Here is a 144,179-nt window from a genome sequence, read left to right on the forward strand (position 1 = left end):
ACAGAAGCAGAAACTTTAGAGTTAGTCAGCTCTTTATAAAAAAATGACTTAAAGGACTTGATCAAACAGTCACTGAATGACACAGTGTAATCATAAAAAAGTGAAATAATATATTTTTCTTATTGTCAGCAAATTCCATGAAAGGACCAAAACCAATGATGAAATTATTCTAATAACAAATCAGTCTATCTAAAGTCAGAAATATCCCATTTCCATGTTCTCCAGAGCTGCATTATTTAAAAAAAAAAAAAAAAAAACTCTTAAAAACACATCAGCATGCGGCACTGTTGCAAAAAGTGACATGTTCCTTCATTCTGATGAACAAGGGCGTTGTGTTTTATTTTGAGTCAACCTTTCATTCACCATCTTGCTCCCATAAATAGTAACTAGGCAGAAAATAGTTCCCAACAAATGTAATAAATGTAATCCTTTTTGAACAGCTCAGAACCATTGAGTCTTTTCAAAAATGAAGTATTCTGTCTATTTGTAACTTCTAATTAAAGATTCATGCCTTCAGTGGGAATGAATGGGTTTGAGGCTGAGAGCCACAGACAAGCCAGGAAGTAAATGGGATTTGATGACAATAGGTATAATATAGAATAGTGCAAGTCTTATACTTTAAATGTGCAGGACACTCACAAACAACACGTTTGAAAAGTGTAATTTATGGAGAAAATCTGCATTCTTATGATCACAATACAAATTGTCACTTTTAGTTTCATGTTTCAAGCTACTATGTGTGAGCAAACCTTTCACAGCTTCAATTAACAACTAAAAGAGAATCAAAATCTCATTTAGATTCAGGGTAATTTTTAAATAAAGTTGTTATAGTCGGGTGTGGAAGTAACTAATTACAAATACTCAAGTTACTCTAATTAAGTAGTTTTTTGGGTATTTGTACTTTTATCAGTAGATTTTCAGTTAGTGAGGTACATCATGATTTCTGATTTTAAATTTGACATCATATATGTCTATTTAATGTCATCAATGTGAATGACGTATATCTATTTAAATGCCTTCATATGATCAGATCAACATACCAGTTATTCTTCATCCACTGTCACTGTGTCACAGTAACAGCTGACCATTTTAGAGATGTTGTATAGTAAGATTAAGGTACCTCCATGGGATACTGCTCCCCATCGATGGTGTGTTCGGAGCCAGGCCCTCCGTCGTTGCCCCAGTGCAGGTGGAACTGCACAGCCTTGTATATGGTCGACAGGCCTCCACCTGAGATGGAGCTCATGTGAGGAACTCCAACCTGAACTGGAGTGGACACAAAGCGAGCAAAAATAATTCAGACAACAGCTTCAAGTCAGTGAGGGCTGTTTGATGTTTAATGGAAAACATGCTCACCTGAGTGGCCGTTGTTCTTGATGGTGCCTCTGAAGGTCTGCTGGTAGCTGTCAAGCTTGAAAGGAGTCAGTCGCTCATCTTTCAAAGTCTTTCTGGTGACAATGTTGATGGGCGATTGGTATTTTCCTCCACAGTCATTGTCGTGGTTCCACTTGTCTGGCGCTATAAAAAGAGAAGCACAGAGGTTAAACAAATTGGACTGACTTTCTGTTCAAAACTCTTTTTGATAAATTACAGTTTTAGAGCAGGTCATAACACAGACAGAACTGATCTTTTAGCAGCTGACAGTCTCAAAAGTCTTTCATTGCCTTTAGATTGAACTGCAGTGTGTAATTCATATGGCCACTTGATTGTAATTTAAGGTCTTAAGCAGTTGACAGGTATATCAGATAAAGTTTTAGACTGATTTTATTCCTATCCCTGTGGAAGGACATCCTTTGTGACTATAGAGGGGGACTGTAAATCCTCCACCACTCAAATCCATGGAGTACCACAGGGAACAATCCTCAGTCATCTACTGTTCTCCATCTACATATAACCTTTAAATCAAATATTTCAAAAGCATCATATCAAGTTTCATTTCATATCCTGATAGGTCTCATATCTACTGTTCACAAAACTCAAGTTGTATGATGAAACTGAGCAAACTACAGCTCTGTCCACGAACTGGTTATGCAGGAATTTCCTTCAGTTAAATCTCATGTCATATTAATTTTTATTTAAAAGTGAACCCAGTTGCTCAAAGCTGCTTCCTATCTTTGGAACATTTCCAAAATTCAATCTTTTTAATCTGCAAACCATTTGGAATCTGTAGTCCATGCTTTTATTACATCCTAGTGACATTACTGTAACTCTCTCTCTCTCTCAGTCAGTACAAGCAGCCCAAACTTCAGCTGGTTCACATGCTGGCTGGAACAACAATACTCACAAGATCCAAGAGACAATTACCTATAATGTGATTTGAGCATCTCTACAACATGTCTTAAGAGTAGAGTTAACGTAGTTTAATGATCACTCATAAGGTATGTATGGGATTGGTTCCTGGCCATATTTCTGACTTGCTAACCCCAAATGAGCCTGAGTACAGCCTATATTAAAGTGTATTAGGGCCAGGCATGAGAAAAAAAAAACATTAAGAGTTGAGAATAAAGATGAAGAATTATTTTGACTTTAATCTCAAGATGAAAAAAGAAACAAAGAAACAAGAAACAAAACAAATCTTCATCTGATTTATTTATTATGTCTGGCACTGATACTGAACGTTGAACTTGTTTGGCATTTCGACTTCATCCTTGACATTTTGACTTTAATTTTGACAAATCAGCTTTATTTTTGACTTTCCAACTTTATTCTTGACATTCCAGACTTTGTTCTTGACATTTCAACTTTATTCCCGACTTTTTAAATTTATTCTCAACATTTAAACTTATTCTTCCTCTCCTGATTTTTTCTCTTTATGCCTGGCCTTAATAACATTCCATAAACCTGAGGTCCTGTGGTTGGTCTGTATTAGTAATTGAGGCTGAATCAACTCTGGAACAACCTGCAATCAGACTAGCACACTCTTCATTTAATCGTCATTTTAAAAACACATGATTTTATAATAGCATTTTCTCAAATTGATTTATTCTGTGCTTTTACAGCATTTGTTCATTTTCATTTCATTTGTTAAATTGCTCTTTATGTAAACTCAGTTGCTTGTGTTTTATTTTACGTCTGTGGGTTTAATGTCTTATGTGAAGCATTTTGTTCAGTACTTGAAGTCATAACTTAGTATTTAAATAAACTTACCATTGCACTGATGATCACAGGTGAACTGGGACTGATAGCACCAATCTGAAACACAGGAAATAAAAACAGCTTTTGTAAAGACACACTTTTCATTGACAAGATGCTCGCATGCCACTGTCTTCAGATTTGATGCCAACAGCAAATAACTGAAAGAACATAAACACCCACACTTAATGCCATCAGTCATTTCACTACATTGTTAACCTCTTGGTGACACCAACAGGCCTTGGCCTATTGTGAGGGCAGAATGGGATGTTTCTTTGTAACATATACATTGACAACTGGCCAGCAACATTTTATGTATATTTACAAGTGTATCCATAATAGTTTTTTTTTCACTTACTGCAAACAGTGAATTGTTCTGCTATTGGTTTAAGTCAGCTGTTATTACCGGCCATACAAAAAGCTCTAATACACAGGAATTGTCTTCCTATTCACAAAAAAGTTGGGGTTTGTGCTTTATCTTTCCGTGCTATCAGAATAAACACTGAGCCAATCTCTTGCATCAGCGAGGTCCCATTCTCCCATGTTTGTCTGAGGGTTTATTAATATTTCACAATTGGTTTGCATGTTTCCACCCCGTGCTCAGAGACAAATATCTGCAGCTATCTCACAAATCAAATATTTATGAAAAACACTATGCCATTGAAAAAATACTGGGGAGGGTCTCCTGCTTGCTAGACTGGTACGTGGACTTCTCCCGGTGTTTGTGAAGGAAGTCAGGGCTTGGTTTCTTTGCCATGTTGGTGAGCCTTTTCCTCCTGCTCCTGCATGATAATGGCTACTGAAAATAAACAAAGCAGGGGGGAAAACTTTTGAGGAAGGGGTTCAGAATGTTTTCACATGTGCCATCATTCACTGAAGTGGTCCCAGGAAATAAAGGGATGCTTGTTTCTTTGATTTCTTTTTAATTATTTGTTCTTGCTGCAGGATTTGCATGCATGAATGAAATATGAACACTGCAGGAGAAAGATATCCTATGACTCAAAAAATTTAATTACCCTGTAACCACAGCTTGTCAGGGTGCTGAAGGTATTAAAAGACTGTAATTAATTTCAAACCTTGATTCACTTTTCTAGTTGTCCATGCTACATGGTCTGGCAGTGAGAGGGAGCTGTGAAAAATGTCGCTTTCCATCCTCACAAATCTGCATTGAGGCCACAGATAAATTTAGCTTTATCAAATGAGCACTCAGGTCCACAGCTGTGTTTCAACACAGGAGAGGGACGCATGTCAAGCAGGGATCCCCCCTCAGGTAATTCTGAGCATCAGAAATTTTGCTTCCTGCATGGCTATTTTTATGCATAGGAAAAGCAGTTTGTCAGAATAAAAGTCCTCTGCTATTTTCATGTTTGTCTTGGGGGCAGTAAGGGACTTAGCCTCAGGAAAAGGTAAGCAATTGTATTAGGAAGGTGTATGGGAAGGTTTTTTTTTTTTTTTTGCAAATTACTTGTCTCTTTAAAAAAAACTAACAAAAAAAAATCTCTAAATGTCGACTACACCAGCACTGCTGAAAAAGGAGAAAGACTGCTGCCATCTGGCAAGAGATCCAGAAGTATCCACTGCCCTAAGAGACTCCTGTCTGTAATTCATCCTTTGCATTCCCCAATAAATAAAAGTTTATTTTTTTGACTTATTACTGATTCAGGGACTGAAAATGGGAAGACCGAGAAATGTAGAGGACCATTTGCCTTAGTTCAAAATTGACTGGGTAGGACAAATTCTAAATATTGACGGGGACCTGTCCTGATAATGTTTTTGTGTCATCATGATTGCTGATCTTGAAGAACGTCTAAAGCCCAAAATATATCAAAATAAAAGAAGTACATATGGAGCCAAAGTGTGTGATGTGTTTTTCCTGAATAACAAAATTGCTCCCATAAAAAGTTTGATTTCAGCCAAATCATTTCTGCTCATGTTTTGTTTTTAAACAGTAGTAGAAAGTAACTAAGTACATACACACAAGTACTATAATTCAACAAGTAACAAGTAACTAACACACTCACTCAAATAACTGTAATTAAGTATTTTTTGTGGTACTTCTTTTACTTAAATGTTATTTTTCTCATCTACTTAGTTACTTTTAAAATCATTACTTAGTACTGAATACAGAATACAATTTAAATTAATAATACAAACCTTTTGTGTACAGTGGTAGACCATTACTATCAGTAGTTTTACTTTTAACTGAGTAATATTTTAGTTATGTACTTGCACTTTTCAGTCAAACTATGTTTCAGTCAAACAATGTTTGGTCATGAGTACATTTACTTAAGTACTTTACTTGTGCATTTCCATTTTCACTTTATACTTAAAATTAAATTAAAACAGAGAGAAAATATTGTACCCCCCTTTACTGCATTTATTTGGCATCTAGGTACTTTGAATAGTTCCTCCATCAATGCAAATACCTATTTTTACGGCTCGTAGTCGCTCGTTTTCATTTCAGCCAATCAGATTTCTGTGCGCACAATTCTCGACCAATCGGCGCTGGGCTTTGATCTTTTGAGCGGCACGGAGTAAACGAACAATATGAATGAGTTTCAATGGCTGTGAGAGCTCTGCCAAGACTGAGGAAACTGTCAAGAAAACAAAAGGTAGCGAAAGGAAAACAAATAGGCCGCGTCTGCCTGCACGTCGACCACGGCGAGAACGTTATGTGAATCCAGACGGAGCGTTTCATGCCATTGTGTTGTGTGCAGAGCCATGCAGAGCCAGACATAAACTGTGCGTGTGTAGACGCACAAACACACTGTTCAAAGGAAAAGGGACAAACTGAGACTGTGCCATGTCATGCCAGTCTACGTATCCAACCCCACCCCCTAAAAAAACCTCCAACTTCAGGGAGTCAGAATTCCCAACAAAATGAGAATTAATTCGTTTCTGGCCAGGTCATTCAGATACAAGAGATAAACTGACCGTCAGTTTTCCATTTTCACAAATTTTCACAAACACAGCACATTTTTTCTCACGCAGACGCTTTGAACAGCAGTTTCACCCTCCGGAGCTCTGCTGTGCATCCAGCTGCTCAGGCTGCAGGAGACCGCTGAGCGCAGCAGCTCCGCCTCGACAATGAATGAACGAGAGCGCCGTGAACGCCGCATCAGATGAAGCCCCAGTGAGTGCGTTGGTGTTAGTGTGGACTAGTGCTTCTTCACAGCCATCAGAGTGGGAGGAGGGCCTCCCCGTGGGGGCTCCAAACAGTTTCAAGTGAGATTCGAATGGAAGTTAAAAAAGAAAAAACAAAAACAAAAAAAAAACATTACATAGAATAGCATAAATGTGCGTGATTTGGTTAAAGAGATAGTTCAGGCTAAAATGAAAATTCAGTCATTATCTGCTCACCCTCATGCCGATTAAAGGTCGGGTTTTAGTTTTTAGTCCACAAAACACTGCTGGAGTTTCACAGGAAAACAATGTTGCAGAATCTCCCAAACAATGGAAGTTAATGGTGACCAGTTTTCAAATGTAAAATAACAACACAAAAAAAACATAAAATGCCTCCAGACTACCTTTCCGGTGTAATTCAGGTCTCTTAAAGTACCAACATACCTTGACTAAAAAAAAAAAAGTTATTTACACCATGTTTTTAGCCTGGTGTTGGGGAGTGGGGGTGGGATTGGGGGGGGGGCAATGTCAGCTGGAGCCTATCCCAGCTGACATTGGGCAAGAGGCGGGTACACCCTGGACAAGTCGTCAGTTCGTGGACGATCCCTTTAAAGGTTAAAGCAACAGAATTTGACCATGCTGTTCCTAAACACAGCAGAAAGATTCCATCAAATACCAACGTTTTGGGTCGGCCCGAACGCAACAATATAATGGAAAAAATAAGGAAATACAGACAGTTAATGTATTATATTTTTAAAGAAAAATGTTTCATACTATACCTTTAAAGAGGTAGTTTAAAGATACAGCACTGGGGGAATTTCTCAGAGTCAGAAACGAGTAGATGCCTTTGGGCAGGTTTATATATAAATTTGGTGTAGTGAGGTTTATATAAAATAGCGATTTTCGGCTATATTGGCTCAATTGGCTCAACAAAATTTACTAAAGAAAGATATTGAAGGTATTGAAGGAATTTTTACATGTAAGATGCAGGATTGGCAAACAATTTGTGAAATATCCTGTGACATTCAGGTTTCAATACACAGAGTCATGAGGCAATATATAAGATTGAAGTTGATTATTTTTATTCTTCTGCTTTTCAGGCTGTATGAGGTAACATTAGGTTTTCTAAACACAGCAGTCGGACTGCGGATCATTTTCAGCAGCGCCATGGAAGAAGACATTACCAGAAACAAATAACAGTATAAGAGAAAACACAACGCCATTTTGCTGTATACATGTTCGTTAATGGTTGTTTTTCAGTTTGAATAACAGGATATTGGACATGGTATCGCTTTTAAGAGTTTATTGTTGTTTTTTCTGCAGTAAATTTACCGGAACTGCTTTAGAATCCTACATGAAACTGGTCACAACAGGGTCAGTGGATTATCTTGAGTAACCTGGTCGTGACTGTTGGAAAGAGACACTGGTGTTGAAATTGAGCACCACAAGACGAATGCCATTTAGTCCCATTATAGTGCAGAGAAGGCAGACATCTCTCCGGCCGATATCACCAGAACTCTGCAACTCAAAAATCTAGATCGATAAACAGCACTACATACCAGGAGGAAAATACATGTATTTTTGATTTTGGGGTGAACTGTCCCTTTAATCACAACGCCTTATGAAACAGACTGAAAATATGTTTTTGGAGTCCATGAGAAAGACACATCAGGGGATCGTTGGTGACATTCTTAACACAGGTGCGCTTGATTGTCAGCTGGGACTGACCGAGCAGCCCGCAGTGATCTCAGCCGGTCATTAATTAACGCCAGTTTACTTCATTAGAGTCTATGTGTCAAATCTCGCAGCCTTTTCAGTAAGATTAACGCCTCTGAATCCGCCGCTGTGGATTTGGAGACATTAGCGGCGCGCAGCTCGATGCGTCTCCCTGCGGCAACCTGCTGTGATTGGCTGAGGGTGGATCTGAGCAGGTGCACGAGAGAGGGAGAGAGCGAGAGGGACAGAGAGGTGTCCGAGTCTCAGAGGCTCTGAGGGAGTCTCGGCTCGGTCCGACCTGCCTGCTCATACAGAGCGTCTGTCTCCTCGTGCCCTTGAACAGAGCGAGGGGCTCAGTGGTGAAAATGCGCGGTGCAGATGAGCCTGTCGGACACATGGAGGAATGTGATGGACGCGGCAGGTGTGTGTGTTTGTGGAGAGAGCGGTTCGGTGCTGTTTTGGTGCCTCTCTTTCATCTGGGGAGCCGCAGCTCTCTGGTGACTCCGTTCTGAACATCTCTCTTCATCTATTGTTGGATTTTTGTCTTTTTAGATTCTTGGGATTCAGAAATATATTAACTTTCTGAATGAATAAACTGCGTTTGGGGAAAAATGTTTGTTTTGTTTTTTTTTGTTTTTTCTAAGAACAAAAAAACAACAACTTCACCCTATTGGCTTGAATGAAAAGCTTTTCTTCATATTTATTGTTTTGTTTTGGAATTAAATAAATATATAAATTCAGACACTGATAATCCACGAATTGCATGCTTAAATAATAATAAAATAACCCACAGATTGTGATCAGAAATGTAAGAAATAAATATTAACAGACCAACCAGTTTCTTTACAGCTAATATTAGAAGATAAAGGTTTAATTATTACAGTCATTCTGTTGACAATATCTGTATATTTTGTAAATCTAAATCAAGCCCTATATTACTTGCAGCTAAAAGAGTGAAATGCCACTCACCTCCGGATCCTGTGCAGATGGTCCAGCAGAGGGATGATGCCAGGAGAACGGGCAGGACGAGCTGCTGCTGCTGCATGTTTGGAGCGTCTCTTGAGTCTGAGTGGAGGGAAGAACACAATGACTTGTTTTTGCCAATGTGATCGCATTCTTGCAGGGGGTCTCATACTTATCCATCAGCATACCCCGACAGGAAAGAAAGAAAGAGTGGCCCCTCCCCCTTCGGGCATCGCCTCTTAATAAAGCTCTCCACACTGATAAGACCGCCAAAAGGGCGGGGGGGGGGGGGGGGGGGGGGGGGTATCAATGGGCTCCTGGTGCGCAGGAGCCAAATCGAATGCAATCACTACGCTGCCATGGTGGTGACAGGCAAACGCTTCTTTGATGGAGATGCAGCTCACTTCTCCACAGGTAATTTAAGGTGGCCCTCAGGGTTATATATGTGAAAGGAACAAGATTAGATTAGCTCCTCAGCTCTTATTTCCACCTGATCCTTTACATTTAATGTTATTGTATTTCACACTGTCAGCGCCACATATATATTCTGTATCCTGTTCCAGATCTTTCTTGAAGTTATATGATATTTAAATTACATGAAATATTAAAACTCAACGTATTTTATGTCTGCAATGTAATCAAACGGAACTATTTTAATGTAGTACACTATAAAAAATACAATTAATTACAATTAAAAGTGCTGTATTCAAATGTGTACAATGTTCCCTGTTACATTCTGTTTTACTGGATCATTATTATTGCTGCATTAATGTGTAATGTTGTAGCTGGTGAAGGCGGGGCTGATTATAACTACTATTCGTTATTACTAAAAGAACTGACTGACTGACTTTGAAAAGACAAACAAACAAATTTAGATTTTGTTTTACATTTTCTCAGTTAGATAAAACAGCTTTTTATTTCACATGAAAGGGTTTGTTATAACTGCATTATATATCTATATATCTATATCTGTATCTATCTATCTATCTATCTATCTATCTATCTATCTATCTATATATATATATATATATATATATATATATATATATATACATATATATTGCTGCTTTAACTCAAAACGTTGTTGTTTTGGCTATGTAAAAATTTTAGCTCAACTGACTTTGAAAAGATAAGACAGGTGATTTTGAAATAAACTAGATATTTGATTCAGTTGTACTTGAGAAAATATGTTTGTTAAGTTTAAGATATTAAGTCGAACAAACAAAGAAATTTGATTCCCCTTTACGTTTTCTCTGTTAGATGAGTCAGTTCTTTATTTCACATGAAGGGGCATGTTATAACCACAATATTTACAAAAAAAAAAAAAAAAAAAAAAAGTTGCTTTAACTTTAAAAAGTGGTAGTATCTGGGCTATCTTAAAATTTTGAGTTAACTGAATTTGAAAAGACAAGGCAGGTAGAAAATAAACTTTTCTATTCAAATAAAGTTGGCATATGAATTCAGTTGTAGCTGGGGAAAATATGTTCAGTAAGTTTAAGATGCAAAGTTGAACCAACAACATCCATCCATCCATTTTCTGTAACCGCTTATTCCATAAGGGTCGTGGGCTGCTAGAGTCTATCCCAGCTGACATTGGGTGAGAGGCGGGGTTCACCCTGGACAAGTCACCAGTTCATCACAGGGCTGACACATATACAGACAATCACTCACATTCACATTCACACCTACAGTTTAGTTTAGAGTCACCAATTAACCTAGCATGCATGTCTTTGGACTGTGGGAGGAAGCCAGAGAACCCGGAGAGAACCCACACAGACACTGGGAGAACATGCAAACTCTGCACAGAAAGACCCTGCCCCGGCAAGCCGGGGGATCGAACTCAGGACCTCCACTGCACCACCACATGTCCAGGCTGCCTTACAGAATTTGAACATATATGCTTCTATAAACTATCAACCAGAAAGGTCTCAGCAGAGTTCTGACTCTCACACATTGCATGCTGGGAAGTCTGCTTGATATGCTGCTCATGTTTGTGTAGAAACTTTATTCAGTGAGTTGATTGAACTCTGGACAGTACATTCATTCAACTCATCATTTCAAGTCAAAAGTCTTCAAGTCAGAAGAACTCAAGTTTCTAAATTCTGAAGTCTTCTGAAAATAAATACTAGAAATTTCCAGTTTAATTAAGTTGAACAAATAAGTTCATGAGGAAAGATCAGTTGATTCCACAACATTCCTGTATATTTTACAGTGTATGCATCATAAGTTTGAAGTACCTCAAATTTGCACAGTACCAGAATAAACTGACTTACTCACTTTCCAGCTCTGTATCTTGTACACATGTTCCCAAAATTCAGACAAACATATTTGGCATCGTAAAATAACATTTGGGGTTTAGACTGGAATTCAAAATAAAGTTCTGTGGTTTTGAACAGCATGAGTTGTAATAACTGACCCACTGGCAGATCAGTGAGGTTTAAACATAGAGAGACTGAGCAATAGACAGAAGCAGGGAGATGAACGCACACTCACGCACACTAACATCATCTGAGAGCAGCACATCTAAAAGAGGATATCAGGTGAAATCTTTAAAAAGGTTTATTTTCCAGCCCAGTTCCCCCTGTCCACAAAACCTGTCCAGTCAGTGCAAAGCTTTGCAGAAAACCTCAACACCTCTCCTCAACTTATCCACAGAAAAGTTTCAGCTGTCACCTTTATTTTCATTCACTGAGTGGAAAACCTAGAATACCCTCAGCCTGAATTATTGATCATGCTTAGTGAGTACAGTGAGGGACATTGGCAGAAGTTCCTCCTAAAAAACTTGAATTAGCTTGCGTTGCTATTCTTGAGGCTTTTTTTTTTTTTTTTTTTGTGTGTGTGTGTGTGTGTGTGTGTGTGTGTGTGTGTGTGTGTGTGTGTGTGTGTGTTTGGTGAAGAAAAACTAAAAATACTGAAAAATAAAATATTGCAGCAGATATAACAAATTCAGTTTTGACTTCCATGCTCTCATCCATCTCTGAGTCAATTTCTCTTTGAACTCTGGTTCACAGAAAGAAAACGGGTGTTGATTCTTGTTAGGTAGGGACTTGACTCATCCTTCACCGAAGAAAAAGGTGAAAAAAAGGAAATCTATACTGTACCAAGACCTCTTGACTCGATTTACTGAAAGTGCTGGCCTTGTTGCAGAAGTACCGCCTTGTGTTTCACTTGATGGAAAAGCTCCATCTACTGGACAAATGGAAGGAAAGCAGTGGTATTTTTGCCAATAAGAAGGTCCTTCACTTTACGTTTATCTTGACTCAAAAATGTGTTTCGCTTGTTGATACTTCACTTCAGTGTTCGAACCTCACTGTGCAGAGTGATGTATGTTTAGGTTGATCTGCTAAAGGGGGGAGTTCTCCCTGTGCTTACCTTAAATCCGAGTAAAATTTTAATTTGGCCTAAAAAGTTGAGCCTGAAAAGGCCCAAGCCTGACAAAATTCTGTCAGAACCTGACCCAAACCCATCCCTCATTAGCTTATTCCAACCCAAACCCGATTACAGTCATTTTTCTTAACAAGCTTCCCTATATGCACCAAACAGTAGGAGTTGGCAGTGACAGAAACAGTACATGAGGGGAATCTGAATTGGCAACAACAAAACAGGAGAAATAAAATGGAAAAAAATACCACTACTACCAATAATAATGATAATAATAATGATGACGGCCCAACCTGACCAAAACCTGTCAGGTCCCGTCAAGTTCGGGCACAGATCTCAAGTTGTAAATCTGACTTTGTCACAAGACTGTATATGCAGCATTTTATGACATCACATTTCTTTGGAAGCCAATTGTTGTCCAACATGCAACTGATGCAAATATGATGAGGAAACTTGAAAACTCTCATGAGCAAACACTGAGAACTGACATTACAGTGAAGTGGGAGACATGTTGTCTTCAGCAGTTGTAATGATAGTAGCAGCAAAAGTAGAAGAACAACATAAACAACATGGATGTACAACACTGAGTAAAGAAAGTTAGAGGTTTAATATAAAAGATACAGTTCATTATCATTACCAATAAACACAGCACTGACCCCTTTCAAAATAAAGCTCTGAAAACGGTTCAGTGGTAAGCAAAATTCTACTGACTGTCTTACCAGATTTTTAATTTTTGGTATTTCCATGATGACCTTTCACAGGGCTGTATTTGGTCCCCGGGCCACATTTTGCTCAGGTCTGATCTAAATCACCACTTATGACTCCCTAGAAGTGCGTGATCATGTCTGTATCTGCAGAAATCTTATCCTTCACCTGTATTTTCTTAATTTAATTTTAATTTTGGGATGTCTCTGGGGTTCAGACCTATGGTAGCACAGCTTGTGAGGTCGAGACTCTATCAGAATATAGTGTCCAACGGTTACAGTGCTGTCCTCATCTCTCTCACCTCTGCTCTCTGTCTGTGAGAGCTATGTTAGGATACACACACACAGACACACATAGACAGAGCAGACTGAGTATCGCTTCAGTTGTATTCATACAAAATCCAGTGTTCTGCATGTTTATTTGTGTTTTAGAACATCTCTCTTGTTCATCAAGTCAGGGAGGCAGGGCCAACATTAAAGGGTGTTTTATCAAACAATGCTGTGTATTCTAGCTTTGCATGTCCAGGCAGTATCTTTAATGTAATCAATAGTAAAACAATGAGAAAATACTTAGGATTTTTATGATGTAGTATGGAAGTTCTATATTATTATACATTATATCAGAGGATCATTATTATTGTAACCAAAGTATTAATGCATTGCATTTTAATATTGTAGCTGGTCAAGATGGAGCTTATGGTAACTATTTTGTGTACTGTAGGGTTACAGAAGGGTATGTAGCAGTTGAGTGCAAGAATAAAGAGGAAATACTTAAGAATTTGGTTAAGAACAGTATTTAAGGTCAAATGAGCAGATTCCTCTTATTTTTTTTTATACACTTTTGCCTTTCTGCCACTCTGGTACACAACTGATCTATCAGTTGTTAATGTTGTATCTTTAATTTGTTGCACTCTAAACAAAAAATGGAAATATGTTTTTTATTAGACCCTGACCCTTTATTAGAGGGCAATTATGGACACATTACCACAGAACTGTACTGTAAACTAAAGTGAGATCACGTATCTGCTACTTGAGACACACCTTCTCTGAGCAGTTCCATACAATTGGCAGTGTAGCTGAGACTCATGCCTACTTCTTCACAATCACATCACATTTAGTAAAGTCTAATAACAATCTGATAAAGGTGTAATACTGTCTAAAAAAGGAACATACTGTAACATACAGTAAAATAAAGTGTGACACGTAATTTCTAAAAAAAAATCTGTGGAACAAATGAGATCATCCACTTCACCTTCTAGCTTTTACCAGTCTGTTTACAGTGTGTTGGAGCCTCTTGAAGGGACACTTCACCCCATAATCAAAAATCCATATTTTTCATCTCACCTGTAATGCTATATATCCTTCTAGATGGATAGATGGAACTAGATGGCGCTCAGCTTGTGGTGCTAAAAGTGCCGGATTTTTGGAAAGAGATGTTGCTGTTGAGTCTTTCAATTTATTTATTTTTTTTGGCCATTTGAGCTCCACAAACTGAGTGGCATCTATTGCATTATATTCAGGCCAACTGTCTCTTTAATATCATAATAATATGAATTATTCTGATGTTCACAATTGCCTGAATTGCTGGTAACAAGGCTAAAACTTTGACTTTGGCTAGTTTGGTCCTCAATACAACCAAAATTCAAATGTCTCAGGTGGAATCAACAACTCTTCCAGCACTACATGCAAAAAGAATCAAGCTTGGAAACAGATTCATGATATAATCTTTTATTTTAACCCATGGGATTTAACTTTTACAGTGCATTTCTTTACAACAATTATTCATTAAGTGACAGGTTTTAGCCACCACTACGGATCAGATAACTATGTATGTTACATTTCTGAGTTCCTCTTAAAGATTTTTGACTTCATGAACACCGTGTGAAAGAATCCCAAATATTAGACGATGGATAACCACACAGGTTAACTAATTCAGTGACATCCAATCTTCTGTTGAGTCGGTTAGCCTCATTATCAAACTGAACCATCTGTTAATCTCAGTGTTATTAAGCAGCTAACTATCTGTACCATTAAAACATACAGAGAGGTGGCCAATTAGAAACCTGCTGCCATCCGTAAGAAAGAAAAAGGCTTTAAAAATAGACAAAACAAAATATGGCACTATTGTCTCAAGGAACAACCAGTAGACACAAACACATTTTTAAAGGGGATTCTGGCCAAACTCCCCTAAACAGAACAGGAAACTCCAAGCACTTTGTTCAGTCTTTTCCCAAGCAGTCTTCACTGCCAGCTAACAATCTGAGGAGGAGTCATCAGTCAGGTGGACGTCAAGCTTTAAGTGGACATTAATTCACAAACATCTCAGCAGAAAAACCTCGCAGAACACCCACAGGACCTTCGAATAACATTTACTCATACCAGAAGAAGACATTACAGAAATCTGCCATCTCCTCTTCCACCATTATTGTGTTCTCTTCCTCTTAACGCATCAAGCACACGTCCCACAAAACAAACAACATGCAACATTGCACCAATCTGTCCACACACACACGTCCCCCAGAACATCCAATGTTGCAACATGGCTATACTGGAGAAAAGCATTGATAAAGACAGAACCACATTGACTGTGCATATACAGAATTTTGAAAACACATTGCAGCAATGAACACATATACGACCCACCGAATGCACATGAACATAAAGTTGATCCAGTTCTCCGTTACATATTACATTCAGGCTCCAAGAAAAAGATGCGATGACAAAGTAAACAGCAGATTTCTCCCTTTTGCTCAAGTTTGGTCTCAAATTTCCCTCAAATACACAACAGCTAGTAGTGCACAAAATAAGAATACAAAATTAGACTTTTAAATACTGTAGCAGCAATTCTTTTCTTTTAAAGTTGAAAGCCTCCAGTAGTACAGGTAAAGGCTTTGGAGTCCCCCGACATGTGGAAGGGTGAGCGATTGTCCTCTGAAGTGTGAGACAGTGTCTGTAAGGAGGGTTCAGGTGTCTGGTACTAAAGGTGGGGGACTCTGCCGGGGTGGACAGGTTGGAGATGTGTCTCGGACAGGGCACCGATAGAGGACTGAGCCGCGTGGAGGCAGCTCGACGCTGCAGCGCTCTGGGCTGAAATGTCTTTGAACAGAAGGGGTTTGTTCTGCAGGAAAACCTCCCCTGCTGACACTTCCATCCAAGACTCTCTTCTTCTGCTGCCTCTCAGACAGTCTCACCGTGCATCTCCATTCCCAAATCGAGCCTCCCAAAAGAGTAACAATTTCTCCTCATCTTCCCCTCCCCTGCAGCCAAAACCACAGCAGGTCGGGGTCACAACGGGGCACTCAGCTCATCAGTCCAAAACGAGCAGGACAGAGCCGAGACGGGCCATGCTGTGCGACGATTCTCTCAGCTGGATGCTGTGGCGATGGCCTTCTTGAGCTGCTGGCTGCGGATCTCGCGGGTGCGGGACTCCAGGAGCAGGTCGTGGCAGGTATTGCAGACCAGCACCGGGTCATACAGCTGCTGGTCCGGGATGGGCAGCTTCAGATGACAACAGTCTTTACAGAACACATTGCCACAGTTCCTGATGATGGAAAGAACACAAGTTACTTTCTTTACACAATAGCAGATCTGTGATCTGCATTTTTATTAGGAGCCTTGACCAAAAAAATAAGACTTTAGAATATAAAGTGTAAGAGTAGAATAGACAATACAACTGCACCAATAAACAACCACCTGCAGAGATGGGCTGTATCTTAATTAAATGTAAGTATGTATTTAATTACTTTTTAGTATTTTGTAATTTGTATTTTGCTGGACAGAAAAAAATAATATGTACTTTTTTTGTAACTTTTTTTAAGGGTTTGTGTCATGAACATAAATAAACAAGAAACACTCCTGAATTTGCAGCCTCCCATCTCCAAGATAACCTGATTGGCCAATTCAAACCTATGATCCGTTGGAAACTGACAGAGCTCATCTTTTTTAGTATAGGTTGATTAAAGGCATAATATGCAGCATTTTCCAGTTTCTAACACTGTATAGACTCATATAAACATAATCCCTTTCAATGATCACTTGTGACCCAATAGAAGTGTGTGTTAGTGGCTGTATCTGCCTGTATTTCCTTATTTTTTTTCTCATGGTTTTGATGTATTTGGGACGTTGAACCAATCCAAAACGTTTATTTGATGACCTGATGTGCTCAGAAACATCTCGTAAACATCCTACTGACTTTACTTTTAAATACATTTTCCATACCAGTATTTTGTATTTTATTACACGTGTATTTATGTGAGGAGCAAATATTTGTAAATATTTATTTGCAAATATATATTACAAATTTTGTAATAAGATAGTTTTGGATGTATTTATGGTAATCTCTATATGTTTATGTGTTAATTAACAAAACTTTATAAGAGAAAAAAAAAACAGAAAAAAAACAACAACCTCAGGTTCACATTCAAATCACTGAATGGCTTTTGAAACATGTCAAATACTAAATCTAAATGGGATGAGGTATTTGGGTGTAATAATCAGAACACCCATTGATAAAATATTTGATTTGAAAGCACAATCTTTATTACACTCTATCAAAGAAGATCTTGGAAGATGGTCCATCCTACCTCTGTCCTTATGGGGCAGAGCTGAGGTGTTGAAGATGAACATTCTTCCAAGACTAATTTTTCTGATTTCTTCAATTCCACTGTTTATACCCAAAAGTTGGTTTGACAATATAAACAGAATGTTTTCTTCCTTCTTGTGGAAGGACAAAAAAAAAGCCTCAGATCAATCAGAGGAAACTGTCAATGCTGAGAGACAGAGGAGGTCTTGGAGTCCCAGATATATACCTATATTATCTTGCATTTAATGCCAGATATCCCCTAATTTGGGGCTACAGAAAAGACAGAGTCAAAGGTAGTTGGGATTGGTTGGAGGAGTATATTTTGAAGGAGAAGAATAAATCAATCTCATTATCATCACTATGGTATCACCCAGTATATATATATACTATAGTATGTATATATGTATACATATATAGACAGAGAGAGAGATTCCTCAAAATAAAATGTTCCTGAAGGTTCTTGTAAGTATTGATTTGATACATGTAGAGAACTAAGGTGCTTGAAAGTGGGGGCAAGGCAAAATAAATATCAAAAATGAAACTAGTATATAAGTATTTACTGTTGACACCTTTCATGTCAGTTCTCTTCCTTTGGCACAATATTTTTACTGTAGCAGCATACACATACACAGCAACCTGCTGTGTCACAAGGTTTGATTCACAAAATATATTGAGATGATGATATTACATATTAAATATGACATATTAAATATTTGTACTGAAGTAACATATTATATATGATATGGTTAATCAACATTTTAGAACCAAAAAAAGTTCTAAACGCAGTTACAAGAACAATACCTTTCACTCACATCTTAGGAAGTCTGATTTGAAAGAGAACTTATTCTAACTATAACTATTCTAATTAAGCCTATTAATTCCCCCTTCCTGCTCTTTCATGGTTACCATCTGCAGGTTGTCCCTTGTTGTTGAATGATTGTTACTTAGGCTGCTTTAACTGTACTGTGTTTTCTCTCCTTCTCTGCTTGGCAGCACACTTACGGCTGCTTTTCACCCTTTGCAGGTGCTTTGAGAATTAAATGGTGTTCTTTTTGTCCTATTTGCACAGGTCTAACACTGGGAAAACATCACCTGCCTTCAACACCTGCACTGCTAAGCATAAAAGTAGCAGTGCAATCCAACTCTCAGTAGAGATTTCTGGCCGGTGACAGTGATGCCATCTGGTGGAGGTACAAATGTTACCAGGCTCTGGTTAGATTCAGTAACTGACAACAATCTAAATGAGACATTGAACGGATATTATTTAATTATTCAGTTTAGCACTGACTGAACATCTCCTGTGTTGGCTTTAAATCTATTTAATCTCATAGTATCTAATAGTTATCTACATGTGATGCAGCAAACATTTTGTCCATTCCCTGTATTTTCAGAGTGGTGTTTAGTCTGTTGATAGGAATTTGTCTCTAGTTTGGGACAACTGTCTCAATGGAGTATGTAAATAATTCTCTGGCTAACCAAGAGCCTTTCATTCTGAAACCACGAGCTGAGATCAAAGCTTGGTTTATTTCCTTTAAAATCTAAAGCAAAGTGTGCCTTTGAATTGCAGCCTGCTACTTTGGCAGAATTGGGCTGCAACAAAAGACTGCCAGGAGGACTGTGTATTAAGCCTGAGTTTAAAAGGAAATAGTAAGCTCTCCCGATAACATGTTCATTAGATCTGATGCTTTCTGGTGAATACACAAATCAGGATGCAGTTTCATTTGATCTTGAAGTAGCTACCACTGAGTATAAGCAGAAATTAGGGACTAAACATTTCAAGGAATAGTTGGTTGGAGGAGAGACATTTTAGCTTCCTTTGCTGACACTCTCATGTCTGTCTGCTACATATGAAGCTCAAACAGCTAGTTAGCTTATCTTGCCACAAAGACAGGAAACAGGGAAACAGCCAGCTTGACCCTGTTCAAAGGCAACAAAAACTGCCTCCAACCACCTCTGACCAAGAAATAACCAAGCACACATCTCCATTGAAACAACAACATGATGTTTTTACACAGCAACTAGCTAGCCAGGCTAGCTGAACCCCCCCATTCCAGTCTTTGTGTTAAGCTAAGCTGACTAGCTGTAGCTTCATATTTAGAGATTCCTTCTCTAACTCTCCTTGAGAAAGTGAATAATTGTTTCCTAAAATGAGAAAAATAGTCCTTAAAAAAAGAAATATTGGAGAATATGGGAACCACAGTGAGAGATTTCTAAATAAGTAGATTTTACTATTTATAATTTTGAGAATTCACAGGATTTGTTTTTCAAACTTGTGTTGGTTACAGATGTGTGAATATTTCTTGCTTTTCATTATTTCAGTTTGTTGGTAAATGAAAAAGGTTATGACTTTTGTAACTGTTTTCCAGACCTGGGGACCCAAACAAAAAAGATTTTTTCAGCTGATACTGATAATTACCTGCTTCTCATAGCCGACACTGACAGATAACTGATCATTTCACATTTTGTAAGCTGCAGTTTATGCATATGTAAGGGTAAGAAAGGCTGAGATGTAGTGAACAAAGATGGCTGATTTAATATGTCATAGATCTGAAGGAACCAAATCTGGCTGATATCACTATTACAACAAAACAAAGAACAGTTCTGACTCTTCAAATGTTCATACAAAAACAACTTATAGAGCATTTTGCTTTAAAATTAAAATTAAAATTAAAAATTATTTTTTTATTTGCATTACTAGTCAGAACAAAATAAAATAATTTAGGTCATTATTTTGGATGGTGATAACTTGCTGTAATGACATCATAATCTAAATTTAAGAAATAACCGTTAATGGATGGTCAAAAGAATCATTAATTGCAGCCCTCTGTATGCTCTTTTTTTCTGACCAATGCTAGGATGTAACATCCCAAAACCATCAAGTATCTAGCCAACGGGCTTCAGCCAAAACATCTCAGAACCCAAAACAACACTCCTGATTACAGGAGGAACAATTAAGCTTAGATGTTTGCTAGGGACATTTTTCTATTTAGAACAAACATGTAAGCTTCCAAATACAGCATTTTTAAAGAGGAGTATGCTGATTATGTCTACTTGGAGAAGATTACATATTTTAGGGCTTTTTTTAAAAAAAATATTCAACATCTGAGGTGTGTTTCTTCTACCTTTTCCTTTGTGAGTAAATGTGTCCATGCGTTCATTATTGTAAGAAAACCACAGTGAAGCCCCACCTGCAGTGGTGACGTCTCTTGGCTATCCAGAACTCACAGTCACAGTTGAAACAATGGGAGGCCATGTGGTCGGGCACCCACCTCGTGACCTACACACACACACACACACACAGACATCTGTATCAGAACAGTGTGCTGTAATTAGAGGTGTTCCTAGCCATAAAGATTGGCGGGGGGTGGTCTGGTGGGGTGGGGTGAGGGGGGTGAGGAAGAGGAGACAGAAGCTATAATAGACACTGAAGCACTAAATGATGCTGACCTCTGTGTCCTTGCGCTCCACTCGATCCCAGCTGCCCTCAGACAGACGGTCCTCACTGTGAGTCGACAGAGAATCCTCCTCGTTGCTGTTGTCTGACTCACGCAGACACGTCTGAAAACAGAGGGAAAGGGGCAAGGTCAGAAGACGGACAGGATGGAGAGAAGACAGAGCACTTCCTGAGGATAAAGTAAATATTTACAAACACTGCAGACAGAAAGAGCTTCTGGCGCTGGGCTGTCTCACATTAATGTCATCACTGAAAGAGCTACTCACAATGTCGTCCTCGTAGTCAATGTCTGGCTCTGAGGGAGGGGTGCTGTACTGTTTACTCTCCAGCCTCATCTGCAGCTGTCGCACCTGCTGCCTCAGCACCTCTACCTCCTGCTTGTAGCCCGCCTCAATCTGCCGCAGTCTCTGCTGCACAGCATCCATGGGTACCGGTAGCCCATCGTCATCCAGGTAAGCAGGAGCCTGGGGTGGGGGAGGGGAGCTGGAAGCGGAGGGTGAGGAGTACGAGAGGCCTGCCAGGGAGTAGCTGTTGAGGGCAGCAGCAGTGAAGCCTGCACTCCGGGCAGCAGTCTGCTGCCCGAAGTACAAACCTGGAAGCAGACTTTGTTGTCCCAGCAGAGGGCTGCTGGGACAACAGAGAGCCTCTCTGCGGCAGCACTGCGACCCGTTGGCGATGGCGAAGCCCTGTGAACGGAGCAACTTAGTGGCAAGCCGACGGCTTTGGTAGGTGTTGGGCTGCAAAGCCCGACTGACGCCAGAGTGAGCGGCACTGCTGCAGGCAGACTGGACCAGACCCTGGACGCTCTCCCAGTGGGAGCCGAGCAAGGACAGATCGGAGAGCTGACTCTGGGCAATCAAGTGGCGAGCTGCAACCTGGGTGGATTCTACACGCTCTCTGCCTTTCACTATCTCTGTCCTCATGTCCTCTTTCTCCTTCTGGGGCTGTGACTCAGGTTGCTCATCATCACTTACATGATTCAGGGTAAGATCCTGGCTCACAGTGGGAGGCAGGGTGGGGGGAGGCTCTCCCTCACCTGTCAGAGTCTCGGTGGAGTCCTCCAGGGGAAGGAGCGGGGTCAGTTGCCTCAGAGCCAGCAGGCCTGCAGATTCTGGGAGGCCATCAGCATGGCTGTTCAGCAGCGAGGCGGGGGTGGTGTGGGGTGTGGGTGCTGCAAGCTGTGTACCCTTGCAGGGGAGAGGTAAGCACGGCTCTGATTCATGAGTGGGTGATGTGGGGCTCTCAGCAGTCCTACAGGGGCTCTCAGCCTCCAGTGGGGGTGGAGGCAGAGGAGGGTTAGTGATCTGAGGCAGGGCCTGCTGGAGGACAGGAGCAGGGAAGGGAGTGTGGGCAAGTGCAACGTCCTTACTGAGAGGGACAGGGGGAAGGGGCAGAGAGGGCAGGGGCTGTGTGGTGAGACAGGGCTCCTGCAGGTCATCTTCACAACTCTCTGCACCCAGGCCATCTTCTGGGGTCTTAGCAGGACTTTGATGCAGAGGTTCCCTGTCACAGCTGTCAAGTCCAGTGTCAGGTATGACCTCATCAGAGACGTCTGTGGAGGTGTATTCTGTGGCTGGTGAAGGGTCTGGTGCAGAGCGACCCTCCTGGCAGTGCTTGTTGAGATTGGGGTCGCTGGATGTACGTGTCAGGGTCACCCCGTTCTCAAAAGCTGACAGCAGGTTATCCATGGAACGAGTCTTGGGAAGTCTAGGAATCAGAAATACATATGAAAGATGAATTTTTTTGGTAACAATTTCTAATAATAATCTATTTGAATGGCAAACAGATAGCTAATTAAACTTTAGTTAATAGTTATTTCACTATTAATAAGCAATGAAATGCAGAATTAGCAATGTTATGATTTTATTATTAGTTAGTGTAAGATATTTTAGTATATGTTGGGTTATATTATATGTTATCTTATATGAGAGAATCACAACTACATTCTGATTAAATTAGTAAAGTGACAGTTTTTTTATTGTTGCACACATTGTATATTTGATATTACATACTTGCTAATTATTATTACATTTAAGAAATCATTCCATAGAGAGATGGAGTGGATATTTGTGACACTTTGTAAATGGTTAATTATATACATTATAATAATTTGTAAATCATCAACAAACATTATTTGGCTGGCTATTATAAAGTTGCGACTGATGATTATAAAACGTGCAGAAACATCAATGGTCCAGTTCTCCGTTTAGAACACTAGAGGGCAGACTGACTCTGTGCAACATATGAACTTTGAATTTCTGAAAATTTGCATCAAACGAACACACCTGTCCAGAGAACGGGAGGTGAGTTCATCTCCTGCGACATTCGGGGGGAGGTAGAGCTCCATAGAATCATCCACAGCGGTGCAGGGGGAGGAGGTGGGCAGGTAGACGGCCGTCCACAGCTGTAATGCCCGTGTGTGGCAGACTGGTTGCAGCACCTGGCAGACAAAACAAGTGATGAGGACAGTCCCAGAAGGTTAATATACAGCAATGGTGGTGCCTATTACAAGTGAATAAGACAGTTTGGGGATGAAAATGAAAATTCAGTGCATTAATCATCAGGGTTTGACGGAAATAAGACTAGTCATCTGCTTATTTATGCCACAGTCTTTAAATATCACTGTTAAAGGGATTGTTCTTAATGGGACGGTGTAGTTGATTTGACATAAGCAAAGAGGGGTGACAGCACAGTAGCTATATCAGTTTTTAGTGTACACTATATTTAGAATATATTCACCACTTTACTTTGCTGTTATATTGTCTTTTCTGATGGAAAATTGCCATGATAATAGCCAAATATTGCTCTCTCCAAACACAGGAGTTTCTGGTTGACTGCTGCCTCAATCTGTTAGCTTGTTTTTTGTTATTGTGTGACTTCAGTGAATACAAATTATAATATTATAATATAATGAACTAACAGAGGGTGGCACACAGGTGCAGTGGTTAGCACTGCCGCCTCACAGCAAGAAGGTCCCGAGTTCAATCCCCCAGTGGGTTCTCTCCGGGTTCTCCGGCTTCCTCCCACAGTCCAAAGACATGCATGCTAGGTTAATTGGTGACTCTAAATTGCCCGTAGGTGTGAATGTGAGTGTGAGTGGGTGCCTGTCTATGTGTCAGCCCTGTGATGAACTGGCGACATAGCTGTCTGCAGCACATTGCTTAGCTTCCTACAACAGTACTACTGCTGCTTCTCCAAACTGGGGTTGTGCTGACTGCCATCTACTGTAGGCAATACACTAACTGTGGACAAGCACTTCATACAACCACACTTCAACTAAGTCACTTTCTTCTGAGAAACAGGCTCAGAGGCAAAAAGTAGCTGCTAAACTCCAGTTGCTTCTGTATTTAATGTGTATCTCTACCTCAAAAAAGGCACAATTAGTAGTAAAATAATAGCATATCAACAGTGTAAAAAGTGGAAGGTACCATATCATGACTGGGGATGTAGAGGAAGTTCTGAAAGTTCTTGTTTCCATTGCGGAGCAGGGACCAGACGGAGCAGGTGCGTTTGTAGATGTTCCTCGCCTCCCTCTCACGAGCATTGTTACACAGGAAGGTGCCATAAAGACACGAGTACGTATGCTGCACCAACTTGACCTGGACACCAGAGGAAGACAGAACATGAAGTCGAGCCTTTATCAATGGCAATGATTTACATTCTTTATGGTCTGGCAGCACTCTGCCAGTTCAATGTAACAACTGATTGATGTGAAACATTTCCATCTGACAGCCAGATTAGGCCATAAATTGACAGATTGGCAGCAATATTTTGAAGGCAGGCTTAAGTACTATAATGGTATGGGAAAAAAATAACTTATAGCATGAACATAATGGCTGTTCTGTCTTTAAAAATGGTTTCATGTAATGCCTACCAAAAGATCACTCACACTGAGACGTAAAGGTGAAATAAAATGTATATAGGCAGGCAGAGAGAGGCAAAGAGCACTGTATGACCACCCACCAGGAAGGCCTCATTGAACTCAAACAGGCAGGGGAACTGTTTGAGCAGCTGGTGAACACAGTCCAGCCATTGCAGGAAGACGGGACACTGCTCGCTCACATCGTCAGCATTCTCCTGGTGGCCGCAGCGGTCCCCAAACTTATGACCGTAGTCCAGCCAATCAGTCTCTACAAGCACCTGGAAACCCTGTGGATGACACGGTGGTCAGTACTGAAGGTATAAATATTACAGTGCAACAAAAACTATGCCTAAAAGACAGAGATGGGAAGTAACAAAGTACAATACTTTGTAAAGGACAAATACCTGAAAACTTGAATATTTATTTTTCTGACACTATTACTTTTATTTGAACACAGTTATCTATCTATCTACTCCTTACACAGGCTTGTTACTTTAGTTTTAATGCATTTGAGGGGAATTATTGTTTACTTCCATTTTGAATCAGTGTGTGCTATCGACTGATTTTAACCTAAATGGATTGGACAATAACACACCGAAAAGACATGTATTCTTGGTGTATCAATCAGTGCCCAGTGCACACAACAGACATAAGAAGAAAAAAACAATATAAAAGACAAAACAGCCAAGCAAGGCTGCAGAAAAAATGTGAGGTTCACTTAGCTTGGCACAGAAACAGCTGGTAGAAATGTCCTTCAGAGGGCAACTCTTTACTTTTACACTCTGAGTACACTGTAGCGCGTTTACTCAAGTATACAAGTTGAATCAGTACTTTTGACTCAAGTAGATGTACTTCTACTTGAGTAAAGAATGTGTGTACTGTTGGCCACCTCTGCTAAAACAGCACTCTCTTAATTATGCGTTACACTGCATTGACAGAAATTGCTTATTTTATTCCACACATTCCTTTTCTATTTCAAAAGTTGGGACCTACATTACCCATAATGCAACTTGGCAGACAGTACGGTCAGAGTCTTGGGTGTGTTATGATAGCAGCTGATGTAGCCTTAAGCAGAGATGAGGAGCAGGCTACAAAGGTTTGATAGTTTGTGTGATAACTCCACACAAATAGACTTTTTTCCCACACAAAAGACATGTACAGTTTTTTCACATGTGCAGTAGAACTCCCCAAGACCCATAAAAAGACTCTGATGTAATGATGTATGAAATCAGTAATGCTGTATTAAAGGAGGTCTGTCCATACAGTACATTCTGTGGGCAAATCATGCAGATTCTTACCTCTAATGTCCTGTAGTAGGGGTCCAGCAGAATCTTGGCGAGGGCAACAATCTGGGGTGTGCGGTCCCATCCATCTGAACAGTGCACCAGAACAGGACGTCCTTCTCTCTCCACCGCTGAACACACCAGAGTGGCTGCCTTCAGCATGACAGACAGGTGCTGCAGCCAACGGGTACTCTCAAGTGCTGAAAGCCAGCTAGAAAGACCAGAGGGGACCAATTAGAGACAGATACAAATCTATATACAAACTGTCCAAACCTTTGACATATAAAGATGGACAACATGACACAGCTCCTCCAAACTGAAGCCAAAATGTCTTCATTGCCCCCTGATGCCTGGCTGCAGTATAGGTCATAAACCCTGTCCCCTTCATTTTAATATATAGGACCTGAGCCAAACTAAAACATCAAAATACATGACAAATACAATTTTTCTCTAACATAACCATGTTAGAGAAAAATCTGTCATTTTAGGTAAGCTCTTATCACACTGATGACAGACATCAGTGTCTTCATTTTTCTGATAAGTTTAGTTTTATTTCATAATTTGATGCTATAAAAAGTGTTGACAGTTGAGTCCTGCTCTCATTTGAGTTGACCGGCTGTGAGAGCAGGAACTTCAAAGCACAGCTCCATATGATGTCTTCTGTCATATTATGCCATTTCTTTTTTTTTTGTTTGTTATATTTCGATTTAGTAAAGTATTTATCACAGTGTACAGAGACTTTGATATTTTTGATATTCCATGTTTTCGTATGCATCTACATATGTACAGAAAGATGTATTTAAAAGCTGCAGTCCTTGTGAGCTGCAGCTCAATCCTCAGAAAACTTTTAGTACCTTTGCTTCTCATCCTGAAGTGTACATTCAGAAATACCTCTTGACATACAGGTTTATCACATCTATATACAGTATATGTGCATCAGTATTCACCTGCGTAACATCCTACAAATCTATATGTACTTGTACACCAACCTGCCCGGAGATAAGTGTTCAACTTCCTTAGATATGTTCTTCTCACACTCAATTAAAAATGTAACTATGTGCAACAGACCCAAGGGCACAACCATTTCTACTATTCTCATCAGTTAAAGGAAGGGAGCTTTGTACTGAGGTCATTAATTCAATCTATTTATTCTAAATTTGGTATAATTTGTCTTTTGGAGTCCTCAAAGCAGTTTCTCCATTTTAAATATTTCCATAATTATACCATACCAATCTTCAACTGTAGGTGGTGTTGGATTTGGCCACTTTCTAGTGATTGATTTTTTTTACTCGCTGCAAAAAAGGCCTGCAGCAGCTCTGTATCCCTCCTCTGTTTCAGAAACAGAATGTAGCCCAAATAAATAGTTCAAGGGTACATGAATTTTGTCTTAAAATATCTAACAATATTTTTTCAGCAATGCTCTCTCCATTCCATGGACTTAGGGTAAATTTGCAGCTTTCATTGGTCTTCAACTGAGTCTCCTCTGAAATCCCTATTCCTGCTTCCTTTTCCCACTTTCCTTCCTTTTATTATTTCATGCTGTGCTGTGGACAGGAAAAATTAAGTGTTATCTGACTGCACAGACTCCAGCAAAAGATGGCAGCACTCGTGCTCAGGATATTTTGGCTTCATTTTTGTACAGTAGGAGGATGTGGAGTTGTGGCGTCCATCATTATTATTTATGTCATTGGTCCAAACCGATGAAGTGATCTAGAGCCTAGATACGGTCTACACATATCAGCTCTGGTTACTCAGGGTTAACTCAGACTAGGTTATTAGGTTGACAGGAGGAAACCTGTGACCCATATCTGTGGAGGCCTCCCTGCGTCATCACACACCTCCGTCAGAATAACACACAGCCTTTAAATAATACTACTGTGACATCACAGCAGGTAGGTTAACCTATGTACTGTGCATACAACCACAGATGTAGTACACAGACAGTCACACATGTAAACACACTGATGAAACACACACAGCCGGTTAACACACGGATGTAAACTCCGGAACAAACAGAGACACATAACACACGTATCCACTGTTGGTGTGTACAGACAGACAGCTGGCCAGCCCAGCAGGAATGGGATTGGACTGTGGCAGCGTTCCCATCTCTGTGTGGTGTAGCCTTACTGAGAGGTGGAGTCATTCAAAAGGGGGGATGGACAGGGAGGCACGAATGAAGGTAGAGCCGCTCAGAGAGAAAGGTCATATGGATCGACTTACTTTCCTGGATCCGGGATCTGACTGCAGACGGTCCTCAGAGCCTGGAAGCTGTTCCGGATGGCATGGATGTTAGCCATTCCCATGAACATCACCTCGCAGTTGGGGTAGTACTCTAATCACAAATGAACATAGACTCTGATGAAGGTCATAAGGCATAAACAACACTTGGCTTATAAGATAAAAAAGGCTTTATGTGTTCAGATGGTGGCGTTTGATTTTAATATCAAATGGAATATAGTTTTTATCATTTACATCCTTACTGGTCAACCATCAACTGTTTCTGTCACCAGTGACTGTGTGCAGTCAGTGATAGCAGAAAACATTTGTTAGCATAAGTAAAGGCATGTGAGGCCACTGCTTACAATCTAGGACAGCTCAGTGCTTTCTTAAATGATGCATGACCAAAAGCAGCAAAAAACAACTTGATGTTTTGAGTTTTTGTGCACAGCTTCATCTCAGCTCCACAAAACAGGTCCAATGGCATTCAGTGTCTGTAGATGCCACAGTTTTGATAGCAAAAAATTAAGAATTGAATGGATTTTTGAGATCTACAGTTGTACTCTCTTTACCACTAGCATACCATACACCAGGGGAAACATTCTTAGTTTTAATTAATAGATTTTTTTTAATTACTATTATGGTTAAAATTTTAGCAAATAATTGGCATATTTATATTCAGTTGTTACGGAGCAACATTAGCATTTATTTGCATGTATCTGGCAACATGACCAATGGAAGTCAAATATTCACTCTTCTTTCAATCTTGGAAACCATCAGCTCAGTCTGACAATGATTTGCCTCTGTGGGCAACGGCCAATGTTTCGGGGCTCTGGTTTAGCCAAAGGGGTATTTAAATAACAGATGGATATCGGATATCCAAATCAAGACTTCCGCTTCTGTGCGCTAGTCATTGTTTATGGTCATATTAGCAACTTGAGACACAAGAATGGAGTTGGAGGCTCATCTCTATAAATGCATACTTGCATATGAATGCAGATAAATAGAAAACAAAAGCCAAAGCCAATAAAAAGCTAAACCATCACCAGATGAGAGCCAATGGATTCCAAGTAGGGCTGGGCAGCAGTACTCAATAACTTCAGGGTATTGTTTGACATAACCCAGTATTGAGTTCCTCTATCAAGAGATACCTTCATGAGTTTTCGTGACAAATGACTATTTGTATGGTGTTGCTTGCAGGAAATCAATACAAACACTCTTCATATTGCATTGCCATCATATTTTTTTAATGATACCCAGCCCTACTTCCAAGATTGCATTTTGGCCTCTTTTGTTCTCCACATGGACTATTTACCTGCACTCAACTGTGATTGGTCAATACGACTTGGACTACAAATGGAAACCAGAATGCCTCTGCCACCAAAATCTGGTCCTTTCATATGCAGATACCTTTTAGCTCTGTTTTGGTCTCCATCATCTCCTGAGAAAATAAGCATCTCTTTTGCTTTCTTCAACGACTGTCTTTGTCTGCCAGCCATTTGTTTTTATCAGAATATTTCTGCTGCCTGCTGCAGCTGGAAGTACAGTGTAGAACAGCTAAATGATCAGGCCGTAAAAACAAACAAACAAAAAAAAAGAGCTAAAGGGCTAAAAAACTCTGTAGCGTTGATGGGAAAGGCATAGCTGGATGCAAATCTTTGTAGGCAAATCACTTTGAGTGACAGCTTTCACATAAGTAATTTTAAGTTACTTTTAATTTAGTTCCAGAGTATCCAGCTTTTTTATCCTGATGTATTTTCAGAGTGAAGCAGGATAGACAAGTGGGAATTTGATTTGAACATTGAAAAGAGGACATATCATATCCCATGCTATTGCTAATGAATCTTAGCTATCTGCTCAAGCCTACATAAACATGTGTCATATTTTGTTTCACAGGAGGAAAATACGATTGATTTTGATAGAAGAATACAAAGACATTTTTTGTGTGTTTTTTTGGCATACATTGTTAATAGGTCTGCAACATGATCAGGGATATGATCTAAAGGATTAAAAGGCATCTTTTACTTAAACTTGACTTAAAGTTTATTTTGGCTGCTTGAATCTGAGCAGAAACAGAACCATCTCAAGTCTTACAAAATGCAAAATTCATTGAATAGTTTCAGACTTTTCAAATGTTTGGCTGCACTAACCTTCACACTCGCAGCCTCCGCCCTTGGCTCGGTTGGCCACTGCAGCGGTGTATGAGCGAGCATCCAGAATCAGCAGCTTCTGTGGCACAGTGTTGTCATCGCAGCCAGAGCCGCCTGTCAGAGAGGAGTCTGGAGATACAAGCGAGAAGTCAGAGAGATTATTTTTAAGGTTATGAGTGGACAGTGGACAGAGACAAAGAGTTAGAGGAGAAGGATAGAATAGAAATAGAGGTAGAGGGGACATAATTAACAGAGACTGACTCTGTTTGTAACCTACTGAAAATCAATATCTCCCCCTGATGACACCACCACAGTGTTGCTATTGGCAACGATCACAAGTCAAGAGACCTGTTTGACAGCTTCCACAGAGAAAAACAAGTAATTACTGTGAGGCTGCAACTGAACTACTTCTGTCTGTGATCGTTCACTGTTATGCTGCCACTCACTTTCCTGCCTGCCGTTGTGCCAAAAGTCATGGTTTGAAAGATCCATTCAGACATGCACTTCACTCTGTTAATATTCTTGCTATCTGACATATTGGCATCATCTTGGCTGCAGATCCCTGGAAGATGGAGGGGACTTGAAAAAAGCAAGTTGCCTCTGCCCAATAAATCATTTTGTAATGAATTATGTAATGGAGAATGCATATTTAACAGCAACTAACTCCACTTTCCACACATAAACACAACACTTTTTGAAGGTGTTGTTTATGCCCTCCTCTATCCTGCTAAGTGGTAAGAACCACATATGTCACTTTTGTCTGGTGAAAACAAGTGCTGCAGCACCAGGCCAGTCGATCTGTGTAGTGTATGTCTGTGGCAAACAGGTTTAACTTAAGTTTTACTGTAAGAAAACTGTCCCTATTATAAAACATGAGCTGTTTTGCTGTAGAAGTCAGATGTGATTTAATGCTACTTCAGACATTATACACTGTTGGCAAAACATTTGATGACCCAGCCCAATATCTGCAGGTATAAGTGAAACTGGCAATATTTAGAGTCATTGGTAATCCACTTTGTAAGTGAGGAAAATGAATAAGACAAATAATGAAAATCATAACCATCATTATATAATCATCATCTACCATGCTCTAAAATTGCATTCATACACAAATCAAACAACTTCTTTACCAAAATCACTATCGCAGGAGTCGGGAGCTTCCCCACGTTGCCGGCAGGCTGGAGCTCCACAGGTGCCCTTGGTACCCATCTGACAGGCCTTAGCGATGGATGTCACCAGGTACTCATCATCTGTGTTCCTCCAGCCCCACCAGCTGATCTCAGGCTGGCTGCAGCGGGCGATCACTGCCCCATTCTTCTGGTGCCTGAAATTCAAGGTTATGAAGTAAACACAAATATACTGTAGATCTGAATATCCTAGAGCAAAAAGCTCTTGTGGAACTTGATGTAAACATGTGTGTGAGTAAACCCACCTGTAGACCACCACAGGGATCCTCTTCCAGGATCTGAAGGAAGCCACGCTCTCCAGCTCCTTGTCAGTGATCCATATTGGGACCAGAAGCTTCTGCGGGTAGCTGGAGCACAGCCTGAGGACAACATGCATTATTTTTAAAGAGGAGGATTTAAAGGAGAAATCTGCAATATATTTACTGTACTAAAACATAAAATGACCACGATATGTCACCAGAGATTAAGGACACATGCTAAGTTGAAATACTGGCTTCTCTGACAACAGCACTACAGCCAGCATGCCTTCCTCTGAAATTTCCAATCATGTCCATATCATTTGTTTTTCTTTGCCTGTTTCACATACATTCACTTTACATGGGGGTAAAAATGTATGCTGAATGTTTGCCAAATGAGTTGGTGTCTGTTTATGACTTGTAAGAAATCATTAATAATCTTCTAGAAGGAGCAGATATTTATATGATTAAACTGAGCAAAATGTTAATGGAGTCTGACAGGCAGTCACTGTACTCAAGCTCCAGAGTGTGCATTTTTGTTTCCAGGATAACTGGCTTAGCTTTACATCCACATTTGACAGAGATATATGCAGCTGATCAACATGCAGTGTAGAACCGTATTGTTATCATTGCCATCAAAAATAATTGTGTGGGCTCAGTGTTTTGAGTAAATGGAGGAGAGGGTGGAGGGGAAACAACTCCCTTCAACCTAAGATCGTATATAAAATAGGGCCTTCACCTATTCAGTACACAGCCTATAGCTCCAACTTGCTATCTGGACTGCAGTACTTTTTGTCTTTACATATTGCTCCTTTAATGCAGTTTACATCACTGCAACATTAACAGGCAGTATACGAGGGCAGACTTTCAGTCTTTCAGTGAGAAAAACAAAACAAACCAAGACAAAATAATGCTTTTAGCTGCAGCAAACAACACTTAGTGACAAACACAAATGTTCTGTTTTTCAGGGTCACTACTGCATCAAGAACTCTCAGCTCCGACAGAGAACAAATCACAGTGCTACAGCCCGACTCCATCTGTCTCTGATCTCCTCCTCCTCCTCCTCTCCCATGATACTTTCTTCAGTTTCTAATTCACCTGCTGACTGTCTGAGGAGGGTGTGAGGTAAGACAGAGTCAGTGTGAGTGTGTGTTTGTGTGTGAGAGAGAAAGTGAAATACTGTGCTGAGTCATGGGCCTCAGCAGGCTGCAGCTTGTTTAATTAGCCAGTTGTCCTATGTGTCTGACTCCCTCAGCAGGACACGCTCTCTTGGGCCCTCCAAGCAGACTGACCTTTTTTCTTTGCAGTTTTTATTTGCCCAAACAGTAAAGGAGACAGAAGTGTCTGGTATACATGTACACAAAAACATGTACAAACACAAAATTTCTGCTTGAGTGAGTGCTACCATGTTATTTATTTGTCTGTGTGTGTGTGTGTGTGTGTGTGTGTGTGTGTGTGTGTGTGTGTGTGTGTGTGTTAAAGACTGGACTTGAGGAGAGCGCTGTTGGCCTGAGAGGTCAAATGAGACAAAAGCAGGCAAGAATTCACACTGACCCATATTTTTGAAGGCATTTAACAGACAGTCCACTGACAATCTCATTTCAGTATTAAACACCTCTCATACAGCTGTTGTACAACCTGCAAGAAGATAATACATTTTTTTTTTCACTCCTATGATAAGTCTTTGTCTTTCTAATTTATACTTCTGGAACTACACTTCTGTGAAACACAAATAAAGCCCAGCTTTGCCTTTATCTGTTTACTTTTTGGAGAAATTAGCACCATTAAAAGTATGCTGAATTATAAATTAGCACTTACTGTTTGCAATGCACCCATGGGTGTACAAAAATATAAATGGATTACTTTGATATTGAAGAGAACTTAAACCTGATCTCATAGTGGTTTTATTGATGAAATTTAATGCAAACTTCATGGCCATCATAGCAAAAGTATAACGGATATGATGGAAAAACAGTATGGATTATAAACCCTAGAAAATAGTTATTTACCAAGTACTTGAATTATATTATAATACTCACATTCATATTGCCTGGTATAAGCCTAACTCACTTCTATTTTGGATTCTGCTGCCACTTAGGGTTAAAATGACAGTTGCCCTTTCTGATGTGACAAGATAACACTAACTTGTTAATACCAAGTTGCATTTTATTTTCTTTCCTGACAAATGATCCCACCACACTCCATAGTAAAGATTGTAACTTCTATAAACTTCACTTTTAAGACCTTGTGAGTAACCCACACAGTCAATCTAAAAAAGATCACACGACTATGTGATCAATATGATGTCTATAATGTCTAATTTAAATCAAACCTGACTACTATTCCTCTAAACTAACTGTAATTCAGCACAAATTCAGAACTCACGACAGAGTTCTGACACACAGCGCTGAGACTTGGCAACACTCACACAGCCTGTCGGTCACACAGTCTGTTCAGTTTTGGCGACATAGTGGTTACAGTGTCTCTTGTCCAGTCTGATTCCAGCCTTACTCTCTGTCACTGCTCTCAAAAAGCTCTCTGAAACACCATCACTCTCCATTCACTTTCTAAACATCAATGATGACTCTTTGGATTGACAGTAATGTACAGTAATGTTATCAACTGTGACAGAGGTGTCATGCTATTTATAGTAAAGTATCTGTGACATACTTGTAATTGCAGTTTATGTCTGACACTCTCCAGACGTTCTGTGTGTCGAAGCCCATCCTCTTCACCTCCATTTCCATTCTCTGACGCACGTGATCACCTGCACACACACAGAGATAGATGGAACAAATTATTTCAGTAATATTAATATTTTATTAAAATAAGGCCCAATTGTTCTGAAACATTTGTATAAAGTTCAGTTTTGTGTGTGACCTGGACGACAGAGATGAACGTGCTGGTCTTCGTCATCAGCGCTGCCTCCCAGACACCAGGCGTGATAGGCCAGGGCAAACAGGTCCTCCAGCCGGGACGGGTGAGCTATGGCCCGGTTCAGACGCTTGACCCACTCCTGGCATTGCTTGAACGTAGCGAAGTGGCATCTGTGGAGAACCCAACATGAAGATTAGAAAAATTCAAATATCTCATTGCGAAAAAATATCTCATTACACCTTCATGCATTATGGGACTGGGAGAAAAACAAGACAAGCTAATTTCTTTAGATGTTCAGTGATTTTCCAGCCTTTAAACAGGAGTAATAGTGGCTGCTTAATGATGAGAAACCAAGATGCAGCCAACACATCTGCTGCTGAGAATCTAATGGATCTGCTTGTTTTGAACTTTACAGATGTCCATGAACAGATGAGAATTTCAGTGTGCTGTGAAATAAATGCAGGCCTTGCTATTTTGTATTTGAAAGTGTTTTTTAAACAAGTGCAAGCATGCCTGGTGGTAGGTATATATTTGCCATCTGTCTGATGTTGGAAAATGACTATGCAGTGAAAATGAAATGAGATCATCAAATACAAAAGCTCCAATTCAAAAAATGCTACACACCATACCCTTACTTAAGGATGTCCAAATAACAACTAATATGATATTATTCCCCCTCCTTGAACCGCCACCTTATCGTGGTGGAGGGGTTTGAGAACCTAAATGATTTTAGGAGCTATGTTGTCGGGGGCTTTGCCCCTGGTAGGGTCTCCCAAGGCAAACAGGTCCTAGGTGATGGGTCAGACTAAGAGCGGTTCCAAAGCCCCCTATGAAAAGTTTGACACCAGGGTCAGTTACGTCGCCTGGATTGGCGTTACCGGGGCCCCACCCTGGAACCAGGCCTGGGGTTGGGGCTGGCAGGCGAGCGCCTGGTGGCCGGGTCTTTGCCCACGGGACCCGGCCGGGCCCAGCCCGAAGGAGCGACGTGGGCCTGCCTTCCCGTAGGCCCATCACCCGTGGGAGGGTTCAGAAGGGGCCAATGCATTGCAATTTGGGTGGCGGTCGTGGGCGGGGGCCCCGACGACCCAATCCCAGGACATGGAATCTCACAGTGGGGACATGGAATATCACCTCGCTGGGGGGGAAGGAGCCTGAGCTAGTGCGGGAGGTTGAGCGGTGAGCTTGTTTTATTGAAGTAACAGTCCAAAATGCCAAGATAATAATATAAGAAAGGACATACTGAGACATCTGAGGGGCTGGACCCAGTAGTTGATGATTTTCCATAAGAAATTATTTAAACAACAATCAGTTACAATGTTTTTTCAGATTACATTTCCATTGACTAACCAATTAATTCAGATTACACTAAACACATTAGAAAAGGGCATTTATTAGTTTCAGACTCTGGGAAAGATGGAAAAACAGTAAAATTCCCCCAACTACTGTGTCTCTTTACCATCTCTTTGCGCCAATTACACTAGGCTATTCAATGTGAATAATTTTTCACTTCCACTCTCTGAACCTCCCCTAAACTTGCTTTTTTTTATTTAAACCATTATGAGTGACAACTCTTTTATTCTGCTAACACCTGAGCATGAGAATACCGTAGTTCCACCCTGTAAGTTACCTTATGAAGGAATAGCTGCTGGGTAACTGTGAACATCCAAGACATGATGTCCATAATCACTAATGTCATTAAGTTATTTAAGAAGGAAGGACGGAGGAGCTAAAATAGTACTAGCATTATGTTAACATCATTTTATTACTACTGTAAGTTGTAACTGCTATTTTTAAACCTGCAAATATTGATTAGTGGTTAAGCATGGTAGTGTGTAATATTAATTGCCTCCTCACAGCTAGACAGAATTAAACTATTGTATTTATTCATTCAGATGCATACCAGACCTCTGTAGTGCATTTACTCTGGTTAATAACAATGTCAATCTGCCCGCAGGGTTAATCTCATTTTTTCAGCGTGTGAGTCACTGTGCTGCTCTGATTCCTTACCTGACAACTTTGGAGTCTTTGCAGATGATGTGCAGCTGGAACATATCTCTGCTCTCCACACTCTCTATCAGCCTGAGAGGCACCTGTAGGGGGAGACAGAGAGCACATGTGATCAGCCTGATGGACTTGTCTCACAACTGACAGCACATCTGCATGGAGGTTACCACCCTCTGGTCTAGTACAGACTGAATCCAGGCTAGATACACGTAGTACAGCTTCAGCTTCACTGTAGAGGAGGAGAAGGCCTCTGCAGTATTTTAATTTTGACCTCTTATGATACAAAACAACAGCTATAAAGCTGGCTTTTCCACAGATTGTTTATTCTGCTTTCTTCTAAGTTATTCTGTGAACTGGAGGTGTTAACAAAGGTTCTGCTGGGATTTATAAAACACCCACACAGCTTCACTTTTGGTCAAACCTGTATGCAGCACCACTGTGTGCATCTTGTATGAATGAGAAAATAGTATTTAATGCCTTACAGCAAAAAGAGTACTTGTGTTTTTTTATATACTCTCAAGGTCAGCCAACACACTGCACCACAGTTATTTTGTGCTGAAAATAACACTTAATCCAATGTTACCTAGGGCTGTCCTGAATACTGTTTTGGACTATCATATGTATTAGGGATGAGTAAGTACACCATTATCTATATCTGTTCATCCAACTTAATTATATGTATCTGTACTTAAAATGGGCATGGCTTAAATCTTATGTAGGCGGGGCTAATTTGACGTTGTTCCTTAAAGCCTAAAAAATTGGGGTTGATGAGAGGTTGCTTCAGATCAATGTTTTTGTTGTTCACAACAGTAAGAGAACAACTACAAAACATGTTTTTTTTTTAAAAATAAAAGTACAAACTCAGAATAGAGCTTCGGAGTAACATTTTTGCACAAGCGTAAAAGATACAGTTGAGCAAATACACAGCAGAAACTGGTACAGGTAATGTATTTAAGAGTATGATTATTGTCAAAGTAAAATACTTGAGTCTATTCATTCAAGTTTACAAGAAACTGTAATAGTTCTCTTATGCTTGTGCTCAAAAACTCAGAGTAAGAATATTGACTTGGATGATACTTGTTCTCATAAAAAGTACATTATCTGCACTGCATATGCCTGTCAGCCGAGTACTCACTCAACCCTAATGGCTATCAAGCTATCATAGTTTCCTCAAGCTTATTTACTTCTATACTTTGCTATTAAAGCAATTATGACTGTCATGAGAGACGAGGACAGGTAAGGAGACTTCAGCCACAGCAGGTTTTTAACTTGTGCATTTGTGTACATGAGAAGGAATGATCTTGAAATGCTTTTTTTATGTGCTCTTATTACATGCACAAGCCTGCACATGAGTTTTTTTTTTTTTTTTAGAAACTAACAATCAAATGCAATAGAGGAGCTCAATTTCCTGCTCTTTATTAGTCTTTTGACTCTTTTTTTGGTGCAACTGACAACGTCTCTGTGAAAAGGTTTCCTCTATAACTTTACATGGTTGTGTATGCTAGTGTCTATTAAAGGGAAAATCTGCCACTTTTTATGTGGATGTTCAGTCAGTGTTGATGGCAAATGTAGTCAATTGAAGCAATTAACTCCTCAGTGCTGCTATACTGACAGAGAAAACCGAGTTCTCCAGCTGCAAAATCTGTTGTTCTTCCTGCATCCACTGATGTCATCCAGGTACATGTAGGAACTGCTGTTCTGTGAACAAGAAAACTCTTTGGCTGCATTAACCATTATCACTGATTGGACATCCACATGAAAAGACCAAATTTTCCCTTAAGCTCGGTGATGTTTTCTAATTGGGATTTTCCACTTTTCTACCAGTGTTATTGTGGTCATTGGCTTTCTGGGCTGGAGGGGAAGGGGTCGGTCCAGTAGTCTCTTCCTTTTTCTGTGTGACCAAACACTGTTGGTTAGTTAAAGGTGGGGGAACACAAATTCATCATAAGGGGAAGAGTTTGCCTGGAAATATTACTGGTGTTCAAAAGGCTGCTTGGTTCCTGTTGCTATCAAGTTTAGCGAGGATTTCTTTTCCTGGTTTATTTCTCCCTCATGCAGTGGTCTAGTCCAATTAGGGTGGGGCCAGGAGGGGTATGTAAAGTCACTTGGACATTGTTTGTGGGAGCTTTGCTGTTGGGAGCAGCTTGCTGTGGGTCTTTTATTACAGTTTTTTTTTGTTTATTGGGTGTGAATGCTGCAAGCATTCAAACCCTATGTTCTTCTACTACCAAAATTCTTTATTATTATTATTATTATTATTATTACTATTCTGTAGCGTTTTTTGATCTTCAATAACTAACAGAAACTTTCAGATTTTTCATTGCATTCATTTTTTCCTAAATATTCTATGTTAACTTTAAAACGTATCTAGTTCCACAGACTTTAACCGATTCAAACCATTTCAAGGCACAATGTTCATCTGAATTTTTACCGGAGCCATATGACTTTTCTAAGCCGTAACATTCATACTTTCCCAGATATTCCTTTTTTTTTTTTCAAACGTTAACTAGTGATTCATACATTCATATCACATACAACATTTTCCTGACTTTCTAAGTTTGTTTTAAACGTTTTAATGCCGTTCAAACTTTAAAAATTATTCACCGTTTTCTGAAACTTGGTTAAAATGGAAATGGAAAATCCTTCAAACTCACTTGACTTCACCCTGTCGCCATGAATTCATACATTCACGTAGAAACTCCATTCCAACTCTCAAACGCTTACAATCCTGTGGACTTTCAGTCACTAATTCAGATTTTCAATATCTCTTTTAGTTTTTCCACACCAGCAGTTTAAAAAACATGAAATTTTCATCTTTTCTCAGACTTTATAATGAGTGTGTATTGCGTAGAATCCTTAGAGCTAGAGTGGGTGATGTCATCGCTAGAATGGAGAGGGGCTCCAAAATCATCTAGAAATTTCCTCTTAAACTCGCTGCTACGGCCACATTGTTCACTCTACATACATAAATTTTACAGGATTTTGTAGGAAAAGCTGTGCCGGTCACAGAGGTGTGACCACCGAAGCAAACGGACAAACGATTTGGTCTGAGCGGGGTCTGAAAGGATAACAAGTCCAACTGGCCACCCCATTCGCTCCCATGTTAAGCAAGAGCCAACATTTCTGGAAGAAAACAGATGATCCTTGTTATTTCCATCGCTCTACTGGCCTCATTTTTCACACCACAGAAATAAAGTTTGCAACTTCACGTTCTGCATCTCGTCCTCTTGCTCACCATATGCAGTTTTTAACTCTAGCAATTACGGTTGTTTGTTAAACGGCTGGAGTTTGAGTGGTACGTTTTCTCAATATTTGCCTTTGCTTGGAGTATTTAACGTTAAAGTCAGTCAGTCAGACAGTTAGCTTGAAATTGACCAATCGCCTGTGTGTTACAGAACATTCAAATTTGAATACTGAGAGGACCTGAGTTCTAAGTAGTTAAAACCTCATGCAGAGACAATTACACCTGAAGCAGTTCAAGGTTTGAAATGACTAACAGTTTAAAAGGCCTGTTTGTCTATCTCTGTCTGTCTATCTCTGTCTGCCTGTCTGTGTCTCTCTGTCTGTCTAGAATTGAATGTGCTGTTGCTCACAGGCGATTGGCTGATTTAACCAACAGCAGTTAGGTCCTCTCTGTATTCAAATTTTAAATGTTCTGTAACACACAGGTGATTGGTCAATATCGCCAGCCTGAGTTCTTAGCAGTTTAAAACCTCACACGGAGACAATTACACCTGAAGCAGCTCAAGGTGTTTGAAATTAACAGTTTAAAAAGACTGTCTCTCTCTGTTGCTCTGCATGTCTGTCTGTGTCTGTCTGTCTGTGTCTTTCTGTGTCCACCTTGGACATGTTAGACTGCAGTCTTTTTTAAATGTCAATAGATTCAAAGTTTCAGTTGCTTCATGTAAAATTGTTACCTTTCTTTCTTCAGATTTATTTCTTTCAGCTTTCTAACAAACATTACAATTTTCTACATAATTCTAACATTATTAAAATTTTATGGCAGCTATTCAGTGTGGCATCAGCTTTCTAACAAAAATTCAAATATTGTACCTAATTCAAATATCACAACATTAAAAAGGCAGCTATTCAGTGTGGCTTTGGCTTTTTAATTAATATTCAAATATTCTACATAATTCACATATTGATTTATTGTCAGCGCAGCTATTCAGAGTGATTTCAGCATTTTAACAAGAATTCAAATATTTTACTAACTTCAAATATTAATTTATTTTCATGGCAGCTATTCAGTGTGGCGTGAGCCTTTCTTCAAACATTCAAACATTTCACATAATTCAAACCTTCTTATATCATTCAGGCAGCTATTCAGTGTGGCGTTAGCCTTTCTACTTACATTTCAACATTCAAATCGTTCAAAATTTTATTGTATTTAAGGCAGCATGGCGGTTTGGCTTCAGCTTGAGGCATTCACATCCGCAATTTCTTCAGAAATTGCTTTTCTAGTTTGCACTTTGTTAATTTTACAACTTTTCTTTTTTTAATCTGTTTCTGCTCTGTTTCATGGATGAGAACAACCCATTCATGTACTTTGCTGCTGTGTCATGATTCTGCCCCTTTTTGGCTGAAAACTACCACTCTGATTTGACTGACAATATACACAAATTCCAAGGTCTTTGCTAGCTTAAACGCATAAAATAATAGAACCACATTATTTTTAAACCATTGGGAGCCCAAACCCTCTGGCCAGCGAGGTGAGCAATCATGTTATTTCTTTGTTGTTCATCAATCAATGTTGTTACTTTGCAAAAAAAAAGAAAAGAAATAGGAGTTGATTAATGTCCTTTCTTCCTCCTTAAAAGTGGAAGAACAACCCCATCGAGTGGCCAGAGGTGGTATATCCTGACATATACAATTACCTTATTAAATTGTCAGGTGAAGTATTTTTGACTGCTGTCTTTGTAGTCTGTCCACTGTGGCACTATCGAAACATAATTGTATTGCCAACATTTACATGCATGCAAATGTCGCAGTTCTTTTCAATTTGGTGCCAGCACTTACTAAAGCGCTTTTTTCACCCAAAAGGTGGTGTGGTTGTCCTGACAACAAGGAAATGACGTATTACTGGTCTCAGCCACAAAAAATCACTTGGGCATTGTTTGTGGGAGTCTTGTTGTTGGTAGCAGCCTGCTGTGAGTTACTTTTTCTTTTTGTTTATTTGCTCTTTGTGAATTTTCCCAGGATTCTTGCTAATAAAACCCCAGCCTACATTTACATTCTTTACTTCGTCCTGAGCCATTCTTCAATTCGACTTCTTTTTACACACCTCCAGTTCCAGACAGCCACATTAAAATCCATCATCTATGTACCAGTAATCCTATAGTCTACATTCTGTCTTCAAAAAAAAAAAAAACCCCAAAAAACGCAAAAAGACAAAAAATTGATTTGGACAATAATTACCATGGGACGGTAGAAGCTTTGAAGCATTCACATCAGTCCTAGTGTTAAGTTGAATGTTAATTAAAATTTCTCCCTGGTGCACTGTAATCGTTTAAAGAGAAGAGGAGCTGAATGACTTAAGCTGTCTAGACAGGGGCAGAGGGTGGTATTTTATCTTCTTGTACTCACAGATATCTCATTGTCCACACCTGGGTAGGTCTAAAACACAGTGACACCATGGAGCACACACACGCACAAAGAGAGAAGGAGGGAGGGAAGACACAAGACAGGAGGAAATGGAAAAAAAAAATATTAAACCAAAAAAGTTCAAGGAGACAAAAAAGGAAATGAAGAGTTAACAGGAAAGAAAACATCAAAGAGGTTGAAGGATGAAAGATAACCGAGTGGTTTCATGGAGTGAGTGTGCTACTTGCAACACATGACTGAGTAGAATGGAAATCATGGAGAGAAAGACAAACATGGTCGGGAGCAAAGGGCGAGAAAACAGCTTAGAAGTCAAGGGAGGAGTTGTGAAAGGGGTGTAGTGGGGAGGCTGTGGCTTCTGGCGTTCATACAGAGTTCATCTGTGCAGTTGGGGTCAAGGCAGGACTCTGCTCAGCAGGAAACCAGTCCGATAGAGAATGTAGATGGTTGACCTCAGTGCATTAATCTGACTCTCTTTTGCTAAAGCAAGTCAAGGTGATCTGCCCTCACCTCCTCCTCCTCCTTTTCAAATCCCTGTCACCTTTTCCAGAAGCCGGATCCTTCTGGAAAAGATGACAGGGATTTGGGAAGGAGGAGGAATTTCTCTGCCAGTGAATGCAAACAATTGGCCTGTTTGTCTTTGAGCGAGGCCTGACGTCAGCAGGAGAGAGCGAGTGGACACCAGTGCCAGCGGGGCCTGGGCCTTTGGAGCCTCAATGTCACATTAAACCTCCCTGGACTGAAGATCAGAGGGCCCGCCACTCCTGTGGTACAATCCTGGTACAAACAACTTCATGCCAAGCATGCTGGGATATTATGAAAACTTCTTTATGGGTGCCTCATGCAAAATACTTGTAGGTTTATTTGTTTTGTTAGAACAATTATGTGTTTATAAAATTTATATGGGGGAAAAGGAAAAAGCCTACATTCGTCCAAACTACACATTATAGCCTCCTCTCTCCTGCAATTGGCTCCTGTGATGGCATGGCAGCAGTAGAGATCACACAGACACTTGTGCCATCTGAACTGATGGTAAAACTACTTTTGTTGTTCTTGAGTGTGTTTATTGTCTGTGACTTGCACTCACATTGATGACAGAGTCCTTGAACTTGATGTGGAGCCTGTAGTTAGAGATGGCAATGATGGCTTCATCAGCATGGCCAAGATATTCCACCCCTTCCCCCTGAAGAACTGGGAATGGCACCTGTAGAGACACGAAACAACCAAATGGTTGAAGTTTAAGTAGCAAAACATGACACCTGCGCCCGTTTATAGTCAGGCTTAATTATGTCTACTGGGACTAAAATCAAAACATTCACACAGTCGACAGCCATGATAGCTGCTCTGCGAGGCATTCGTTAGGCATAGTGGTGCTTTGAGATAAATGCTAACATGGATGTTTTGCAGGTATGATGTTAAACATGTCTGCAATGTTTGTAAAAATGTCCTAAATTGCATTAACCCAAAGAGTCATTAGCTTATCAGATATTTTGTCATAAACATAAATATTGGACATATAAATAATGATGGCACTAGATGAAAAAGTTAAGGGATCACCAAAGTATTGCAATTAATTCTGAGGAGGACATGAATGTGAGTATGAAACTTCATGGCAGTCCATCAATACTTGTTGAGACATTTCACTCAAATGCCCAATGTTAACTTCATGGTGGTACTAGTCAGGTCAGGGAGGATTCCTTGTTTGGGAATAATGCATGTCTGTGCAAAATCTAATTTCAGCTTATTAAGAATATGATGAGATATTTTACTGGATACATAAACACTCTGACCTGTCAATAGCACCAGAGGAAGAGTCAGGGGACGTCATGAATGTCTCTGGTCTAACCAGCTGACCATTGGACCCCATAAAGACACTGAGATTGCCAGCCCCACAGCCACATTAACAGCCTGGTAAAAAAAACTTTTCAGCTAGTCAACAGTTGAGTAAGGAAATGCTTGGTCAGATTCCTAGTCTGCTTAGTTGTTTGTTTTGATATATTTTGGTTTAAAAATAATAATTTGGCTAAGTTAAAGGTACAATGTGGCATTTTCAGAAAATCTTGTAATTAATGACACCTGTGGCTGTTAAGTGAACTGCAGTCAGTCTCAGTAGACATAATAAAGCCTGACTATAAACAGGCACAGGTGTCATGTAGATGTGAGCAGACAAAAATGGCATCAGGCAAAACAGTGACGTGACATAAATGAGTGTGAAGGTGATTGTCATGTTGACAGATGTGGTAAGTAGAGGTTTGTGTTGTGGTCGGTGTCAGTCATTTGTTGACATTAGCTGGCTACATTTCTCAGCTAGAGTTGTTTAGTTTTGCACCCTGTTGGTGTGGAAGGGAAGCCGAAGAGAGGCAGGGCAATCAGGAGCATACATGAACATCACATCCTTTTGATTTTCCTGAAAAATCTGCCCCAGTCTTTTACATGGAAGTAACAAACAACCAAGAAAGTCAAGGAAGGTCTCATTTTTAAGTTTTGATCAACCTGTTGACACATTTGGAATACAAAGTGATTAATACATCTAAATTGCTTCACATAGTACCTTCAATACTGAATTTTAATGAAGCAAAGATCTTGCAGAGCTACTTTGTATTAAGATATAATGAAACACATTTGAGAAGTTTTTTTTAAAAAGTAATGTATTGAACATACTCTGGTATCGAAACTGAAGTATCATATTTCTCTGTCGATTAACACAAGGTTTAATTTAGACTAGTTGACTAGTCTAACAGTAGGAAATCACTTGGAAAGCAGTTAAATTGATCACAATTTTTTAATTGATAATGTTAAATACTGTGTATTAAGAGTCATTTGATGCTGCTAATCAGTCTACAATCACCAAATTTTATTTTAAATGCCATTGAAATGTGTGACGGTTTGCGCCACCTAAAACACATAACAACTCACTTAATGCTTCACCTTTTCAGGCCGAAAAAGATCACATTGTCATAAGGCAAATGACATTGTTTACACAGAGCTGATGTTAGCTGCAGCCTGCCACACAGTGTGGCTAGAGCTAGCAGAGCTGGCAGCAGCTGCTCTGCTTGCAGGTTAATGTCTGTGTCTGTGCTGAATGTGGTCACGTGTTGCTCCAGTCAAGTGCTTATGACACACCCTACATTTCAACCTTATTTTAATTTTATATAAAATGCTGCAAAACTGTGCTGATTTTACAAGCTGTCATCTGACTTTGCTGATAAAAACACCAGGGGATGCGTGGGCCATTGGGGCATACACATTGGGCTGCCATCTGATGAGGCTGCAGCCCTGATTAGCAACAGGCAGCCACATAATACCTTAGAGGTAATGGTTAACTGGCATTGTACATGATGAAAATATTGATAAAGAGTTTAATTGACTAGTATTTCTGGTGCCGACTAGTGAGGGTGGCGACGTTTAATCGTGTACTCTAGTAATCGAGCACATCCCTGATTGGCACAAGTATTGAAACAAAACCCTGCATTAAACATAACCAACAGCCAAAGTTCATGCTCATACTGTTCTGCCTACCAAGAGCTTAACTCATAGGGATTGTGGACAGAAATGACAAAAAGGGGGGCATGGGGGAATAGTTTGCACGTGTAGCTGTCCAATTAGCACATAGTAGTTTTACAGAAGGACCTTTGTGAGCACAGTAGGCTTGTTGGTGTGTCTGAATGAGCAGGCAGGCAGACAGGAGTCAGGGCTGGGAGGGAGACTGTCTGCATCAGTGCTGACGGTACAGTGAGGGATCCCAAACTGTCCATTAACATTCTTACTTGTACACATTTTATTACAGGCCAAGCCAAGTCCAGGCTTTGGCTGCAGCGAGACCCCTACATTAAGATAATTGGTTCCCAACAGAGGTTAATAGAAAACATTTTTCATTTCACTTGCACTAATGCCCTGCATTAGCTTTAAAAGTCGACCACGTGGAAGAGACACACAGCTACAGTTGCCAACTTCTAAACAATGTCTAATTCGTATACAAATGGAAGTGTCCAACCACTTTCAGAGTGGTCAATTTAACAGTGCCCCCTCTGGTAAATGTTATGGTGCTGTCTACTGGAGCTGGTTTTTCAAGGGATTTGAACATATAAGGCCTTTTATGGTTGCTGTTGAACTAGAGGATTTAAACTACAACATTATGCACAGAGATTAAACCGTCCAGTCACCTTGAGTAAAACATTCCTTTTGGCTGATGAGAAAGATTTAAGTCTGTTTTGAGATACCCCACTGCTCAGACATCATTCTCTCTCATCTGACAAATTGAGGATTTTGTTATGCCGATTCATTCCTCATTTACATGACCTCCTCACACTTCTCTTAGTCATCACTTTCTGTGTGATCGCCTGCATGCACTGATGTTAGTTCTGGCTGCTTTTGCATAATCAAAGTCATCAGGGACCAAGAATTGCAACTCAGGTCTCGTTGTTTAGTTGCCGGTAGTGAAGAACAACAGTGTTGCTTAGAGACAACATTACCTCATTCTGCATTAGCATGCACTGCTGAGTCACGCAGAGGAGGACCCACTGGTGCATGTTAAAAGAGGACATACAGCGGGGCAGATGGGGGATTATGGTAAAATGTCAGAAAATCAGGCTTACTTGAAACAACATTAGCCAACATGGTTAAAAGCACAGACTTAGTTAGTGCACAGAGCACACAAGCTGAATGTGATCGAAAGACCCATAAAACAAGTCAGCTCAAGTTTACTCAGTCAGCTTATGTTTTACTGCTCATAACAAAAAAAGAGTCAGTATATAATAAATCTAAAATAGGACCGTACAATTTAACAAAATATTACCTAAATCACAATACGGCTGAATGCAATATGCAAATCACAGAAGCTGCAATTTTTTGATAAGGGAAAATTGGTGACAACAGCATTATAATAAAGGACTGCAGTGATGCAATGATGCCCTGCCAACAAATCTTGTTCTCTTGTTTTTTGGTACCAACAGATCCGAACAAGTGGCACATCATCATGATTCTAATAGTGTTTGTTTAGTCAAGATAAAAATTGTGATGCAAAAATTATCATTCCCACTGTATGTGAATCATATTGCAATTGTAATATCTGTCAAAAATAATCACAAGTTGATTTTTTTAACACATTGTGCAGTCCTATCTAAAAAAATGTCCTTGCATGATTGTCAATCTGAAAGAGGTCAAAAGCTGCCAGTGCTTGTGACTGATGATGACTGTTGGTCCATAAAGCTTATGTTAAAAAAAAAAAAAAAAGAAAAAGAAAAAGAAAAAAATTAAACCCCTGACATTTATCACTGCACCTGCTGTTGCTCATCTCTGTGTGCGTGAGCTGGGACAGGAAGCATGATGAGTGAAAGAGTACAGCTTAACCTGGGAAATGGAGCACGTAGTACTCGGCACTCAGACACCAACGGAGCCAAATATAGGCTGCAGGCCCCCTGGCACCATGCACTAGGACTTCTAAAAAGTGGAATATGTAAAATCCAACAGTAAAATTTGCATGCTTTTAGAAGACTTTCATCTCCAACCAGCTTTAAAATGACAGGTGCACAAACACAGCTGAAAAATCTAATGTTGTTGACTGACAGAAAAAAGCTATAGATACAGTTTCACTATATCTAAAAGGACAGAAAAAGGGGAAGCCTAATCGGCCTAAGCCGATCTAAAGCATTTGCATTCATTGTGAGTCAGGAGATGTGGGCAATTTGCATTAAATATTGCCTCAACAGCTGAAATGAGAGCATGCAGCTACTGAGTCTGATTTGCTGTGGAAGAGACCTAACACGTCCTGCTGAGAGTGCCATAGTTAACATGCTGTACAGGCTGGAAGCTGCATTGAACAAGCACTGCTCCAAAAGTAGGTGCATGAGTCACCGACAGTGAGCAAGTGCAGCAGAAGATACTGTGTCACGTTTCCTCTGCAAAGCCTTCGGCAGCAGAAATATTAGAGAGAGAGAGAGAGAGAGAGAGAGAGAGAGAGAGAGAGAGAGAGAGAGAGAGAGCGAGAGAGAGAGAAAAACACTCTCTGACTTGTGAGTCGTGACTTCCGGTTAAAGCAGCCTGCCAGTGAAGACAGGCACGTGTGCACACAACTGCAAGCATGCAGCACGGCCTGCACACACACAGCAGGAGTGAAGGCAACAGCAGCCTGTTAATATGGCGGGGCAGGGAATGCCCGTAATTTGCCTGTGGGGAAAGCTGTGGTAAGAGACATCAGCTGTCAGAGAAACTATCATGGGAGTGCCTGCACACAAAGAGACACACAAAAGCAGAGACACAATGCAACTGCATGTGTAAATGCAGGGGGAGGGGAAGCAGAAGTGTAAAAAAGTGAAAAAAAAAAACAGATGAAGTGTTGCAAGGTGACTGAAAAGGAGAACAGTTAGTACATTTTGCTCAGCAGGAGATTAAAAATCTACCAGCACGCACAGCCCTTTAATAATAATTATTATTATTATTAAAAATCACTGTTGAACAGGTTGATATTGCCTGTAGTTCACTGCAACTAAAATAGAAACATGCTCCGATTTAAAATCATAAAAACAGAAGCAACAGACAGTGGCCACAGGCTGGCCAAACCCCTCTACCTTCCTATGGTCCAGTTCTCCAGACACATGATGCTCAGCTCCATTAACCACCAGACAGCCAGAGAGCACAAACCCAACACCACAGAGGGCACAGTGCAAGTTGCCCATCACAATTTTGCTACTGGTGTCTCCATTGTGGAATAGACTTACAAATCCCTCTCACTTCACTGAGCTAAATGCTTTTGAGCTGCTCTGTTCTTTATCCTTTGCAGTCGCTTCTGCTTTTTTGTGGGATACAGCTCTAAAGACAGATATCTAGAGGTAAAAACTTAGTTGAGTTAATGGAAGTTATGGTCACCTAATGCACTTTGAATGAATTACATGTCGATTTATGTGTATTAGAGGGGCAGTTCACCCCAAAATCAAAAATATATACTTTTCCTCTTGCATGTGCCATTAATCCATCTAGATTGTTTTGGTGTGAGTTGTTGAATTTTGGAGATATCGCCCTTAGAGAATGAATTAATCAATTCATTCATTCAATCTTCTGACCCAGCACTCACACAAACACAGCATTTCAGCATGCTAACCCACTAATATAAAACACACAATACATCAGCATCATCCACATATAAACATAAACATCATTCCAATGTATATTATAATCTCACTCAAATATCACTCCAGGAGGAGACAGCCCTCAATACAAACACATAAGCACAGCCCCATTAATACAAAACAACCACACATTATATTTGGTCCAGTTCATAAACCAGTAATCTATAGTCCATATTAAAACACTAAATTCTGATTTCTGTTTTTCAATTTTTTTTTATTTTTTTTTTGGGGGGGGGGGCATTTGAGTACACCAAACCAAGTACTGTCTACTTCTATTATATTAAAGATAAGGCAGAAGTCTGTATGACGGATATGGTGAAAACTCAGCAACTTTCAACAAAACAATCTAGATGGATGAATGGCACTACAGGTAAAAGAAAAAATATGTATTACGGCTGTCCTGATCCGAAATCGGGGCCGATCACGTGATTTTCAAATGATTGGAATCGAGTGGAAATTATCGGATTTAACCTTACAAAACAACAAGCATGGCCATGTTCACGTTTTAAATTCATCCTGAGGTACAAAGAGATTGTCAAATGGAATGACAATGGCTTAGTTTTAATTTTAATAAATTCCACAACATCAATATTCATTGTTGCACAGACGGACACAACACCATAAACGTCACAATTTACAGCAGGCGGGGAATTCAGACAACATAATAGTAGTGAGCTGGTAGTTAGTAGGCTAACGCAGGGCAAACGTGTCACCTCGGGACAGCAGAAATGTCTGCAGTTTGGAGGTATTTTAACTGGACAGCGAAGGCAGTGCAACAGCCACTTGTAATGTGTGCAAATTGGGCCTTTCGCGTGGTGGAAATGTGGATGTGTTCTCTTTTTTTCTTATTATTAATGCATTGCTGAGGTATCGGATCAGGACTTGGTATCGGCAGATACTCAAAATCAAATGATTCAGACTCGGACTCAGGGGCAAAAAAATGTGATCGGGACATCCCTAATATGTATTCAAGTATTCAAGTATTTTACAGAGTTATTTTCTGACAAAGAAGTGTAGGTGGTGTTACATTTGAGGGATAAACACCCTTAAATAAGGGTTGATTTGGAAACAGTGAAAGCTTTGTCAATTTGTTTGAAGTCCATGGTTAAAATACCACATCCTGTAGAACCCATGTAGCAACCACTCCAACTACTACAATTACTACAACAGAAAAAAATGAATCACACCTTCTTCTGCCTTTTCATACATTACATACAAAAGCTTTATCAACATTTTCAACTCCTTGCTTTCAGAACTTTCCTTCTGTTCTTGCTAAGGCCTTCCTTGTGTAAATATATGTCTTATCTGAATATGGTGGACTAATTCTGAATTCTCTGTGGTAAGAGTGGGCAGTATCTGCATTCAAACGTAAATATTTTGTCATCCACCAAGTTGTCTAATTATTTTTTTCCTGTGCTGAACACTGAGAAAGGATGGCAAGAGCAATGACAAAAAATGCTCTTCTAGGCCACTGACATCAACTCTCCTTCACTGTCTGGCATCAGGCCTGCTGAGTTGTGACTCTTGCAGTAATGTCTTGGCAATCACACTCTACAGGGTGTTTCAGAGGAGCACTCTGGTGCTATACCAGGAGCCAGGACTGAAGATGAGGTCATAATCTGGAAATGCCTCACTCGGTCTTTTCACCAGCTCCTGCTTGTCTACTCCACAGACATGTTGCTGGATGTCAGAGCAGATGGGGCCATGCTCTGGAGCAGTACTTGTCAAGGGTTGATGAGAAATGTTTGGCTCACCTGAAGGCTTTCATCCTCCTTCACCAGCTCCTTCTGGGGGAACAGGTCCTTGGCCTTGATATACTCCAGACTGGGAGGCCCTTCTTCACCCTTTCAGACACAAACACAACGCAGAGATGATCAGTTAAATACTTCTGTCATCGCTGACTGTTAAACTAAATATCAATGATAGTGTATTTTACATACAGACAAACCCCTGGCCCAATGCTGTTTAATAGTAACAATACAAAACCATGAGAAAAACACTGAAAGGCCCATTGCAGAAACGGAAATTCTTTTTCTTTTTTTGGCCTCTAGAATCTAGAAAATTCCAAACAGACTGTTTATGTTCTCAGTGTTTGTGCATTGAACATTCAACAGAGTGGTTAGCCTTTAATGTAAGGTGAATGCCAGATAGGATTTCACAATCTCCAGGAGCTAACTCACAGGCGTCACGTAGGAGATTAAATATTGACAACGAGAGATACAAAATTACCTTTAAATGGGTCACACACAACTGTGTTATTTTAAAATGTTTACCACTCTATCCTAAACTTCATTTCCTTTAATTAATTCATTATAATGCTGAAGAAATAATGCAACTTTTATATATTTATATTCTGTTTGCTTTGGCACAGTACAGGTAGGTATTGCATGTGGAGATGACAGCACTGGGCATCAGATACCAAAAAGCTGTAGACTTTGTGACTGGGTGTTACAGTCTTGTGCAAACAGAGATACTGGGACTTTGTAAAATATTTTACACACTTAGCCAGTTTTGCTTGAGTCATGCTCTGACATTGACTTCTAACAGAGTTTGAACAATTCCTTGCTCAGGTCACTTTTGATCTCCAATGACCAAATGCTTCTATGACCGTGTAAGGGGACCAGCCAGGTAAACTAATTTAATGTTACATTTTCAAGGTTGCTGATAAATTAAACATCCAAATGCAGCCCTATCAAGTTGTAATGGATGGTGGGCTAAAATTAGACTGCAACACCTCAAGAAGCAGCAGAGATGAGAGGAAAGAGGAACAAAGAGGACAGTCAACCCTGTCCTTGCAGCTTTGAGTGCCAGAGTGCACCGAACACACTGAGCAAACACTTTCATCACATGTAGGTCTTACTTCAATCACTAATCACAAAGTAACCGAATCATGACACTGAACAGCATGGTCTTGTCCTGTATTATCTTTTACACATTTGTAAAAACACTTTTTCACTTAATAACTCAAACTAGTCATCTAAAGTGCATTTACATGTATACTAGTATCTAAATTTTGAGTCTTGTCCTGGTTTTGTTCATATTTACGGTGTGATGTTTACACTGAAAATAGAGGTACATATACAGCAGTGTTTCTCTAACATTATTCGGGTATATGATCATGTGCTACACATCCAGACTCTCTCTGTCATTTCTGCTGCGACTCACTGGTTTAAGATGATGAACCCAGTTTGGTTTCTGGCTGCCTGATCACTGCTAGCTTTGCTGCTCTGCTGGATTTGGCTTGTCTATCTGAGCATAGCCGTATGTCAATGCTGGTTCTTAATGAAAACAGTGCTGGAGTCCTGAAGGGGGACCAAAGGGAGGCAGATTTTTTTTTTCATGGATGTACATCTACTGTTTCAAAACTTGTGTCCCAAGTACAATTGACACATGAAAAATGTCATTCATGATGACAGGAAATCCCCTGATGTCTCACCATGCAGACCTCCTGCCATGTTTACAATCATTACATCTGTCATCCACAAGTCTGAACTGGTGATTAAACCACATGATAAGCTATACCACCTATTGGTAACAGATGGAGATTGTGCTCCTACAATGATAACCCCCCTTCTACCAGTCACCAACTTGTCACAATCTGATTTCAAAAGGCACAGAGATCATAGCAATAGTATACTCAGGGCATCATTTATCAGCTTCTCTGACAGAAAAGCTGCATTTACAGAGGATGGACATGAGTATAGACTACAGTACATCTATAGGCTCAAGAATGTGGAAATAGCTATTTGCCAACATGATATACTGCACACTGCAAATGTGTACAAAAAAAAAAAACATACTGCAAACTGCAAATGTGTACAAAAAAAACAAATAAGAAAATGAGGAAGCAAGTGCTAATTACAAATGTGTTGAAAATGTACATAAATTAAAATAGAATATATAGCCTTCCTACAGATTGTGCAATTAACAAATATTTTCATTTCATTATTGATTCATCTGCTGATTACTTTCACAATTAACCGACCAGTCTGTTTTTGTTTTGTTTTTTTAAAGTTTATGCTCATCACTATTTACCAGAGTCCAATGTGACCTTTTGAAATTTTGTCCTTTGTCAAACCAACTGCTCAAAACCCAAAGACTCTTCATTCACAATCATAAGTGACAAAGAAAAGCAGCAAATCCTCACATTCAAGATGTATATATATATATACACACACACACACATATATAAATGTATATATATATATATATATATATATATATATATATATATATATATATATATATATATATATATATATATATATATATGTATATATATATATATACATATACATATATATATATATATATATATATATATATATATATATATATATATATATATATATATATGTGTATGTATATGACAAATCATCGTGATCCAAATCAAAATATGTACGCCCATGCAGTCGACCTGTTGTCACATGTGTAGACCTATATTTCAATTAGTGGTCAATCTGGCAATACTTTTTCCATCAATCAGTTAGTTTTCCATATATATATATATATATATATATATATATATATATATATATATATATATATATATATATATATATATATATATATATATATATATATATATATACATATGGCACACACATACACAAACATACATGCACGCAACCAAACAACTAACTGATTGATGGAAAACTAACTGATTGATGGAAAAAGTATTGCCAGATTGACCACTAATTGAAATATAGGTCTACACATGTGACAACAGGTCGACTGCATGGGCGTACATATTTTGATTTGGATCACGATGATTTGTCATTTTGAAAAAGTGGGTCCCCATAAAAAAGGTTTGAGAACCACTGGTCTGAATAATATGCTGTGAATGCAACATAAAGAACAAAGATACTGAGTATTCCACCAGACACTACTGTAGAACACTGCATTTAAACTTCAAACTGTGGTGTCTCTGAGAAACACAAACTCCAGTCAACACTAAGAGCCTTAGTTTTCTGACTGGCAACTTGTCTGAACTTTTCCAAATCCCTCTGCAATTCAACCCCACTAATCTCTTGACCTTTGGCCTGAGCCAGCCTTCAGCAGCAAGACTGATGAGACAGCTGTGCCTCATCAATTGTACTAGTTTTCACCTGAGAATGAGTGGACCATGACAGTAGCCATCAGTCAGATGTGTCTGGAGAGGGTCAGGTCATTACAGGCGGGTCTCATACACTGTTGCTGGGCAGTCTGAACCGCCAGCCTGGCACAGACTCCACAGCTTTTTTTAAAAGGGAATAAAGTTTATCATGGCCTGCCTGGATAGTGTTCATAAATTACTGGAGACACTTCAGTTATAGAACCTCCCCCTGAGAAATTCAATGCTAATCAGTTGAGAGGAACATGCATTCAGTCTTAACACACATACACACACGTCCTGCATCAATAATCAATCCACTCTCTTGGTTCCTACATGTCCTGTGCTGCACTACCTGGTAGATACTTGGCACCATTTACTCAATTCTCTTATGGAGCAGCCCTGACATTGCACTCCTGAGATAGGCTGCTGGAACACAGTATACTTTAAAAGCAAAAAAAAAAAAAAAAAAATGCTGACAACATTGAAGACAACAATTAGAAGACAACACTGAAGACAACATTAGAATGAAGATACTAAGCCTTAAATTGTTTATCTGACAAGTGATTTTTGACAGTAAGGATGTCATGAGCACTAACTAGGTACCAAGTTGATGACATAATTCTGAAAACATGATGGTACTCACTCTTCCACAGCAGTGATTTTCAAACTTTTTGTGCCAAAGGCACACCTACGGGTAATCCAAAGGCTCAAGCCACACCTGTATTCCTAGACAGAGTTCCTGGAGTGTAGGTGGGGGAAAAAATCAGGTGTTGATCGACCTTTGATGTATCACACACTAATAATTCCCCCATCTGGTATCTGTGCAGACATCTGGGGTTTGCTTAGATGGAAGGTAAAAAATTTGCCTCTGTATGAGGAAATCAGTGTGTACAATGTACAAATAAAGTAAATTAAAAATAAACTAATAACTTTTTGTGGTGTTGTTTATGACAATAATAATGGATGGTTGTCACAAAACCTCAAGGCACACCTGATCTTGCTTTACAGCACACCACTCAGCACACTGTTGGGGAACCATTGTTCTACAGCACTACAGGTTCCAGAGGTTCCAGACATGACAGGGACAGCATAGGCCTATATGCATACAGCCTTTGGCATTTAAAGGCAGACTACAGCCTACGTGTTGTAGTCTGCCTTTAAATGCCAAACACTTGAATAGCAAAAGGAGTAACACATGTAAGTTTGCAACAAGTACAGCTCCACATCTCACTGAAAAGAAAAACATTAAGACTTGTGTTCGGAAGTAGCCTACTTTGTATTTGAGGTGGAGCATTAGGAATTCACAATAAATTCTTAAAAACCTGTATGCAAATGCTGCCATTAAACTTTTCAGACAAAAGGAGGAAACACTTCCAACTTAGTAAAGTACCTCAAACACAGACATCCCCATGGTGAGTGAGTTTAAGTTCATGTTAATGTTACATTACAAACTGTCATCCTTATCCTGAATCACACATTATCAGTATTTTAGTTTAAGACAGCTGGCATTGCTGAGTAGCCAACTATGTTCCATGGTGCTTGCAATGGTTAAATGCTTAAGACTACCATGTTTAGGCAAACGTAATGTAAACACAGATCGTAGTAGAAGGCTGCTGTCCTCACTCCTTACCATTTAGTCTGTGTCAACACAGTTCAGCAGCAGAAATCATTTTTGCACTTTTGCATTACTTTCCAGACATGGCAACATGCTCATGAATATCAAGAATGGCAAAGAAAAACAAGACTGGCTGAAATTTATTATTGCTTTTGGTTGTTTATCTTGGTATTGAATTGAGTGTTGGGAATCATGAAAATTCGATGGCATTGGTATTGATTACTACATTGTGGTATTGTGACATCTCTATTTGGCAGGTTGAAGAGACAATAAAGGACAGAAAATGTCAAGGTGAGTAGCATGAGCAGCATTAAAGCACATGTATCAGTGTAGCAGTGTTGGGAAGAAGACTTGAAGCAAATGAAACCTCTCCTGCAGACAACCTTGATACTCAGCTTCATAAGTCCCTTCACATGGCTGACAACAACTGATGAAGATAGGGCTTAAAACTCTGTCATTACATTCACAAACAAACACAAGCAGTGAGGCACCTCCGTTTTCTGATTTTTTGGCCCATCGCAGTGTGTCCACGACCAGACAGACAATCAGCTTACAGAAGATTAAAGGAAAAGAGAAATGCTCTCACTTCCATCCGACTCGCAAAGATGGAGCACAGCTTGTCCTGTGCCCAACACGTTTTTGCTTCGTCACTGCTGTGAGCCTCCGCACCCTCCCCCCACCTTTGTCCAACCGGCAATCAAAAAGCTTGAGCTGACAGGCATGCGCGCATACACACACAAGCCTCAATGCATTTCTCAAATATTAATGTCACAGTGGGTGACACATGTAATGTCTTGATGACATATATTACCGTAACAGTGATAGTATCGGCTAGCAGCTGACTACACAGCCCTGACATAGCATGTATGTGAGGGGTTCATTTTATTATTAATAAGGTTTAAATCATCTGTGTGAAAATCTGTTTTACAGACATTTCTGCGTGTGTGTGAATGGAAAAAATGAACAAAATGGGCAGGTAGAATAGGTAGAGAGAGTGAAAAAGACACAAGCTCAGTCTTCATGAATAAGTGTCTGGTTGCCATGGATACAACAACCTCTTTTTAGAGTCCCTTTCTCTCTAAAGCTTTTGGAAACAATTTGCTGCCTTTACTCACCAGATTATTTACTTAATCTGACTGAGGCTTTGTCCTAGAGATGTGCAGATTAGAGAATCACTACATGATGCAGAGGTGACCTCCTGAATATGTGAGGAACATGTACTTATGTTGTCCAATTATTTGCTGTAATTTATTCCTTTAAGATTTGAAAAATGAGTCCCAAAGAGGTGTCAAGGAGTTAGAGGAAGGTGTAGGGAAACAGGATGGAGGGATGGGTCAGAAAGAAAAGAAAATATGAAATGGAAAAAACAGCAATACACAGCTGAGTTAGGCAGTGCAGCCTGAGTAATAGGTCAAGATCAAAAACATGGCAGAGTATGACGAATCTTTTCAAATGCACTTTTCTTTCTCGTCCTCTCTCCAACTATGTTAATATTTAATAGACCACCGTGTTCTAAATGATCAGCCCCATTTTAGTCTCATAACTAGGCACTACTCCAACAGCTGAGGAAACTAGACAAGGGCAGAGTTTTCTGTAAGTAAGCAGAATTCATGTGAAATAGTCAAAGTGAGTGACACAGTAAACAGATCTCTACATGTAGGCATGTTTAGGATAATGGTTTGTCTTAAAAAGAAATGCATAAGGGAACATTTACAGGCCTTCTCAAAACATTAGTATGAGCAGCAAAACTTTGTCACATTTTGTAAACACATTTTCATTGAGAAAACAGTCTAAACTAGGTTACAATTCAAAGAGAACAGATGATAAAGCGATTTGATGTTTGTGCAGGTAAATACAGACAGAGATTTAAGCCAAAAGATACTGAAAAAAAGCCCCAAATGCCTGCAACCTCTTAATTAAACACTACTCTATTCGGTTAAAAAAATACAACCTGCTCAGTGTTGTAGTGTTGCATTTTGTTCTCTATCAGGACAATGTGGTCATGACAGCTTCCTCAGTATCATAAATCACTGACTGTGTCACCTGCTATGTAGTTCTGAGGGGTGTGACTGCCTTGGTGCCAGGCAAAGCGAAGACCCAATACCAGGCCCATCACATGTACCAAATAGGGTGCATGAAGGTATAGATCCTAAAGGACATTACCGAAAAAAGCTTTTGGCTGTACTCACACCCTTGATTCATTTAGCTAGTGGGTATAATAGAATCTGAGTCACGGAAAAATCTTAACCAATTCAATTAGGCTTTTTATAGTTCCATTTAGTGCAGACAACATATCGCAGAGGGAGATAAACATGATGTATTGGAGATAGAAGAAACGGGCTGGAGATGTTTTTTCCATAGTCACAACAATTGTCACGATGATGAGAACTTAGCACAACACTGCAGCTCTTCCACAGGAGAAGACTGACAGAGCCATGGTCCACTTCAGTAACAGTGGACATGGATATAAATTATACAGACAGAGACGCAGGAGAGGAACTGCCGACTCAGCTGCACCACAGACATATTAAAGAGACATCATAAATTGTGTAGAGCCTGGCCATGTCTGGTCACAAAGACATGAGAAGAGGAACCAGGAGCTGCACTCTTTCCGTTCCACCTGGTAACTTTATGACCAGTGCTTTCTCTGGAAGAACCCGTGCACTACGTTAATTTACAGCACAGTTTCTCTGGAATTGAAAGTTGAGTTTTCCCTATATTAGCATGTTGTTGATTGTTAGCATCACATTGTACAATGCTAAAATGCAAGGAATCCTGTCTAGGTACAATAGGTATGTGCAGTTAATCTGTGCAGGGAAGCACAAGACACTGATCTCCAGTGGTATTTCTAGTATCATTTTCACAGATTACTATTAAGTGTTATTACTACCTATTTCTAATGTCTGATCATTTTTAAACATGCTAGCAGTATGGCTCTCAGGATGTCTATGACGGTCTGTTAGTCATGCCACCACTTTGGTTCAGACATTCATGGTCCCCAAATGATGAATCCCAATGACTTTTCATCTAGAACCACTAGCAGTCTTCTACTGGGTTGGCAAAAATGGTGTATTGATATTCTTAGTTGTGATATGATGAATTCGATGAGGTACATGTGTATGTTGGAGTGAAATGTCTTGAAAACTTCTGAATGGATTGCTGTTATACTTTATACACATATTCATGTCCCCTTAAGGGTGATCCATCCTCTGGTAGCAGAGAGTGCAGGGACAGAGGGGTTGTTTAGTTGAATATATGTTTATCTAGCCTGCCTGAGTCACTGATCCTTTATTTGACCAAGTTAGAATCTATGGCCCTGACCATGGCTCTGAAATATCAGTAGCTTAACTATGCTGTGTACTGAAAAATATATGGTGCTGTCCATGATGTTGAAGTAGCAGATGTAATTGTAATTCAATTTTTTTTGCTGACTCCCTACCTTCTGTTAGTTTTGCCTTGGATCTAAATATTCTTGTTCACCAGTCAGTGAACAACACAAATCAGTTCCACTCCCCCTGTTAAAAATCAACAAACTGCCATCATCAGGCCAAAATCATTTGTCCTAGACTTGTGATCAAATACTTTCAAAGCTTAATGACATTTCCATCAGCCTCAGGTCTACTTTGCGTTTATGCTAATTTGTAAATGTAAGCATCCTATCATGCTAAACTAAGATAGACAACATGGTAAACATACCTACTAAACATCAAAATGTTAATATAGCTACTGTGATCATGTCAGGGTGCAGATCTCAGCATTTAGCTGAAATCTCTGCTGTGCCAGAGTACAGGCTCAAATAGTCACTTGGATGGCTTAAGACTCAGTATTGTTATGAAATGTTTAGCTTTATATTACTGGCTTTTATATCTATGTTTTTACTAAATATACAAAGCTATACAAATGAGCACTACATTTTCAACCTTAATACATATAATTTGGATGGAAATTCTCCACGTTACCACACTCTAGTTTTGTCAGCCTTTAAAATTACTGCAAATATAAGAATATGATGAATGTTTTTGCAAAGTTTGGAAAGTCTAATATTATATTTAGTGGACCGATAATATGGGATGGCTTGCAGGTGAATACCCTGTTTATTTGAAAAGGAGACTCTCAAAGTTAGCAATTAATAGGCCCAGCCAGTGGATTGGACATTACTGAAAGGTCAGAGGTTAACTTGTGAACCATCAACTAATTTAGACTCAGGGACATGAGGCTAAGACCACACAGTGTTGTTCCTAATCCATCAACCATTTCCCTGCTCTGTCTCTAGAAGCAAACTAAGACAAACACCTGTTCTACATCAGTCATTGTCCTATATCCCCTCTACATCCCACTACCACAAACTGCTCAATGCAGGTCCTCTACTGCAGTGAGCACACTTCAGCACTCTTGGGCTAGAACAGTGACGGCACAACGTGTTCCCTCTCGGCAGCACAGACACATTTTACACGTCTTACTCCTGACAGGCCCTGTGTCTCCTCCCTGCCAATCAACATCCAGCCAGCTCAAAGTCCTCCATGCAAACTGAGGTGAGTGATGAGAGTAATAAAGGTAGCATTTCATCATCACTCACATGAGAAGATACTGAGGTAATTCAATTATTTTGTATGTGGAGTGTGGACTCATAACCGCAGCGCTCACGTGTGTCGACCAACACCCCCACCCCCCACCCATTGGCCGGCAGGCACACACAAGCAGGCGAGTTAGGGAAGGGGAGGGCTTTGATACACACCCATCACAAACCAGACTCGCAAACAAAACCCAAATAAAAGCCTTACAAAGGACTTACAAAGCAGTTGAGCATGGAGCAGGACACCCTTCCTGCGAGGCTCATGTCGAGGAGAGGCAGGGCTGTGCCTGGATGACACGCAGCCTATAGAGCAGCAGCACGACCAGAGCACGAGGAGCCGGCATAACCATTCTTCTCCCAGCCGGAGCCTCTCCAACCCTCGTCCACTCCGAACCCCTCTGCCTGCCGCCCCTCTGGCTCCCCCACCACCTTTTGCACGTTCCCCCTTCTCTCAAGAGGTGCTGTGGGATAACACGCCAGAACTCTCATTCAAGAACCCACCCCACCCCCCCCGCCGCTCCCAGAGTGAGGAGAGAGAGCACGCTGGTGTCTGAAGACTGTTGCACCGCTGAGAGAGAAGGGCGGATAGTCCATAAAGACACAAACAGGAGCAGCGATCCACACGATCAGCTGAGGTAGAACTGAAGAGAAAGCAAAAGTGATGAAGTGACTGCTGCAGATGTAACTGTAGCCAACAGATGGGGGGAAACTGCAAGAGGAGAGAGAGCAGCAGAGAAAGAAAGACAGAGGGAACTGCCTGATGCTAAGCTCCACCCTCTGCATGCGCATCCACCTCCCTCTCTCACATTCACATGCTCACATTTCTCCCCCTGTCTCCCTCTCATCTCTTACTCCTCCCCCACTCCCTCCTTGTTCACCCTTCACCGACATCTCCTAATAAATATGCTTCTCCCTCAGCAACGAGGCGGTAAAGCCTAGAGCGTACCACTGGCATCCAGAAGATGCTCCGGCTGCCATGCATACACCATCTGACATCAACTGCACACACTGTAGCCTACTAGCTGTATGCACGGGCTATAACACTAAACACCAGTCACACACACAGACAGCACAGAGAGACACCCTGTCCAGCGGTTGGACAGCGTCCCATCACAAAACCGCTGCACTGGCAGCAGTTGATCTAGTGAGGAGGCAAATATGTGGCAGAGGACAGAGGAGGGAGGGTGTTGAGGAGAGTGAGCCTATGCAGAGATCTCCAGTGACACAGCAATCTACAAATTCTTCCTCACATGTCTCTGAGTGTCTTCTTTGCACCGTCCAAGTACAATGCATCTTTGCAGTGACCAGCACTCAGATGCAGCATCTTTCCTGTACCTTAAATCAGACAAGGTCACTGGATGTATGGTGTACACAGTATCACGTATATTACAGGGGGGGCACCCTCACCCCCCTTTACGCCAGCCTCCTCCCTGGGAAAGTCGTGACAGCCCCTCGCCTTCAGCTGTATGACCCCACATTATGTAACACGTATAGTACACGCAGCATAGGCTGGATGCACAGCGCAGCCCTATTAAAATAGGATTAATTTTACTGAGCGAAGTGCTCTAATGTATTTATAACATGGTAGAGCCTCATGGTGGAGGATGAATTTTCACAGGGGTTGAGGTAATTGTAATTATTTATTTATAGTCAAGTGTAATCCATGTAAAGAAACTGTCCAAACCAAGTACATTTTTCCTCCTGACACCAGTATTTGGAGGTCTGATAATTTGGATCTGGCTCAAAAAAACATCTTTCAACTGCAGAGGGACCTGCTGCCATTAATACTTCTTCATGACTGCCAGAAATAAAAGCCCATTGGAGGGCTGTTCTGCTGGCTGTACTGGTAGAAGTGGGCACATATTTTAACTCCAGGCTAACAAAGACTCAACACATAAAATTTCTCTTAATTCTAAATATCTATGAATTTTATTTAAAAAAAAAACAGCTATCAGCAATATTCAAAACCTACACCTTCATTAAGAGTACATGCAGTGCAACAAAAATGACACTGATACTGAACTAACGAACAATTTGGGTTTCTGCTGGAATAAAAATACAGATACCACGGTAACAAATACAGGTCACCAGTAATAATAATCCAGTACAGATATATGTTACAAATGACAAGGGTGTAGTTATGTAACAGCATTTCAGCATGTTATTCAATCTCATAGCTTCAACATATTTTCCCTGCACAACCATCAGCAGCTGCTGCCACATTACCTACATCAAAGCTTCAGCTATTGGAAATAAAAACTGAAACTTATTGTGTTTGATTTGAAACAAATATTAGCAACTTAGTGTTCACACCACAGATGTACTAATTTTATGCAAGTTTGGTTGAGAAAAAAAGCTGCATTTTAATATCCTGCTTCCATTTTAGAAAGCATGCATTCAGCTGCAAGCATTTCACCAGTGTGAAAATTGCTCATTTTAAGGCAACCATCAATATATTGCACACTTACTTGTTTCTAAATCATTATATTCCTTCAAATTTAGCTTTTGAAAATAAATGTCTATTTTATACAGAGTGTATAGATCCAAAGTCACAAACGTCACCATTGTAAATGCCTGCCCAGCTTTATGTTTAAACTTGTATCTTTAGTATGTCTATGTATTAGAGGGGAGACCTTTGTGCTGCAGGAGGCATGATGCATTGCACTAGTGTGTATTATGTTTTCCATCTCATCAGGTAAATGGACTATAAAATACACTTCCACAAATGAAGCAGAACCTTACAAAGATAAATTTTCATGTCACATGGTAAGCCTGTGACTCATTACATTTATTTTCCTTGAGTGAAATTAAGAAGTGAAATAAAGCATTAACTTTTGCACCTATAAAGCATTATGCATCGCAGCTTAGCCCAAACTTACCAGCTATACAAAAATCTCTTACATGCATGTTTAATTGAAAATCAGTGCACAAATGCCTGTGTGAGCTGTCATTGTAAGAAACAGTATACACTACAGTGTAGAAAATATGCCATTTTCTCTGTCTTGTGATGTTGTGTGACAGAAAATCACTCAGTACTTCAGTCTCAAGTGTTCATGTCTGGCAAAATCCCAATGATTAAGACTTCTCATATTCCCGACAAGTGCAAGCTCATCAAGTTTGTTAGTGAGGGGGGTGTTTCCATGAGATCAGCAAGACTATATCTTTATTCAGACTTCCAGTATAACCTCAGTAAGTATACCATTCAAAATGAACTGTGTTTAGATGGATCATAATTTGTGCTATAGTTTTAACAGTCAACCTTCAGTAAAACTCAGGCTTTGAACTCATTTCCCAGGTATCCATAAAGAAAACCAAAAACTGGATGCACTTTGTTAGAATTTCAGAACTCTGCAGCCTAATTTAAGATGAGTGAGTCCCCAGTTCAGACACTGAACTTTAAATCTGCCCCTCGTCCTGCCCAGCTCCACCCAAACCAGCCACAAAACTGAGCACCAGATTTGGCCTCTTGTGTCTCAGGTTTTATTTTAGGAAAGGAGGGCAGCGAGTCACCGACGCAGAGTGTCAGCCTACATGTTGACACACAGCTATAGAAGTAGGATATGAATAAGACATGAGGTATTAGAGGGGTGTCTAGTGTCTACTGTATATGGAGCTAAAATCTATTCAAACTCAGAAGATTTTGTGTTTCAAATGTCTGTACACGCATATACTCGTTTGTGCATGCATTTTGCAATTTAGAACCATACAAGCCATAATCTTTAACTATTGTATTGTGGCTAAAATGACTACGTGTTTTGTGACAGTTAGCTGTGGTGACTGAAAAATTTAGCTTAATATGATGCATTAAAAGCAATAAAATGCAAACTGTCCAATATACTCACTACAAGTCCTCCACCATATAACTCTTTTTTCATGTCTTTGCTTGGCTGCCAGACTTCCCAGCAATAAAGACATTTTTTTAAGTACCACAGGCTAACAAGCCCCTGAATTTGGTGACCAAGGTACTTTTGTAAAAACAATACAGAAAAGACAATTAAGCACAACTTAACACAGCCTTCTTCAAGGGAAAATTTGGCACTTTTCATGTGGAGTTCTCATGTTCACAGAGCTGTGCAGCAGTTATTACGGGCAAGTTTCTGATGCATATCCCATTATGACCACCCTAGCCTTCAGCTATTACTCTGTTGGCCAGAACCAAGAATTATGTGACAAAAATACTCCTCCAGCACACCCCCTGGCCATTGACATAGACTAGAAATCCATGCTGAAATAGCCTCTAGTTGTTCTTTAACACCAGTGACATCACTGGGACATCACTGTGCTGGTTGTACAACAGATTTTGGAGCATTAGAACTCTTTCAATGGAGCATGCTTCAAATAACTACATTAACCATCAACACTGACTGGACAGCCATATGAAAATTGCCTAGGTTTACCTTTAACTGTCACACTTGTGTTGCTCACTTTTCCCATGAATTGTGATGTGTTTTTTCCTGAAGGTGTTGGCCTCTATCATGAATCATTCATATGTGCTTTTGCATTTCCCATTTGTTCTTAGGTAAGAACAAAATTTAAGAGTGCTCCAGACCAATTGTAAACCAGTACGCACAAAAGCAAACTTGCACTTTGAAATGTGAAATGTAAATACTGATGAAGAGAACATAATATACTTTATGAAACATAAAAAAATGTTATACAACTATTCATTCATTTAATATTTTTTAATGTTCACTGTTAAAAATTATTAGTTTACTGAGACAGATTCTGCAAAACCTGTGTGCAGTTCTGGATCCTGAACTTAGATCAGACAAAATTATCTAATCCTCTTCATCTTTGGGTACTCACCCTTCCTGGCGTTCCTAAGAGATTTGGTGATAGGTCTGACATATCCCAGTTCACTGTTCAACCAATGAAACTGCTGGATTATGTTTATTTGGGTGTTTTCATATGCTAATTGCAAACTTCCTGGCGTGTGCATCCAATTTAAGAGTTAATGTGATCATGCATGAGGCCCATTGTTCCCAATAGGCCTGTACAATTAAACAAAATTAATCAAAATCGCAATATGGCTTTCTGCAATTCTCAAACAACACGAGGTGTAATATTTGTTAAAGGCAAAATGTTTGTCAAAAAACTTTTAAATGATTGAATGTTATAAAGCAGAGATGCCCTGTCCTACACATCAGATTCTACAGACTTAAAAAAAAAAATCACACCATTGTCATTTTAACATGTTTTTCAGTCAAAATAAGAAGAACAATGTAAAAATTGTTACCTCAAATATCACAAATCTTATCACAATAATCACAACTAGATATTTTTCAAAATCGTTCAGCCCTAGTTTCCTCCTGCTATGCTTGAACTAAAAGGCTCAAAGAAATGTGGATGTTTGTGAAACTGTAGTGTTGGTGAAGGGGATGAAACTATATATCATAACATTTCAAGCACATAGCTGTTCTGGTCAACAGGTTCTGATAAAGACACACATGAAACTGAACAAAACAGCAATTCGTGGGAGCAAATGAAAAGAGGTAGCGGGGTCAAACAGCACTAGAAGCAAAAGACCCTTCAAGGAGAGCTTAAGAGTCAAATCATTAACATCAAGCTGGAATGAACCCTCTGGCTTTAACTACAACCCTCGCCGAGAGCCTCTGGTGTCTACTCAGTACATTTTGGAAAAAGCACTCATACAGGTGACTTAAGTCTTATGTAAGCAGGTGACATCATATGGGGCAGTGACACAGAAACACAAACTTCTCTCACTAGTTCTGCACAACCCCTACAAGGTAGCATTACAATGCACTGTGGGTACTGAGGGCAGGGTAAAACAACCCCATTGTCCTCGTTTCCATGCTCACATTATCCTGCCCACAATACGGCAGCATGAGTGGACAACAGTATGAACTCAATACTTCCCGTTTTGTTTCAGCGAAAAAAGCTGGAGGCTGGGAAGCAATTAAAGGCTGCTTCACAAGACAGGATTAAAAGGATCATATTACCTGTGGAACAAACTGCTGGAACAAATGTCTCACAATGCCACCTGAGAAAATAACCCTTAGATCAACAACAACTGAGAACAGAGAGAAATATCATTAGCTGTGGAGAGCCAGCAACTTAAAAATTACCCGTTAATACAGTTTTATACCATGGTTGTTAAAAAAAAAACAACTGCATATTTATGTTGTGCAAATTCTACAAATGTCTGTGCATCAATTGTACAGTAACTTTACTTGGGTTTTATTGATCTGTAATGAATAAACTTTACACCTGTTGCAGTAGAAACATACTCTAGGGTGTGTTCAATAAACCTGACACCAAGGATAGGTCAGTGAAAACATGTTTGTCAAAAACGTATGAAAACTGAGTTTCAACACAGGGCTACCCAGGGTCTAGCCGAGGTCTGCTTTCTTATTTGACGTGCCTCAGTGGGCACATTATTTGTTCATCAGCCACGCCATCAATTAAGCCCAGAGCTCGACTGTGTGTCCCATAAAAAGGCTGAGAGCTGGGCAGTCAGCCACAGTGGCATTCTGTGGAACCACTTGACCAGAACCTCAGGACACATCCTCCTGTTACACTTCCTATTTATGTCCCATACAAGCTGCACCCATTAGTTTCAAGAGGAATTTGTCACTCATGTGGTCACTTGCTTCAAATCTCGGAAAGCACCGTCTATTCACTGTGCTGTTCACTGAGAAACAGTAAAGGTATAAATATGCCCTGGGTTCTCCCCAATGGTGTTTTTACAACATACAGTATTTTCTATATTCTTTGCTAAAATTGCAAATGAATATGCATTTAACATCTAATTTGAAAAGCTTTGTGTGTCTATATACATTTTGAGAAATGGATCACTTCAGTCAAACTTAAGTCATCATTAACATATGCAATTAATTGCTGTAAAATAAAATGCACAGCTTGCATGGCACATCTGAACTGTAACCAATGTGATCTACAAATAGTCTTGAATCTTACACATTGTATTTGCTGTGCTTCAGTATAATTACAGCCTTCAGACTCACAACTGCAGCATGATGAGACAAACCACTGCTTGTCTCCTGTACAGTAAAAGCTGAGATTCAGCATTTCCAAAGAAACACTCTAGGACAAACAAAGGTGCATGTCGCAACTTGAAGTCACACATTATTTCTCCATCTCTCTGCACCAATTACTTCCATGATAATGTTACATAACACAAACATTCTTAGTTTGGCATCAGAGCTGAATAGCCAGTAGCATCCACAAGAGGGCAATCAGTAAATAAATGGACAGCTCACAATCCAGTACTTAGTGTAATTGTTGTTGTTTGTCATCTTGGGTGGACACCTTCACCGCTTGAATAAAGCACAAGCATTTTATTCCGCATGGTGATCAGCATGTTAGTGAGTTGATTTGTCACATAATACCATGATCTTTTTCATGTGAATGGAGGTTAATAGGGTCTGGATGTACAAAACGATACAAAAAGATACAGGAGACACGTGGCAGGGAGCTACATCAAAGACTTGTAACATCTGTTACCTGCTACACAGCACTTTTACTGATGCAGCAGCACGTTCCTGAATGAAACAAACATTGCAATAAAGTTGTAACCCTGCTGAGGAGACTACTACTGGACTGAAGAGATGCCTGAGGATGATCTTTCATTCACTATAACTGTTGCCCCACAAGTCCCTGTTTAGTGGTGACTATGGTTTAACTGTTATATCTAGTTTTTTGCATATTTGTTGATCCACAATGATCCTAAAAAGTCAGTAGAAGTCATTAATGCAGCAAGCAATTGCATGATTCCTTACTAGCTTCCCACTTAAAAACATGGTTATATGTGAGTGTTGGAATTGGAGATTCAACAGTCCCAATCAACAGTCCCAGTCCAATAACTGGTACCCAAGCAGCAATTTTAATGATAAACTGAAGCTTCACTGATTTCCCATGTCTCTCTAGTCAGCTTCTTAAGGACGTTGTCTGCTATGTGCCAGATGGAGAGGCTCTGAGTGAGGAGCACACTGGACTGTGGACTGCAACTCCTAGTCAGGTAGTTGTGATGTTGCTTTTGTTTATAAGAGCTGTCCAGAAGTTGGTGCCCAGAGTTAGCTTGTCTGCCCACCTTACTTTTAACTTTTAACTCTTACACTCAGTTTTGTTCTCCTCAAAGCGTTTTTTAATGTGTTTAGTCACAGTAGCTCTCAATGTGATTACGCCCTTGGGCTTGAGGTACCGAACTAGCTCTTTGAATCCCTAGCAGCAATGTAATTTTTGTCTGTGAGCCATCCTGGGACATGGAAGCCTGGTGTTTGGTTAGGTTTAGGTTTTTAGTACTACTACTAAACTGAAGAGTAGCATCCCACAATTCACATTTCACTTCGTGAACCTCAGACTAGCTAGTGGAGCTGCTGGCAGAGTGTGTGTGTGTGTGTGTGTGTGTGTGTGTGTGTGTGTGTGTATGCATCTCAGCAATAGAAATATGTACACTAATCAAAATTTGTCTTGCTTATCATGATCTAACACACACATTTTTTATTGCACAGGCATTTAATAATCACAAGAGCATAGACTACTTCCTTAATGAAGTGAAAGTTCTACATGACCTTTAAGGTTCCTGTATTTCTCATACACCAGTATTATTAAGTGTTATACTATATATGAATACCGTTGTATGACAAAAAATAAAATAGAAAATGGATACATGGAAAATTAACAGTGCAGTTGTAAACCACATGTTGCTTCTTTAAAAAAAGGAAAAAAGTAGGTTGTTAAAAATTTGAAGTAGTAGAGTAGTAGTAGTAGTGTAGTAGAAGTAGTGTGCCATTTCCTGTGTGAGTGCAGAAATCCCAACTTGTCATTTTACCTTCAGAGATGTGAGGTGTTCAGAGAGGCACTGAGTTTAATAACAATCAGGAATCTACAGCAGAGAACACTGTATATATTAACATAGTGGTCGCCTCCTGTGTAGTGTGATTGGCTCACCATGCTGCCAGCCAGTGCTGTAGACAGTCGGTCTGGGCACTCCTCTTCAGATCCCTCCCACTCCTCCCGTCTACTGGGCTCTGCTGTGCCAGCGATGGCTCCTGCCAACATAAAAAACACACTACCTTCAGACATGGAGTGTGTGTGCGTGTGTGTGTGTGTGTGTGTGTGTGTGTGTGTGTGTGTGTGTGTGTGTGTGTGTGTGGGCGGTTGCAGAGTGTGTGATTGCGTAAAGGGCTGGATTCCACAAACCGACCTTCCTTGGTCTAAAGTACAGCAACTTGAATGAAAGCTGACACTAAAATCATAAAATATCTTAAGAGGAACTTGAGTATGGATGTACGTTACTTTTTTATCATGAGCTCCCTGCTACCACTGCTAAAGCCCCACAACTCAACATCTCTCAGAAGTGTCTGGAGCATGAGATTATAAAAAGTATTGATATTTCAATACTTTTTAAAGTGTTTAAACAGATACAATATCCTGTAGTTATAGTAGTGATAGTATTTAGGGCTAGTAGCTAGGGCTGTTACAACAACTGCAATTTCAAAAAACTGCACTATTGACAAGCCAACTGCAGGGGATAGCAAGCAACAACACAAAACATTATGTTCATGTGCTTCTTGTTTCCCGCCTTCTTGTTTTACACTTTAATGCAGGCTAAATAAATGTTTAGAAAAAAATGACATGTGGGCCAGTAACAGCTCAAGCTCGAGGACGGACTGATACCAGCTGTTTGTTACCAGACTTCAAATATATGAGCTTTAAGTTTTCCATGTTTTATGTTGTTTTTACAGTTTATTTTGTAGGTTAACCTGTTGAACTCAGCATTAGCATGCTACAAAGCTAATGTGGTAATTCGCAAGGGTGGGGAGATGTTGGACTTGCACTGTAATATTGGGGGACAGTCAAGAGAAACTGTGTGCAATGCAAGCAAATGAAATGATGAGAACAGTAAGTCCATATCTGTTTTTTCATGTTGCTTGTTGTTAGCTTTTACTATATTGCTTGTACTTTTACTATATTGCTTATATGGAAGCCAGACAGTTCTGCTCTGTCAGTTTAGGTGTGTGTTGTGTTGCTGCTTTATGTACTTTTACTTAATATACATGCCCTGAAGGTAACAATATAGCTAATAGTGGTGTCACAATTTCACCCCTGCCTACTCGCAGCATCCAGCATGTCTGAAGAAAAAAATAACACGTCAAAAACAAGGCAGTGTAGCTTACTACCCATTATATGGCTGTAAATGTAAATAACAGTTGTCAGGGCATAAAACCAATGACTTCTAGATCTTTACAAATCAAAACCTGATAGTCTAACAATATTGTAGCCGTGAGAGCAAAGTAAAAAAGTGTTTAAATTGAAAAATCGTATTGAATTGTGACATTAAAATTGAAAGTCACATAGAATTGTGTATTTAGAGAATTGTGACACCCCTAATAGCTATGCGTAAAAAAAAAAAGATTAAACTGTGCAGCAAACTATTTGCAACATGCTGAAACTTTGACTAGCAATCAGCAGCTAGTATACATCAGATGATAAAGATGCATTGCAGTGACGTGAGATCCACAGATAACGTTAGACTTAGTGTTACTGCATCAAATTAATTATCTCAAGTAATTTGCAAAAACAAACAAAACATTGGCACTCGTACTGCTCTTTGTAGCCAACTTAAATAACCGCAAGGGAAATTCTTTTACCACAACAACCCTAACCACAGCTAAAGTAGCGAAAGTACCAAAGCTATTGAAAAAAATGATCTAAGACCTCAGTTCATTTCATCCTATTTTGTGTGCTTTGAGCTTTTATTCTTTTTGCCATAGTACTGAAACACGTATTAATAATGGGGGTTTTGTACTAGTATTGTATCAATGTCTAAATTTCTGGTGTTGTGACAACTCTAGTACATACAGGGTGATGGTTAAACTGGCCATCTGCAACAAGAACTACTCTCTACAAATGGGGTCAAGTCAGTGTAAACACGCTGCACACATGCAGTGCTACAGATAGACATGCAGGCGCATGTGTGAAGCCTGACGCCACGTTGGAAACCTCGGAGCAGTTCACCTCACCTGACCTGATGTGTTGGGACAAACTTCTGATTTACAGGAAACACGAACTCAACATTCCTCATCTGATTATCTGCAGCCAAGCAGATAAAGTGAAGGAGAAGTAGACAGCAGATGTGGACAAACACAGCTCCTCTACACACACCCAACACACCAGCTGGCACTGTGAGGTGGATATCCTGATCTTCTAAAAACATGACTGCGAGGTTCTGAAATTACTCCTACTACTGGATAACTGAACAGGGCTGTGCATTTCTACAGTAGCTGCACATGCAGTGAAAAAACAAATTGAGGACAGCAAGCAGTAGAAACACTTGATTCACTGAATAAGTTCATGAAAAGTAGCACTCCAATATTGCACTGCCTTCTCTTCCTGTGCATATGCAAGCTCAGCCAGGAAGCTCAGTGCAAGTTAACTATAATGAGAGGAACACACACCATAAGCAAGACAAAACATGGACATAATGTTCATTTCCTTGTGTTTAGGAATAGACTAAACATCAATGTGTTGATTACAAGGACACAGTTTGAAACTGGGTTGAAGTTCTCACTGCCTCACTTCACTACACTTCTTTTTTTTCCAGACACACCCCCTTTTGCACACAGCTCCATGAAAAGAAAAAAAAAAATACTACTCTCAACTTACAAAATACTACTTCCAAAGTTGACTTCTCTTACCTGTACAAAGTGCCGACTCTGCAAACCTCTTGCTGAAACTTCTATTTACCTTTTAAGGTTGAATTAAAGCTCAGTGCCTTTCACAGTAGCAGTAGTCTCCGTCTCCTAAACACATACGGGTTGTAATCCAGTGCATGACATACCTCCCTCCCTCCCTCTCTAGCGCTGTCTCTATTGCTTACTCGTTCTCCCTCCCACTCTCTTCAGTGCCAGGCTTCTCAAAGTGAAAGAAGCCACACTACAGGGCACAGAGTTTCTACTTTTCACACACCTCCACTCATGACTCAGTTTATCAGAAGGGACAGCCTTCATCGTAATTGGTCATAAAAATACAAATCACCAGATGTATGCAACCAGTCATAACTGTTGTACAGGACCATACTCTAAGCAGAATGAATCTCTGACTCAGAAATAGTGTCAGATAATTTAAAAGGGATTGTTCACGCAAAAATGAAAATTCAGTCATTATCTTCTCACTCTCATGCTGATTGAAGGTCAGGTTTAGTTTTTTAGTCCACAAAACACTGCTGGAGTTTCACAGGAAAACAGTGTTGCAGAATCTCCCAAACAATGGAAGTGAATGGTGACCAGTTTTCAAATGTAAAAAATAACAGAAAAAACATAGAAAATGCCCCCGTACTGCTCATCTAGTGTAATCCAAGTCTCCTAAACCTGAATCTCAATCAGCATGATGTTGAGTAGATAGTGACTGAATTTGCATTTTTGGCTAAACTACCCCTTTAACTATACAAAAAGAATGCATACAGAGTGTAAATGTCAGAAAAATTAGAATAACTTTTTATAAACAAAGTTATATCAATTCAGTAGTGAAATGATCAGCAGTGAACAATGATTTGGCCACTTGGAAGAAGCACTTACCAGCAACCTGACATATCATTGCCTTATAAAGTTGTAATAGTTTACATGTTAGCTAATAATTACCTACTTTACTTTAATTGCCTGTTGTTGTGTTTCTGGCCATCTGATGAATGTAAGTCCACTATTCACTCCTTTTTGCTCTGATTTAGACTCAACCAAACCCAAAGAAAAATACCTGGATCTTTAGCTAGATGTTCACATGCTTGTTGCTCACTTTGTTTGCAGTTTGGTGCCAGGCAGGTAGTGTACAGTGGGTTTATCAGAGTCTGTTGGCTGAAAACAGCTGCCTGCTGCTGGACACAGGGCTGATGAGAGAGATGAGACTGAGCCATACAGTACTGTATGTAGAGTGTGTGGGCTGTGAAACCAAAACAGTGAGCCATAAAGGACAAAAGCTGAGCAACTGCTCATCAACAACATGCAATTCTGCACGTTAGCCACCCATTTAGTCACTTTATTATTAAAGCTGCAGTAGACAATGATAGAACATACACAGGTAAAGATAGGACTAATCCTATCCAGTATTGGTATCAGGTTCTGACTGGGGTTGCAACTAACGATTATTTTCATAGTTGATTAAACAATCAATTATTTTGTTAATTAATTGACTAATAGGTGTTTGGTCTATTAAATCAGTCAGAAAATGTCAGTGTTTCTCAAAGCTTAAGATGACACCCTAAAATGTCTTGTTTTGTCACATCCCAAATATATTTAGTTTACTGTCATAGAAGAGTAAATAAAGAAAAAAAAAGTTCTCTACTAATAAATACTGTTCTGCATTTAGCATAGAGGAAACCCAACACAAGTACCCTATGAAAAATACAGCTGGGGTGAAGAAATGTACTAGCCACCTGACTCATGGTTTAAACAACAAACTGGGGTTGCAAATAACAATTATTTCATTATCAATTAATTAAAAATGTTGATCAGTGTTTCCGAAAGCCCAAGGTGACATCCCCAGATGCCCACAACTCAAAAATATTGCCATAAAGAGTAAAGAAACCAGAAAATATTCACACTGGAGAATCTGAAATCAGAGAATTTGGACTCTTTTTAAGTAAAACATGATTTAAAACACTAAATCCATCATTAAAATAGTTGGTGATTCATTTTGATTAATAACTGATTAATCATGGCAGCTCTACAACAAACCAGCAGAAAAATGACAATTACCAACATAAAGCAACATGTTCCCTCTAAACCCATAAGCTTGAACCGCAGTAGAAGGAGTCAGATATCCTGTGAAAACTCTATTTGGCATGAGCCTTATCGAGACCCCGCCCCACTGATACTTCATGACCCCAGGGTGGAGCACTCCAGACTTCAGAGGCAGCTGTGATACCATCTAACAGCAGGATGAGAAGCAGGGTTTCCAATGTATTTTAAGATGTTTTTTGAATTTAACTATACAGGAAGTACTATCCTTTAAAGACAACCTTAAAGTGCATAGGTTGTGTGAGGTTGAGAGAGAATCAAGTTCTCGTGTCTTGCTTGCATGTGAACGTGATTAGCTCTGAAGTTGGCGACCACTTCGGCTCAGGCTCACTTAAGGTGTATTGACGTTTAAGGTGGACCAGGTCAGCTATTCTTTTAGCTCATCTCAACCCCAAACCCCCATTGGGCGTAACAGTTTTTTCCAATCGAAACCCTGGAGATGCTAGTATACCACATACACACCACTGAACCCCCTAAAAAGTCATTCACCACTATTTGTCATCATACCTCTTTGGCACATTGAACACAATGAGACCAAGGCTCTGGGTGGAGCGGGAAAGTGTTCACAAACATCTTTGGTACTATGCACCATTGTAGGTAAAGGAGTTATTGAAAATTTGCTGGAGTTGGAGTATTTTCTACCATCGAATCAAGCTTTCACCATTTGAAGGGATGTGCACACGCATTTGCATTTGTAGAAAAGCCAGGAACACCCTCCCTCTCAAATGACCTGTGATTGACAAACCATCATGGGCTGGATTTTCTAAAGCCTGAAAACAGAGCCAAGAGACAGGGAAAAAACTGACTTTTCTGTTCACTGGCTGAATGGTGAACATTATAGTGACTGGTGAATATTCAAATCTTACCAGCCACTCAATGGTTAGCATTGTTTTTTGGCTGGTGAGTAAAGCAAATCTACCAGCCAAGTGCGTATTTTAACCAGTATTTTGCGCTGGCACAGACGATCAGCTCGTCATGAAGCCTCTGCCTGACAGCCTAAAGCCTGATAACGAGCTGAACATGTGAATCAGGTGTGTTTGAGCAGGGAAACATCTAAAACATGCAGGGCAGTGAGCTCTGAGGACCAGGAGAGGGGAAACACTGGACAAGACTTGGTGGGTTTAAATACTTATGGTCCATATATTAATGAATACATATGAAATGAGCACCCTTATTCCATAGATTCTTCTAATTATATTTAATTAATTAGCAGGTTATCATGCAGAAATGACCAGCCAATTATTTCTTTCCTACCTCCAAGTAATTCTTCCATATTGTTCCATATTGTAATAAATCAATTTCATTTTACATGTTTTATTTTCCATCAGTAAAAAGAAATAACAGCAACTTCTATGTTTCAGATAACTTTATTCACAATGATGGTACTGAAAATCGTACCTTTGGGATTTCTAAATACCCTGGTATACAATACTTTGATACTGCCCAAGCCTAATATAAACTGCTCATTCTAAGGTAATGAAAACCTAACAATTCTTATTCTCAGGTGATTATAAATCATCTATAGGCATTATAGGACAAAAACATACTTATAAATATTATATTCCTTTACTACCATATTCTGCCAAAAGATCTCCCTAAATCTTAGCGTAGCCTGAGTCCATTTGGAGCGACTATTGTGTATGTCCTCAGAAATTAATGCTACGCGAATGTACACACAAACAAGTGGTTAAAAAGGAAGTATGTTCTCCGGCCTAAGGCTTCATCCCTCCTGCATGTTTCTCACAGGAAATTTTTGATGTCCATTAGCACTTTAGAGAGGCTGGCCTCATATTTAGGAGAAAATATCACATCTGGTTAGTAGGAGGTGACCTGACGAGTACAGGGTGCAAGATATTCAGTAAATCTAAAGCCCCTGTTTCTCCATCCTTTTTGGAAATCATTGGAGGACATTTCTAAAATGGATCTGGAGGGATGGAGCTGGAAGCACACAGTCAAAGCTCTTAACAACCAGCTACTAATGTTTCAACTACACTTGAAACGCCTCTTAACACAACGTAACACAATTTAACAGAATCACAAACTATTCTGAACATTATAATCTTCACGAAGGTAGGGTTTATTAAATGGCTCTTGTACTTGCGGTATTGAGTACACCTTGTAAACTGACACAATAAAAAAAGTATCATAAAAACACAGGTGAAAACCAGATAATTTCTTTTCATTTAGTAAATATCATTCAGTTGTGTTCAGTGTTTACATCCAGTAGCTTTTCCTGCATATTAAATTATTCACAATGTACCTCCAAAATATGACAATTATAAAATGATATTGGAAATGATACAGCCAGAAAATCCAGTAGTGATTACAAGAAACACCAAAATAGACAAAGCTTGAGCTAAAACAATGTACATGAAAATGAATAATCTATTTTGTTAATCAGTTGAACATTTAAGTCATCTATCAAGCACAATGCCAAAGATTCTCTAACTTAAGCTTCCTAATTGTGAGGATTTGTTGTTTGTCTTGTCGTTTGTGCTAGCACACTGGGTATCTATAGTTTTTTAGACTGCTAGTTAAACAAAACAAGGTTCGATGGCATAACAGAAGGCTTTAGGTAGTTGTTATGGGCATTTATCAATATTGACCTTATTTACAGCAGCCATTTTGACGTGAAATAGTAGGGTAAGTACAGGTGTTACTGATGATACTAATTAAGGTTCCATTCCATTCAGGTCAAACAGGGCCCTTTTCTATCAAATTAGCACTGGTTCTTGAACCAGTCCCATTCTTGGAACCTGGGTGCTGTCTAGTTAACATGCCCGCATTTCCATCAGCTTTGAGTGGAACCACTGTAATCAAAGATGTCATCAACAGAGGACGCTGCACAATGCACAACTACTTATTGAGTATAGATGAAATGCTCACCTTGGCTGGGAACCAAAATTTCAGGAACCAGTTCCGAACCCGTTTATTTTTGGTGGAAATGCTCAGAAAGATACAAAATTAGGTGCCTGAACTGGAATGGGGCCGGTTCCATGTCATTGAAAAGGCGAACCAGAGGGCATGTTCAATCTGAAAAAGGTGTGCGCTGTTTTGATACGGTTTACAGATTAAATCCTATGTTTCCTAAAAAAAAAGGTATGCAAAGTTGTACAACAGCTTCCTCTCTTTCCATGGATGTGTTACAGGTATTACCCAATCAGCCCCAACATATATGTAAACTAGGGTTGGCCCAATGATGATGACGATGGTGACGGTCATCAACCATTGCTTCCTCTACCATCATTATGTTGTGATTTAAAAGCCTTCTGTATTTGAGGTAGTGTGTCCCCTCAGAGTTGTTGCACAAGTTCCACTGTTGACATGTGGGAGAGAAAATACAGTGAAGCCGTTGCTGCTGTTCACAGCACCTTGTCTTCATGTTGTGTTCATTATTTTGTTTTTAAACACAATAGACCTATAGACATGTGGTGCCATGATGAAGAGCCTCTTAGACCCGGCAACAATATCATAGTTGGTGTTTAACTGTGGACATCATTATTTAGTAGCCATCACCCAGTTCCAGTGTAAACACCACTGTACTAAAAAGCTGTTGCAGTGCAGTGTGCATGCATACACAACAGGGTGTTTGTCAGGGCTGAACATTGTCAGAATCAGGGTAGAGCTTTAGATCCGTGCCTGAACACAATGAGTTTAGGTCAGGTATTTCTCACATGTTTCATGGGCGTACGTCAAGTTTGGGCTGTAATATTGCTATTATTATTATTACTACTGCTGTCAGTAGTAGTATTCAAATCCCCCCATGTACTGTCCCTGTCACTGCCAACTCTTATTGTTTGGTACATAGAGGGAAACTTGTTAAAATGTCAGGCTGTAATTGGGTTCAGGCTGAAATATGCTATGAGGGACAGGTTTGGTTTGGGTTCGGACAGAATTTTATCCGGCTTGGTATTTCTCGGGCTCAACTTTTCAGGCCTGATTAAAGTTCTAAGTCAGCATGGAGGGATCACTGGAAATGATCCTTAATTAGTACAGTTGGCAACACCTGTGTTTAGCTTGGTCTTTCATATCAATATGGCTGGTGTGAAAAAAGATCTATTTTTCACATTTTGTAGTCCAAATGATTAATTGGGAAAATAATACTTGCAGGCATTTAGATTTTGAAGTAAAATTGGCTCAGTATTTCACTTATCTATATGGAAATTAGAGTATGTAAAATTTGGCAAAGGCTGAATTATATGCATAGTGAGGGCAACAGAGATGTTATGTAATAAGGAAAAATACTCAAAGTAATAGCAACTGTTGTCAGAGATTAAGCATGAGGTTGACTTCTGCAAAAACCGGTTTCTCTTCCTCATGAGAATAAAATAAGTTCAGTGGGAGATTCCAGGGTGCTTTCCTCGGACCAAAGAAACAAAGCCTAGAAATTTCCAGCATACCGGCAAAATAGTCAGGTCGAGCAGAGCAGTGAATAACAGGTGCTCTGTTTGACAACACAACAGGTGTGACCGTGTGATAACAGAGACAAAGTTTAAAGACATGCCAGGTGAAAGTGAAAGTGGACAACAGCCTCACCACAGACTGACACTGTGCGAGGAGGCGACTAGTTAAGACAAACCGAAAGTGTGCCTGTGTGTGTATGCAGTGTTTGCAAACGTTAGCATCATGCTAGCTGCCGGATAGCAACATTATTACAGGCTGGTGAGTAAATTTCGCCTCATTACCAACAGAAAACGACAAAGCAGCACAAGGTTCACACGTCCAACACAAGTCTGACAGCCTGAGACCATGTCACACACAATACATTATTCACAAGTTACTTAATTTTACAAAATAAATCGAGTTACTCACTCAGAAAGAATCAGCTGACACAACGGTGACTCAGTAGACTACACGACTTCCGCATTCTTAGGTGATGACAACAGCGTGAGCCAACAGTAGAGCAGGAAACTGAATATCCTGAACCAATGGCGCTACAGAATACGCACCGGCCAATAAGGATTTACAACAGTCAAGCGGGTGAATAGTACACGCCCACGGAAGGGCCAATCGGGTACCACAAAACGCCTAAAGCGCACCAATAGAAAATCACAGCGCGGCACAAACTGGAGCCACACATGCACAGAGCGGTACGTGTGCACAGACACACAGTTACTGTCAGAGCACAGCAGGGCTTTAAAATAAAATATTGAAATGAAGAGCTTTGGAAATGAAAAAAAAAAAAATCATATCTATCATAACATCATTAGCTTCTTTTAAATCCCTGCTGAAAACCTTTTTTTATGGGAAGGCGTTCGTGAATTGCTAATCAAGTCATTGGGTTTTATTACTCTGTTCTGGCCATTTTAACTCTGTTAACCGATTATATCCCTCAGATTTTTGCGACCTTTATGATATTTTATTTTGTTCCTTCTTACTTTCTGTATTTTTATCTGTGTTTTATTTGTGCTGTTTTATCTGCTGTTTCTTTGCTGTTTGTATTGTGAAGCACTTTGTAACCTTGTTAAGAAAAGTGCTATGTAAACAAAGTTTATTATTGTATTACATATTATACATATTGTAGATCTAAATATATAGTGTATATCAGCATCAAACCTTTTTCCTGGGGACCAAACTTTTTTAAATGACAAACTAATGTGTCCCAAGTCAAACTCAGCCTTATCATCATTCTGGTAATAGTTAATTTGTGCATTGCCCTGTATTATCTTGATGCTTTTTATTGAAAATATATACACAAGTTAAAACTTTATAACTTTATAAAGTTAGGCTGACTTAACAGAATATCTCATTGTTTTTATTTACTCTTATCAGAAAAACAACATATATATAATAAGTGGATTCAGACGGAATTAACAGCTTTTTTTTCTCTCATCTGTAAAATAATATATAGATTGTAAATGCTAGATAAAAGGTGTACTATATATATAAATCTTCTTCTACAATATTTGATTTATTTGTGGACCCAAATAAAATCTCCTGTGACCCACCTGTCGGTCACGACCCAGTCTTTGGGAATGACTGGTGTGTATTACAATAAGCAATAATGGAGACAATGGTGAAAGAAAGAAAGAAAGAAAGAAAGAAAGAAAGAAAGAAAGAAAGAAAGGCTGTTTAGATGCAGATCAAGACAGACTTACCTCCCCTACTCAGACAGCACTAATTGTCAGATCTAAAGCTGACCACTGAGTCAATTAATTGATTAATTGATCCATGTAAAATTAGTTCACAACCTTGAAAGTTGATTACAAGTCAGAAGTCATCTATAAAGCCAAAAAAACAAATGTTCTCTAGGTCCAGCCTCTCTAATGTGAGAGTGCAGTTTTTCCTTCTCTCTATATGCAGTATATATCATTGTTTAGTGAATATTTTTGTGTTTGGGACTGTTGGTTAATAGACATTATACTGGAACTGGCATTTGGCACTTTTTTCTGACTTCTAAAAAACAAAATGAAAATCAATTAATCCCCGCAAAATTGACTGATTAATGGACTAGGACTAATTATTAGTTGCAGCCATAGTCTGATCACTTCTTGCTTTGAATTTTCGTTTGAACCACTAAAGTGACTCAGTATTTATGCAAATTTGTTGCTCTTGGAGCTCCAACTCAGACAGTGCGTGTGTACTGTACACACTATTTACAGCACTGTAGCTGGGGCCAGACACTATTTTTGTTCATCTGCCTTGTCTGTGCAGCCTGGACCTGACCTCGTATGCTCTCCGATACCAGTCAACAGCAACACAACGCCTCAACCCTGTGTTTGCTACACTCCTCTGACCTCTTTGCCCTGCACAGTTAGGCCGGACATGACCCCTGATGATTTTATAACCTCTGTCTAAACTATCCAGAAATTGACAGAAAATACTGCATATGTACATTTTTGCTATCACTGAGAGTTTTTGATTTGCCAGATACTCTGACAATCATTGGTACACAACGCCCTGTTCGTTAATCCTTCTTTCAATGTGTGAGTCCTTGAAATGAGGAAGAGGAGACAAGGAAATTTAAGTCTATAAATATATCATATCCGAGAACAATAATTCATTGAAGAGTTATTGAAACTCACTTCATATGCAAGTAAAAAGTTCTGGCTTCACTTTCTGATCTCAAAGTACATGATTACTGATCTGTTTCTGTTATGGAAGTTTGAATTGGGCAATATTGTGCCCTCTGGTGGTGGAAATCAGAAACTAGAGAGGGAATAAGGGTGGACAGCTGTGGGACCCTTTGGTACCCTCAAAACTACTGCCAAATACTTTATTTAGTGCTGCATTCACAGACCAGTTCCTCATAGTCTGCTTGCATGATTTTCTTTTAGCTGTACAGAGTCTATTTTATATTATATAAATAGTTATTCACCTGCTTCTTCATACACATTAAAGCCAGCAATTCAGTCTAGCATCAGCTTTTCAAAAAACCTTAAAATATTCTACTTTGTTCATACATTTTAGGTATTATTCAACTTTTCATGCCAGCAATTCATTTTAGCATCACCCTTTCAACAAACCATCAAATATTTCACATCATTTCTACAGGAATGGTATTATTCAACAGCAGTTCTGCTTTGCATCACCCCTTCAACAGATCATAAAATACTGCACATTGTTCATACAGTTTGGGTATTTTTCAGATTTTTAATACAGCAATTCAGTTTAGCATCAGCTTTTTAACACTACAGTATTAGCATTATTCAACTTATAAAGCCAGCAATGCAATTTATTGTCAGCTTTTCAACAGCAGACATTCACACCCACAGTTTCTTCAGAAATTGTCCTTTCTAAAATGACATTAATAGATCTTCACCTGAGTCTGTTTACTTGAGAGGCATATTTATTATCTCAGGCAAAACAACTGAGACCAGACTGAAGGTAGCATCTCATTATTTTCCCTCCACTGAGGTCAATGTGTCTATGTTTCTGTGGAGACTCGGGCTCTGAGGACCAACATCTGATTAGACACTGCACTCAGAAGAGAATGCAAAACTCTGGCCACTACTGTTGAACTTTTTAGTTAAAGTACAGCAGAAAGTGAGGAGGCGGACAGGTGGGTGTAGATCTTAAATGACCAATCACAGCTGGGCAGCAGGTCAGTACTTATCTGCATGCTGCCAGCCAGAAACAGATTTTTTTTAGATCTTTCTCATCTCTGAACTGTGGCCCATCTACAATCACAGCATGGTAAGAGACCACACCGTTATCAGAGTCACTTATGATGAGCAGGTGCTCTCAGTTGTGGGACATTAGACAGTTTCACAGCTGAGTAATTGTGAAGATAACTGTATCTTCAGCAGATAAGAACAAGCTAATTAAGTTAAGTCACATTAGAAATATGAGCTCTTGTGGATCAAGTTCTAATGATTTATATCGTTTCTTTCTTATCAGACAAGCTACACAGATAAAGGGGAGAAGGTAAGATTAAAACAGCTTCTGAAGATGGCTTTCTGTGGTCAGGAGTCTGTTGTATGTTAACAGTACTGTTCACAAATAAGTACTTGGTGGCTGAATGTTGAAAGAATAAATGAGTCATTCAAAACCCTCAGCTATTATGAAATTTGATTGCGACTCTTTAGGTGAAACTATTTAATACTCCTGAACCACACAAAACAGGTATTTTTCATTTGTTTATTATCAGTCAATGTCATTCTTCTGTTGCGCTTTTGCCTTTTAGCATGCAAGAGGAAGGTTTGTCAAGTTTCATCATCTCACCTTCTGGGTTGGCAATGCCAAGCAGGTCAGTATCCAAATGCTGACATGTGACTAAAAGTATATTTTTCTGTCATCTGTGTCATTTTCAGAATTTCAGCTCCAGTCAAATCATATCTAATTATTTTCCACATACTTTATATTACGTCAGTGTTTTCACTGGGCTTCTTTGAGCACTCGAAGCTTCTATGCACTGTGTTGATTTTCAGTGTTTACTGAAATATTTTCAGGTTTAGAGTTAGAAATTACATAATAACTGTGTTCTCAATATACAGTCAAAAATTTGCTTTCCTTTCATATTTTTTCAGTCAGTGCTTCATTTCTTATCTTAAGAAACACGCAGCATGTTTTAATCATATGTCTTCTACAGACTTTTAAAAAAGAAGATTCTCAGGAGAGCTTTATCTCTAACAGAACATGCTGGGCAGTCTGTTCACATGCTGATCATGCTTCTTTAGAAACTTAATTTAATGCATTGATTGAACTCTGTACAGTAAAATCATTCAACTGATTTCAAGTCAAAAGAACTCAAGTTAGGATAACTACTGTTTAACAGTTCTTAAGTGTTCTGAAAATAAGATTAGCTGATTTTTTTAAAAAAATATGTCACAATTTTCTGACATATTGTATGCAAAATGATTGATCAAATGATAGAGAAAATGATCGTCAGATTAATCGATAATGAAAGATGTTGCTAAATTGCAGCCCTACCACTTTAATATATTTTAATATGATAACTAAATTTAATTAAAATGAAATGAAATCTACAAAGTAGAAAACAGCGTAAGTCTGACTTAGGACTGAACAATCCACATTTTTGGCAGGAGATAAACTCTCTAACTCTTAGAGTACTTCACTTTGTCAGAGTTCATCAGAAATAAAGACAGTATGATCACTCTGCAGGCAGCCTCCTTCTACTGTGATAAGATGGGCTTCGAGCCTCTGGCCTACAAGGGTCTGGAGACAGGCAGCCGAGAGGTGGTGTCTCATGTCATCAGACAGGATAAGGTATGCAGTCAAACATCCTGTGCTGACTGAATGCAAATATTGAATGTACACTATATCCAGTGAACCAGCCCTCATCTCTCCTCACAGATATTGTTTGCATTTGAATCTCCACTAAATCCTGGAAATGAAGGCAAGTTTTCAAATAAAAGTCTGATTGAAACATGACACGACATCAGTGTGTCTGCATTTCAACATGGTTTTATCTTTCCTCAGAAATGGGCCATCACTTGATGAAGCACGGAGATGCAGTCAAAGACATTGCTTTCCAAGTGGAGGACTGTGACTTCTTAGTCAAGGTAACAATGACACACACAAGTATCATTGTGTAACGTTGATGTGCTCATGGATTCAGTCTCAGTTTGGGTTGAATTAGCCCTCCAGGAAGAATATCAATTTAAACTGAATTGCAAAACTGAAAAGCTTCATGTTCTTTGACATTAGTGTGGAACATTATACACTTAGTGGTATTTATATTTCACAAAACTGTTTTTTACAGTGTTCAGAAATAAGAAATAAGTGTAGAAATATACAGTTACAAGTAAAAGTTCTGCCTTAAGATTTTACTCAAGTACAAGCACAATGATATGCCATCAACATGTACTTTAAGTGCCACAAGAAAAAGTGCTCATTATAGAAAATGGTCCATTATAGAACAATATAGATTATAGTATTGGATTGCAATTAGTTGCTGTTAGCATCCAGGTGTCAGAAGCCAATATTGATATTTGCACCCAGGGTGGAATAGCCAATGTGGCTATTTTCACCCACTTTATGTCATGGGGGTTAATTAATCCCGTTCTCTTCCATGCATGTGGGAATATAGGCACATTGGCTTTTTACACCCGCATGTCAGAGACAAACAAGAATCTTTTCCTAAATCTAACCAACTCATTTTGATGCCTAAATCTAAACAAGAAAATGTAACTGTGACTTAAAAACTGAAAATAGTTCTAAAGAAAAAAAATGAACATATTAAGTGTACAAAGTCTAAAAATCCAGTTTCACACCAGACTCAAACCTCAGTCTCCAGGTCAGAATCTAAACCTTTGTCCCCCTCATAGACTCAAGGAGAGTCCTGCATTTAATTCACAGCTGTGTAGGTTGTGGGCTTATAAATCTTTATAAAGTCTTATCTTTACAACAACAACAACAACAACAAAAAGATTGTTTCTGGGCTTGTCATCCTTTTTATTTACACAACAGCTCAAGATGGACAAGGAATGGGAGACAGGGAGGGGGATGAGACAGGATGTGGAGTGCACTGAGCTACTGGGCCAATAAAGTCTTATCTTAACCTATAATACTGCATCAAACATTAGTTGTTGACTATGTTTTGTATGATTAATCTGAAAAGTAATGAGTAACTAAAGTTTACAAATAAAAATAGTGGAGTCAATGGTACAATATTCCCTTGGAGATGTGCAAAGAGAAGTATAAACCAGCAGAAAACTGAAATATTCCAGTAAAGTACACAGTAAAGTACAAATACATCATAATTGTACGTAAATGTGCTTATTTCCCAGCCCTGCTTATGCACAGTAATAGAAGTAGTAAGATAAGTATTCAAATTCAAATTCAGTTCTACTTTTAACTGCAACTCTGTTTCCTCCAAGATGTTTCAACGCAAGTGAGTGACATTATAAACCCAGCTGGATTTGTATGGTAACACTACACATGCTCACAGAGGGTGATGTGTGAGGTGCACTCGGTGTGTGTTGTAACAGAGACAAACATGTCAGTGTGTGTGACAGTGCAGCTTTGATGTTTGGTGGCTCATCTGAACTCTTTACCTGAGTCAAGGCCAGACTGCAGGTTTGAATAAACTGTGTCTGTTGACTGTTTGATGACTACACTGAGTTTACACTCAGGTCAACGGCAGGGGTGCAAGTAACTAATTACAAATACTCAAATTAATGTAATTAATTCATTTTTGGGGGTGCTTGAACATCTATGAGTAGATTTTCAAGTCTGTACTTTTACTTGTGCTTAAGTATGCATTACACCGTGTAATCTACTTAGTCATTTTCAAATCATAATTGAGTACAGAGTAATTGAGTACAATTTGAGTTAAAATCCAAACCATTCATCTACATTTTTGTAGCTAATAAGACAGTAGTTTTTTCTGGCATGCCCTCCTTTTGGAAGCCAACAATAGTTTGAGCCCCCTACCCCAAATTTTTTTAGTCAGTCATTAAAAAACTCAAAAGTTGAATATCAGTAAAATAAAGTTTAGCAGAATAGAATCAGCAGACTCTTGTGTTTTTTTTTATTTCCCCTACATAAATCATATTCATTCAAGTCTGTTTCGATCTTTATTTCTCCCTGGTCTTCTGCCTTCTGAATAAGGAATCTTAAACTTAAAAACTGCCCCCAAAAAACAGGAAAAAAAACAAAAAAACAAAAAAACAAAACCAAAAAAAAAAAATTATATTTATTACTATTATACTATCTATTTAGTTTGTATCTAAAATTATTAATGATTAATTGATTGATGGCTTTTTCATTAGTTAAGGAAAATGCACAGAATTAGCAACTTTAGAGAGGAGAGTTTGGAGTCATTTTTTGGACAAACAGAAGCCACTTTTGACTGAATGCTGCTTTTGATAATCCATTAAACATCAACGGGTAAAATTTAACTAATACTCTGGGTAGTTTTTTAAATGAATACTTTGTACTTTTACCCTAGTATTTTTCTAGCACCAGTACTTGTAATTGAGTAATATTTTAGTAATGTAACAGTGCTTGTACTTGAGTACAGATTTTCAGTACTCGTTCCACCACTGGTCAACAGTAGCATGATCTCGCTTACATAAAACAGTATACTGTATGTGACAGCATGTGGAGGAAGTTGTTCTGTGTTCAGCCAGTGGAGGGCATCCAGGAACCGTCTGCACACAGACACACTGTTGTTAATGCTCCTGTGTTTGATCCAACACCTCTCCACTGACAGACAGCTAAAGAGCGCGGAGCTGTCATCGTCAAGGAGCCCTGGGTGGAGCAGGACAGCCATGGGAGGGTCAAGTACGCTGTGGTTCAAACGGTACGTAAAGAGGGAAAGCTTCATGTAAATACACACATGAAACTGGAAATGAATGATAATGTTGTGTTCATGTTTTGTCCCCAGTATGGAGATACAACACACACACTCATTGAGTACCTTGGCCCCTACAAAGGCCTGTTCCTGCCGGGCTACAAAGAGCCTCTGTTCAGGGACCCTCTGTTAGCCAAACTGTGAGTATCTCAACACTTAACCACAATATATTTTTGCTAAATTTAATTTTGTTGTTTAAAAAAGGGATGGTTCACCCATAAATGAAAATTCAGTCATTATCTACTCACCCTCAAGGTGAGTGAAGGTCAGGTTTATTTTGTTAGTCCACAAAACACTGCTGGACTTTCACAGGAAAATAGTGTTGTAGAATCTCCCAAACAATGGAAGTGAATGGTGACCAGTTTTCAAACATAAAAAAACAACAGGGGAAAAAAACAACATAAAATGCCTCCATACTGCTCGTCTCGTGTAATCTGAGTCTCCTAAAGTTCTGACTTGACATTTGCACACCATCACATTACACACACACAGACTGTGTGCATGTGCACATCAACGTGACTCCAAGTCACAGTGAAGATTCAGGCTAAAAACATGGAGGAAATGACGTCTTTAACTTGACATGTTGGGACTTAAGGAGACTTGGATTATACCAGCAACAGTATGAAGGCATTTTATATTTTTATTCTGTTGGATTTTTTCTTTACATTTGAAAACTGGTCACAATTCACTTCCATTGTTTGAGAAATTCTGCAACACTGTTTTCCTGTGAAAGTCCAGCAGTGTTTTGTGGCCTAAAAAAACTAAACCTGACCCTCATGAGGGTGAGGAGATAATGAGTGAATTTTCATTTTTGGGTGACCTAAGCTTAGACACAAAACATGTCAATGAAAAAAGCTTCTTTGCCTGACATGCTGATTTGACACACTTAAAAATCCACAGGAATTTAGTGGAATCAATTTATCTTTTATCTTTAACTTAACAGAAATATACAAGTTTCTTTCATTCAACTGCACTGCACAGAGTTCAATCAACTCATTAAATCAAGTTTCTAAAGAAACATGATCAGCATATCAGCATGCATTGGTTTAGAGTTACATCTCTCCACAGATCCTTCTTTTTAATGGTTTGAAGAAAACATTTAAGATGAAAACTGGCTGTGTGTCTCTAAAACACATTTTCACAATAATGCAAAAGCTGCAAAACATGAAAACGATTAGAATTGAATTAGTCACTTAAGCTAATAATAAAACAAAAATCATGTTCTAAAGTTTGTCAGTGTGACTTTGAGTTGTTGATTCAACTTATCTTAAGTTTAAGCTTATGTTTTTGTCATGAACAAGTTTGTTTGTCAAGAAAAGTTTATTTGTTTTGAATCATAACAAAAAAATTACCTCAACTAGTATTTTCAAATTCAGTCAACTCAAGATTTTAAGGCAGTCTGGATGAAAATTTTTAAGTTAAAGCAAATTGTTTATTTTGACAGTGTAAGTTGGGGAGACTTTTCCAGATTTTAACAAAAAATATGAAGTGAATGCATTTTGATACAAGTGTGAAAGTGTTAAAAACAACAGGAAGGATGAGTTCTTTTCTTGTTTTTTATTTTCTTTCATGGAAAAGTACCCGTGCAAAGTTTTTTTCTTCTTTTTTCTGCAGTCCACCAGCAGGTTTAAACTTCATCGATCACATTGTGGGAAACCAGCCAGATGATGAAATGGTGCCAGTTTCAGACTGGTAAGACTCCTGTCTGAGCGCACGTACACACACGGCGGGCAGAGCACACACACAGGGTAAAAGGACAAGTAAACACACTACAGAGGGTCACTCTGCCTAGAGCTGATATGCAAAAGCTCCAGTGAAGCATTACAGGTCTAGGACAGTGTTTCCCAAGATTTTTTTTTCTGGTGACCAATTTTTTTTAAATTACAAACTATTGTAACCTAGATTAAAACACTTAATATGTAGTTGATCAATCTATCGTTTATTTTCTTGAATAATCGATTATTAGTTGTTTGGCCTATAAAATGTCAGAAAATGGTGAAAAATAAATCCTATCACAATCTTGTCAATTGATAAATAGGTCCAAACGTGAAGACAGGTGGAGTGCATGGATGTACATCCATGGCATGTTTCAGCAATTCCAAATAAGGTATGGCTTCTTTCATCACATTTTCTTGTTTGTGTTCTCCAAATTCCAGGTATCAGAAGTGTTTGATGTTCCATCGGTTCTGGTCGATAGATGACAAGCAGATCCACACACAGTACAGTTCACTGCGGTCCATAGTGGTGACAAACTATGAGGAGACCATCAAGATGCCCATCAATGAACCTGCACCGGGGAAAAGGATATCTCAAATCCAGGTGTGACTTTATTTTATTATTCCAGCAGTCTCACTTTCTTTGGGACTCTCTGTTTAAAGGTCCAAGGTGTGAGACTTATGGGGAATTATTGTCAGAATACAAAGGTAAAAAAGGTAAAGGTCAACTTTATTGACAGGAACATGGCAGGAGTGGAATATAATATTCACAAGTACATTGTCATTAGTGTATTATCACCTGCAGAGAACTGGCCTTTCCTAGGTCCCACCCCTTTTCACTCTGTGCTCCAATGACAGTTGAACAAGCTCGGTACTGCGGCCAACTTTCTTCTTTCCTGTTTCCTGTACTCTTCCTGTGTCTATGTTTCAAAAAGAAAAGTTAATTTTGAAGATGGCTAAAAGATGCTGCTGGAAGACTTGTAAATGTGATACATATTCAGATTTTAAATTTACTGATTCTAGACACACTAGCTTATTGTTCTTTATCAATCATTAGTGAGCTACCTAGCTAGTGTTTTGCCAACATTAGCTAGCTTTAAATGTGACCTTTTAAAGTAGGTCACAGGAAAAGAGGAAGGTTTACCAAGGTATTTTTTTTTTCTTTGTGTTTTTGTTACCTTAGAATGAGTTCTTTATGTCTACATAGGCTGTGGGTCCTCCTCCATGGAGGCCACAATGTTTCTACAATAGCCCAGAATGGACAAACCAAACACTAACTCTATATACAGCCTTTCATATTTTTTTAGTGTTTCACAGCCACCGTAGTTTTTACTGCACACTTCGAAGGGGAGGGTGAGGTGAGGGGTGTTCAGATGGTTGCAATCTACAACCTCACTGCTAGATGCCACTAAATTCTACACACTGGTCCTTTAATACAGTGCTTTATCACAGTGAGTGCCCAGCAGCTTGAGGAACAATTGTGCAATTTGTCAACGAAATCAAAATCTTCCCTTGTGTGGATCAAACTTTTAGCATATGAGGGATTGTGACATTCAGATTTGTGATGGTTTGCAGCTCTGCCTCAGTCCATTTCATATCCCGCAACTCCTTCTTCTCAGGAATACGTGGACTATAATGGGGGACCAGGTGTTCAGCACATCGCCCTCAACACGTCAAACATCATTGAATCCGTGAGGCTTTTGCGTATGGTTATCCTCAAAATTACAAATTTCACAGACTTCAGCTTCATCTTTGCACAGACCCCCCCCCCCCCCCACGTCTGCAAGTAAGGGCAAGTTGAGATCCTGCTTTTTTTTTCTCTCTCTCTCTCTTAAAACAGATCGTGAACCTGCGCGCCCGAGGGATGGAGTTCCTCTCAGCGCCTGACACGTACTACGACACCCTGCGGCAGAAACTCAAAACTGCCAAGATCAAGGTGAAGGAGGACCTCGACCGTTTACAGGTGAGGAGACGTGTTATTTCAGCAAGCCTGAAGTCATTTACAGCCTTTTTGCTCATGTTCTAAAATATAAACTGTCTGTATTTCCTTTGAAGGAACTGAAAATCTTAGTGGATTTTGACGACAAGGGTTACCTCCTTCAAATCTTCACCAAACCTGTGCAGGACAGACCGACCCTTTTCTTGGAGGTCATTCAGCGAAACAACCACTTTGTAAGTGACAGAGACCAGTTAGACTAACTACTGGTGTACTGAGGGTAATTTTTAGCTTTTATGACTGAGCTGCACCAACTAAGGTTCATTTAATCTAAATCTCTTTTTAGTACACCCAAGTTTATTGATGTAAACCAGAATTAAACAGATTTTAATCAATATGGCAAAGCTAACTTACCCAAATGCTGGTGGGACCTGGTAAATGTGAAACCTTTTTGTAAATAAAGTTTACAAATCATTACATTGTTGGCTTGCTGGAGAGCTAAAATGACAAAATGCTACATTGTTTGCCAGCTAGCTAAAAGGTTTACAAAACATTACATAGTTTGCTAGCTAGCTAAAAAGTTTTAAAGAAGTGACATTTTTAGCTGTAAAAAAAGTTAATGAGACATTAGAGTGTTTGCTTGCTAACTAGCTAAAAAAGTAAAAAGTAATAGTAACTAGTAAAAAGAAAAGCTACATAGTTTGCTAGCTAGCTAAAAAGTTTTAAAGAAGTAACATTGTTAGCTGGATAAAATGTTAATGAAACATAAAGTAAAAAGAATAGCTACATTGTTTGCTAGCTAGATAAAAAGTTAACAAAATGTTGCATTGTGTTCTAGTTAGCCAAATAGTTATCCTTATAATGGATCTAGTTAAAAAAGAAGAGGGTTTAAAGTTTTGGTGTAGCATAATATAATCTAGAGTAAAAACTAGGTTGAAGAGGTTTAAACTGAATCTTTCTTAATTTTAAACTAGTTTTAAAGTGGGGGCAACATAATTTCATGATTTAGTCAGGTTTAAAAATACATCTTGTTGGTGCAACCCAGCTTTAAGTCTTTGTGAAGGGATTTACTGGCCTGTGCTCCTGTTTCTTACTTTCACTGTCTTTAAGCAGCAGAGACAGAGCTGTCTGAACACCTGTTTATAGCTCCCACCCAGTGCGAGCAGTACAACAGTAGCCCACTTGTAAAAGCCCAGTAAATCTATCATAGATACAGATTAAAAGGCTTCACAGCGAGGGGGATCTCTGGATTGGGTTGCACCCTGGGGCACGTTTTATTTCTAACACCTAGCACCCATTTTTCTTGTCAGAACAGGCACATCTTGTCACTCTCCAGCATTTCACCAAGTCTTTACATGTGGATACGAGGCATGAAAGTTAGAAACTGGATCTGAACCACAGCAAAGAATCTCTGAGCGCAACCACCAACACTTGATCTTTTGATTATCTATGAAAATATTTACATGATTAATTTGCGCGCCCCCGGTGAGCAGAGTGGATGTTTGAACCCTGTGAGAATATTTATCTGCCATGATCCAACATCAAAGTGTTTAACACCCTGAACGGTGTCTGGGAGAAAGATCCCCAGAGCCATAACAAATGACACAGAAGAAGGCAGATCTTTGGGTAATTAGCCATCTGTGTGTGTTTGTTCTCCCTCCAGGGCTTCGGGGCAGGAAACTTCAAGTCTCTCTTTGAGGCCATTGAGAAGGACCAAGATGCCAGGGGCAACCTCAAAGTGCTGACACCCGAAGGGCAGGCCAAAGCCTTCTACTGATCCTCCGCCTGCTACTGCTGCCAAACCACACTTAGACTGTTATATATGGCTGTACATTTCAGAGGCAATCAACAACATCATCCACAACTACAATACATCAAACACATGTACAGAGTGTTGAATGTCTTCATGTGACAAGCTGCAAGTGCTATCAGATAGGCTTTAAGTTGACTGTAGAATGCATGCTGTCTGGCTAAATAAAGAAACATGAAATGTCCATGCAGGTTGATGTGTGTTTGGAAAAAAGAGGTTCAAATTTTAAAGGAATAGTTTGACATTTGGAAAATTTCGGTTATTTGCTTTATTTGCTTTTATTTGTGTTCCCAGACTCTTATATTCCTAGGATTCTGCGTTCACAAAGTAATAAGTTCCCAGGACCTTAAGTCCTGAATATACTATATATGCACTCAATTTTCTTTTCCTTGTGGAACTTTAGGGGCTCTGTAGGAAGCACCTACACTTTAACTGAATGCAGATGTTTGCCTATGTGGCACTTCATCTATGCTGGTGGTCAGAGAACGCCAGGCTTTTTTTTGTATAATTATGTTTATTACATGTCAAGGCTTCCACCTCAGGGTTTAGTTACTAACTAATTAAAGGAGCATTTTCATAATTCCTTCATATAAAAGATAATGTCACTGGTTGATGCCCAGCTAATGTGAAGCATGCACACATTCATATACATTACACACATACTTTATATGTGCATTCACACTGAGAACGATCACATTCCTTAAAAATCACACACACCATATAATATTATCATCAGACATGCTCTTTTATATGTTCAAATAATCTCATTCATTCTTTTAAAGTAGGGGCTTCAGTTTTCCAGTTGTTTTAAAATGATTTTCTGTACTCTAATTTATTTGATTTTATTTGATTTTTATACCCTATTTGTAGAAAAACATAAAAACACATTGGAATAAACTGTTGATCACCTTTACATTCATACAGATGTTATATTGGTGTACATGTCAGTTCATACAGCGTCAGATCAGTGATGATCCTGTGGGGTCAGAAACACAGTCCATTTCTCCCAGTGCTGTAAAAATTTGTCAACCTGAAAATTTAGCACAAAAATATTTGTTTACATAATTTGAACATCAGTCATATTATTTATCCAGTCAGTCTTTGTTGGTGGTTTCGGTCTGTAACCATTTTTGTGTTATAGCTTTCTTGCTGGCTGCTCATGAAATCTTTAATAGATATTTGTCTAGCATTAGTGGATGAGCTGCAATATCACCCAAATAATCTGTAAAATCCATCTCTATTCTTTATGACTTGTATTACCTTCTGCCAGTACAGTTGGATGGCTGGGCAGCTCCAAAATACATGGAAGTTATTTACCAGCTGTTCTCTGCGTTTCCTCCATATAGACCCTTCTCTTAACTCGGGGGTTGTGAAATATCTAATCAAATGCCAACAGAACTTCCTCCAGACCTTAACTGGTGGAAGTCAACTGTGGAGAGCACATGTACAACCAGTCTTCCTCTGAAATGACAAGTCCAGATTCTTTTCCCATTTTAACCAAACCTTATTTGAGTGTTTCTTAATGGATTGAGCACTTGAGTATAACTTTGAAAACAAGTTTCCTATTGTCCTTATTTTTATATATATCAAAGAATATGTCAATTAAATTGTTATCACATTTGTCCATGAATTTTATCTCATTATTAAGATAAATCCTGGTTTGTAGATACCTAAAAAAAATCCAGTTTTTCTAAACTATATGTCCAAAACTTTCTTGAAACTATCCAGCTCTCTCTTTGCTGAAACTGAGCAATAAGAAGTGATGCCGATTCTATACCATTACTTAAACTTCCTGTAAAATTTAATGTAATGTAATTTTCTTGGAGCTCTGGTGAGAACTGTATTTTTGTTTTACACTATTGACTTAACTCCACATTAATGCTCTCTTTTGTTTCGAGCCAGAGGGGAGCAAAAAAAAAAAAAAATGTCACAAAGCTGTAATTCACACACAAACTGGAGGAACTTAATAAAACTTTGTATTTAATTTTATTTCTAGTGCAACATACCCCAGTCATCTCTTTGTACTGTATTCACCACAGACTTTAATTAGTAGTAATGCGCTTTAAGGATTTATGTGATGCATATTTTGTTAGCTTCCTTATTCCAATTATCATATAACTTTTGCAATTAGGAATTTTCATATTGCGCCTTGGGCTGCACATTATACACTCCACCCACAGTTTAATTACCCCTAAAGAAACTTCCTCAAAGGGTTGTATCGTAAATCAGTCCATTGTTTTAGCCGTTGTTATACTGTGAATGATGAATCTCATGTATAATTATATTAGAAACATGTTTTATTCCATTTGTGCTTCTTGAAATCTGCTGGATGTTTCCTGAGGTGTAATACAATGACCAAATGATCTTTATTTGTTTCCATTTTAAGCTTAACTGGGTGAACTGTTCCTTTACACCTATACTTCCTCAATGCTGCAAGAGTTTCTGTGGACCCTCATGGAAAAAAAAAAAAAACAGTCCAGAGTTTTTATTTCAAAATAATTTATTTGCATATAATTGGAATGAAGACAGGTTGATACATCTGTGATGGCACTGGTCAGTTTCCATATAGAAACATTCAGTCTATACAGAAACCACTCAAACCTGGACAAAATGGATAAATATATTAGTAAATAAATATATTAGTGACATGTCACTATATTGAAATGTTCTATTATATATAAAATACAACACTATATTTCATTTCTGTTTTTGTTGTTCTCTTTTTGTACACAAAGTATCCAAAATATACTGACATATCCCTTAATGTTCTGGAGGGATTTTTTTACTCATAGAAAAGGCAGTTTCAGCTCATTATTCTTGCAAAAACATAACAAAACAAACACATAAACAAACACAAAGAGAAAGATCTTGAACAGGATGAAATCACATCAGATATTCTGCATCTTTTTTTCATGTGCTGATGATTTTTGGGCTTGTTTTAAATGAATACTATGACATTTATTTTTTATTTTCAATCTAAAATCTGTTGAAGCCAAAGTGCTGCTTGTATTTCAGTCATTTTCCATTTTCCAGAAATAACAGACAAGGAAACCCTGAAACTTAAGCTGGAGGACGCTGCGTTGACACATTCAAAGTGAGGTATTAGTACATACACGGGACCACAGCTCATTTCTGCACGATTGTCCAAAATATTGAATGACTTCCACTTCAGTTCTGGTGTGCTCTCTCTGGTCATTGAAAGCACATTTCATTCTCAGAATTAAAGAAAAGCTTGAAGCAGGAAAAAAAGGCACAAGTTCACTGTGTTCAAGATTTTGCCTCTTTGGTTTGACAGGTAAGAGCTTAATGTGTTGGGAGCTTCCTGATCGTGAGCAGTCTGAATGAATATAAGGCACAAATGAGGCTTTAATAAGTGCTACTGGTTACATTGCAATTACCCATGAGCTCTTTGTCGGCTGCTTGTGCTGAGCTGAACTGTATCTGAAGTCGGACAGCTTTCACATTTTCACTTTAAAGGAAAGTCCACGCTTTAACTGAATTCTTGTTTCTCTGATCTCTGATTATTTAGTCTAGAGACACGCAAGCATGAAGACGTCTGTGGTTAAGATGAAAATCAGAGCGCCATCTTTGAGGTTGGCTTTTATCTACACATTTAAGTGTAACTTTCCAAGGATATAAACACATTTGCTGTCTGTCAGTCTGCCAAAGCGGCTGAACAGGGGAATAGTGGGTAAAAAGAGTGAAATCTCTGTTCTGTTTGTAGTCTGGAGAGACTGTTAAACATTTTTTAAACTATTTATCTGAATTAAACAAAATCTGATTTAAGGTGGACCTTCTTTCAAGTGCTGCAAGCTCAAAAACGGGTTGGCAATGCACATTTACCATGACAAAACAATTATTTGTTCCTGTAACTAAAATGATTTCTTCCCATTTTTCCAGTGTTTGATTGTTCCTGAGATCTTTCTCAGGCTCTACCTACCCTACAGTTTGAAATCATGGGAAAAGAGCACCGAGCTTTCATTAAACTGGTGCTGCAGCAACAGACTGAGCTGATGCTCAGGGCTGTAAGGTCTACCTAGCATGGCTTTACTCCAGTTATATTATTAACTAGTCACTACCTCTTTCCTATGGAAACCCTGAGACGAAAGTGAGAAAAAAAAAATCTGATCTAAAGTGGGTTCTGTCCTGTGTTTCTGCCTTAAGAACAATCAGTCAATTGACATCTTTTTTATCTGTGAAATCAGGTGGGAAAAAAAGATAATCAGGAGAAAAGGCTTTCTGACAGGATCATTTCTTAGTGTTTGTTGTTGTAACACTCATTTTGGCCACAAGAGGCTGAAGTGCACCACTAATTCAAGTCCTAAATGGACTAAGAGCGTTCATCTTTTCTCCCTGGTGAGTTTTAATTTATCCCTGCACTCTAAACACAGTTACATGCTGTGTTAGTAAGTTATGCGACACATCTTTCTTTTGGTCACCAATTTCTGGTACAAATTAAAAAACATTTCTTGTAGGGATACCCCCACAGGAACCCTCCGTTTCTTTGCCGCAGATCCTGATTGCCAATTGTCTTAAAGGGATATCTGCTAATACAGATTTTTTTTGGTTTTTGTTTGCTTTTTTTCATGTGAGGGAGTTCTTGGAGTCTTGTTCTCAAGTGAGTGGACAATGGAGCGTGAGATGGGCCGGAGAATCAGAGCAGCAGAAGCTGTATTGCGTTCACTTTACCACATCATTGTGACAAAAAGAGTTTAACCAGAAGGTGAAGCTCTCGATCTACCAGTCAATCTTCGTTCCTACTCTCACCTGTGGTCATGAAAGGTGAGTCATGACCGAAAGAACAAGATTGTGGATACAAGCGACTGAAATGGGTTTTCTCAAGAGGTCGGCTTGCATCTCCCTTAGGAATTATGGTGAGAAGCTCAGTCATCAGTGAGGGACTCAGAGTAGAGCCGCTGCTCCTTTGTGTAGAAAGGAGACAGTTGAGGTGGTTCAGGCCTCTCATAAGGATGCCACCTGCCACCTGGGAGGTGTTCCAGGCACGTCCAGCTGGTTGGAGGCGATGGGGCAGAACGAGGACAGGGTGGAGGGATTATATATCTCTGCCCTGGCCTGGGAACACCTTGGTATCCCCCTTTCAAAGCTGGTTAATGTGACCGGGGAAAGGGAATTCTAGGTTCAATGCTCAAGATGGATGGATGTTTTGTCATAGCAGCTGGTATAACAGTATTACAGGTCAGTTTGATACAGTAATATCAGCAGGTTTATGTCAGAAATGATTACATAGCAAGGTTTTCTGGAAGTACTGCACATATGACTCAATAAGTAAGACTTGGATTATACTGCACGAGTTGTATGAGGGTTTTTTAAATGGATGTTTTGATATAGTTTTGCTGTTTTAAAAACAGGATTGCTGTCCACTTTACCAAGCCTGGATAGTGTGTTTTGAATTTATTCTATGTTCACGTGGAGGGAACACAGGGTGAGTAATTTATGTACATATCATATCGGGTAATGATGCTGACAATGATGCCAACTCAGCTAAGAAGTTTTTGTGTCATTAAGCATTAAATCATTAAGCATTAAGCATTAGTTCTAACCTCCCAATCACATATTTTTACCGAATATTGGCCAATATAGATCAGATCATGTGACAGTAATGTTACATAACCTGTTCTTAGGTCATACACACAGGAGAGAAAACTATTTAAACCAGACTTGGAAAATGGACCACCAGATTTTTTTTTCTCACATACATCTCAGGGCTTCTTTACTTTTCTATGACTGCAATATAGAACATTATTCTAGAGCTTTAGTTGCTGGAGGACGATGGGAGGATTTATCCTTTTTGGAAGATAAACAACAATGTGATGAATCAGGCACTGAAGGGGCAGAGGACAGGTGTGTCACCTTCACTCTGCACTGATCAGGGGGGTTAACAGCACTGAGGTCAAACATAAAGTAACCACTGGCAAGAGAAATGACAAGAACAAGACATTAGCTTGTAATGACCACGACATAATTCAGTCAAACTGGTTTGTTTTGAAAGATGAAAAAAAAAATTACAAAAAACAGACTACAAACAACAAAAAAAAAAAAGATCCAAAACACATACACACATGTTGAAAACAGCTGCCATTATTGAAATAATGAAATGAAGGCCCATGCAAGGCTCAGCTCCCTCAGTGAATGCTTGTTGTCTGAGGGGCTGAGCATAAACCTTTCTCTCCATCTGGACAGGTCTGACGTTGAGTTTGTTGAGTTTATGGGAGCTACATGGTTGTGACAAAACAAAACAAAACAAAACAAACAAAACAAACAAAAAAACATCACTACAGCAGTACCTTTAAAGACCCCCTGTGTGTGAGGCATGTTAAGAAATCTGAGCTGAGGTAGGCTGGAGAGAAAAGCTTCTCTCAGCTGAGGCTGAACTCAGCATAGGAAGACAAAGAAAGTAAGTACCTCTACAAGAAATCAAGTTATTCTGTAATAGAGTGAGCGACGCAGAGATGGAGTCTCACTTCATGAGGGCTCAACACCCAAAGCAAGGATCATTCGTTTACTAAGGAGCATGGGAACTTGTGATGTCATGTTGGCAATGAATATTCTTCCTATAACTGATGAGGAGTAGTGTTTGAGTCATTTCCCCAGCAACTCCCAAACATTTAAACCATTCAATATATTCTGATAAACAATATTACCAAGGGTCCAAATTTTAGTATAATCTGGTCACTTAATAATAATGGAACCAACTTGTGATCAAAGAGCATTTTAGCCTGTGAGCTTTGACTCCTGGGGGAAGCTGGGGAATCGTGTGAACGAAGGCCTTTCTGGTGGAATTTTGTGGAAGACATGAGAGTGATAGCCAATGAGAGGCTTGTCCATTCTGGCTCCTGTGTAGCAGCGTGATAATGGGGGATGCAACAAGTTCTCACACACCAGACTCCTCTTCTGATCCTGTGGACACAAAGACAAGTCACGTCACCTTCAACATACAATAAGAAACAAGAAGGCAGGTCCTGCAGGTCTAAAAAGGATCATTCCAGCTTTTGTAATGGATTATGTTTGTACTTCTGTATTTTTCTCCTAAATTGATCACTTAAAGGGATAGTTTGGATTTTTAAAGTGGAGTTATCCATAGTCAGTGTAGACCAGCAACTCCCATGTTCTGAGGTAAAATTACTGATTTCACAAATACAGTTTGGTTGGTTTGGAGAGAGCAATATATGGCTTATATAACAGCAGTTTCCTGTCAGAAAAAGCTGTCTGCCGGCAAGGCAAAGCAGTAAAAATATTCTAAATATAGTGCACACTACAGATACAAGTACCTCATACAACTCCACTACAAGCAATCTGAACTATCCCTTTAAGACCAATCTTCTGGTCATATCATTAAAGATAAACAGAGAAACACCCACCCTGATTGTGGTGTAAAGTTTGGCAGTACAAACAAATGTCTGTGCTGCGGTCAGCAGCGGGGCTGTGTTGGAACCTGCAGGGTGGCCTGTCCATAGAGGTCCCAGGCCCCAGGAGCTGAGGCTCCGAGCGAGCCTGCTGCACCCGCTTTTGCCACACAACATGCGCCCCAGCACAGCAAGGCCAGTCCTCCATACCTCCAGAGTCCAGGATTAGGGGCACGGGGAGCAGGGCAGGATGCAGCTCAGGAGGGGAGCAGCAGAAGCCTGGGCCTTGACCGTAGTGGATGTGAATGCTCCTGTCGTCCTGCAGGTCCAGGCTCTGGTGGAAGCGGACAGAGGGGCCATCAAGCACACAGCCGCCCACTCGCCCCATAGGAGCGGGAGGGTGTGCGTGCCCCTGGTGGCAGCAGTGGGGCTGGAGCTGTAAGGGGATTGGGGACATGAGGACAGGAGGACCTGTGGGGCTGCCGGGGTCGTGGTCCTGACACTCCACCCCTGGACTGGGCCTGTCTGTAGGGTCCGGCTTTGGGCACTGGCAGGGGCTGTGCCTCGGAGGGCACACAGGTGAGTCTTTGTCAGGTGCAGCCACAGCAGCAGCGGCGGCTCCCTGCTCCTCATCAGAGCCCCTGCTCGGGCCCTGGCTGTGCTCGCCCTCCTTGTAGTGGTGGTGTCTGTGGCGGTGGTAGTGGATGTGGCTGTACACAGTCTGCGGCTGCTCCTCGGGACAGCCTGCTTTGTTCACCACAGAATCCAGGGACCTGGGCCGGGCCTGGGCACACGCCTCCAGGCTGTTCCTGCGGGGGGGGCGCCCAGGACCAGGCCCATAATACACAAACGGGTCATAGTCACTGCTCAGAGAGCTGCGGAAGGTGGACCAGCTTCCATAGACGCCCTGCAGGGATACATCAGTACAGTTGAGGACTGAGTCGCTGGAGGAGCCATGGCAGGGCCCCGAGCTGGAGTCACTGGCTGGCCCGTCAGCTAAATACCCGCTACGTTCTGTGTGGTAGCTGCCGCCCGAGCAGCTGCCCTCGTCCTGCCGGCTGTGGGATGGTGCTCCACGAGGCTGCGGTGTGATGGACGCCGTGTGGTGCAGCCTTGAGCTAGAAACGCTGCGCTGGGCTGGACAGGACGAACGATAGTTGTGGCAGGGCCGACGGGGGGTGTAATGGTGGGTGGAAGTCCTGCAGTTACCTCCAATCCTGTGGGGCCTCCCGGGGCCCTCTGCAGGAAGGTGGTACCCACACCCAGAGCCGAGTGGCCTGCTAGTTAGGAAATGTAGTGTCTGGGCGTCCCTGGGAGAAGAGCCAGTGTAGTGGCCCAAAGAGGGGTAGGGTCCAGAGGGTCCACGGGGGTAGTGGGGCCTCATAGAGAAGGGGATGGCGTGCTGGGGGAAGGGGTGGTTGCGCGGGCTGCTGTAAGGCTGAGCGTGCAGGAAACCCTGGCTCTGCTCTGGACTGGACTGTTGGAGTCTGTTCCTCTGAGTCTGCCGCTCTGTCCCTGTGGACATAGCATCAGTAAGAATATAAAATTACTGCTGAAATAACAGTAACTTCTATTCATTAAGCATCACAGCAGATTAAAACTTAAAAGTAACCATTTTTATTTGACAAAAATGGATCAAAGGATCAAATACAATAGTAAAATCTGTACCAGTGTATATGACATTGTCAGGGATAACACTATAAAGTCCAAGACATTTCTATTTTGGTGCCTGATGTTTTATCAAAATGTCCTCACCACGATGAAATGGAGCCAGCCATTCAATGTCCATGACGGGAGACGCACAAACACATCATATTATCAGTTATATAAACATATGTCACTTATGAGCCCCTAGAGGTGTGAGCTGATCTCTGCATTGCAGACACTCTTCCCTCTGCCTGTGTTTCATTATTTTTCTCATTATTTTGCTGTTCTCTGGACACTTTACCAACCAAAAACATTGTATTTAACACCCTGATATCTTTCTTGTGCGTTTGCAGCTTGGACAAATCGTACTCATTCTACTGCACCTTTAACTTGTAGCCACTTGTTCTCTTTGCACTATAATTATTCATTGCAGTTCATATTATCATTTCAGTTCTTGTTCTTTATTTCTGCCTTGTTATTGTCCCCGACTCTTTGCTTCACTTGTAAATATTTTAATTTTTGTGCTTTTGTTTTAGTATTTTGTTTCTATGCCAGTATTGTTTAACTGTATTTTTCAATTTTTGTCCACAGTCTCTGAGAGAAACAGCCTTTCAATCTTTTACATGTCCTGTACATACGGAAGAATTGACAATAAACCTGACATAAATGGAAATATGTTTGTCCTCACCCATGATGTTGTGCATGCAGAGGGGACAGGTGCGGTGTTGGAGCAGCCAGGGGTCGACACAGTCTTTGTGGAACTCATGAGCACAGGAGATGATCCTCAGATGCTGGGAGAAAAATGAGACAGAGGTAGATTTGAAGATGAATATTCAATAAAGAATTAAATCAGATGCTGTCCCCTTGTCTCTGTTTCTTTTCTCACCTGTCCATCCTGAAACTCCTCCAGGCAGATAGCGCACACAGGGCTCGAGTTGGAGCTGCTGGCCGACCCCCAGGCCGCACGGTGCCGCTGAGAGCCCGAGCAGCCCTGAGAGTTGTAGGTTTTGGTCTCCAGTCGACTGATGGCTCGCATGGTCTGCTGATGGACAGAGTCCTGCATGCATAAGAGGAGAGGGTCAGAAATGAAGCTCAGCGTAAGTTCAATCAGGAAGACCTTCTATTATGCTGCCTTCATTCATAACTTTCCTTTACTCCAGCTCTCTCCTCCTATTCCCTCTAATCAGCTGTTTGTGGGCGTTCACCTTCGTCTTTACTATCCAATCAGATTTTGCCACGGTCGCGATAGCCAGTCAATTTGCTGCTGCCAAACTTTAAATCGCCTCTGTTTTTGCTCCATCAGTTGTCATTCAGTCAGTCGCGCGACCCTCCTCCACCCTTCTCTCCTCCAGTCATTGGACCAAGGTAGCCACAAGATGTTCACCTCGATCCTCCCTGAAGCCCTCTCCTCCAGTCTTCAGGTCCAGGCAGCAGGAGTCTAGAGCCACAAGATGTTCACCTCGATCCTCCTCAGCGCCCTCTCCTCCAATCTTCAGGTCCAGGCAGCAGGAGTCTGGAGCCACTTCACCTCACCAGTCTCTGCTTTGCACCTCTTCACCACCACCAGTGTCTAGACCCTGGGGGGTTCTCTTCACTACAGCTTCATCACCCCCATTTATATATATATATATATATTGTTTCACCTCAATGGGGTCTAACTGCCAAAGACTGTTCATGTTTCATATATCATGCACGTGCCAATAAACCATTTCTCTTTTACTCTTAGTCTCTCCTGATTGAAAACCCTTTATAGGACCTCCAGCTGAACTGTGGAGCCAAGCTAAAGACAATCCACTGACATAACTGTCTCGGTAAGCTTCACACTTCTACCAGCGCTGTTGCTTTCACTCACCCAGGTTCTGTTGGACTTGCACTTGTAGCGGAAAGCGAAGATTAGGACGATGGTCAGAATAGCAAGGACGATGGTGAGCAGGATACCCACATCATAGTGTGGCTGAAAGGGAAAAGAAGATAGAAAGAGAGTTAATATTTATATTATTTCAAAGATTATTCTAACATATCTTAAACATGAATATTAAAGGGATAGTTTGGATTATTTGATGTGATATTCTATGAGGTATTTGCTATTAGTGACAGTAGATGCTGTGGACAGGATCAACAGCAAAAGGTATGGTATAAGAGGTCAAACAATCTATCTATATCAGTTTAAGTGTACACTATATTTAGAATATTTTCACCACAGTAATTTGCCACATCAACAGTCTTTTGGGAGGAAAATGTGGTTATAAAAGCCAAATATCGCTCACTCCAAACCAACCAAACTCCATGGGTGAAATCAGCAATTTTACTTCACAGAACACAAGAGTTGCTTGTCTACCGTTGCCTCTATCTGTACAATTGTTTGAGTCACTGTGTGACTTTGGTGTTTCAAAAGGATAGTTTGGATTCAGCAAAATCACAAACAATCAGATTGAAACAGTTGTAGGCCAGAAACTCTCATGTGTTGTGAGGTAAAATTATTAATTTCACTCATGGAATTTGGTTGGTTGGAAAGAAGTGATATTTAGCTTATATAACGGTGGTTTCCCATCAAGGCTGTCTGACAGCAGTGTAAACTGGTGAAAATATTCTAAATATGGTATACACTTAAAATGATATTGATTTTTTTTAGGGTGGACCATTTTTAGGTGGCTAAAGTACCTTTTGTGTTGATCCTGTCCACATCAGTACATTGCTTAGCTTCCATGTTGGTCCTCTCCAAACATCTACTGTAGGTAATGCACTGACTATCAATAAGCACCTCATACAAGCCTACATTAAATAATCTCAACTATTTCTTTAAGAAACAAGAAAATCCCATAAGAAATTCATGTGAAAGTAAGCAGAGCCCATCAATGATTTGGTTTTTCAGATCTTTTAATTCTGTGAAATGTCTTTTAAGAAGGCCTTAGTGAGGGAACCCATGCACTATTCATGCCCATGGAAGGCATAATCCACAGCTGTCTCCCACCCTCCCCTCTCTCCATCAAACATCCAGTCCACATCAATACATTCTTATCAATTTCACACCAAAACAACATCAATCACAGAGCCTCAAGTGGCCTCTCAGCTAACATGATGTGAAATCTCCTTTTCTGTTCTGCTGTTTCTCAGAGGACTTCCTCTTCTTACAGCCAATGAAAAGAAGACATGTGTGTGTTTGTTTCAGTGCTCACCCATCTGGGCGGCTCCACCATGATGTCAATGCGAACTTTGGCCTCCTCATTCTTGTTGACGAGCCCCATCAACTCCTCAGCATCCTTTGCCTCCACCAGCACCACTGGACGAGGAAGGGAGTCTGTGTCTCGCAGCTGTGTGTTTGTGTGTGTGTGTGTGTGTGTGTGTGTGTGTGTGTGTGTGTGTGTGTGTGTGTGTGATCAAAGCAGGAGGAGAGACACAGAGACATGAATGGGTCATTTGTCTGAGTGTTTTTTCATCTTAGATATTTTATAAATAAATCTAGTTGTAGCTGTGTGTGCACACTCACCTCAGCAGCAGCATTGGCATCATCACTGACATCAAAGATCACAGCCTGAGCTCCTTTATCCAGCGCCATGCGAGCCTGAAGAGACAACACAGGACAGACCACAGTTAAAAACAACACATGCAGACTGCACACTGACAAAAAATGACATTTTTACACTTGTGTGATGTGAACAAAAGACAAATTGTTCAGTAAGACAGCTCCTCCACCACTCCTTCAGATGTCAGACATAAACATGAAATGTTTACACCTGGTACTGACATTCATCCTGGATTATCTGCCTCCTCAACTCACATCCTCTAAGTATGACATTTGGTTCACTGTCCATCCATCCATCCATTGGAGGCTGAAACTGAACTTCAGTTTAGCTGTGAAAAGCTTGGGTGATGAATGAGTCAACCTCTGAGTCCCCAGCCTCTGCTTCCTCTACAGAAGGCGTGTCAGTGGGATTGAGGAGATCCTCGAAGTATTCCTTCCACCGTCCGACAATATCCCCAGTCGAAGTCAACAGTTCCCCACCACCACTGTAAACAGTGTTGGCAGGGTACTGCTCTCCCCCTTCTGAGGCGCCGGACAGTTTGCCAGAATCTCCTTGAGGCTGACCGGTAATCCTCCTCCATGGCTTCCCCGAACTTTTCCCATACCCGAGTTTTTGCTTCCACAACCACCCGGGCCGCAGTGCGCTTGGCCTGCCGGTACCTGTCGGCTGCCTCAGGAGTCCCACAAGCCAACAAAGCTCGATAAGACTCCTTCTTCAGCCTGACGGCATCCCTTACCTCCGGTGTCCACCACCGGGTTCGGGGATTGCTGCCATGACAGGCACCGGAGACCTTACAGCCACAGCTTCGAATGGCCACGTCAACAATGGAGGCAGAGAACATGGTCCATTCGGACTCGATGTCTCCAGCCTCCCTGGGGATCTGGTCAAAGCTCTCCCGGAGGTGAGAGTTGAAGACCCCTCTGACAGATGGTTCCACCAGATGTTCCCAACAGACCCTCACAGTATGTTTGGGCCTGCCAAGTCTGTCCAGCTTCCTCCCCTGCCAGCGGATCCAACTCACCACCAGGTGGTGATCAGTTGACAGCTCAGCCCCTCTCTTCACCCGAGTGTCCAAGACACATGGCCGGAGGTCAGTTGACACGACCACAAAGTCGATCATTGACCTCCGACCTAGGGCGTCCCCGTGCCACGTGCACTGATGGACACCCTTATGCTTGAACATGGTGTTTGTTATGTTAGTCCAATAACAGAACACCACTCGGGTTCAGATCGGGGGGGCCGTTCCTCCCAATCACGCCCCTCCAGGTAACACTGTCCCCACCCATGTGAGCGTTGAAGTCCCCCAGCAGAACGGTGGAGTCCCAGTCAGAGCACTTTCCAGCACCCCTCCCAAAGTCTCCAAGAAGGCCGGGTACTCTGCACTGCCGTTCGGCCCATAGGCCGAAACAACAGTGAGGCACCTATCCCCGACCTGAAGGCTCAGGGCGGCGACCCTCTCGTTCACCGGGGAAAACTCCAGCACACGGTGGCTGAGCTGGGGGACTATAAGCAAGCCCACACCAGTCCGCCGCCTCTCACCGTGGGCAACTCCAGAGTAGAAAAGAGTCCAGCTTCTCTCAAGGAGTTGGGTTCCAGAGCCCAGACTGTGCGTGGAGGTGAGTTTGTAACTTGTTGAGTAAGAAGACACGTTACACACTTTGTGAAAAACTGTCTATGATTCTAAATTATTTGTGCTGTCTTGTAAATTCAGCAAATGTTATACACTAATAATATAAGGGGTGGAAATTACTAATTACAAATACTCAAGTTACTGTAATTAAGCAGTTTTTTAGTTCTTTTTAGAGTTTCAAGTCTGTACTTTTACTCATACTTAAGTATGTATTACACCATCTACTTTTAAAATCATAATTGAGTACTGAGTACAATTTGAATTAATATTCAAATTTCCAAAGTTGATCTGATCACAACAGGGCCAATGAAAACCAGGACATATGGACAAAAAAAAACACACTGCAGCAGCATAGGTTTAAAGTAAGGATGATAAGGATTAGTCATTAATCCATTAATCACCTTTGAGAATTTAAATTTAAATTAAAAATGTATTCATGGATATTAAATCAATAGTCTAGACACTGCACTTCATTTGACATTCAAATGTAAACTTTACATGAGAAAAAAACAAAAAAAGAAAAAGAAAATGAGAAAAACTAACAGAAATGTGTTTTGTATCTTGTAAATTATTAATAATTAATCAATTGTTAGCAGTTTCAACTACTGTTTAAAGAACATGCACAAAATTTTATATCAAAGACAAACAGCTGGTTAAAAAGCTGCTGTTGATAATGCATTAAACACGAATGGTTAAGAAGTAACTAATACTCAGAGTAGTTTTTGAGATCAATACTTTGTACTTTTACTTAAGTATTTTTCTAACACCAGTACCTTTACTTGTAATTTAGTGATATTTTAGTAATGTAACAGTACTTGTACTTGAGTACAGATATTCAGTACTCTTTCCAACAATGTATATAAGAGTAATAACTTAATTTATATAGTACCTTTAAAACAGAGTTTACAAAGTAGACAAAAAGAGGAGGATACCCAGGAGGCAATGTGACACCAAGCCAAAAGAAAGAGGTCAAACACAAGCAAGACAAAAGCTAATATTGAAACAAAGACACTAAAATATAGTACAAAAATAAGACATCAGTGAAAGAAACAGGAACAGGAGAACAAGAAAAACATATCAATAAATAAATAAAAATAAAGGGGAAAAAGTGGAGATGACACCACATGATGTGGTGCCTTCCTGTAAATTTGGCATTGAATGCAACACATGAAGTTGTTTCTTTCCTTGTAAAAACTGTTTGTGTGAAGAGCAGACAGGAGAGAGGTTCTGTGGCGTGCTGGAATGACACTGTTACTTCACCAGCGCTGTCATGAATATTTTTCTCCCTCATCACTGATATGAAACATCAGATTTCCACACAGTCAGATGAAGTAAAAGTGTGCATCCTGCTCATAGTTCAGATATAAAATCCCAGAGCACTGCAGTGTCTCTCATGTCAGGCTGCTGACAGCGCAGGTAAAACATGAGGCTGATATAGTGGTCTTAGTTTGATGCTGAAAAAAATCATCATATTGAATGGCCAAAGGGACATTAATGGCCATTTAAATGAAAACATAGCCTTATTGTGTCTTTAAATATAAAACAGGGATGTGCAAATCAATCACAAGCCATCCACATGTGATCGGATCACCAAGGACAAAGTCAATCTCAGATGTGAACAACCTCCAGGAGAGCATACTGGTCAATTTAGTGCCTTCAGCCATCACTAGGTGGCAGTCATGCACTGAGCCTCAAGGCCTTGCAGCACAGGCCAACATGCAGTCCCTCCTGCCACTTCTCCACCTGACTCTGGAAGACACACACACTGGCTAAAAAGTGTATTAGCAGGAATCTGAAGGCCACAGCACCAATCTGCTGCCTGATCTGATCCTTCTTCTAATGTTGGAGAAAGTAGCCAAAAGAGGATTATTTGATTGAGCAAAAAGAAAAGGTATCATACTGAATGAAATCAAACTGGTGAGGCATCAGCTTAACATGCAAATAAGAAACATTTTGTATTCAAACTAGGCTGTGAACATGTGCTGCAGGTCTCCTCTTCTCTTTGTTCGTCTGTGGACTCTGATGTTAAGAAATTTCAAAAAGATGTCCAGAGAGCTTGAAAACCAGACTCATTCAGTGTAAGATCTTGAGGTAAGTCTACAGGACACCATCAAATGTATACAAGATCAAACTAAGGGACAGCCCTTTATGCTGGAAATGCTGTGGGACTGGCCGAACATACACAGGTTCTGAATTATTGGGAATTAACGCCCAGATTGAACACATTCAGAAAGGCAAAATCCCCTTTTCTCCTCATCTACTTGTTTTAGGGGATCCTTCTTTTCTTAGAGATCTCAGTCCCTCAGATGCAGAGTGGATTCAGACAGTTTAGTCAGTTTGATCTGGCAGCACCGTAAAAGCTGACATCCACACTTATGAATAAAGTAGACCTCTACATGTTGAAATGGAATAATTGGGAAACCCACATTAAAGTCCTAGATGGATGCTTGACTCATATATAAACCTCTTGTCCTCCATCTTGTTGTGTACCATTATAAAAACCCTTACTTCTTTCATTTTTTCTCCCACCCCCCTTTTGTTTGTTTGTTACTTTTTTGTTACTATTTAGGTTCTGTTTGCACTGCAAAATTTTTCCCATGCCTCTCTCTTTTCATTAGATACAAGTTTACTTTATTTAATGATTATCCTTTTAAAGGGATTGTTCTGTATAGTTTTTTGTAATGTATTAAATAATTATAATAAAATGATAAATCTAAAAAAAAATAGAGTCTGGACAAGCATGGTGACATATTACTGGTGACACATAGTGTTAACTTCTGCCAACATTCCTTAATTTTGTTATAGCACCCAACTCTATCCCTAAATCCCTTCATCTTGTCATACTGGTGTTACAATGAGCTTGCAGGAAAACAGGAAATTTGGGGACATTATGGTGCTGTTGGGTGCAAGTGTTGAGTCTGATTGAAGTCCATGTCAATTAAACGTTTCATTCTACAGGTTAAATAAATAACCTGTAAATAAAATACCCTACATACATAACCAACCCCTGGTAAAACTGCAATAATTTTGCAGCCTAAACTGATGCAATGAGACTGGGGAGAGTGAACCAAAGCAGTGACATTGAGGAGCTGAGTTGGGTGAATGTGGTCTCTTGTTGATGTTAATACTGATTAAAGCTGCTTTAAAGTGATTCTATTAACTTGTGCTTGACAAAAGTTAAGCAAAAGTGACAATTACAGAGCAAAGATAAATATTAAAACAATGTGAATGAACAGCAGAAACAGAGAAGATAATAAAGAGACTCAATAAAGTCAGTAACACAGCAATATCTGTGAAATCTTTGCCACCATAAGTGACTGGTCATTTCAGACCAGACCAGAAGTAAAGCTGAAGCAACAAGCCCCCAATAGACCGAGCTACTGCCCCCACATGTGAGTAAAACAAGAATTTGAGGAAGTCACCTTGGACTTTCCTGACTATTTACAACCATATTAATTGATGAAAAGAACTTTATCAGTTTAATTAGTTGCAGTCTTGTGGCTGTGTTCTTTCGTTAATGTGAATGTGTTCCTTTGTGCTGCAGATCAGAAGAGGCTGATTACAGGACATGTGTGGACTGTGCATTGACAGAAACAGGATGGGATGGGAGTCTTTCTTCCAGGACTGGGACGGTACAGGAATTCTTTTCACTCTGTCGTGGATTGGGACAGGACATGAGTATTTTTGTAAGACTAGGATGGGACATGAGTGAAAATGTGTGTGTCTACTGAGCATCTCCTCTATGATAGGGTCTGGGTTGACCCTGTGGATCAGGCCTGCTTTGTGTGCAGGTTGCAAGCTCTGAATCTTGTTTTTATTATCGGTGTGCTCTGCAAAAAGCCCAGCATCACTAGAAGGCAGCCAGAAAACAAATAGTCGTCTTTTCATCAATATCTCATCACATGCTCTCTCAAGTGTCTGGCATCTGCCAACGCTTAATGAGGAGAAGACACAAGTTTAAACACCTAATCACCCGGGTCAAACAACACTAAACAGTGATTTATTTCTAACCTGCTGCTCACAGCCCAGGGCAGGAAAAAATGTTGAGAAACCTCATCTATTTGTACATACTATATTTGCATTTTGGAACATACAATATCAAACTTAAACTCTTAGCAGTGTATCATGGGAAATTCAGGGCTGTCTCTCAGCCTGCAGCTGTCCAGAAAGTCCAGAAATGGGTATTGTCCAAAAATTGGTGATACCGGTACCCTGCCTTCAATACCAGTTCCTGCACGCTACTTTTGTTGATACTAATTCTATAAATCCATTTAAACCAAAAGAAAATTGTACCGTTATGGTACAGTTACTTACTTAAAAGGAAGAAGCTGTTCAAAGACCAGGGAGCAGCTGGAGAAACTGCTTTTACTCTGAGCTCTTTACCCAGTCTGGATGAAAACGAAGAAATTGATGAAACCTCTTCACAGTACTGGACTATGTAGAAAATGTACATAATGCATAAAACTCCTTTTCAAAATTTGATATCAAATGCATTTTTGGATACTTGATGATATTGAGGCAATGTAATCAGTGCCATAAAAGTATTGAAGTTTGGTACACACTACTACAAAAGTCACAGTCTTACAGTGGTTGAAGGAAACCATTACACCAGTTACATTACACAAACTACAAAAGCTTTCAACATGGTAAAACCTCTGACTGGATGTGCATCAGCATCAACTGACAGAACTTTTCACAGCTAAACTGAAGTTCAGTTTCAGCCTCATCTAATATTATTACTTTTACTACTACTACTACTACTACTACTGCTCATAGTCATGATAATCAAGAAAAAAAAATACTGGTATCGGTATAGTCTTGGTTTCGGCAGATATCCAAACTGATTTTGGACTAAGATCTGAACAGAAAAGAAGTAGATTGAGCGTCTCTATCTGTAAGATTGAGGAACATTGTCTCATAGAACTGCTGGTGTTATTCAAAGTACAGTAGTATTGACGATCAGAGAGAGGTCAAATAAAGAATTAACATATCCACTTTGATCTGGCTTCCAGCCTTTCCCCTGTTTCATCAGAGCAGTAACTGTAGTACGTGTATGGGCCTAAATGGGGTGCGGTCACATAGGAAGAAAAAAAAAAGCTCAATCTCTGACATGTGAGAATTTGCTCTACCTGGGGTTCAAAAGTTCCCTACGTCCTCTAATCATGGTAATAAATGCAGAGAAGCCTGCTCTTGTGGTCCAAGCAGTGGTGGAAGAAGTACTGAAAATCTGTACTCATGTACAAGTACTGTTACATTATTAAAATATTACTCAATAACAAGTACTGGTGCTAGAAAAATACTAGGGTAAAAGTACAAAGTATTCATCTAAAAATCTACTCAGAGTATTAGTTACATTTTACCCACTGATGTTTAATGCATTGTCGAAAGTAGCATTCAGTCAAGATTGGTTTCTTCTCAAATCTTCTGAAACAAAGTTGAATGAATATGAATATATGAGTTTGCTGATTCTTCCTACTAAACTTTATTTAACTAACATCGATTTTTGTTTTTCTTTTAGCAGTTCCATCCCCAGTTATTGTTAATGAGTGATTAAAAATATTGGGGTGGGGGGCTCAAACTTTTGTCAGCTTCCAAAAGGGGGACATGCCAGAAAAAGTTTGTGAACCACTGTCTCATGATGAATGGTTTGGATATCAACTCTAATTGTACTGAGTACTCAATTATGATTTTAAAAGTAACTAGAGTAGATTACATGGTGTAATGCATCCTTACGTACAAGTAAAAGTACAGACTTGAAAATCTACTCATAACGGTACCCCCCCCCCCCCCCCAAAAAAAAAAAAAAAAAAAAAAAAAACTAACTACAGTAATATGACAATTTGTATTTAGTTACTTCCACCCCTGGACCCAGCACACACAAAGACAGACACAAGCAGTTGAGAAGTGTCAAATAGTCTCCTACATGTCAAGAAAATATCATAATATATGTCTGCAGTACCTGCTGCTGTGGTCTTATTATATCTCAGCATTAGCAGTAGTAATACTACAGTGTGGTCAGTCACCAAGCTGTACATCTGAGCCACACACCCGGAAGAGACCTGAGAGATCTCATTACATGATTAATAGGAGTTATATTTAACCTTTACTGGTGCAATGAAAAGCACAGCTCTGACGCTAACAAGACAGTTAAAAGGACTGCCAGGACAACAGTTTCAACATCTCCACGTTTGTTATGGTCGGAACTGAAACAGACACGGCTGTGGTTACGTAAACACCCGTCCTTAGGAGGTGCAACATGATACGTGTGATTAAACACTATCTGCAGCATCGGAAATGACTGCAGCTCACATAGTTACACAGCGAAGACGTCATCGCAGGAAAACTAACAAACAACGTACAGGCCACAACAGTCTGCTTCTACTTTTAAACTGATGGCTTTGTGACGGAGGGTGTGGGCGTGTTGTGAAGCTGAGTGGAATCATTTCAGACAAGACTACTGAGGAGCAGCAGCAGGTCATTGAGAGCTTTCTGCACAAACGAGCTGTCACAAACACAAACACACCTGAGGGAACTGAGCCAGAGAGGAGGTCACACAGGAACACACGCAGGTATGCATCAACACACACTACACACAACTTACAGTATGACATTCATTCACCTGCAGTGATCAATTGAGTTGCAACAATTAACTGATTTATAAATTATTAAACTAATTGCCAACTATTTTGATAATCGATTAATCGGTTTGAGTAATTTTTTAAGAAAAAATGTCTAAATTCTCTGATTTTACCTTCTTAAATAAGAATATTTTTTGGTTTCTTCACTCCTCTCTGACAGTAAACTGAATACGTCTGTTTTGTGGACAAAACATCAAGACATGTGAGGACATCATCTTAGACTTTTTCAAACTTTTTCACCATTTTCTGACATTTTATTGACCTAATAACATCTATTGATTAATCAAACGATTAATTGACAATGGAAATAATCGTCAGTAGCAGCCCTAGTGACCAGTCAAGACAAAAAATGTTAATAACAAAATAAGAAAGTACCATCTTGTCTTATTCCTGAGCTTGCCTCTAAAAAATGTTTATGTGAAAAGTCAGTCCTGAAGCTGCTGTTGGCACTTTGAACATGCACAATGCAAAACCTTCAGCCTCTCTCTCTCTGCTGCCTCGTATCACTCCGCTAAGCCCCTCCCACCAAACACGCACATGCATTTTGCATTTTTTTGCAAAATGAAAAAAATGAAATGAAACAAAAAGAAAAGAAAAAGACAAGAAATTTAGTGATCTTTTGATCTCTCTGGTTGTGGGGGCCCCAGTTCCCAGTTCCAGTTCCTCCTAGCGTATATGGATGCACTTCTTTTGGGGCGGGATGTATGTAACACAAATCCCAATCTTGAGGTTTTGTCCATTGGCTCTTCAGGATGAGCTCTAACCAAGTTCAGATGTTACATTATTTTCGTGTTGCTGTGGCACAGCATGGGACAAGACAACTGGCAAACTTTTATCTTAGCCTGGGGCTAAGAGAGCTTTCACACTAGCACACTTGCCCCGGGTTTGTAGAGTTATCCACTGAAAATCAAATGTTCATATCACTGGGGGCACCAACAGACATGTAACCCAGGGCCAGTGGAGGTGCAGTGTGAATCATATAGCCCTGTGCTTAGCTTCACCCTGGCTTAACAATGTGTGAGTGAAAAGGGGCTAAGTTAGCCCAAGTTTAACTTTTAACCCAGGTTAAGGATAGCCCAAGGCTAAGAACATTCAGTGTGAAAAGCCCTACTGAAGCTACCAGGAGAAAATGCTTCACACAACAAAAGAAACTGTGACCCACCTTAGTATGAGCAGTGCTTGGCTGACTGCAGTATTAACCTCAACTCATCCAAACCAGTCCAGTGATCTGCTTTCTCACTGAATTGGGTGGTCTGATCAGGGCCAGCCACTGCTGTTTATTTACATCGCTGGCGAAATGTGGTCTGCGAACCGGGGCCTGGCATCACAATGTGTTCTCAATGGGGCAGGAACACACTACACTGCCCTGATGTCTTTATTTCACATAAGGGGGGATGTGCCGAGGTTTTTCCGTCGCCTGACAAGATCGCTTTGCCTGTTAACGTCACAGTGTTTGTCATGGGTTTAATGTGGTGTGGATGGCATAGCCAGGCCAAATCAATCCAGTGGGCCAGTTCCCTTCATCTGCAGCCATGTTCCAACGTAACAGAGAGAACACAGAGAGGGCAAGAATGGGAATATTACACACAGACACATTAGGTCCTGCCATAAAGAAACATCTGCTATATTAATTGAACATCTATGATTACAGAACTATATTCAGTGTCCAAGTGTGACCCAGTAGCTTCATAACCTTTGACTTTTGACAGCAGATTTTATTTAGGTCTGTGCATTAAAGGGACAGTTTGGATTATTTGAAGTGGGGTTGTAGGAGTTATAGTCAGTAGATGCCGGTCGACATGCCTCCAGTTTGGAGAAGTAGACAGGGGCACCATTACTGAAGCTAAGCAATGTACTGCTATGGATAGGACAAGCAGCAAATCATGTTTTAGCCACTTAAAAACTGTCCACCTAAATAAAATCTATTTCAGTTTAAGTGTACACTATATTTAGAATATTTGCACTGCTTTACCTTACTGTCAGACAGCCTTTTCTGGAGGGAAGGTGCCATTATATAAGCCAAATATCCCTCTCTCCAAACAAACCAAACTCCATAAGGAAAATCATTCATTTTTCCTCGCTGAAAAAAGTGAGTTTCTGGTCTACTGCTCCCTTGTTCTTTTAGTTTGTTTGTGTTAATGTGTGACTTAATTTGAATCCAACTATCCTTTAAAACCCCAAAGTCACACAACAACACAAACAAATCAACAGATAGAGGCAGCAGTAGGCCAGCGACCTCCATATTCTGCGAGGTAAAATACTGATTTTGCTTATGCGGTTTTGTTGGTTTGGTTTGGTTTGTTTGGCTCACACCTTTTGGAAAAGGCTGTCTGAAAGTAAAGGAATGAAAATATTCTAAATATAGAATACACATAAACTGATATTGTTTTTTTAGATGAACCTTTTGCTACTGACCCTGTCCACAGCAGTACATTGGTTAGCTTCAATGCTGGTACTCCTGCTGCTTCTCCAAACTGGGTGTGTGTCGACCACCATCTACTGTAGGTAATACACTGACTATGGACTTCATACAACCCCACTTCAAATAATGAGAACTATCCCTTTAAATGGGCTGCAAAAACAAAATATCTGACCAAGCAAGACATTTATTCTCATACAGAGCTATCATTTTTCTTTTCTATGACAGTAACAAGAAATAAATCTGCCCATGGAGTGAGATAATCTGAATTGTTCCAGAAGTGGCTGGCATTTCCCTTGGGTCAGGAATTTTCAAGAAATTAGTTTCAGCATAAAACAAGACAGGATACAGCACAAGTGACAAGAAAATGACTGTTTGTAATTAGAACCAGATTAAGTAATTTTATTCACATTTGTTACTCTTGACTAAATTACCTTCTTTTTTGACACTTTAACAGTGCAACCAGCAAGAAAGACATTTCAGTCTCAGCTTAAGCTAATTAGTGAGCATGGTTGAAAGGTTGAAAGTCTTTATTAGCATTAATTACCCACCACCATGCAAGTGACCATAAACCTGTTGATGTTGCATTTCCTTGGTCTCAGATAACCCTTCCTGCCTCTTTAAAACATGGCACTAGACTCTATTTAACTCAGTCTAACTTCTCTTTTTTTTTTTCCCAGCATGACTATCCACATCACTCACTGCATGAGCAAATTATACCATGGAATAATATGTGTGGGAATAAAGAGTGAGAGTGAAAGAGGTAAAGAAAAAAAGAGAGGGAGGGAGAGGAGAGGAGTGAGGCGAGCAGGCTGCTGTGGTGCTGCTGCATTAAAGTGTCTAATGACAGAGTACAGAGCTCTGGGCCTACAGGTCTGAGGCCGGCTCTCTGCTCTGTCATTTCTCCTGACTTGCCCGGCACACTGGAACCATTACTGAGGGACTGGGACATGCCGCATGGCTAAATGAGGAGCAGACAGGGGCGGGGGGGCTGCTTGGTGATAATAGGTGGGGAGGTGGGTGGGGGGTAAAGTGGCAGTGAAAACAGGTGCAGTCTGAGTGGATGATCTAGACCTATGTGTATCACTGGGCATCTAATTTTAAGTATTACTTGACCTACTGTCAACTGGCCACAGGGGATTTCAGGACAAAGGCAAAATTCATCACTTTACCTGTGGATGTCCAGTCAGTGTTGATGGTAAATGTAGACAACTGAAGTAATAAATTCTTCAATGTGTTCTATATTGACCAAGATTGATGACTTCTCCTGCCATGCTGACAGTGCCTTCATGTACCAGCATACATTGCACACAAGCTAGTGATGCCAACACCCATGCTGCTGTGTATCACTGCCCTAGTCTATAGCTATTGCCTTGTTGGCCAGAACATAGCGTTAAATGACAAAAATACTCATCTATCTTTTGGTGGGAACTACTGGATTTTGCGTAGGGCAGCACACTTAATCACAATTGCAATAAAATCACATTATAGCCAGGTGTAATATCCATATTGCAGAGCCAGAGCCAAATAGTAGTTTTTTGAAAAAAGTAAAAATGTGTGAGAAAACAGCATTATAATGAGGTGCTGTAGTGCTGCAGAGATGAGCAGCCTGAAAAAAATCTTGTTTCTCCAGATCAAAGAAAACAATTTTAATTTAATTTAAAAACAATTTAAGTTTTTAATATTTTTTTTTCTGTGAACATGAAAATTGTAAAGCAAAACTGATCAGTTCTATTAATTGTATTGCATATTGCAATCGCTATTTCAGTCAAAAATAATCACAGTATGGCTGTTTTGCCTAATCATGCAGCACTAATTTTGCAGCAGAAGAACTTTCTCAGTCAGTACAACTGAGGAATTTATTCCTTACTATCAACACTGACTGGACATCCAGATAAAAGTGGGGAATTTTCCCTTTAATTGATGGAGTGCACAGACAGTCATGATGAAAGCACATACATCAAAATCATCTGTCTGTGGTAAACGATACCATGCAAACGAGTCTAAAACCATGGTTGCTGCTCTGTGAGGCTAGCAGTGCTCTGAGCCAAATGCTAACATTAGTATGCTAACTAGGGATGCAGTTCATTATTGATTTATCTGTTGATTATTTTCTTGGTTAAGCGAAGTAAAGAAAGCAGAAAATATTAACATTAAGGAGGCTGAAATCAGAGAATTTAGACAAAATGGTTTATCAATTATTAAAATAGTTGGCAATTTATTTAATAGTTGGTTAATAATTGATTGACCAATTAATTATTGCAGCCCTAAACTGCCTACATTTACTGCCAACTGCAAACTTCACAGCTCACCTGTTTGCTGGCTCATTTTTATTATCAGGTTAAATCTAGATGGAAACCCTATGTATGTGAAACACTCGCAAGATTCTTGCAAATTATGTTTTATCATGTGATAATTCTGTGTTTAAGATCTGCTTAGGTTTATGGACAGAAAACACTTAGTTAGGATGAGGGAAGAATCGTGGTTTGGGTTAAAACGAACACTCTCACTAGCCATTGGGACTAAACCCAAATAGTCAAGGGGAGTTTTTCTTCTGAACACATTATACATGTTAGAGCATAGTGGCTAAGAACATGTGAAAAGACTGAGAACTATGTAGTACTGAATTGTGGAGTTAGTCTGTTAACAAATTCTGTATTCAGGATTTTTTGGGTGAAATTGAAACATTTCTCAGTGCCGGAGCCCCCAACATTAAATAAGCCTCCTGAACCAACATAGGAATAACACCACCTCCCCCTCCCCTCACTCTCTGTAACAGTCAGTTACAGATTAATTAATTCAGCAACATCAGATAAGAGACAGGAAGTCTGATTCTCATTCCTTCCACTTCTGTCTTTTCTTTCCTGATATAACTTGTTGTATATAAATGTAGGAATAGTTTAGTAAATTACATCAATACTTACTAACACAGCTTTACCTTAAATATTGTTTACCTAGCTTTGAAGCTGTGTATTTAAGTCTAACTGTGTGTGAATAATTGCTGTATGTGTGTATCTCTTGCTGTGTGATTGCCGGGTGCTTGCCACTGGCTGAGCGGCAGTTGAGTTGGTTGGAGGAGGGAAGGGTGTGGCACGGGTATCCATTACTCACAGGGGTACTTTGATGTGGGGCCGCTGGGGGTGGGGGGGGTGGGGGTTTCAGGGGGCAGGAGGGGCCGGGCAGGCATGTCAGGGCAGGTGAGCAGATTCTACGCTCTCTGGAAAAGTATTGAGCCTGAGGGGGTGGGCCTGAATCATGTGCGCACACACACATGCACACACACACACACACACACACACACACACACACACACACACACACACACATACATACACACACACACATACACACACACACACACACACACACACACACACATACACTCCTCCTTCTCCTCCTACTTCTACCTTCCATTCATCCTGCTGGCACACACACACACTCACACATAGAAATACTAAATCCAGAACCTGGGCTTGGCCACCTTTCTGGTGCAGAGACACTGGAAAAAGTTATGAACTCAATCCGTCTGTCTGGAGGTAACAGAGGTCATTTAAAGAACTCACTGTATTGAAGCTCGGCCCACCCTTTCTCTTTCTCTCTGCACTCCCCTTGTCTCTCGCCACCCTCTCGCTGGCAGGCCCCGGCTACACCGTGACACAGATTTGAAATGCAAAGCACAAGGTGACAGAGAAAGACCAATGTCATCTGATACAGTATCGCTTGTTAAACACATCCTCGAAACATCAAAGAGCCGCGTGGAGAGCGCCTACAGCCCGGGGGGCAGATGAGACTGATGTGGCAGCCGCTGACAGCCGTGATGATGGAGCCAAGAGGCACGACTGGATCGCACACACGCCACCATGTGACCTCCCATTTCACTCTTTAAACCCAACCAGCCTGATGCCCGGGCACTGAGAGTTAACAGAGAGCAACTACAACCTCTGCTGCTCCTTACAGAAGTTATGTGTAAGAATTTTAGTTTTGAAAACCTTCAAAAGTTGACTTAAGTTATCAACAGAAGAAGAACTGATGAAACACTTTTAATGATCTGTATAATGTGTCAAAGATGTCTACGTATTATGTTGCTGATATGTCCACTGAAGCTAGCCAGAGGTGATAGTGAGTCCAGACAGACCTGCTGCCCAGAGAGGGGAGGTTGTGTTGCTGCTGTGACCAGGGTACAATAGAGACAAAGCTGCACTTCCTGACTCAGTGTAAGCAATAAAAAGATCATAGAGAGCAATATTTTACAAAAATAAGAAAAATATTCCCTGATTTCCTCTACCTAAGTAACTATGAAAGACTTCAGACCTTATTAGGAGAGAGGGAGGACTGCTATAGACTCACAACAAAATATGTTGCAGCCTGCCATGACCTCTGCAACTCTGTGGACCTCCTGTCACACAAGACCAAAAATTAATGTTGCTTATTAAAGCAAAATTCATTTGTTCATCAAGAGATAATGAACCTACAACAACTCTCACAATTCCACAGCTCCTCTTTTTCTCCATGCCTTTTTTTTGTCAGTGATTATTTTTTTTTACTGTGAGAAAGTCTGTATTAATATGCTTTGACAACACTGTATTTTATACAGTTATGCCAATAAAGCCAAATTAAATTGAAATTGAGTCACTGTAATCTCCAGTCTGCACTCAGTCCAACATGAAAGGATGAAGAAGTAGTGCTGCCCTGAGGAAAGGAAACCAGAGTCAGCGGCAAAGAAAGAAGCAATAGAAATACAGCAGAAGCACAATAAGAGTTAACAGTGGTGTTGCTCTCCACTGCTGGAGACAGCTGTTGGCAAATAAAGACGCAAGTTTGGTGATGAGCTTGTAAAGAGCTGTTAATGATAACATCAACCATTTAGCAATAGCTTTTAAAGGTAGCTAAATGTATAACGTAATGTAACGAGAAGGTAATAGTAGTGGTGTTAGTATTATTGGTATGTCCATTACTACTATTGTTATTATTATAATTATTACGATTATTGTCAGTATATCACCACTACTGCGATCATTATTATTACTGTGACTCTTTAAGTGAAAGTTGCATTGTGCTGTTCCATTGTTCCACATGTTGATAATCCGCATATATGTTGTTTGGGTGCTGTCAGAAAGTAACATTATGATGCTGCTGCAGCAGCGGCAGGAGGACATGCCACTTGGTACTTCACTTCCAGCACTCATGTGGAGCAGTTTGTCCTGCTGTGATAAGTCATGTCCAGTTTGTGGAGCTAAAGAGCCAAACTGTTGCATCTCTGTCAAAAATATGACTACACATCAGATAATCATGACAAGTCTTGCCCATGCTCTGACCAGGCATAGCAGTTCAAAGCATTGCGTTGATGCACACTATATAAATTGATGGGTTTTTTTGTAATTGCTTATGTTGATTATGTCAACAAATCACCCCAGCTCTGTTTATGATTCACAGCAAAACTGTGCTCACCTGTAGTAATAAGGTGTACGACCACGAATAAAATATATTTTTGACATTTTCATACCAACACTGACTACTGCTCCACTGAACAATCACTATAATTAACTAAAGCTGTGTAAGCATATGAAATAGTTCTAAAATTAATTACAGCTGTAACTATCATGATATACTTTAATTAGCAGCACTTGAATGTAATAAGTATAATTAAGTAAACCACCTGGGTTACAGGCAGGGAGAGAGTTGTAAAGACGGAGACTTAGATCCCTGGATGTATGGACTCTTCTGATCTCGCATGGAACACAAACATACCACACTCCACCTATGACACTTTCTTCTCACTCCTACAAACAACTAGAGGGTCTTTTTTTATAAAACCTCAGCTGTGAAAGTTGCCACATGAGAAGCCGTCCAATCCCACAGAGGAGCCACTATCTCTTTATTGTTTGTATTGCACTCAATCAAGAGATTCAGGCAGGAATAATTCTCCTTTGAGTGGAAAAAGACCCCCTTTTTCTAGGCTTGGTATCGGTGTGTTGATACATTCCTATAGTGCTGATGAGAGTAAAACTAGTGGAGGGAGAGAAAGTGTCCGGGATCATTTCGTTTGTGGCCGGCCAGGGCATGGCAGAGAATTTTTTCTCTCACAATCTGGCGGCAACACAGAGACTCAGGGGAAGCCAATTAGAGGGCCTTTCCCGGCCTTTTAAGAGGCAGATAATGTTCTTGTTTTCATAAAGCATCCTGTTATTTAATCAGGCCTGTAAGTGAGAGCTTGACAACCCTCCTACAGTGGAGAGCAGCCTCCCTCCTCTCCTTCCCTCCCATCATTCCTGCCCTGAGCCCTCCATCTCATTCAACAGCTCTTGTAAGCCTCCAGGAATTCATTCTTGGAACAGGCCGAGCAGTAAGCTGTGTCTTTCTGCAGAGCAAATGCACACACACACACACACACACACACACACACACACACACACACACACACACACACACACCAGCAGTACAGTGATAACTGAACACACACGCTGGCTGTAAATGAGGTAAGCCTTGATACAAATGAAGTTTAAAAAAAATGCAAAACTTTGTTTGATTTCAGATAACACAAATACTGTGCAGTGCAGTCTGTGGTACTGGATTTTTCTGCCATTGCACAGCTAGTGTGGATCAATGCAAATCACATTTCAGTGAAGTTAACGGGTCGTTTGTTTATGAAAATAAGATATAACTCTGACATTTCTGGAAACTTTTTACAAGCAGTGAAATGACAGATTTTACAAGCACTGGTTCACCCCTCAAGGTTTCAACACCCCAGGTAATATCAGAGATATATAAGAGAGATACCAACTTCAAATGATTGCTCTAACAATGGAAAAGCATGTCAGTCCTTTACTGCTCAACGGGAAACATTTTTACTAAAAAGTAAAAAAGTAGCAGTACCACAATGTAGAGAGTACACAGTTCAGTATTAGCATTATTTATTATCAGCAAAATGTATAAATATATGAGTATAACTTTAAAGGGTACTAGGGTTAGGTGATATGTTATGTCTCAGCTGGGAGATGTGTGGAAGCAGCCTCCCATTGAGCAGGGCCAGAGCAGGACTAAACACAGACACTGACAGAGGCCAGACTGATGACAGGAAATATAGTACCAAGGCCATTTACAGTGTCTCTGACCAGGACTCTGAATCCAGGGACAACAGAGAGACGGTGGGTTCAGACAGGGACAGGAGAGGGGTGAAGCGGGAAAGGAGTGACACAGAGTTCAAGCATCAGTCAGCATCCATTATCTTACAAATCTTCACAAATCACCAAACTGTCATATTTTGACAGTTTGTCATGAGGGGGATGAGTGTCCATAAACCAAATTTCATGGCAATCCATTAACATTTCACCAAAAACCACAAATGTGAACCTCATGATGGCTCTAGAGGAAAATTCAGGGATCGCCAAAGGTCAGCAGGATTCATCCTCTGGGGATCGTGGATGTCCTACAAACTGGACTCCACTTCCTGAATTTGTAAATGTCATCTAGCCTCTAAATCACTTTTATTTGGGGTCAATAAATCACATATTTCCAACTTACCCATGCTTGATAGCTATTAGACATCTATCCCATGCAAATGTGAGTCTAAATAGTCTCATTGTATCCTGGTGAATTACATACTGTAGAGCTACACTGTCTGCCCTGTGAATCTGTTTTGTCAAACCCCTGCTAAAAGCTACAGGAGAGGGGGGCACTTGGCACTAACCTACCTGAGTCAGAGTTAAACAGGTTCATACTGCAGACGAGAAACAAGAACTCACTCCCTTCGCCTGCTGTATCAGACTCACAGGACCTGTTTTTGACGCTTCGCTCTAAACTCTGGGAGATGCTCGGTGCTCACTTGCTTGCCTGGGGAAGTAGTTATTGGTAACACAAACCTGTCTACTTTCCACTTCACTTTCAGCAGCAGCGTGCCCTTGCCCAACCCCGAGGCGAGCCAGAAAAACAAAAAAGAGAAAGTAAAAGAGACGAAGACAGGGAGAGAAAGAAAGGCAAGACAGGGAGAAAGTGAGACAGCAGAGGGTGAAGGGAAATGGGGAAATGTCTTTTTTTTATGAGAATGTTTCACTTAATCTCATAAAGGCAGCGTGAAAACCTCCATCTGTTTGCTGAGCAGTTCAAAAGAGACTCCACATGCCTCCGCTTGCTGCTATATAAAAACAACATTCTAATGCAGATCTTAAAGAGGGCCAGCGGCTCAGCCTGCACAATGAGAGCTGGGATGTGCCAGACGCAGCGATGGAGGATGGGAGGGTGGAAAGAGAAGTAGGTAGGTGAATGGGGGCGTGGGGAGGTGAGCAGTAGAAGAGAGGTACTGCCTGGCGATGGCAAAAAGGGAGGAGAAAGACGAGAGGGAGTAAAATCAAAGCAACAACATTTTTCCTGTCAACAGTCCTGTTTGTGACCTGATAGACCTGACCTTGAAGCACTAGACAGGCAGGACCATGCGGGTCGCCCTCTGGCCTCAACTGCCATTCCTCTGAATCAACCCGTTCACCTCTCTGACTCTCTCCTGCTTTCTGCTCCCCACTCTTCTCCCTCTTCATGTTTCACCACGAGGCTTACCAGTCGCCTTTGTCATTAATAGAGGAATGTCCTGGCTGAAAATGACATCTCGTGTTATATTGTCGCTCTTGAGCGAGAAGTCTACGGCAACAACATCCCATTCAGAGCCTGACTTACAATACAATAATGCTATTTTGTCACGCCTTTTTTCTTGATCAAAAATTGCACCTTCTGTGATGTGGATATTGCACTTGGCCATATTGCAATTATATGAAGACAAGAGTGGGCTTTCTCTTTTTACAACCACAATTTCAAAAAAGTTGGGATGTTGTGTAAAACAAATAAAAGAGAATGGAATTATTTGCAAAAACTTTTTGACCTAAATTCTATTGAAAACAGTACAAAGACAAGATATTTATTATTCAAATTGATAAACTTTACTGTTTTTGTCAATATACACTCATTCTGAATTTGATGCCTGTAACATGTTCCAAGTTTGGACAGGAGCATGTTTACCACTGTGATACATCAGGTTTTATTTTAACATCATTCAGTAAGAGTTTGTGAATGGAGGACACTAACTGTTGAAGTTTTGAAAGTGAAATTCTTCCTCATTCCTGCTTGATGTACAACAGGTTCAGGTGCTCAACAGTCCAGGGTCTTTGCTGTCGTATTTTGTGTTTCATCATGCACAACACATTTTCAATGGGAGACAGGTCTGATCTTTTACTACAAAGCCACGCTGTTGGAACACGAGTAGAATGGGTTTTGGCATTGCCTTGTTGAAATAAGACGTCTCTGAAAAAGATGCAGCATATGCACCTGGAGGTCACAATGTCTGTGATTTCTTTTTTTTAATTTATTTATTTTTGTTATGTTTTTTTGACAAAAACACAACAAGACAACAGAAAGGATCATCACTGGTGAAGAGAAATGCCCAGCATCATGTAAAATAAAAATGAAATGAATCTGGGTTACATTGCAGTATCAAAACTCTGTGGGTCCTTTGTGTTCACGATTGCTCTAAGATCCATGACTGTGATTTGTGCAAAGCCAGGGTATTTCCTAAGGAGGAAGATGTCTCCCATTCATTCATAACTTAAAAGTACATCCTGTCGGTATGAAAGAAAAATACAGAAAAGCATAAAATAAGAATAAAATTTCTCAGAATAAAAGTATAGAAACGTCCATGATTTCTGAAACATAGTAGCGTCTTAACTTGCATTTGTAAATGCAGGAACAAACTGTTCACCTACAACAGTTTTCCAAAGTGTTCCTGAACCAATGTGGTATCCTTAATACAGTTAAGGGGGGGGGGTTGTTGCAGTTTTTAATGTAGTGCTGCCTGACGGATCAAAGGTCACAGGCATTTAGTGTTGGTTTTCAGCCTCGCCCCTTACATTTGTCCAGATTCTTAGAATCTTTTAATGATATAATGGAGTTTACATGGTGAAATCCCACAATTCCTTGCAGTTTTGTGTTGAGAAAACGTTGTTCTTTCTGGAATATTTGCCTGAGCAGTTTTTCACAAAGTGGTGAACCTCAACCCATTCATGCTCGTGAACGACTGAGCCTTTTATATCTTGTCTTTGTAATGGATTCCATTGAATACAAGTCAAACATAATTTGCAAATCATTGATTTCTGCTTTTATTTACCTTTTACACAATGTCTCAACTTTTTTGGAATTGGGGTTATAAATTAAACCGATAGTAGGGACAAGAATCATGATGACCCAAACAAAGACACAACAGATTAGTTACAAATATAAGCTAACAAATGACTTCTTTGATCCATTCAAACACTTGGAACCAAAGGTCCATGAGACTGCTGTGAGATGCTTCTGTAGTCAGGTTTTCCTGCACACTAGTGCCTCTGTACACCTCCAGGCCTCCTCTCCCCATAGCCGGGGCAAGACCAGGCCCGATCCCATCTGCAAAGCTATTTTGACAAGCCACCCCTCTAAAAAACTCCAGGGTTCAAACTGCTGGAAGATCAAAGGACTAATACTGCAGTAATAATAAGTTACTGCCCTATGAACGCCTCATTCATCAGGGAGAGGCAGCGATATAGTACAGTTGTAACTGCAGGGCCATTAAGCACTCATCATATGATCCTATTTGCCGTCCCCGTGTAGAAAAACATCTTCATCTCTGCAGGCAGAATGAGCATCAAGAATGAACTCCTACCAGTAATGCCAAAAATCTGAGCTGATAAGGAAGTGCACAAACAATCATGATGAAATCTCCAAATCTGTCCCAACTCTTTGTGTGTCCCTCCCTGCCTCACCTCAGGCTACAGCCCCACACAACATCACCCCCACTCCCCTCCTCCAGCCAGCTGAAGGTGTCTCTCTCAACCGGTTGGGATGGAGGCATTTTAATAACAGCCATTTGGCAAAGGATGGTATCATCTGGGCTCCGTCAGTCTTTACAAGCATGACACGGCATTCTATTTTTAGGGCAGCATTTTTCTCCGATCGTCTGTGCTGTCGACAGCCTGATGAAACCATGACCCCCGCACGCTCCCTTTGAAGTGACAAGTGAGAGATGTGCCGCCCTAATATGAATGCCTTGAGACGCAAACACTTTGCATTCTCAAATACCGGGAGCAGCCCTGCAACAGGGCGGCATATTTGCCCTCAGGGAGCAGATAAGCAGCCAAGCATGCATAGACACTCACGTGGGAAAATGTAAAGTGTTACTGCATGCTTATTTGGATGTGTGCACAATCATTAATACACAACTGTTTACCTGACTTCATTCATCCTTAAATCATTATTGCTTCTCAACAAGTGTGTCAAGCTCAGATAATTTCATGGTGTCTGTGTAAATTTACAAACTTCAGGGGTTATCTGAGTGACAGTACACTGTCAAACATTTTTAAGTTGAACCAGCCTGAAGTGTTTGCTGCCTTAACAATGTGAGATCACTGAAGATGCATAGTTAGCTCAAAGCTTTCTCACGAAAATGTAAAACTAATGAAGTTCACTGAATTTGGGATAACAAGATCAATAAATGTAAGGAATGAATTTGAATTATCAACTGTACAGTCACAGTGACAAACATCACAAACAACTTCAGCTTTGGCTGCTGTACTGTAAAAAAACAGTCGACAAAACTCAGAATTTCAAGGCAATTACCTTCACAAGATTTTTGAGTTTAGAATCAAACTCAAACTTTTGAAATACACTAAAAAGGTTTGACAACCTATAATCTTTTGTTGAGATAATTAACAACTAATTACTTTTCTTCTTTACATAAACTTGAATCTTTAAATTGTTAATAGTGAGCTGTGACCCCGAAACTAAAACTCAACAATTCAAGTTTATCTAAAAAGGGAAAGTAAATTATCTGAACAAAACATTATTAGTTGGTAAAAACTTTTTCAAATCTTCAGAGTTTGAGTTGGGCTCAAAAATCAAAAGTCTGTTTAAGTAAATTGAGTTTTCTTTTTCTTTTTACAGTGTTGCAGCCACTTTTGCATCAGAGTTCATGCAAATGCTGCCTTCAAATGGAACTTGTGAGCTTGTGAGAAGTCATGTAAAGGATATGCATTCAAGTGGTTACATCACGAGAACACACATACTAGGCAACAGCAACATGGATGCAAATGGATGATGGCAGCTAGACGGCAATGGGGCACACAGTTTAGCAAGCAGGTAATACAATGCTGGGAATGCCAAGGCATAATGAAAAGATTTGGCCTTTGGGAATATCAGCCTTCTCTGTGCAAAAGTCTGTCCAATTAAAATTACAATATTTTTCTCTACCACCCACCTGAAAATGAACTTCCATGGCTTTCACCATTTTTGAAAATGTCAGCAAACACGTCACAACTTGTGTGCTTGGAGCTTTCAGACAATTCTCACTTTGAAGGTTGTGTTGGGGGGGGGGGGGGGGGGGGTTCATATGGACTCTTCTCATCAACACGGTAAACAATTCATTTGATGGCAACATCAGACCATATATGAGGCTCTATAAATTAGAAGTGTACAGGAAGAGGGGCTTCATTTAATGCTGAATTTAGCATTGATGTTGACAGCATTGAGTTCACTCAGCAGGATATTCAGTCAACTCATTTTGAGTCAAAAACTTCAAGTCAACTCATGTTTAGTTCTGAAATAGTCTGAAAACAAGAAATAGAAATTTTAAGTTGAATGAAGTCAAAATGAAATTTAAAAATTCACTCAAAAATGAAAATTCAGTCATTATCTACTCACCTTCCTGCCAATTGAAGGTCAGGTTTAGTTTAGTCCATGAAACACTGCTGGAGTTTCACAGGATAACAGTGTTGCAGAATCTCCCAAACAATGGCAGTGAATGGTGACCAGTTTTCAAATTTGAAAAAAAAAAACAAGTGTAATCCAAGTCCCCTAAAGTCCCAACATGCCAAGCTGACAAAAATGTTATTTATAGCATGTTTTTAGCCTGAATCTTCACTGTAGATCTTTAGCTTGGAGTCATGTTCTCGTGCACATACACTGTCTGAACTGTGTGTGTGGCGTGACAGCGTGCAAACAGCATGTCAGGACTTTAGGAGACTTGGGGCCCTATCTTATGCCCGGCGCAAAGCTGTTGCACTGCCAGCACAAGTGTTTTTGCTATCTTACACCAGCGCAAGTGCCATTTTTGCCATGTGTGTAAGAGCAAATGCACTTGTGCTGGGTCTATGCCTCTGTGGGCAGGAGGTCTAAACATGAAGGCAAAACAAAGGCGTGGTCGGCGCGTTTGCTATCTTGTGCTCAGCGCATTGGAGTAAAACCCGCTTGCGCTTTAGACCAGCCAAAACCTGGTCGAAGCGCAAAGTCTGTGGTCTTTCAGCACAAGATAGCACCTGGCGGGCTTGGCTGAAACACACACACACATCTTCACAATCACAAAACACCTTAATTTATGGTCATTCTATTCCTCACACAGGAGTGTGGATTAGCTAAGTGTTATTTGAACATATTTTCTATCAGTAATAAATTGTAAATATTAATAGCGTTCGCGTGTGTCTCGCGCTTGGCTGAGGCACACACGTCTCCACAATCACAGAACACTTTTCATCAATGTTAAACAGTCGTGCATGCATGTGTCTTTAAAGATAAACTCACTAATGAGCAAAAAATATATAATTATAAAGCCTAATAAATCTAAATAGACCTGCAAAGTGCGCACGGGACAGGATCACAGCTGTCAGATCGTCTTTATCAGATGAGTCAGCATGACAGGTGAATCAGCTGTAGTGTTTATGTCTGTGTGTTTGTTATGATCCAGAAAAACAATCATTAAACAATTATGATCTATAACATATAAAATATACAAGACACTATATTTGATTGCACAAGTCCGACCCAACCTGAGAGAAAAAGGTCTGTGTGCTTCTATCAGAGCTGGTTGATTATATCTGTGCGTAATTTTGCACACTTCAAACTTCAGAAACTCTCTCTGATTGTTTCGCAGCGGGACAGAGGAGGGATGATGGGAGGAGGAGATGAGGATTATGTGGGAGAGGAGAAGAAGGAGGAGCACAGACAGCTACATATCTGCACCTCCATCTGGCTCAGGTGGGCCAGTGGAACCAGGAACCTTCATGGCTAGACTGGATCTCTCTCCCCGGTCCTCAGCCAGCAGAGTTAATGATGATGATGATGATGATGATGATGATGATGATGATAATAATAATTAATTATAAAATACAACATAATTTAAAGGTGCTTCAGGTTAAAATATAAGCAGCATGAAATGTGCAGTTCATTTATTGTATTGTTTTTTGCAGGCGTTAATGTAAAATAAATTATTTACACATGAAGCTGTTTTCACTCCTCAAAACAGGAGATCTGTCTCCTCACTTTAATAATCTTTTCTCTTTGTTTCCTCCTGGTAAATCTGTCATCATGCTGCCTCCACTTGTGCTGCTGGTGCACCTGCCTCTTAAAGGTGATGAGAGCTGACTTTCTGATTGGTTTATTGCATGTTCAGCCTAAACTCGCCTGTGAATTAATGAGGGCACATGGGCACATCTGATAGGCATATTCTGCTTTGCGCTGGTGGCGCAAAGGGTGGGGCAGGGCAAAATATCACTCCCGCCCCTGGCACAAAATGGCAAATGTGAATTTGGACACACCTTGAATAAATTAAATCCATTGTGCCTCGCACTTGCCACTTGCATTTTAGATCAGCTTAAGATAGGGCCTTGGAGTCTAGGAGTCTTACTGTGAAAGGGTCTGCCTATTTTATATTGATATTTGTATGTTCCAACATGCTTTTATGTGAGTGTGGTCGACACTGTCAGTAGGCTGCAATGGCACAGCGGAAGGAAACACATGGACACTATTTTAACACTTATTGTTCAAGGACTATTGGACAAATAACATATTTATGAATATTACATATTATATTTAACTTATTTATTTTATTATGATAATTATTTGTCTGGGGTTTGTGTTGTTGAGGTTTGATATGATGTAGTTTTGTGTTGAAATATGAAACTGAATAAACTGCTGAGAGGAAATTTGTGTATAAAGTGGGATTTTCTGAGCTTTTTACAGGAAAAATTGGACTCTCTGGACGAAATATTAGCCGGAACTTGTCCACACATATACACATGGAGGCGAAATTCCAACAGCTTCTATTTTGGAGATGTACTCCCCACCAAGCAGCACTGTAGACATCTCACTGTTTGTGTATAAAAGTTTTGCGGTGATGCTGTCGTCAAAGGTCAGATTGGATTGCAGAATCAGGGAAGACTGTGTTCACTCAACATGCCTACAGTAACTATGCAGAGCCAGTACACAGGCTAGAGGAAAAAGCAAGAGCTGAAAAGCAACAAGCTGCTAATCGCCAGTCGCTGGGAAAAGAGAGCCAGCATCTGAAAGCACCACCTCTCAAAGCAAACAGCACATCATCCAGACTTTATGTACGTGTGGCGAGGACAGTTTTCTGTGACTTCAGCTCAGTCAATGTTTAGCTTAGCAACGCTGGCACCAGGCTGAAAACCAAGAGAGGACAAGACATGCGGATGAGAAGCTGCAGCCACAGCTGGGGTGTGTTTCGCTGAAAATATCCTGACAGATGCCGCAGGAGTAACGCACGCACCTTGAGGCCAGAGAATTTTCCGCCTGTTTGAGGTGACAGGATGAGTGGAGAGAGTGCAGCCGAGGAGCAGACCCTCTGCAGATCACTCACACCTTGCTGACTGGAGTGATGACAGCACTGAACTGATCTGAACGACAACAATGCTGCAGGTCAAGGTGACATCTGTTAAGCTGTGACCCGTTGGCCTATCTAACCACAGAGTCTCACAGGGCTGTGATCCTGTAAACTTCAAGACCTGCAGTTGAAATGCTCCTGCTTACCTGCAGGTTGAATTGGCTGTCTGAAAGGGTGTGTATCTCACTGACTGAGATGATTCGATATGTATCTTGATACCAGGGGTTGCGTTAACCAAATATTTTCCGTCACTGACCGGTTTTTTAAAACGGTGACGGAAAAATCTGAAGGTCATCTGCCATTTTGACAGGTTGCAATTCACACCCCTGACCACTTGGTGGCAAGTGAGCATATTAATTAGCTATTGTCTCTCTTGATGCATGACCTCGTTGGCTTCACTCAGAAAAATAGGTACGTTCGAGATGAAATGCGCCTCGCCTGGAGAGTAGACGAGATCAGGTGGCCGCAGCAGGAGGTGGAGACAAAAAGCTGCAGTCAAGTCGGACAGTTTTCAGTAGACTTACTAGAGAGTAGAGGAAGAGACACGAACATCCTGTTAGATCACCTGTAGGTTACCTGTAGTCTGCAGATCATGATCATAGCTGAAGAAATAAAGTGCGTTCTTGATCGTTGATTGAAGTTAAAATAGAAGAGATCCTCCTTTTGACACATGTAACATCTGTTCTTTTATCTGCCTTGTAAAGCACTAAACTGTTCTTTTGATAAGTCGTGTATATATATATAACCTTTATTATTATCAGACACAAAATATCTGCTTGCTGACAGATTAAAACTTCATTGCACAACAGAAGACTGATATGTCCAGCATTAAATATTACAATTACACAGAAAATTTGTATTTTATACAACACGTGGTGTTTGTTGTCAAAATTTGGAGCCAATCAAAGCCTGTCAGTTTGTCAATCAGGTGACAGCCAGGCGTTTGCAGTCGGTGGAGAGCAGCTGCAGCACCTGCCTCTACAAACTGCGGCCGCCTCGATCTCCTGAGGTTATTGTTGCCCACATGTGCAAGTCGGGATCAAGTCGGACACAAATCTAACCGGCATGCACTATGCAGCGATCACCGCTGATCGATTCTGCGCAGGCCTGGATCATCTCAAACACACCTAGTGTCACGACAGCTGAGTGTCAGCAGCTGAAGTTTCTTCAAAAAGCCCAATAACGATGATGGTGTTGATAAAAGGGGTACGGTGTGGATTCTCTGTTCAGCTTGTTCAGACTGAATATTAATTAAAAATGAATGAAAATGAGATGCTATTGAATATGTAATTATTATCATTTTAAAAATTAATGTGGCGAGTAAAAACAGATTATGACGGGATTTTTATGACCCTGTCAGTCAAAATGACAGACAACAAAAAAGTCTAGCGCTCGATACATGTTCAATACATCCTAGAAATTTTTAAGTAGCCACTGATTCAGTATGACACAATTCAGCCAACACAATATGATACAATACGAGATGATGCAATGTGTGAATCTTTACATTTTGAGTCTATTATTGCTATATTTGTAAAGTACTATTAGTTGAAAAAAGAAATCCTAATAGTTTTACCAAATCCAATAACTGTAGAGACAGAGAGGAGACATTACAGTGGTGTTAACATCTTATTATGAATCTCATGTATAAATGAGATCTGTAGCCTAAATGAGAATCTGTGAAAAAACTTTAAAACTGTTTAAAATATCAGTATTTCTGCAGTAAGATGATCTGCTGCTCTGTTTCATATGAAGAGTGGTGCAGTTTGGACTGAATTTGACCGTATAGAGGAAGTGGGGTGTGGAGGAACAGTGACGCTACATGTTACCTGCTCTCCCAGTGACATGATGTCTCTGTGGGTGAGGAGACTCGTGGCTCTGTACTCTGCTGTCTGATACGTTTTGTTTCTGATCTTTCTTATAAAATCCAAACTTGAAACATCAGTTCTTTCACTGTCTGTTTTGAGGAAATGCGGAGGAGAGACAGGGGGGTTGCTTGTTTTGTGTGAACGAGGCACTAAGCGTCCAGTGAGAGCGGTGCAGGCAGAGGCAGGATGAGAAAGAAAATGGAGGAACATTACAACAACACTTCACTGATGCCAAAAATGAAACATACGCACATCCTAATGAGATGTATCGATATGTTAGTACTGCATTGATTTTTTCAGATTTATGTCAGCTTTTTACCAATATAGGCCCTCTGAATCGATACATTCGTATCTTACACATTAAAGCCCCACACTCTGAATGCATGAGTGAATCATTACACCCCTAGCTGTCTGTCATTTTGACAGATTAATGTAACGACTGGTTGTGTTGGGTGCAGGAAGGAAGAGATCACTTTGCCATATAAAAAATAGACAGAAATGTTTAACCAAATAATCATAAACTCATTACAATAACATTATACATTTCTTTTTTTTCACTTTAGTTTTTAGTGTCTTTTCTTATGTACAAGTACAATGAACAAACAAAAACAGAATAGTGAAACATGTAAAGGAGGGTACAGTTCACACAGTTTGTGGTGTTATTTGCTTATTAAAGAATTATACAATGTACAATATTAATAATATTATACAGTGCTAATATCTTTATTTCTGACTCTTATTTATGGACTGAATAAGTCCATAAATTAGCTTTTTTTTGTCACTTTTTAGAAATAATAGTGCTAAGAGGGTCTGAAAAGTTGGTAAAGTTGACAACACTGATCCAGTTATTATGATACGGTTGATGAAAGAGGTGAAAAACAAGAAATTGATATGGTGGAGGATGAAGGACAAGCAAGTGGCTAAAACTGTTTATCAGCCAGCGACAGCAGTTTGTGATGTCAGCAGACTGTCACTGATGACACAAAAGAAACTGCACGGTCAGTGTTTCAGTTCAACTTTTATCTTCATGCTCTTATTAAAGCTATAATATGCACCATTTTCATATTAGAATAACTAAAAGCACTAGACATATGTTACATATACGTATATTTATCACTTAAGAATAGAACTTTAGGGTGAAGCTTAAGGTTACCTTGTCCATGAACATGATTTCTGCCTGAGTCATGTCAGATAGATGTTCATCAGTTATGGTGGTTGTTTTAAACTAAACAACTCCCATGATCCCACCTAATCATCGAACTCCATCTTTCATATTTTTCTTTAACGCGAGAGAAAATTGACATATTGTGTGTTCTGGCATGCTCCCCTTCACAAGCCGGAAAAAAGTAACGCCCCGCCACCCCACATTTTTTAATCATTAACACTGACAGGGAAGGCAACTCATGTAAAAGGATTCAAGGTGTATTTTAGTGAAAGTTAAGCATGAAAGCATCAGCAAACTACTGTTTGTTTATTTTCCTGACATAAATCATATTAATTTAACTTTAATATTTCCCCGTGCTCATCAAGTTTATTCTGTATCATAAATTGTAATTGAGTTGATTTTGAAAATGAACTGCTATTTAATAGGTCATGTCTCATTGTCAGTAAAAATGAAAATTTAAATTTGACAACAGATCTTTTTTTTAACATTTCTTTGGCATTTGTGTAGGATATTTGAAGATACAAAAGGAAATGGACAGAGAGTTGGGGCATGCAGCAGGGAATCAAAGCCACACACTCCACCAGCTGAGCCACCAGGTCACCGACAAAATAATCTGACAGAAATTTCATGACCTTGTCCATCTAAATAACAATGAAAAAGTCTAATGCAACCTCTGCACGTAATTGAAAGATGGATTTTAATATCCCCTCCTTGGCATTAAGCTAATTTAGCCTCTAATTCCTCCTCCACATATCTCTGTGAAGACTCATCTCATTGCCTCACGAAGCAGCCCAACTCTCTTTCCTAGCCCACAGTCAGACCAGAGGACCTCATTCCATCCATCCTCTAAGATTTCTGTAACCACACTGTCCTTTTGTGTCTCACCTGCTCACCTAAACAGACAAATTAAATCCAATGCTTGTTTTCCGATTCTCTTTTTTTAGCTTCACGAAGAAAACCCCTGCTCCAAAAACCACACGACTGCTAAATGCAAAGCACACCACTCGTTTTTGAAGTGTTGACAAAAAGAGGAATGCACTTTCCCATTGAGGAGGGAAATCTGAAGTATTTGTCTCATTGTTGAGCTGCTCACAAAGCCAAGCCCTCCGTGAAAGGTCCCCCCCAGTGATAAAGGCTTGCTCCTATGCTCACTAATCTCCCCCAGTTGCACAGGACTTGTGTTAAAGGTACACTGCCATTCAGTAGAGTTACAGCCCCGCCCCTGTCTACTGATTCCACCATGTCTGTGAGCTCGCACCAGTTGGTGACCTCAGCAGAAACCAGGTTCCCCTCAGAGAACTAGGCACTCAGGACATCAGCATCAAGATCACACACAGCAGTATGAATATAGCAACAATTTGTAACTAATGAGCTGAAAAGCTTCCTGAAATTGTCTCACAAGTCCTCCCACACAAGCTGAGGTCAACTAGAAGCAGCTCAAGGATCATTTTGGTGGCTGGAACTTGAATGACATTCCTGTTGCTCAGGGCCCTTCCCTGTCCAAAGTAATCTTTGGCTGAGTCCCATGGGAATGTGCCCTCCTGTTTGTGTGACGACAACAGGCGACTTATCACCCTGTTTTCCTGTCCTTGGACTTCTAACACTGCAGATACCTCATGAACAGCCACCACTACAACTTATTCTCACTCTCAGACTTTGTTCCAAGTTGAGCTGACCCAAGAACGCTCTGGATGACAATATTTTACTGTGCCTGAGTACATCTCTGCACTTCACTCGAGTAATTCTTGATGAATTCTACAGGCAGGGGTGCACAGACCAAAATGACAGTGTTTTGGGTTGGAAATGAGGAGTGTCTGGGTGAAAGGATAGTGTTACCCTCTAAAATGTCATGGTTGACCGCTAAAAAGGTGGAAAGTGACCCAATCTATCATACAAATGAACTCAAAGCATTTTTATTTTTATGATCCATTGGCTCCGTCTTCAACCTATTACACATGCACTCATTCCTACAATGACAAAGAAAGATGAGGTTCTATGAGGGACAGCAGAGCTTTGAGTTAAAAGTTAATGTATTTACAATGATTCCTTTTCCACCAACGCTAACCTTAATCAGTTCTTCATCACTTCCAAACATTTATTTTAGAAAGGAAATGTAGCATTGTATGGTGCTGCTATACACCTGTAGATAAAAATACAGCTAGATGCATTAATTGTGACAGATGGTGTCACACAGCAGCAACATGCACAACCTCTTCAAACATAAAAAAACATACCCTGATAGTTATAAGGAGGTTGAACAAAAATGATATAATAATAATGATTTTACTTCTATTTGTTTTTGTAATAATTTTGTTATTAATGGGTGGTTTAAATATGCATTATTAAAAATGCATACCTACGTATTTTATTTTCGATTTTTTAATTCTTTTAAAATTTATTTTAATTTATTAGTACTAATATCAGTATCAGTATCTGTAGAATACATGCACTCAGTATCATATCTAATTTCAGGTGATTGGTACTGCCCAAGAAAACTAAAACAAAACGTTTTTCAGCATTGCCCACCTGTTTTGAGCCATCTACGTCATAATATCACTGTATATATGTCTCTGCTTTCCCAGCAATGCTTGTGTCATCTCCAAGCACAAGAAGATTGTCTCTGAACCAGTGTTGCTCCTGACTTCACACTGAACAAACCCAACCATAAGTAGAAGTCCAGAATTTAAAACCTTACTTGGTAAGTGTATCTAAATATTATCAGCAAAAAATACTTACAGGATGAAAGTAAACCATTCATTACACAGAAAAATGCTTCCTGTCAGTGTTTGACTAAGTATATATGACACTTTTGAATTAATATCTACAGCAATGCATCATATTCTATAAGATCATCATGTGTTTGTAGAGTTGCTGTCTTGTGAGTACTGTTTCTCTAAAAAGTTGTCAATAGCTGTCAATATATTTTCCAGGTTGTAAATGGTTCATTTAGCTTAAGAAGTAGGAGAAAATTCTCAAACCTTTCATTCTTCAGTTTATCATAGAATTTCAAAGTAAACAAGTTTGGGTGTTTTTTTTGGGGCGCGGGGGGTGGGGGGGGGTGTATACAGGAAAAAGGAAGTGAGTCAACAGCAAGGAGCTGCAGCAATATCTGGAGAGGGCAGATGAGATGTTCTTGCAGCAAAGAAAGGACATAAACGATGCCTTGCTGCAGAAAATGGAGAAAATGGGAGCAAAAAGCAGGGTTTTGATAACTTTTTGTGACTTTTGAATTATTGGTATTTACTGTGTGTTTTTTAAATAAACCAATTTCCTGAACAAACATGTCTGCTTCAGTATGTATCAACAGAAAAATGTTTAATACAAGTTAGAAGAGTTTATATGTCTTTGTGGAAAAGCGTTAACAGCACTAACATGCAGATGTTTATGTTCACCTTATTTTAGCATGTTAGCATGCTAATATTTACTAATTAGCACTAAACACAAGGTGCAGCTACAGCTGATGGGGATGTCATTAGTTTTGCAGATATTTGGTCATAAAGCAAAGTATTAAAGGGATAGTTCACCCAAAAAATATTATTAAATATAATTATTTACTCACCCTCATGTCATCTGAAGGTCAGGTTTAGTTTTTTAGTCCACAAAACACTGCTGGAGTTTCACAGGAAAACAGTGTTGCAGAATCTGTAGAATGTGTGTAAACAGCATGTTGAAGAGACTTGGATTACACCAGATGAGCAGCATGAAGTCCAAGTTGTTTTTTACATTTGAAAACTGGTCACCATTCACTTCCATTGTTTGGGAGATTCTGTAGGTTTTCCTGTGAAACTCCAGCAATGTTTTGTGGACTAACAAAATAAACCCGAGGTTTAATCAGCATGAGGGTGAGTAGATAATGACTGAATTTTCATTTTTGGGTGAACTGTCCTTTTAAGTAATAAGCACTGCTGGTAGCTCCAGACGAAAAGTAAGGGGATCAGGTTTCCAGTATTAAAATCCATTCTGTACCAAACTGTATGGCAACTTTGCCTATAGATGTTAAGACACTCTCCCCAAAAACACAAACTTAAACCTCATGGTGGCACCAGATGACCACATACTTTCAGATCAATCCTGTCAGCAACACGTCTGTACCAAAATTCATGGCAAGATTTCTGAGCCAAGGTGGCAGAGTGCCAAACCAACATAGCCATAATGCAGAGCCATACCAGCTGGCTAAATATCAGATAGGACTTAATTGCCTATAATATCCTGATAGTGAGGTAAAAGAGGAGTAGAGTGAGTGCAGAACACAGCCATCAGGAAGAGCCAATTTGACACAGAGCCATTGTTTCACTGTGAATGAATCATCACAGATTGTATAGCAATCAAACAACAAATTCCACCTGTTGTCTTATACCAAACTTGACTGATGAACCTCATGTACAAGTGTGTGTGTGATGAGTGTGTGTGTGTGTGTGTGTGTGTGTGTGTGTGTGTGTGTGTGTGTGTGTGTGTGTGTGTGTGTGTGCGTGTGTGTGCGGATTTTGAGACTTTGGTGTTTGACAGGTACAACTTGACACTTAAGTAAGTGTAATAGAATAATATATTCTCTTTTGCCTTTTTCCTTAAGTGTTGCTGATATATTTCAATATGTTATTTTGTTATCATGTGTAACACAGAATAAAAAAGTGGCCATCTTCCAACATGAACAATAATATCACTCTGACTCTGTTTGACCTGAATGTAATGGGACCATAATTAGCATCATTGGTATCACCTGTGTTTGTCCTACTATTTCATGTCAGAATGGCTGCTGTTATCTATTGATCGACTGCCTTTTCTGTGCTCAGTGTAGTTAGAAAAAGTTAGCTAACTGCCCTGATTGAGTAACCAGTTAGCACAGGAGAACCTGTTTGGCGTTTTGTTGAATAGCAACAAAAAGGAATCAGGGCTCCACCATTATAAATTAAGACATTATTTATGTTCTTTTAATTGAAATGATATGTATTTAATATATTGCTCAAACATGTAATTAACTTGGATTCTGGGGTAGTTATTATGGGAAAATATGCACTCTGTGTTTTAATTGTGTTCTATTTGTGCGTAAGTGGAAAAATGCCAAGGTGCTGAAACAAAGTACAAAAGAGTTTGAACACATTAAGGGTTATAGGTTTATATTTTATGTTATGAAATGTATTTAAGTGTGCAAACAGGAGCTAAAAAAGCAAAGTACAGATTGACACTGTTATGTGTAATGTAATTTGCTTTTTGGTAAAATTGGTATCAGAAAAAATACCATTCAGGAACTGGTATCAAAGTCAACATAGCTACCAGCACCACATGTGTGGACACACGTACAAACAAATGCATGCCACAATTTACCAGCACCAGCCCTGACACACCAGCACAGGAATAAAGGAGACTACAGCTGATGTTAACACTGTACACTGGGGGGTGGGAGGGGTGGGAGGGGTGGTGTTATGGTGGAAAAGGGAACGCCTGACAAAGGTGCCCATTGTTCGGCTTCATTAAAAACCCTGTGAGTGTGGTTTCCCTTTAATATCCGCATCATCATGAAAGAAACAAGAGGCAGAGGATACCACCTCCACAGTCACAACAGCATCTCTCTGCAAATAACAGACAAAATAAATGAAACAATCCTCAGAGAAGAGGTAATCAAACTACAACTTGCATCATGGGTATACAGTAAGAGTCATAATGAGTGCACTGGCTGAAAAGAGGGCAGTCATTAGGCTGCTGGGCTCAAAGCTAAGTACTTCCTACTGAGTTATCTTCACAGTGATATGGTGAGCTGTGACAGTGGCTAACTTTAGCAACAGAGGAAATGGGAGGGAAAAGAGCATGTCGTCAGGGTCAAACAGAGGAACGTTAGTTAAGACTTGTTGTTTCTTAAGGGAGAAGGAATGACAAATACAGTGCCAGAGGGAGGAAATCTCTGAAACGGCAAAACAGAGTCTCTGACGCAGGAGAAATATTTGGAAAATTAATGGGTGCAGCACCAATAATGAGGCCACCCGCTCACAGAGCTGTTTGATAGCTCAGAGCTAATGAAATGAAATGACCAGAGCAGTGTAAACCTGATAAGGAGCTAAGGATGCAGCTAATGATTATTTTCATGATTGATCAGTTAATTGCTTTAGTCTATAAAATGTTAAAAAATGTGAAAAATCCTCATCACATTTTCCTAGATCCCATACTGACGTCCATGGATGCCAATTTATATTTAGAAGACAGAGTGTGAGATTAGTATGGCAGGAAAATCTTCATTAACACCTGATAGTGATATTTCTTGCAATAAAGAGCCATTAATCACAATCAGTAAAGTTTCTCTTTCAGTATAAAGCTTAGTTTATGTTGCCCTGTTATATATTTATATATAAAAATATAAGTTTACATATCAGTAAACACATGATTCTAGAAACACCAAATAAAAGGTGTTAAATGTCAGCAGCCTTCTTGTTAATTCTGCATTAATATAATCCATTAGGATTAACTATACTTACTACAAATTTTTGGACTTTGTTGCCTCAACTCACTACCTGACCCCATTCATTAGCTCCAATGTTTTAGTCAGAGAGGACCATGGGAAAGTCAAACTTAAGATTCTTACTAAAATACTTGCTGGTTGGTGGATCAGATACAAACTGAAATAAATACCAACTTAGAAAACTGTCTAGTGTGTGTGTGTGTGTGTGTGTGTGCGTGTGTGTGTGTGTGTGTGTGTGTGTGTGTGTGTGTGTGTGTGAGTGTGTGTGTGTAAGAAGCTAGAACCAGCAATTGTCTGACATTTTTGCTTGAAAAATGACTGAAATGATAAATCAATTACCAAAATAGTTGACTACTAATAATCAACTAATCATTGCAGCTCTACAAGGAGCAGAAGGACTATGACACAAAAAGGACTCATGCCTTTTGTCCAGAAGACTGAAAAACAGATTTTAGAATGTCCCCATGTGGTTTTCAAACTCTTTATGCAGTGAATTACAGTTTATCTGCTATTGGACCCAGTAAGAACGCTGTGACGTGTGTGTTTTGTATGCTTTTAAGATCAGAAAGGAAAATCTAAGGTGCATGCAATAATTTTAAAGGAGCATGGTCCTTGCCGGTCTATTAGCACAGCATGGCAGACGTCGCAAAAGTCGAGTCCAACTTTGACTAACAGAAGAAAGAAACATAAAGTCATAGTTTATTCCTTTGAAGAGAACCGTGCAACTGTCTGGCTCAGACGAGCAAATAATGAATTTTCTTGGGAGAGAAATCAAAGCGAAACCCAGAAGTCTGCTAACACTGACACATTTCATACTCGCCAAAATGTCCATTGTGTACCTGCTGCTTTTTGCATTTACTCTCAAAAGCTGAAATATCCCCCTTTTTCCAGATGTTCCCCTGTGTTCCTCCTCCTTGACGCGTCTCTGATGAACTGGAGACGTTGGACTCGGCTACTGAAGGAAAAGGAGCCAAAAGAAGGCAGCTGCCATTGCATTTCCAGCCCCCATCTTTGCTAAAAAACACAGGCAGGAATAGCCTGAGGTCAGTGTCACCCCCTACAGACAATCAAACATGAGAGGACAAAAACATTGTCACAAGGGACATGATTTATTTCTCTCTCAATGGGTTTCCCTTGTTTTTTAACACTTCCTGTCACTGGGACTGCTCTTCCTGGCCTGAAAGTCTAGGCCACACTGGAGGGCAAATTTGACCATTCAGACAAGTTTTCATGGGCAAAGTATAGACCTGTGCAATACTATTTACTATTCATTCTCTAGTTATGCGTTCTACCACTATAGTAGCTCCACTGACTGACAGCAACATATATATATCTGAGGTATTACAGAAAAGCTCCTTAAAAGACAGATAGACAGATAGAAGACCTGGCTGATATTATTATATATAGAAGTCCTCCTAGTGGCTAGAAAAGGTTGGACTGAAGGACATCACAGAGGCTCTGATCATAGCAGCACAAGAACAGGAACTCAGGTCAGTTGAGGCAGGGGTCTGTCACAACAGACAAAGTGCCCCTGGGACAGTCCAGCAAATAGTAGCATGGTGTAAGATGCTAGCTAGCTAACCAAGTGGCTGAGACAGTGTTCAGGAACATCTGTACAGAATACAGACAAGAAGTCCCCAAGTCCAAATAGGAGACACCCCTAAAGCTGGCTGGGAGTGGCAGAGCTAAGACCCTAACCTGGGACTGCGAGTTCCAGACTGACAAGCAGGTGCTGGCTAACCAACCAGACGCTGTGGTGGTCGACAAGGAACAGAAGACAGCAGTGGTGATCAATGTAGCAATCCTGAGTGATGGCAACATCAGTACAACATTAATGTAAGGCTATCAGAAGAGTCATAAATATAATTGAATTCATCTACTAATATTATCATCAGTTAAATAATTAACCTAATGCACCTTTTCTTTAACCTCCAATCAAACATGAAAAAAACTTCCTTTTTGCCTCAAACAAGTTGTTCAAATACATTTAAAATCAATTTATTCTAATCTTTTATTTATATTTCACTAATGTATATGATATATATATATGATCCATCCATCCATATATAGACACATATACATACACTCAGGTGCTAGTTTATGAGGTACACCTCGCTACAACTAATGTAGTCTTATACAACAGTTCTGGAATAAATCCTCTCTTCATGAAAGTTGAAATCTTCACTTTTTGTTGAAACAGTTTTATGGAGTTGCTGATTCAACTGTGTGTTCAGTTGTTGGTGCTGTTGAATTGTACTGTATTAGACTGACTGTGTCTCTGTTATTTTGCCCATTACATTTATATGAATGAAGGTAAGCTAACATTATAATCTTGATGAAAGATGATAAAGCAGCAGGCTTCTTTTTGGAAAACCTAGTCTTAACTTTGAGAAACACTAAAACATATTTAATATTAATTCAATGGTACCAGTAAAAATACCAAGGTGTCATATTCACAGGAGACAGGAGTGTACTGTAATGACATTACAAATACAGCATGACTGATATATCAGGCCAACGACACTATCAGCGTGATATTGACCTATCACAACTATATCAGTCTATACCATTATCTGCATGTATATTGATATGTGTCTATATGAAAAGCCATGTTCAGTCAAAAATGAAAATTAAGTCATTATCTACTCACCCTCATGCCAACTGAAGGGGGAAGAGTTTCACAGGAAACCAGCATTAAAGAATCTCCAAGACAATGTAAATGAATGGTAAGTGAAAAAATAACAGCTAACACACCTCCATACTGCTCGTCTGGTGTAATTCAAGCCTCCTAAAGCCCCACCATATCAAGCTGACTTAAAAAATGTCATTTACACCATGTTTTTAGCCTGAATCTTCACTGTAGATCCTTCGCTTATTGCCACATTCATGTGCACATGCACACTGTCTGGACTGTGTGTG

General features: G+C 39.9%; 4 protein-coding genes across 9 annotated transcripts in view; 1 reads left to right on the top strand and 3 right to left on the bottom strand.

Annotated features, from left to right (window-relative positions):
• Nucleotides 1-9,093, bottom strand: part of ca4a (carbonic anhydrase 4a) — a 13,686-nt gene extending 4,593 nt beyond the window's left edge. The window contains exons 1-4 of the mRNA XM_084730438.1: nucleotides 8,941-9,093; nucleotides 3,148-3,192; nucleotides 1,357-1,518; nucleotides 1,121-1,266 (exon numbers count right to left, since the gene is read on the bottom strand). Coding sequence (XP_084586564.1) covers nucleotides 1,121-1,266; nucleotides 1,357-1,518; nucleotides 3,148-3,192; nucleotides 8,941-9,016 — 429 coding nt within the window. The 5' untranslated portion in view covers nucleotides 9,017-9,093. The remainder of the gene's footprint in view (nucleotides 1-1,120; nucleotides 1,267-1,356; nucleotides 1,519-3,147; nucleotides 3,193-8,940) is intronic.
• A 5,638-nt stretch (nucleotides 9,094-14,731) lies between these two features.
• On the bottom strand, nucleotides 14,732-89,595 carry mtmr4 (myotubularin related protein 4). 6 transcript variants are annotated; one of them, XM_084730446.1, is made up of 20 exons: nucleotides 89,529-89,595; nucleotides 69,811-69,908; nucleotides 51,354-51,443; nucleotides 43,563-43,679; nucleotides 42,461-42,490; nucleotides 36,878-36,960; nucleotides 34,874-35,040; nucleotides 34,664-34,760; nucleotides 32,003-32,116; nucleotides 31,701-31,894; nucleotides 30,571-30,699; nucleotides 28,424-28,535; nucleotides 26,216-26,411; nucleotides 25,019-25,204; nucleotides 24,484-24,654; nucleotides 23,341-23,495; nucleotides 21,322-22,762; nucleotides 21,049-21,159; nucleotides 20,790-20,878; nucleotides 14,732-16,560 (listed from the first exon to the last, which is right to left on the bottom strand). In XM_084730446.1, exons 1-20 carry the CDS (start codon nucleotides 89,593-89,595, stop codon nucleotides 16,383-16,385), a joined length of 3,825 nt encoding a protein of 1,274 aa, XP_084586572.1. In that variant the 3' UTR covers nucleotides 14,732-16,382. The 6 variants fall into 6 exon arrangements, with proteins under 6 accessions (XP_084586572.1, XP_084586571.1, XP_084586570.1 ...); XM_084730445.1 differs by lacking the exon at nucleotides 89,529-89,595 and adding an exon at nucleotides 72,561-72,596 and having other exon boundaries at nucleotides 69,811-69,911; XM_084730444.1 differs by lacking the exons at nucleotides 42,461-42,490; nucleotides 89,529-89,595 and adding an exon at nucleotides 79,467-79,510 and having other exon boundaries at nucleotides 69,811-69,911.
• hpda (4-hydroxyphenylpyruvate dioxygenase a) lies at nucleotides 82,724-93,059 on the top strand. Its single transcript, XM_084730447.1, has 14 exons — nucleotides 82,724-82,790; nucleotides 82,995-83,021; nucleotides 83,281-83,343; nucleotides 84,219-84,323; nucleotides 84,411-84,453; nucleotides 84,537-84,619; nucleotides 87,274-87,363; nucleotides 87,448-87,554; nucleotides 89,029-89,106; nucleotides 89,571-89,733; nucleotides 90,749-90,820; nucleotides 90,970-91,092; nucleotides 91,185-91,301; nucleotides 92,729-93,059. Exons 1-14 carry the CDS (start codon nucleotides 82,788-82,790, stop codon nucleotides 92,840-92,842), a joined length of 1,188 nt encoding a protein of 395 aa, XP_084586573.1. The 5' UTR covers nucleotides 82,724-82,787; the 3' UTR covers nucleotides 92,843-93,059.
• Nucleotides 93,060-99,151: 6,092 nt separating this feature from the next.
• Nucleotides 99,152-144,179, bottom strand: part of rnf43 (ring finger protein 43) — a 51,780-nt gene continuing 6,752 nt past the window's right edge. Inside the window, exons 3-9 of the mRNA XM_084730584.1 lie at nucleotides 105,374-105,448; nucleotides 105,063-105,197; nucleotides 103,739-103,840; nucleotides 102,773-102,943; nucleotides 102,575-102,677; nucleotides 100,255-101,754; nucleotides 99,152-99,793 (exon numbers count right to left, since the gene is read on the bottom strand). Coding sequence (XP_084586710.1) covers nucleotides 99,768-99,793; nucleotides 100,255-101,754; nucleotides 102,575-102,677; nucleotides 102,773-102,943; nucleotides 103,739-103,840; nucleotides 105,063-105,197; nucleotides 105,374-105,448 — 2,112 coding nt within the window. The 3' untranslated portion in view covers nucleotides 99,152-99,767. The remainder of the gene's footprint in view (nucleotides 99,794-100,254; nucleotides 101,755-102,574; nucleotides 102,678-102,772; nucleotides 102,944-103,738; nucleotides 103,841-105,062; nucleotides 105,198-105,373; nucleotides 105,449-144,179) is intronic.

Source organism: Lutjanus erythropterus, chromosome 11 (genome assembly GCF_056507025.1).
Source record: "Lutjanus erythropterus isolate fLutEry1 chromosome 11, fLutEry1.hap2, whole genome shotgun sequence".
In the NCBI taxonomy this organism is placed as follows: domain Eukaryota; kingdom Metazoa; phylum Chordata; class Actinopteri; order Lutjaniformes; family Lutjanidae; genus Lutjanus; species Lutjanus erythropterus.

What these genes read in the sequence shown, in the direction of transcription:
- hpda (XM_084730447.1), top strand. An exon ending in GGGTTGGCAATGCCAAGCAG is followed by an intron (nt 83,344 to 84,218) that starts GTCAGTATCCAA and finishes ATCACTCTGCAG; the next exon opens with GCAGCCTCCTTCTACTGTGA. An exon ending in ACTGTGACTTCTTAGTCAAG is followed by an intron (nt 84,620 to 87,273) that starts GTAACAATGACA and finishes CTCCACTGACAG; the next exon opens with ACAGCTAAAGAGCGCGGAGC.
- mtmr4 (XM_084730446.1), bottom strand. Translation starts at nt 89,595, where the DNA reads ATGGAACATCAAACACTTCTGATACCTGGAATTTGGAGAACACAAACA. An exon ending in AGGAGGATGAAAGCCTTCAG is followed by an intron (nt 43,680 to 51,353) that starts GTGAGCCAAACA and finishes GTGTCTCTACAG; the next exon opens with GTGCCATTCCCAGTTCTTCA. An exon ending in TCAAGGACTCTGTCATCAAT is followed by an intron (nt 42,491 to 43,562) that starts GTGAGTGCAAGT and finishes ACTGTGTTTTAG; the next exon opens with ACCTACCCAGGTGTGGACAA.